Genomic DNA, 142516 nt, shown 5'->3' on the forward strand with positions numbered 1-142516 from the left:
CCGGGGCCTGACCTCCTCGGCATTTAAAGGACTCAGCACGGAGGCAGAGGCTCTCACCTTTGTGAAAGATTTGTGCATCTGGGGTCACTGCAAAATAGCATTCCCTGACCAGGAATCGAACCCAGACCACGGCAGTGAAAGCGCTGAACCCTAGCCACTAGACCACCAGGGAGCTGCCAGCGCATTGTTTTTAAGAAATACAAGTACCTTCTGCATTAAATTGTGACTGATTCCTGTCTGCCTATTCTTCTGGGTGACGCACGCTCCTCTCAGGAATTGACTTCTAAAGCCATTTGCTCCCTGCTCTTTTAATAAAAAGAGCCCTATAAGAAAGACCTCACGCTTGGGGCGCCTGGGTGGCTCAGTGGGTTAAGCCGCTGCCTTCGGCTCAGGTCATGATCTCAGAGTCCTGGGATCGAGTCCCGCATCGGGCTCTCTGCTCGGCAGGGAGCCTTCTTCGCTCTCTCTCTCTCTCTCTGCCTGCCTCTCCATCTACTTGTGATTTCTCTCTGTCAAATAAATAAATAAAATCTTAAAAAAAAAAAAAAAAAAAAAAGAAAGACCTCACGCTGTATGAGACAACGGTCGCGCCCCGAGCCCCTTCTGGTCCTCAAGTCCGGGCACCAATCCCGGCCTGGCAGCCACTCATACCCACCCTAGGGACGCGCCTTCGCGAGGCGGCCGCGCGCCAATACCAAGTTGCGAAGAGGACACGGGAGCACTAGGCGCCCGGCGCGACACCCCGGGATCCCCAACACCGTCCTCCGTGAACTACGGAGGACGCAGCAACCCAGGCTGCGCGGTCCGAGACCGCTTTCAGGAAGCTTCCGCGTCCGGGAACCGGACCCCGGGTCCCGCCCCACTACAACCCGCCGCCCTGCGCTTCCCCGCAGCTCTCCACGCTCCGCCCGAACAGTCTTCTTCGACGCCGGCCTTTCTCTCGCGCCACACAGCCGCTCCGTCCGAAGTCGCGTTTCTTGTCTCGTCCGCCGCGGTCCCGGAGCCACACATTCTCCCAGCGGCCCGCCTGTGGCGAACAACTCTCCCGATACCGGGGGCGAAGACTCCGAGCCGGGCCGCCTTGGAGCCTCTTCCAGGGCTCTGTGCGTCCAACGAGCCTCTCTCTTCGGGGCCGACACCGAGGAGCAGGGCAGGGGCAGCGCGGCCCCTCTCACTGGGTCTGGAATCCCACGCGTCTTCCCTTTCCGCCTACAGAGAAGACCCAAGAAGCGCTCGGTTGGGTTTGCGGGAACCCAGCGTCAATGTCGCTAGTGTGTTAGTTTGTGGTCCTCGAGGGCTGAGTGCCCTTCCTTTCTCCTGTCCACGCGGGACCGCAAAGGGTCCCCCGATGCGACAGTAAGACGGTGAATCCTCTCCACTGCCTGGGCGGGGGAGGAGAAAAATAGAACTTGGAGGGAAGGAAAGGGAGGAAAAACTAATGAAATTTCGGGATGGAATGATCTTTTGGAACTCCGGTCGCTGGTGAAGATGAGGCAGTCCAGTCACATCCTCAACAGCATTCTGAGCCATAGAGAAGACAGCACTGAGGGCGGTGTCCAGTGAGTGTGCTGCCTGCACTTCCTCAGGGTGGGAGCGCTTGAACTCCGAGCGTGGAGAAAACTCGGTAAACACTGCACTAAGAGGAGCAACTGCTGAAGAAAGTGGCACATTTCTTTCCCCAAACGTTTTAAGCTTACTTCTAAAGGAAAACGAGGGGGGGGGGTGGATTTCTCAGCATTTTCGCTGTTAGCACTTCACTCTGAGGTAAACGTGAAAAGCCCTCCAGACACGGCTTTCTGTGAAAACGCCTTCACCTCTTTGTCCCTCCTAAGTTAAAAATTGCACTCTGCGACCTGTTGAACAGGGAAACTACAAAAAGCAAATTAAAGGAAGTTTCAGATATTGTTAAAGGTAAAATGAAATAGTTCTTCAACAAATGCTGTTGGGAAAACTGGACAGCAATATGCTGAAAAATGAAACTGGACCACTTTCTTACAACATACACAAAAATTAATTCAAAATAGATGAAAGACCTAAAGGACAGGAAACCATCAAAATCCTAGAGGAGAACACAGGCAGAAACCTTTTTGACCTCAGTAGTAGTAACTTGTTACTAGACACATTGCCAGAAGCAAACAAAAGCAAAAATGAACTATTGGGACTTCACCAAGATAAAAAGCTTCTGCACATGGAAGGAAACAGGCAACAAAACTAAAAGTCAGCCTACAGATTGGAAGAAGATATTTGCAAAGGACACGTCTGATAAAAGGTTAGTATCCAAAGTCTATAAAGAACTTCTCAAACTCAGCACCCCAAAAACAAATAATTCAATTAAGAAATGGGCAGAAGACATGAATAGACACTTTTTCTCCAAGGAAAACATCCAGATGGCTAATAGACACATGAAAAGATGCTTGGCATCACTGATCATCAGGGAAGTACAAATCAAAACCATGATGAGATACCGCCTCACACCTGTCAAAATGGCTAAAATTAACAACACAAGAAACAACAGGTGTTAGTGAGGATGTGGAGAAAGGGGAATCTTCTGCGCTGTTGGTGGGAATGCAAACCAGTGCAGCCACTATGGAGGTTCCCCAAAGGGTTACAAATAGAACTACCCTAGGATCCAGCAATTGCACTATTAGGTATTTACCCAAAGGATACAAAAATACAGATTCCAATGGGTACATGAACCCAAATGTTTATAGCAGCATTATCGACAATAGGCAAACCGTGGAAAAAGCCCAAATGTCTATGGATTGATGAGTGGATAAAGATGATGTGGAATGCAATGGAATATAACCCAGCCTTCAAATGAAATCCTCATATTTGCAACTATGTGTACTATACTAAATGAAGTAAATCAGTCAGAGAAAGACAAAAACCATATAATCTCACTCATATTTTGGAATTTAAGAAAGAAAGCAGATGAACATATCGGAAGTGGGGGAAAGAAGAGGAAACAAACTATAAGAGACTCTAAGGATAGAGATGGGTAATGGGTCTTAAAGAGGGCACTTGTGATGAGCACCACGTGTTGTATGTAAGTGATGAATCACTGAAATCTACTCCAGAAACCAATATTGCACTGTATGTTAACTAAGACTTAAATTTAAAACACACACACTCACACACACACACAAACAAAAAAAAACTCTTCAAAATGAATCTCAAGACCGATTAGGGAGAAATCGAACAATCCTGAAATTTGAATGGACTCCCCCTGGGTTCTGAATAGATTTATTCTCTTATCAGGTCTTCAAACGAGTTCAGTACTGGCCAGGAATGGTGAGTTGGCCTGTATGGTGTTGGATATTTTAGAACAGGCAAATGTCCTAACACGTAGCCTTTGCCAAGATACCGCCTAAAACAACGTACAAGCATGATTAAAACGTTGGGCATAAGTTAGTCAACTAGAATAAGTGACAGCGGCAGGAATCGGAAGGACCGCCGCTGCCCAGAGGACCGCGGAGAAGCGCGGAGAGAAAGGGCGGGCGAGGGCAGAGCGCGCAGGGCAGGCGCGGCGGGGCAGGCGGGAGGCCGGGCAGAGGGCGTCCTCCGGATCCTGGGAGGATTCCAGGCGCCGAGCTGCGGCCACGAGCCGAGAACACCGACCGCCCCGCAGCGAAACGGACCACCGACAGACCCGGAGGGCGGGTGACCCCCGGCCGGGCGGAGGGGGCGCCTGGGGCTGGGACGCACGTGACCCGCCGCCTCCCGGAGCTGGAGAGTCGGCGGGGCGCCTTCGGCACCGGGGCGCGTCGTTCTGGATGTGGAAGCCCTGCGTTTGATGCGGATCCCGAAGCCAGACTGACGGCGGCCCCGGCTCTTCGCTTCCTCGGGGGAGACGCGGGATCCCAAACCCGCGCCGCAGCGGGGCTGCGGTCCCTTTACCTGGAGGGTCGCGAGGGCTTTCAGGGGCTTTTTGCACTTAGGAAAGAAGGTGGTGGGCACAACAGTAGGGGCAGGACGGAAGCTGTTCAGGCTCCGGCATGAAAGCCCGCCACGTGTTTCGTTTCCGTAGTGTAGTGGTTATCACATTCGCCTCACACGCGAAAGGTCCCCGGTTCGAAACCGGGCGGAAACATCAGTGTTTTGCCCCCTAGTCCTCGTGTTGGCAACACACAAGGGAGGACACTTGGAGCCAAGGGGAAGGCAGCGTGCGCAGCCTCATTTTCCTTTCAGAGAAACAAACACGAAGCCAGGCTGCAGCTCCCTTGCTTCCTGACAGCCTACTGCGCACTTGACAACCTGGCCGCGTTCGTCCGCTGCCGGCCTCGCTGGAGAGCGGGGGCCACAACCAGTCAGGCAGGCCGAGAAGGGCACCGGGGACAAAGCCCAACGCACGTTTCCTCTACCTCCAGAAACCCCCTAACCTGCTCCTCTGGCGCCTCAATCCGCTCTACAGGCGGACAGGCACCCGGGCTCGGAGAACCGACCACGTCCTGCCGGAGCAGTACACTTGGCTTTCCCGCAACAGGTGGATTTGCCCCACAGAACCAAAGAACACGAACTACACCTGGGACTCGTCGAGTCGGCGTTTCAGGCTCCACCCGATGAGCCCACGGGGGCGCCGAGGAGCCCTTCAGGTGCCATCATCAGGACAACCCTTGAGCTAGTTGGGAGGCCACTAATAGAGGGACTCTCTGCTCCTCACCCTCACCTTACTCATCGGGGAACCGAGGCTCACTAAGAGAGCATGGCCTTGGCTCTGCCACACACATGGTAAAGCTAGACTAGAATGGAGCACCGACCAGTTAACTTGGGGTCAAAGTGCCGCTGAGGCTGGGAGAGGTGCTGAGCAGCGGGGCAAACAGGGAGCCTTGGGCCGCTGGGAATTGACCCCATTTTTGGTCTATCCCTCTGGTAAATCCAACTTTTACTGCAAAGGCCAAAGCAGAGATCTTGCAAGGTCTACTGACAGTCTAATGGCTAGCATTCCCCTCTTTGACAGCCACTACCCAAGTCAAGGAAACTCTTTTCCCAGCTTGCCAGCATGAAGAAGCCTATTCTTAATCCCCAGAGGTAGGTGTGTCCCAAGTTTCCGGTGCAGAGAGCCCCTGCTCTGAATCCCTAAAGTCTGGTGAGGCTTGGCCTGAGGGTCCAGAGCCATCTCCCAAGCAGGGAGAGGTGAGATGTTATGTCTTGTTATGCCTTTACCTGGTCCTAGCTGCAGTCTGAGTCCAACCAGACACATAATGATTGGTGTGTGAATCAACTCCCTCAAGTGGAGTAGTGACTGAGCTTTCATTTTCATGACCCCAGTGAAGCCCAAGGATGCTACCGATGAGGTTTTATACTTTGTACTTGCTTTCCTGCTGAATCTGTAACTCAGAAGGGGAAAAAACGGTTTAGCTGTGGGTAAATTAGTGGTCTCAGTCCTAGGTACAAGGGAAAAAAATTCAAGATGTTAGTAAGGATAAATCTCAGATACTTTTAACAAATCAAATAATTTTAATAAATGAGGGGTAGCTCAGTCAGTTAAGCAACTGACTTTTAATTTCAGCTCAGGGTCATAATTTCAGGGTCATAAGAGAGACCCCATGTTGGGCTCCACTGCTCAGCAGGGAGTCTGCTTGAGATTCTCTCCCTCTACCCATTCCCCTGCTCCATGCGCTTGCTCTCTCAAATAAATAAATATATCTTTTTTTTTAATTTTAATAGTTGACATATTATGACATAGAAAATGTTTAATGTCATGTCATTTTTTTTTTCATGTCATGTTTCTCAAGAGAACTCCTTGTATACATCAGACTGGTGTAATCATTTTGGTCTAAAAACTGCTCTATGCTGTCTTCCCGATTTTCTGACAACTTAGAAAATATTGATAGCATAGTATTCTAGTTTGTACAAGGCTTGGTTTAATTTTCTCCTCAGAATCCTAATGACACTGAACATCTTAAATTACCTATCCTGGTTTTATTGGTCATTGACGAACTGTAATTCCAATAACTAACTTTACACAACTTAAAATTATGTGTTCCGGGGTGCCTGGGTGGCTCATTGGGTTAAAGCCTCTGCCTTTGGCTCAGGTCGTGACCTCAGGGTCCTGGGATCGAGCCCCGCATCAGGCTCTCTGCCTGCTGGGGAGCCTGCTTCCCCCTCTCTCTCTGCCTGCCTCTCTACTTGTTTGTGATCTGTCTGTCAAGTAAATAAATAAAATCTCTAAAAAAATAAAAATAAAATTACGTGTTCCATTAAATTAAATATACTGGATACCTAACATATACCATATAATATCTTTTAAGTGAAGATTAAGTTTTTAAAATTCTAGAAATCATCACTATTAATTATTCCACTCACAAATTTCAGTAAATGTTTTAGGTATAATCTAATACATAATTCCAACATATATTTCTCTACTATGTGTCAGCTCCCTTTGAGATTTTAAGATCTATTAAGCTCTTTAAATGATATTAAATTGAATTAATGTGTAAAATTGCCTGGACAATTTCTAATTAAAAGAGAAATAACAGGGGTGCCTGGGTGGTTCCATTGGTTAAGCATTTGACTCTTGATTTTGACTCAGGTCATGATCTCAAGGTTCAGAGACTGAGACCTGCATCATGCTCACTGCTCAGTGGGGAGTCTGCTTGAGATTTCCTCTCCCTCTGTTCCTCCCTGCTACTCTCTCTCCCTGTGTCTAAGATAAATAAACAAATCTTTAAAATATATATACAGAGAGAGAGAAATAACAAAATACTGTTTTTAATATAATGTTGCTGCATATTTTTATAAATTATAGAGTGGCTACAGGTTAACAGGTTGATAGGAAGTGTGAATACCTTTGGGCTGTTGGTACAGGTGGTCATCATTGTCATTTTAGGAAGTATAAAATACATGCAATGTCTGCTCCAGGAAGTAAGGAGTTGTTACTGGAGGCCTGGTTTTTCCTGGAGTGCTTGTTTATAGAAAATATCTTTAAATGACTGGAGGGGAGTCAACATGGAATTCTATGCTTCCTTCCCCCAAAAAAAGTCTTTCAAAAATGAAAGTGAATAATGACATTTACATACAAATGCTGGAAGACTTCATCACCAGCAGACCCACAGTGCAAAAAATGTTAAAGGAGTCATCCAGGAAGAAGGACACTGATACCAGACGGGACTCTGCACATAGCCAAAGGAATGAAGGACAACAGAAATGATATTGGCATGGGAAATATTTTCATTTTCCTTATTATTTAATTAATAACTATCATTTATTTATTACTTATTAATTACTTATTAATTAATATTTTGTTAATTTTATATCCTTATTATTTAAATCTTGGGGGGTGCCTGGGTGGCTCAGTGGGTTAAAGCCTCTGCCTTTGGCTCAGGTCATGATCCCAGGGTCCTGGAATGGAGGTCTGCATCCTGCATGGGGCTCTCTGTTCAGCAGGGAGCCTGCTTCCCACCCCCCCCCTGCCCCCACCCTCACAGGCCTCTCTGCCTACTTGTGATGTCTGTGTGTCAAATAAATAAATAAATAAAATCTTTAAATCTCTGAAAACAAGGAACAGATTAAACAAAGGTAATGACGACGGATTGTGAGGTTTATAACATGCAACATAAAATGCATGACAAAACTAGCATAAAGACAGGTAAAGGAAAAATGTTAAGAGATATGAGTTGACTTAAAGGCCAATTGCGGTAAATTACAGATGTATGCAGCTATAAAGCCTAAAGCAGTTGCTGAAATAACAAAAGAAAGATTTATAGCTAATAAACTAACAAAAGGAAAAACATGGAATCATGTAGAAACCATGTAATTGCTCATCCAGCATTCTTCGGTAAGGATGTGTACAGTGTTAGCTGCATAGGACCAAGATATTATTTATGATACTAATAGCATAAAACCAACTTAATTTCAAAAGTAAATGGAAAGGGTTAAATTAATACTAACACAAACAAAGAGGCTTCATTGTCAAAAGGAATTCAGGTTAACAACGATGACTCTACTCATGAGGATTCCTGGCGACCTGTTTTCCTCCTGAGCTCTTCTGGATCTGAGGATCCGTGACGATTTTGGCTTAGGTCCTTCTCTTGTACACAAAACACTTAAGGACCGGAGGGTGATAGAAGCATTTCTCTCCCTTTAGGTGAGAGGATGCACAGGGTAGAAACAACTGCAAACACCGTCACCTTCTAAAAATACCACCTCGTCCCTGGGTGGGCTCGAACCACCAACCTTTCGGTTAACAGCCAAACGCGCTAGCCGATTGCGCCACAGAGACCAGTGGAAGCGCGCCTCCCCATCCAACAGAGAGCAAGCACACGCACTCAACGCTAGAGGGAGCTACCCACCTTTGCAGAACAGCCGTTAAGTCTCCAAAATCTCCGAAAACCCGAAAGGTGTGTGTTTGTCGCGTTTGAAACCCGTACGTTGGGCGTTTCGAAGGGCAGTCAGCATTCCACGCCGGTGACCCCCGGGCCTGAGGCAAGAGGGGCCCAAGAGAAGCGGAACGCCTGGTGGCCTCGCGTAATGGCTTTACCAGTTGCTTCGCCTTCACCCGCCTACTATCTGCCCTGCCGGCGCCCCACTCGGCTGCGGTCGTGGGGGTAGAAGCCGGAGGGAAGGGTGCGGGGATCAAGAGAGGCAATGTAAGGAAGAGAGAAAGAAATGGGAGAGGCATAAACGCTGCAAAGTTACTTTCCAGGAGATCCCTACAGATGCACGGGCTGGATGCAGTGGAGATGATAAATGCATCAGAATAGGGAGGGAAACAGCACGAGTACCTGCAGTTGACCGAAAACAAAGAAGCGCGGTAATTGGAATGAATTTGTCAAAGTTAGTAGAGCAAGTTCTCAGCTTGCCACCCCGGCTGTGGCGCGCCGTGATCGTATAGTGGTTAGTACTCTGCGTTGTGGCCGCAGCAACCTCGGTTCGAATCCGAGTCACGGCAAAGCGTCCGTTTTTCTTTGTGTCTCAAGCCGCACGAGCCGCTCCCCTTACCTACAAGGCAAGGGGCCACGCTTTGGGGGGACAACAGTGCAACATGGTCAGTAGAAGAGAGGAGAACCCCGGGCGTGCTCCACGTCACCATTTAACAGAAAATGTCTAAAGATGTGATGTGCAAGCTCTCAATAAGCCCTGTGTATCGCTTCCCCTAAGGAAATGGTCTGGTCATATCGGGGGCTTTTCTGGTGGAAATATTTCACACATGAGTGAAACTTTCTTACACAAAAAAGAGCAGATTTTGGAGAGTCTGCAATACACTCCAGAACTGTCCTGGTCTACGTTGGACTCTCTAAAGTTGAATAGCTAATTTTTATCCTAGAAAAGGAAAATAGCAATGTGTGTTCACAGAACAAAATGCCCAAATAATTAAGGGACAGCTATTTAAATATTGAAATGTTCAATTATCACCACGATCAAGACAGAAATTTTCTATCAGCCAAGCACGGATGGCTCTCTGATACACTTTCCAGGTAATGGCTATCCATCCCTGCTATTTTAAACTATTCTGATGTCTACCCCCACAGATTAGCCTAGTCCTTTCTTCAAATTCACATGAATGAATATACACTTTTTCTATCTAGCCATTATCAAGCAACATTATGGTTTTTATACATGTTATTGCATTTGTCACACTTTAATTCTGGTGTTAAAGATAATGATGCTAGTATCCTATTATCGTAAAACTAAAGACAAATGATAGATATTTGAGTGATTTCAATCTGCAGCATTTGAGGACTTGTACAAATGCCATTCTACAAGTCACTTGTGTATATGTGATAAATGTCCATTGAAGGAAAGGGAGCCATGGACCAGAACACACACACACGTCTCCAAGGAGAGCAAGGCCACCGTTCTTCTATGCTAGAGGAGCTAGAACGGAAGAAAGGAGAGGAACAGTGAGGCAAGTCACAGAAAAGTGGAGTTTTTATTGCCACTGAAGAGTGCGTCCTCCTCCATCCTTCCTCCTGTCTCCAAGGCCCTCCCGGGGATGGACCAGCCTACGGAAACGACGTTGAGTAGCGGTCGGGTGTGCAAAGTCTGGGCTCCGGCAGCACCCGTTGTCACGTGTGTCTTCTGGGCCATAAGAGCGACCCCCACAGGATATTCCTGCGCTTTCGAGAGGAGCGGTGGGAGAGATGCTAACTGGGCCAGCTCCATGAGCCGCGCGTTTCTCTAGCGGATTCCAGGCCGGTCGAAGGGCTGAGCCAGGAGCACCAGCACGGAACCAGTTGCGGGCTGCCGGAGGTTCTCTCTCCTCCCTTTGTTTGGCAAACATGGATCCAATTCCCTCCGCAGGCCCGGGAGAGGCGGCTGGGTCCTTTCCGCGGGTTGGAGATGGGTGGGTGGGAGGGGTGGCGGCTTCCGGTTCCCAAGAGCACAGAGGGAACGGAAGACGAGGAGGGAGAGGAAGAATCCGGGAGAGGCGAGGAACAGCTGGCTAGCCAGGGCAGGGACCGAGAGGGCGCGCTGGGACCGGGAGCCTGAATGCGAAGGCGGGTCTCGGGCCCCAACGTTTCTGGAAGGGGAGCCTCCCTCCGACTTGGCCCCAGAGGGAATGTAGAGGACTTCGGGCGACGTCCCCCGTGCTTTCTCACCATTATACGCCGCGTGGAATTTCTTCGGCAGGTAGTCGCCCACGAACCTGCGAGAAATTTCGGGCCTGGTGCGGAGCTGGATGGGCAGGGTCCCGGCGCAGGAGCACCCACAGACACTTCGGCTGTAGGAAATGAGCCGAGTGTACCTCTGGCACCTTTTGGACAGGAGGCGTTGGGCAAGAAGAAGTTACATCATGTACTTGGGTTACGAAATAGGAGAGCCAGGGGAATGAGGGAGGAGAGCCAGGGGATGAGGGTTGGGGACCCAATACGAGGAGGGAGAAACGCACTTGACCCAACCAGCCTCAGTGTTTCCACACAAACCACAGCGCTGAAGAGGCCTTTGGCTCCTGTGCTTTGGAGCTATGAACCCGTGCCCACAGGCACCTTGTAACGTAGGCGTGAGACAGCCATGAATGTTTGTCATCAAGGTGTGGAATAGGAGATACATGAAATTGTTGGAATGTCAATCCTGGGGGGCTGTTGGATCCATCCCAGGACCTTCTAGAATTGGTCCTGGATGGACTGTGGGTGAGGTACCTGCCCTGGATGGGCATGAGGAAGGGGGATGTGTAAGTGAGGTAAGTGTTTAAATATGACAAGTGTGAGTTTGTATGCGCGTGTTTGCATGATGCGTTCTCAGGGTTTTTTAAAGTGCCATCTAAAAAAAATGCCATGTACTATGGAGGAATCACTGGAGATAGCCTTGGGAAGAATGTAATTCAGAAAATACAAAAAAAAAAAAAAAAAAGAGGGAGTGGGACACGTAGGCGGAGACCAAGAAAGAAAATACCTGTGCAAGTAATATAGGCAGACTTTCCCTGGATCCAGTAAACATCTATTGCAACTAGGGAAAAACTGTGTTGTAAAGATTTCCAAAAGAATAATTTTCACTCAGCGCTTGACAGGTTTGAAAGATAATTTCTGAATCTTCCTGGGACCATAGAGTGTGCTAATACCATCATTCCTACAAGTACAGGAGCCTAATGGATTCTCCTAAGAGCATTTTAGAAGTGTTTTCTATGCATTGTCATTGATAGCTCCCCAGAGTATTTTTATTTTGAGAATATGTCACAGATTTTTTAATTAAAACTTTTATAAAATTCTAGGGGCACCTGGGTGGCTTGGTGTGTTAAGCCTCTGCCTTTGGCTCAGGTCATGGTCTCAGGGTCCTGGGATGGAGTCCCACATTGGGCTCCCTGCTCTGCAGGAAACTTGCTTCTCCCTCTCCCACTTCCCTTGCTGTATTCTCTCTCTCTCTCTCTCTCTCTCTTTTTCTGTCAAATAAATAAATAAAATCTTTAAAAAAAAAAAGTTAGGGACACCTGGGTGGCTCAGTTGGTTAAGCGGCTGCCTTCGGCTCAGGTCATAATCTTGGGATCAAGTTCCACATCGGGCTCCTTGCTCAGCAGGAAACCTGCTTCTCCCTCTGCCTCTGCCTGCCACTCTGTCTGCCTGTGCTCACTCTCTCGGACAAAAAAAAAAAAAAAAAAGTTAAATCACAAGCTGAAAAAATATGTTAGCCATATTACTTTAAAATGTCTTAATTAGGGGCGCCTGGGTGTCTCAGTGGGTTAAGCCGCTGCCTTCGGCTGGGTGTCTCAGTGGGTTAAGCCGCTGCCTTCGGCTCAGGTCATGATCTCAGGGTCCTGGGATCGAGTCCCGCATCCGGCTCTCTGCTCAGCAGGGAGCCTGCTTCCTTCTCTCTCTCTCTGCCTGTCTCTCCGACTACTTGTGATTTCTCTCTGTCAAATAAATAAATAAATCTTTAAAAAAATGTCTTAATTATTCAAATATATGAAGATTTAATAAATCAGTTAATTTTTAAAAACTAAACCAAATAAAAGGCAAAATATTCAATAGATTTTCTTTACAAAGTGAGGTATCTTTTTTTTTTTTTTAAGATTTTATTTATTTATTTACAGACAGAGATCACAAGTAGGCAGAGAGGCAGAGAGAGAAAGAGAGGAGGAAGCAGGTTCCCCGCTGAGCAGAGAGCCCAAGGCGGGGCTCGATGCAGGGCTCCATCCCAGGACCCTGGGATCATGACCTGAGCCGGAGGCAGAGGCTTTAACCCACTGAGCCACCCAGGCGCCCCACAAAGTGAGATATTTTAATGACCAAATGTTATATGAAACATTCTTGAGGGGTGTCTCAGTCAAATTAAGTGTCTGACTCTTGAGCTCAGGTCAGATCTTGATCTCGGGGCTGTGAGTTGAAGGTGTGGAGCTTATTTTAAAAAATATATTCCTGGGGCGCCTGGGTGGCTCAATGGGTTAAGGCTCTGCCTTCAGCTCAGGTCATGATCCTGGGGCCCTGGGATCGATCCTGGGGCTCTGGGATGGAGCCCCGCAACGGGCTCTCTGCTCAGCGGGGAGCCTGCCTTCTCCTCTGCCTCTGTGCCTACTGTGATCTCTCTCTCTGTTAAATAAATAAATAAAATCTTTAAAAAATATATATATATATTCTTGATATTTTTATTTACTTGGGAAATACAAATTAAAATACAAGGAGATAATATTACCCACCTTCCAACATGGCTATATATAAAAAGAATTAGTACACCAAATGCTGATAAGACTGTGGAACAATTGCAACTGTAGTTACTGTTCAAAACTATTCTAGAGGACTGTTGGCAATTTCTAATAAAGTTAAACTCATACCTACTCCATGACCCAGCAATTGCAGTACACCTATCAATGCGCAAGTACATAGAAAGACTGGTACAGAATATTCAACAAACACTAAGAATATTGATCAATAATACTAACTAATACCAAATAACACCAAAGTTTCTCCAGTAATACCAAAGTCAAGTTATGTACCTATCAATATGGATATATTTAATATTAATTTAATATTTAACATTAAAAGGCAAATGCAAAAAATAAGCATTCATTCATTTGAATTTTGAGAATAAGCAATAGTAACCTATAGCAGATAGACTTCAAAATAATAATTACCTAAGTGAGATAGGGTATGAATTACCCGGAAAGGAGCTCAACCTATACTTCGGGGATGATGGCAATTTTTCATAACTCGATTTGGGTGATGATTACATTTGCCCACATTCAACAAATTGTACAGTAAAGATTTGTGATTTTTTACTCAGTGTGAACTATAGTTCAATAATTTACTGTTTCCATAAAAATTAGCAGATGGCAGATGGAGACAAGCTGTCATGTAGTTGTCATGACAACTTGTTTGCATTTTATTGTAAATACAGAGACCTGTTCTCATTTAGTGTTAACCCTCCCCCCCAACACACACACTAATACTTGAAATATCTTTACCAGAAAAAAAGGCTATGTGGACACTATTTTGTTCATGAAAGCTATAGGCCAGTCTCCTTGAAAGGTATTTCATCTTTGGGGATATCTTCTGCTCAGTAAGGAAACAAGGAAACTTCCAAGGTTCACTTTGGTCCGCCACCCAAAGGTTTGTACACTGTGGAATTTACCCCTCTTCTGATTGCACCTGCCGTGGGACTAGCAGGTGTACTCGGCTCCTAAGTATCCTGTGTTCTGACTGCAGCTAACTAAGGCGCAGAGCCGGTGCTGGGATGAAAAGCAGCCCAAAAGATTGGTTTGGCACCTACTAAGGACATCTACACCTACCCTACTGTTACTTGGTTTGAACTGAGGCCGTAACCACAAGGGTACCAACCCGTATACAGTGACAGTGCCCCACAATCCTACTGGCAGCCACTGCACTTACTGTAATTTTTATTTACACTTCTTTGGCTGTTTTATTCTTGGACACCTGCAGATGTTTGCGCCGGTCTCTTTCCTACTGTTCTCTGTTTCTCCCTCCCTGTTCTACATAATAAAACAACTTTCATTTCTCAGGTCCAACTCTGCCTCTTCACAGATTTCCTAGCAGTCCCTTCATCTCATCATCTCATCCATATTTGTTTCTTTTGCCCCTTTTCACATTCCTCTTTCCCACGTCTCCCCCCATGCTCCCCTGTCCCTTTATCTTTCTGGTTCCCCCAACAGCAACCAGCAGTTTGGCTTGCTCCTTGTTGGAAGGAGTGAGTGGGTCATCACAGGTCTCTGTGGTGCAACTGGTTAGCGCGTTTGGCTGTTAACTGAAAGGTTGGTGGTGCGAGCCCACCCAGGGACATGGTGTTTGCTCTTGGGAAGTCTTTGTTCTGTGGCATTCTCTCTCTCAAAATGAAGGAGGTCTATCTCACGACCATTCTGTTTTGTGCAGATCCTTTATGGGAAGATCATCCCAGATTTTCAGAAGAGCTATTTAAAGCATATGTGGGAAAGCAAGAAAAACCAGTGTTGTTCTCTGCCTCACTTTTCATACCCTGTGTACTAAGTGCTTATTTAACCTTCTATGAATTAAGAGTTAGTTGCACAGGTAGTCAGGGCCAGAGTCCCCAACAAGAAAATATGGAGTCAGGACAGCTAAAATAAGACAGCACTAACATCCTGTTTTGCAGTTTAGACAGGACCACCCTAACATTCTGTTTTGCAGCCCTTGCAGAAATTAATTCTGCAAAGTGTTCTAAGATAAGACAATTAACCACAAAGCATCTGTCGATATCACAGGCAAGGGGAGGTTAAGACATCAGCAAAAAAAGACTATCAGCAGAGACATTAACATAATAGGTAGGCAGATGCCTGATCAGAGCCCTGACTGGCACGACTCAGCAGTCGTACTGACTGGCACGACCCTACTTGCTTAAGATATTATGCTCATGAAAACCCCTAAACTTAGAAACTCCAAAGGCAACCCACTTGGGCCCCCCTCCTCCCTCTCCAGGAGCTTTATACTCTTACTAAAGAAATTGCGCTTTGCTGCCCACGGCTCTTTGTCTGCTCTACCTCTTCATTCTTAGAAGCAATGTGAGCAAGACCTGTGGGCACTAAAGAAAAAGAAATCCTGAAACAATATTTTCCCCCATTTTTAGTTCTTTTATGCGTAGCTTGGAACAGATTTGTGCTACTCTTAATATTTATCCCTTTTTTGTCTACAACACTGCTGTAACTGGAAGTTACTTTTATACATGCCCTGAGACTTGAATCCATTATAATTAGCAGTATTTAGTCTTTGTGTTAAGGATCCCTGACATTGTTGGTCTTATTTCCACCATATCATATATTTTAAAAAAATATTTTCCTTTTGTTTTTCACTAGACTGGTTTACATAGATAAAATTCTCTGTTTTCCTATAGCATTTAAAAAATTCCATTCCTGGAGTGCTTGGGTGGCTCAGTGGATTAAGCCTCTGCCTTCAGCTAAGGTCAGGATCTCAGGGTCCTGTGGTTGAGCCTGGCATTGGCCTCTCTGCTCAGCAGGGAGCCTGCTCCCCCCACCCCCGCATGCTTCTCTGCCTACTTGTGATCTCTCTCTCTCTCTGTTGATTAAATAAATAAAATCTTAAAAAAAAAATTCCATGCCCCTGATTAGTTAATAAATATTTTTTAGATCCTGGGTACATGATTAAGTATTATGTTCTGAAAGACCCCTCACTCCGCACCCAAGAACCAGACACCACGTCTCCACTGGATGCAAGTTGCAAGAGGTGATTTATTGTTTACACAGGCGCCTGCGGACGCATCAGCCTCCTGTGGACTGAGCGTGCGGGGCTAAATTGGGGAGCAGATTATATAGGGCAGGGTTGGGGTGGCGGGAAGCGAGCTTACAGAAGCAGATGCATGGTTACAGGGATCTGATTGGTTAATTTAAATCAAGCATAGTCAGGCGTTGGGTCCAAGGCAAGGACACAGCCGTTTGTTCTGGCGGGCCTTGCCTCAGCACTCTGGAAAGTCCCAGGTACACTCTGTTTCTCATTTGTCTTCCCTTTTGACAGGCCGGTTGACCATAGACATCCTGGTATGTGTTGCCATCCGGCTATGGGGACAATAGGTTACTTAATCAAGCCTTCAGCAAGGGGAGAGGCCGGCTATGGGGACAATAGGTTACTTAATCAAGCCTTCAGCAAGGGGAGAGGAGTCTTTCATTCCCCCCTTTTTCTTTATCATGGATAGAATCTTATATCCATTCGCTTTGTTCATGAAGTAAGTCAATTTGAGAGCCAGTCTGTTTAATTAGTTGATATTGCTGTGTCAGCACCATTGTCTGGATTACTGACAAGCGATCTTTCATGAACTGTACGAGTTTATTTAAGATACAAGGGCTGAGGGGCACCTGGGTGGCTCAGTGGGTTAAAGCCTCTGCCTTCGGCTTGGGTCATGATCTCGGGGTCCTGGAATCGAGCCCCGTGTCAGACTCTCTGCTCAGCGGGGAGCCTGCTTCCTCCTCTCTCTCTGCCTGCCTCTCTACCTGCTTGTGATCGCTCTGTCAAATAAATAGATAAAATATATTTAAAAAAAAAAAGATACAAGGGCCAATTGAAAGAATTAGTAGAAGTATAATAAAGGGGCCCTAAAATGATGGACAGTAACGTGGTGAGCCAAGGAGATCGATTAAACCAACTTTCAAACCAGCCCTGTTGGGATTCAAAATCTTTTTTTCTTTGGGCTAGTCTTTCTCTGAGTTTATTCATGGTTTCTCTAACAATTCCAGTATGATCAGCATAAAAGCAGCATTCCTCCTTGAGGGCTGCGCATAATCCTCCTTCTTTTAAGAACAATAGGTCTAGTCCCCTCCTATTTTGTAGAACCACCTCGGAGAGGGAGGTTAAGGATTTTTCTAAGGCAGTGATTGATTTTTCTATAGCTTCTAAATCAGCAGTCACGGCGGCCTGCAAATGCATAAGCTGGTTGCTTTGGAGTAGGGCAGAAGTTCCTGTTCAGATACCTGCCGCTATTCCCCCAATTCCTAGTAATATGGCTAATGTTAGGGTAAGGGGTTCCCTTCAATATCTGTCTTTACCCTCATAGAAGTTGAGGATAGTCTCCGAACTGTGGTAGGTGATTCTAGGCCATAATTGGACTAATACACAGTAATCTGCAGCGGCATTTAGGAGTTGGGCAGAAATACAGGGAGTCAAGCCGGTGTTACATGCCCAGTATGTTCCGTTTGGGGCTTCTAAATAGTAGTTACCGGGAGTGATCATGGTAGTTGTCATGTTGCATAGTGTCTGATGGGAGGTTGGTATTTTGCCTAAACATAGTCCTTGACCTGATACTTCAGGGAGAGTTAACTTGTGGCTAGGAGAAGAGGAACAGGTGGTGGTGGGGAAAGTATGATTGATGAAGTTAGCAGCTGTAGCTACACCTTCATAATAAGGGGGGCTTGACACTAGGCAGAGCCAACAATCCTTAGCAAGAATGGGATTAGAATAATTGAGGGCTTGGTACGCCCCCATTGATGAGGGAGCAGGTGGCTGACTGAGGACAAAGCAGGAGCTGGCGCCTTACAACCCCCCCCCCTTCTCATCCGCTCCCCTCCATAGGTGTAGCATTCCTCAGGCACCCCTGACTGCCATAAAGTGATAAATAGTTAACTTGCTGAGATCACAATCCTGCAAGACAGGAGTCTCCCTTGGTTTGCAAATTTCCTTGAGATTACAACAAAGAAGTTACCTTATCAATAGCCCAATTTCCAAGGACACAGAACTCAGTTTCTCAAGCCAAATGTCACCCTCCCCTCCATAAAACCTAAGGAGGCGGAGGTGGAAGGAAAAGTAAATAAAGTTAAATTTCTTCTAAACCTAAATCTCATTAACAAGGATGCTTGATAGCAGGAATGTAACATTCCACCAGACTCCTAATTGTCTTTACTTGATAGCAACTAAGCCTTCAATATCCTGATAGTATTATTTGCCCCAATAGCCCTTCTGAACACCCCTTTGTCCTCACCTACCCAACTCCTGCGTATATAACCAACCACTCCTAACAACCCGGCGCGGCAGCCGCATCTCTGCCTGCCCACGGGCCCTGTCCCCGTGCTTTAATAAACCACCATTTTGCACCAATGACGTCTTAAGAATTCTTTCTTTAGTCGTCGGCTCCGAACCTCCTCACCCCACCGAACCTGACTTAGGTTCTGGGACTTCATCACCATTATCAGGTTAAGGAGTCGATCTCCAGTACCAGGAGAAGGTCTGTCCGGAACCGATGGTATTGATGAGGAAACATTGGGGGGAGTTGTGCCAGGTGGGATGATGGTGACGGCGGGTGTTAGGCGGGGCCCTTAGGATGAGGGTTAGGGGCTCTCTGATCTGGCAGGACCGGATTAGGCCCTATGGCGGCAGAGGGGGATTCTATAGAAAGTTTTATAGTAAATATGAGTCCCTCATCATAATATTCTTTATAGAGTCTAAGGCCCCAGCTATACCCTTTTGTCCAGTGGACTGCTTTCTTTCCAGACTCTGTGAAGGTAATCTTAAGGGGGTGACACCATGCATTTTTACAGTGTTTTCCGTCGTTTTCTCGGTCCCAGAAATTTCCCACCTCATGGGAGTAGTTGGCTTTTACAGTGATAAAATCCCAATGCGAGATGGGTTTCCAATAGACATCACCTGTAGTTTCACATCCCCAGGCCGCGCAGTAGAAGTCACCAGGGCCTCCACATTTATAGGCCCGTCCACTAGCAGCATTATTTCTTGGCGCGGGGCAGACATAAAAGGGGAGTGCACTAAGTTTGTAGCGTCGTGGTCCGTCTCCACATCCTCGGTTAGGGGGCGACATTCCACTACTTGTAGGGGATGTCGGTGGATTATGGGGATCATCGTGTTGACCTATGTCCCAAGACCCCATAGCCAGTTTACAGAGATCCGGATACAGGGTAGGCCACCATGTATTAGGGGTGTGTTGGGCCGTACTGGACCAGATAACTCTCCCCGTTTGGGAGAGAACCTGCCAGGTTAATTGCTTGGAGAGAGGTGGACTGGTACCTTTTATAGGGGAAAGGAGAGAGAATAAGCAAAAGAATAAAACTAATGGCGAATGAGTCTTATCTTTCGTGGGTTTGGGGAGCGTTGGACGGTCCATTCCGAGTTCTGGTGATGTTCGGTCTGTCCGTCCGGGTGTGCCGCCTTCACATGGGAGGCGTGGATCCAGGCTGCAATCCCGTCAACTTTTAGCGCCGTGGGCGTTGTTAGGAGCACAGTATGAGGTCCTTTCCAGCAAGGTTCAAGGTTCGTGGCTCGATGCCTGCGGACCCAGACAGTATCCCCAATTTTGTAGGGATGGGGTCACGACGGGATGTTAAGTTTTTCCTGGTAGGCGGCTGCCAGGGGTTTCCAGACTTCTTGTTGCACCAGCTGCAAAGCTCGCAGATGGGCCTGTATGGAGGGGGAAGGGGAGTGAGTAGAGATATCTGCTTCAAAGAACGTGACAGCTGGAGGGGGAGCACCATAGAGGATTTCGAAGGGTGTCAGACCGTGAGGGCCAGGAGTGTTTCTGGCCCTATAGAGTACTAAAGGCAGGAGCTGGACCCAGTCTTTAGAGCCAGTTTCAAGCAGTAATTTAGATAGAGCCTCCTTGATGGTTCTATTCATTCTCTCTACTTGTCCTGAACTTTGGGGTCTGTAAGCACAATGTATTTCCAATCGATCCCCAAAAGCTTGGCCGCCGACTGACTTACCTGGGAGACAAAGGCAGGCCCATTGTCTAACCCCAGTACCTCAGGCATTCCATACCTTGGGAAAATCTCCTCCAGTAACTTCTTAGCAACTATGTTGGCAGTCTCTTTCTTGGTGGGGAAGGCCTCTGCCCATCCTGAAAATGTGTCTAGAAAAACTCCTTGACCTGTAAGATAACAGTGATGTTAAAGGTTCCATCTCTGGGCCATCCAACATTAAAGGTGGGCCATTCAGAGGTACAGAGAGTCTGCCATTTTCTTCTTTTGACCTCCACTGACAGATTGTTAGCTCGGATCTGAACGTCTCTCCAGTGACCTAATGTGAGACTCAAGGGGGTGGTAATGGTTTGCCCCATTTTGTAGCCTTGGAAAGAAAGAAAAATTAATTATAGACACTCAAGACATTAATAGGACAATTTAGACATAGGAGACAAAAAACAGATATCGCTGCGCGGCTTCGGCTGAAAACCGAAAGTACGGATTCAGACAGTCAGGAGGAGCACAGAGGTTCTTCCGTGACTAACAGATGGCCCAAGATAATGGACCTTTTCAGATTCCCCAAGGCGTCCCTCTAGGTGGCAGGGGAGACGTCTGAGCTCATCAACTCCTTCTCAAGCTGCCCAAAATACAGAACAATGTTGTTTAAAACATAAAAACAAACAGAGAGACAGAGACACAGATGCTGGCCAGCTTACCTCCCGGTGGGGATCGGTTGGAGTCTTTTTTTTGGGTGGGAGTCCAGTAGATCTCGGTGGAACCTCCAAATGAAAGACCCTCACTCCGCACTCAAGAACCAGACACCACGTCTCCACTGGATGCAAGTCGCAAGAGGTGACTTATTGTTTACACAGGCGCCTGCAGGTGCATCAGCCTCTTGTGGACTGAGCGTGCGGGGCTAAATTGGGGAGCAGATTATATAGGGCAGGGTTGGGGTGGCGGGAAGCGAGCTTACAGAAGCAGATGCATGGTTACAGGGATCTGATTGGTTAATTTAAATCAAGCATAGTCAGGCGTTGGGTCCAAGGCAAGGACACAGCCGTTTGTTCTGGCGGGCCTTGCCTCAGCACTCTGGAAAGTCCCAGGTACACTCTGTTTCTCATTTGTCTTCCCTTTTGACAGGCCGGTTGACCATAGACATCCTGGTATGTGTTGCCATCCGGCTATGGGGACAATAGGTTACTTAATCAAGCCTTCAGCAAGGGGAGAGGGGTCTTTCAGTTCCTTAGTTCAGGGAACATTAACATAGATGCCCTAACAAGGTTCTTTCATACTTGTCTTTCAGTTATTTTGTTTATCCACACCCATTCCCTTTTCCACCCCCAGAATTTTACACTCTCTGGGGTTTACTGAAAGACCCCCCCTCGTCGTTAAGTAATTAACTGCTCTTTTGTTGTGTAAAAGTACCCCTCCTCCCCTTGCAATGAAAAGACCCTTCCCCCAGGGTTGAATTCAATGTAACTGCTCTTTTGCCTTTCTGTAACCGCTTGGCTTTTAGGGCATGACACTTGACTCCTGTTTGAACAAGATACCCTCTCCTAATAGCCGGGGCATGGTCCCGTAGGTCACGTAGGCAAGGGGGCTGCATGGTCCCCTAGATCACGTAGGCAAGGGGGCTGCATGGTCACATAGGTCACGTAGACAGGATGCCTTTCTGCCCAGTAATAAGGTCAAACTTCCCCTCTTTGTTTCCCCTTCCCGCTTTTCTCTTCGCGCGAGGGGGGTCTTCCAGGGCCAATCCACTAACACCAAGTATGCCTTTTTCAAAAGTTCAAACTGTCCACCAATCAGTTGCGCTCCACCCAAAACTTGTTTGTACCTTCCTATAAAAGACCCCGCTTCACTCCGGTCGGTGTGCTCGGTTAGCTGGAGCTGCCGACCGTCGGTACCAGCGTGACAATAAACCTCTTGCTGTTTGCATCCAGTGGCAGTGTTGGATTCTTGGGTAAGGGGATCCGCGGTTCTTTCATTACCCTGTCTTTTTATTCCAGTGTCTCTTTGTATATGTAAATAAGGTAATGTCTTTGAAAAATATATATAGCGGTTCTTGGCTGTTATTATTTTAATTGTGGTAAAATACAAAAATATATACCTTTAATTGGTATGCATACGGAATATTGATTCCATAAATTCTTGGCTTGAGATCCAGATACTTTGGCTTTGTCATGGAAATTAACCTGTTTTGCAATTTTACTCCAGAGTGACAGAAGCTCAACAGTATCCTTTAGGAAATACTTGAGATGCATAATCGTTTTCCGATGTCAGCCAATGGAGAAGATTCTCGGGTAGAAGGTAACAAAGGGAATTTTAAGGGATTCCCTGATATAAAATCTAGCTTCCGGAGGGAACCCTGTCACTTTCTGGACTCTTCAACCTGCTTTGGAGAAGAGAATGGGTACTGGCTCATAGATAGTGGGCTAGCTGGGTAGTAATGGCACTTTCTCTCAAGGTCCCTGAGAATCACAGAGCTGGGCAGTAATGGCACTTTATTTCAAAGTTCCTGAGAATCACGGGTGCAGCTATTGCTTCCCAATGTTCCCGTCTTTTTTCCTAACGTTACCTAAAGGAGAATGAACTCTGAGGAGGGGAAAAAAAGGTTGTTTCCGTCCGGTTTCGAACCGGGGACCTTTCGCGTGTGAGGCGAACGTGATAACCACTACACTACGGAAACGGGACAGACAGCGGGGTTTCACGCCTGAACACTGAAGAGCTTCCGTCCTGCCCCTACTGTTGTTGAAATGCCAATTGAATATTACCCCCACCTTAAAAGACCACCAGAGACGTGAGTCAAAAAGCCGAGAGGTCCAGAGCTGGGTTGGTGCAGGGTTTTTATACACAGGTACAAACAAGTTTCAGGTGGGGCTGAGCTGATTGATTGATAGTTTGAACAGGCATACTTGGCGTCAGTGGATTGGGTCAGGGGACTCTGCGCGAAAGCAGACAAAGCAATTTTACAGAAGCAGAACTGGCCCGGTTAGCCCACGCATGTGAAAAAAGCACTACCAGGATATTGAAGGCCTGGTTACTTATCAAGTAAAGACAATTGGGAGTCTCCTGGTGGAATGTTACATTCCTGCTATCAAGCATCCTTGTTAATGAGATTTAGGTTTAGAAGAAATTTAACTTTATTTACTTTTCCTTCTACGCCTCCTGCGGTGTTTTATGGAGGGGAGGGTGACATTAGGGCTTTCACACTTGGGGCAGGAATGACTTTAGACGATGAAGTTCTAGAACCTAGGTGAAGTTCAGTGGGCTGAGGTCCAGAGCCGATGACCAAGAAAGAATTCTTGAGACCTCTTTGGTGCAAAATGGTGGTTTATTAAAGCACGGGGACGGAACCCCGTGGGCAAGAAGAGCTGCTGCCCCAGGTTGTGAGAGATGGCAGGTTATGTACCTTGCGATTGGGGGAAGGGGAGGGGAAGGGAGGTTTCAACGGAACTTTCATATGCTGGGATACCCGAGGCTTGCAGCTTGATCAATGTTGTCTTTTAGCCATCCATTAACATCAAGATAGTTGGGAGATTCTTGGTGGAATGTCACAATCCTGCTATCAATCGTCTTTGTTAGTGAGATTTAGGTTCAGAAGAGATTTAACTATATTTACATTTCCTTCTACCTCAGCCTCCTTCAGTTTTGTTTATGGAGGGGAGGGTGACATTAGGGTTTGAGAAACTGAGTTATTTGCCTTTGGAAATTGTGCTGTTGATAAAGTAACTTCTTTGTAGATCTCTAGGACAACTGTAAACCAAGGGAGACTCCTGACTTGTAGGATTGTGATTTCTGCAAGTTAACTATTTGCAGTCAAGGGTGCCTGAGGAATGTCACACACATTACCTAGGGGAGCAGGTGGAGAGGGGGGTGCCAGCTTTTGCTTTGTCCTCAGCCAGCCTCCTGCTCCCTCATCATAGAAACCCATTAAGCAGCATGTGTCAAAGCTTAGACAGTCATGCAGAGATTCAAGTCCAATCTACTAAGCTGCCATTACTGAAACAATGAGGTAAGCTTCTGGTCATAGCTGCTCAGTTTTTTTTTTTTTTTCAGAGTACTCCTCCAAATAACAACTATAAACTGAGGATAAAATATGTTTCTAAAATATTATCTCAAAGTGCTGAGGAGACTGAACAAAAGCAGGCAGTCACAAGACAGAACTGCATATAGTGAGTTTTCTATTTTGCAAGGTTTTGGCTGAGAACACACCTTGGTCTGCCCTATTTGGGTCAGCTAAATTCCAGTACAAAACCAAATTGTCTTACTGAAAGACCCCCTTTCTCTTACTCCTTGCTGAAGGCGGAATTAAGTAACTTAGTAATAAAAGACCCCTGCCCTGGAAAGTCCCCTCCCCTAGGAGATAGATAGGATAACTAACCGCTTGTTTGCTTTTCTGTGAACCGCTGGCTTTTAGGCGTAGATTAGGTTATTGCGTGATTAATTGCTCTTTTGCCCTTCTGTAACTGCTTGGCTTATAGAAATAATAGAAGACGCCATGATGGCATTCCTACCTTCCCCCTTCTTGTTCCCCCTCCCTGCCTCTCTCCTCCCGCGCGCGCGCGCGCGCGCGCGCGCGGGCCCTCAGAACCCTCAGAATCAGCCTGTTCCCCCTTCCCGCCTCTCTCTTCGCGCGCGCGCGCGCGCGGGTCCCCAAAGCCAATCAGCAAGCTTCACATATGCCTTTTTCAAAAGTTCTGTCAACCAATCAGTTGCGCCCCCACCCAAAACTTGTTTGTACCTGTCTATAAAAACCGGGCACCACCCCAGACGGGTGTGCTCAGCTAGCAGGAGCTGCTGACCACCCGCAGGCGCCTGCGTAACAATAAAGAACCTCTTGCTGATTGCATCCAGTGGCAGTGTTGGATTCTTGGGTAAGGGGATCAGCGGGTCTTTCAGTAACTTGTTCCCTCCATAACTAGATACCAGCAAGCACGAATCCTGTGCAAACAGGATGCCTGTTGTTCCCTCCATAACTAGATAATGGCAAGCACGTATCCTGTGCAAGCAGGATGCCTGTGATCACCCGATCTGTCAAGGAGGAAAACAAATGAGGAACAGGGCTATTCCGGAGTAATAAGAAGTCAAGGCTGTCAAGGCTATTCCGGAGTGATAATAAGTCAAAGCTGTGTCCGTGCCTTGAACCCAACAATGCATAATTTCAAATTTTCCAATCAGACCCCTGTAACCATGCATCTGCTTCTGTAAGCTCGCTTCCCGCCACCCCAACCCTGCCCTATATAATCTGCTCCCCAACCTAGCCTGGCACGCTCAGTCTCCGGAAGGCTGATGCGTCCGCAGGTGCCTGTGTAACCAATAAACCTCTTGCAGCTTGCATCCAGTGGAGGCTTGGTGTCTGCTTCTTGGATGTGGATCGAGGGTCTTTCATTACTGGATTAAGGAGCAGATGACAATGTTTGGGCAAGCATGGCAGCTGAAAAACCAAGAGGTGGAAAGGAATCTCAGAAAGGAAAAGGAAAGTTGCCTATAAAATTCTGCCCAAGTTTCTGGCTAACTCCTCCATAATGCATGTTGGGCAGCCTCCAAGTAGTTCAGTTAAAGCTAAAGTGACAACTGAGATTTCACCTGTCATCCATTACAAGGGAGAGAATTTGCAGTTTGATATCAACAGGCCTGCTTTTATAAAAATTCGGTGCTTTTGTAATACATAGCAATCCAGAATCTCTATGTGCACCATTCACTGTATCCACAATAAAATCTAAAATACTGACATATTACTCTGATATTACTTTACCCATGCTCAAGATAAGACAATCATGGGAGACTGACCAAATGTTGAAACTAGGAGGCAAGAAATACTAAGCCACAACTATGACTATTTCAAGAATGTGAAGGAAAATATAACCATAACAAAAAGTTAGAAAAATTTGGAAAGAGAAGCAGAAAATGAAGAACCAAATGTAAATTTTGAAATTGGAAAAAGTTCTCAAAAACAACCACTGATGGATTTAACTGCATATTGGAAATGACAAAAATGCAATGAATTTCAAGAGAGAGGGTCGCTTCCGGTTGGCAAACGGGAGAAAAATTAGAACTTTGGACCACAAGGGTCAACCAATAACTAGGTGGGGATGAAATGAGAGGGATGAAAAGGACAGCATGTCTTAATCTGTACAATTGTTTACATAGTTTTGCATTTTTCAAAATTGAGCTGTTGAAAAGAAGAGAAGAGCACTACCTGCTTTAAGACTCACTGGGGTGCCTGGGACACTCAGTCGGTTGAGCATTCGACTCTTGGTTTTGGTTCAGGTCATGATCTCAGGGGTCATGGGATGGAGCCCCTTGGCAGTGGGCTCCATGCTCAGCAGGAAGTCTGCTTGAGATTTCCTCCCTCTCCCTCTGCCCCTCCATCCCTGCCCTCTCTCTCTAAAACAAATCTTTTCTTGGGGCGCCTGGGTGGCTCAGTGGGTTAAAGCCTCTGCCTTCGGCTCGGGTCATGATCCCAGGGTCCTGGGATCGAGCCCCGCATTGGGCTCTCTGCTCCATGGAGAGCCTGCTTCCTCCTGTCTCTCTGCCTGTCTCTCTGCCTGCCTCTCTGCCTACTTGTCATCTCTGTCTATCAAATAAATAAATAAAACCTTTAAAAAAAAACACAAATCTTTTCTTTAAAGAGATTTATTATAAGCTACTGCAGGCAAGGCAATGTACTAGAGGCAACAGGATACACCAATAAGTAGGCTGAATACCCCTAAAACTAACCTCTGTTTGGTCAACTGGTTTTCAGTAAAAACCAGTTCAAAGAGGTTCAATACATGGTGTTAGAACTACTAGTGTCCATTTTGATGGAGAATGGAGATAAGTCTGTGTAGGCCTATGGCTACAGGAGTTTGGATTTTATTTAAAATGCACTAAGGTCATCCTCATTTCTCCTAGAACAACAACAACAACAACACTATTTTACATATCTCAATCAGAAAAACAGCTATGAGGGCACTATTTCATCAGTGGAAATTACAGTCTCCTGGAGAGGAAGCATTTTGGAGTTGTTTCTGCACATGCTCATACATGGGACATGTTCAAGTTTCCCAAACACTTGGCTCTAGGAGTGTTTATACTGTGGGCCTTCCTTCCCTTCTGACCACATTGTGCTCTAGAGTCCACAGTAAATCCCTGGCGGCAAAAGAGTCACAGTCAGTGCTGGGATTAAAAGCAAACCATAAAACAAGTCAGTACAGTAAGAGCCTATTTAGCCTCGTGACCCTGCCCCTCCCCTTCAGGGAACTTACTTAGAAACAAGTCCCGGAAACCAGTCCCAGGTAACAAAGCCCAAATACAAGGGTGGGTCAGGTGGAGGTATCCAATCAGTGGGGGCGCATACTGTCTCCCTAACTACCAAGGAGTATGGGCCCCGCCCTTTGGGTGCCCTTTGGGCACCAATTCTGACCAAGGTGATAGGCTAGTTCAAATATCTACTAAGGGCACCTGGGTGGCTCAGTGGGTTAAGCCACTGCCTTCGGCTTAGGTCATGATCTCAGGGTCCTGGGATGGAGTCCTGCATCGGGCTCTCTGCTCAGCGGGGAGCCTGCTTCCTCCTGTCTCTCTCTCTGCCTGCCTCTCTGCCTACTTGTGATATCTCTCTGTCAAATAAATAAATAAAATCTTTTAAAAAAATATCTACTATAGGGTAAATTATAATTCATTTGGTCACTTATGTGTGACCTAGCTGGACTGTGCAACTTTTCTCTGTGTTACAGTCTCATTGGTCACCTGTGTGTGGCCAGGCCCAACCACTTGGCCTTTGCCTTTAAAAGCTAGTCTGTAAAGAAGAGAGGGGTCGCCTCTTTGCAAGAGAAGGCCCTGGCCGGTCATTTGATTCTCTATGCTTGGTGCGAAATAAAGCTTTGCTTGACCTTCACTTTGTATCAGTCTCGATTCTTTGACCATGGACCCAACATTGGGGGCCCGTCCGTGATCAAACAACGAGAACTGAGCCAGCATCAGAATTTCTGGGAAAAGTCTCCAGAGGTAAGATCTCCATATTTTATTCTGTGAGATCCGGTCTGTCTGTCTGGTTGCAGAGACCCAGGGTATGGCCCACCAGGGAGAAGCTGGACGCAGTCAAGCTTCCCAGGGTTGGAGTGGATGCGGGAACGCCCCATCCCTCTTCCGGTAGATCGTCTAGGGGTTCGAGGCAGTCAGGGGACCGAGAAAATCCCCACCAGCGGGTGGTTGCAGGAGACCTAGAAAATCTCCACCAGCTGCTGGGTCTGGTTGTCTTTGTCTTGTCTTTTTGTTGCCTATTGTGTTGCTCATCCCTAGGGGACTGAGAAAATCCCCACTGGCGAGAGTCTCTAAGGGGCCGAGAAAACCCCTACCAGCAGCAGGCTCTGCGTGAGGGCCGCTGAGTCTGAGGTTGTTTTTGACCTGTCTTCTTGTTGTCTGTTGTGTTGTTTGTTGTGTTTGAAGAATTGGGGCAAGCAGGGCGCCTGGGTGGCTCAGTGGGTTAAGCCGCTGCCTTCGGCTCAGGTCATGATCTCAGGGTCCTGGGATCGAGTCCCGCATCGGGCTCTCTGCTCAGCAGGGAGCCTGCTTCCCTATCTCTCTCTCTCTGGCTGCCTCTCCATCTACTTGTGATTTCTCTCTGTCAAATTAATAAATAAAAGCTTTAAAAAAAAAAAAAAAAAAAAAAAAGAATTGGGGCAAGCAGAGAGTAAGGGGACTCTGACTTTCATTTCTCTGTTCCTCCTAATAGATGTGGGGCTTCTCCCTTACTCATTTCTTGTGTTAATGGCTGGCTATAACTGGAGCCAACTGTGGTTAGACTAAGTGGAGACAGAGACTTTAAGGGATATTTCCAAGCAGCTGCCGAAACTCTCTTTGTTTTGGGGAAGTTCCTTGCCCTCTCTGGCCCTACAGGGACTGACTAGCCCCTCCCCCTTGCTGACAGGAAAGCTTGGCCTCTGCTCCTCTCTTGGAGCTGATGAGCCCTAGAACTGGGAACCCTTTCTCTGCCTTCTGGTGGCACTTTGTTCTGTTCTTCACTGTTGGGAAACAAGAAGAGCACTCCCTGGACCTAACACCCCCCACTCCGGATCTTCCCACCCGGGTCTCAGGTAAACATTCGAAGCAGAGTGGGCCCAGATGGAACGTAAATCAGTATTTGAACTAAGTTAAATTTGTTGGGTTAATTAGGATGAACATGTCTTGAGTTAACAGTAGTAAATGTGACACTTCAGAGTTTTTACTTAAGGTCAAATAAACTGGTGTTATTTGTTAAAATCTGTTAACAAAGAGATGGCTAAACTGATGGTTAATTGTCTGTCTCAAAGTTTTAATAGTTAATTGTTAAAGTAGCTTTCAAAATCTTTGGTAACCTGAAACTTTATTTTTTTTTTTTAAAGATTTTAATTATTTATTTGACAGACAGATGGTAGGCAGAGAGGCAGGCAGAGGTGGGGAGGGCGAGGAGGGGAGACGGAAAGCCAGTTCCCTGCTGAGCAGAGAGCCAGATGCAGAGCTTGATCCCAGGACCCTGGGATCATGCCCTGAGCCAGCCTGAGCCAAAGGCAGAGGCTTTAACCCATTGAGCCACCCAGGCGCCCCTAACCTGAAACTTTAAACCAAGTGGGATAAAATGCTAGAGCGTTGGTTGCTGGAACTAGGTTTGTGCTTTTGAAATCTCTTGGTAAACATGTTTTGTGCTTAACTGATTCATAAATCTGCCTTCTAAGAATTCTGTTGTAACAGTTCACAATTGGTTTATATTTAGTCTTCACCAGAGGTTAAGGTATTTCTAAGAGCACAAAATTCTTTTAAGTGTAACTAAGACTGGTGGAAATAAGGGAAGCAACTTTGTATGTAGGAAAGTAGGAGATATGTAAAAGAGAGATAAGGAATGGGAATACTTTTTGTTAAAAGTAAGAAAATGTAATTTTGTCTTAAATGAAATGGTTGTTTAGAAGAAAATGACTTGGGACAAAATCTGAATGTAAAGGAAAATTATAGAAGGTTTATGAAGGAAAATCAGGAGAAAAAAATTTAGGTATGGTCTGGACGGACTAAGAAAAAAAGAGAGAAAAAGACCAGATGCCTGATCCTGTTTGAATAAGAAAGAAAGAAAAAATCACCCCAAGGTGATTTAGCACTCTCCTGAGGTGCCTCTCTATATATTATATTTCCAAATGAAAAGGCCATTTGGCCTTAAGAGACTGCAAAAACACCCCATTACTATCCCCCATTGTACCACCGGTGTGGGACAGGAGAGGGGCCTCAGAGGGCAAATGGAGCACCTGCCCTAGGGATTAGGCGTGCCCCACTGATTTTAAGGGACCCAAGCCTGGGCTCTCCTGGACAGCAGAGGCTCACCTCTGCCCTGCTGGACTAACAATAAGAGGCTGGGGACAACTGACTGGATCTGCCCATTGAACCAGGAAAGCCCCAGGGCCACTGTGTGAGTCAGACCCATTCGTAAAGAATGGAAGGGGAGATTGATCACCTCCCATTAGCCAGGAATACCCGGTGGGGGTGGGGGGATGTCCAACCTGTTTAAATCTGAAGAGTGCCTGACTGTGTGAATCTGTCTGTATGGCTCTATTGCTTCAGCTACGGAGTCTAAGTGGGCTGCACCCTGAGTCTCGCAGGGCATGATATGGCATAACAGTCACCTACTCCACAGAGTAGCCTGGTCCAGGGCTTATACGAACAGACCTTAGCTAAGACTCTCCTAAGTTCCTGTGAGGGACACAAGCAGGACAGCATCTTAAAGATCCCCCTCCTTTGTCTGCAACATCATTCACAATGGGAGGGAAACCCAGTAAACCCACTATCTTAAGACTGCATGCTTGGGGCGCCTGGGTGGCTCAGTGGGTTAAGCCTCTGCCTTCAGCTCAGGTCATGATCCCAGGGGCCTGGGATCGAGTCCCGCCTTGGGCTCTGCTCAGCAGGGAGCCTGCTTCTCCTTATCTCTCTCTCTGTCTGTCTCTCTGACTATTTGTGATCTCTCTCTCTGTCAAATAATAATAAAAAAAAAGACTGCATGCTTAAGAATAAAAAGGAACGACACTGGTATAAAAAAGCTGATTTTCTCTCTGTTTAAAAGGGCAAAGTTTTCGGGGCGCCTCGGTGGCTCAGTGGGTTAAGCCGCTGCCTTCGGCTCAGGTCATGATCTCAGGGTCCTGGGATCGAGTTCCACATCGGGCTCTCTGCTCAGCGGGGAGCCTGCTTCCGTCTCTCTCTGCCTGCCTTTCCATCTACTTGTGATTTCTCTCTGTCAAATAAATAAATAAAATCTTTTAAAAAAAAGGGCAAAGTTTTCTTAGTTTAATTGATCTGTTAAAAAATGTAAATGGCTTTCTCTTTGCCTGCCCAGAGTTGTAAATGAGTGAAAGGGTCCGTAGACTAAAGGACAAGACTGATACAAAGCGAAGGTCAAGCAAAGCTTTATTTCGCACCAAGCGAGAATCAAACTGACTGGCCAAGGCCATCTCTTGCAAAGAGGAGACCCCTCCCAGTCTCACAGACTAACTTTTATAGAGTAAAGACAATATGGTTGAGCCTGGTCACACACAGATGGCCAATTGAATTACAATTCACCCCATGATAGTCATTTAATTCAGCCTATGACCTTGGCTAAAATTAGCGCCTTTGTCTGGTGTCCAAAAGGTGGGGCTCACACTCCTTGGTGGGTAATACTTGCGCTTTCCCTTGATTGGACGTTTCCACCTGGCCTGGCTCATCCTTGGTGGGTAGGGAGGTAATACGTGCGCTTTCCCTTGATTGGATGTTCCCATCTGGCCAGACACGCCCCGGTATCTGGACTCCATTATCTCTGGTCAGCCTGACATGTCCTGGTATCTGTGCTCCATAATTGGGACTATTTGGCCATGTTTCACCAGCCAGCCGTATTTCACCGGTTTTGTTTTTAAGTGCTTTCTCCCTGGGGGAAGGGGTAGGTTCAATCTAAGTTTACTGCATAAACAACAAAATGGCTCACTCTGGCTAAGTAGGCCCTTACAAAGAGGTCTCTTCAACTCATAAGGTTTTTCCTTGATATGCTAAGTTACTCAGGGAGTACTGCTAAACCAATGATAAACCTTGGGTTACATTTGGGTAAATGCTGTAACTACTCTAGAGGTTCTATACATTTCCTAAAGTTTTAATGTTTTGATAAGGGTCATCACTTGATATGTAACCATATCTATTCTGAGTTTTTGTCATTTGTAATTGTTTTAATTCTCTTGTGAGATGAATTCCGCCCTAAAGAAAATTCATATGAAAGACTTTCAGGACAAATACAGATCTTTGATATGTTAAAATCCTGGAACTGAAATGGGTAAGAATTTCCAGAAGTAAAACCTGCATTGGACTAAACCAGAATTAGCAACATGGGACCAGATGAACTGAAAGATTGTAATGTTGTGTCTCTTAATGATTTAAACAATTACTGGTTCTGTAATGTTTGCTCCTCCAGACTAGGGAAACTTTTTCTTAAGTTACCTGTAACTTACAGAGATTTGTAAACAAATCAAGGCATTCAACTCTTTCTCTATATCTGAACCCTCTGAAACTCAAGGTCTCAGCAAGCATTCTTTCTTCCATGGCAATCAGTCATTTACATAAGTTCAATAAGAATCTGTTCTCCTTGTAACAGGACACCATTGGAAACACTGGTTATTTTACCAAGGCTTTGACTGGAATGTCATATTTGAAAAGACTCAGATATGACCAGACAGTTAAAGGAACTAAGGTTGACTTTATAAACCTGGAGCCGTAAAGCCCTTTGGAACTGTTGGCCTGATACCTTGCTTACAGAGTTCCCAGCAGCCTCACCAGGTGAGTAAAGGATGTCACTTCCTGGCAGGTTCAGGAACCTCAGGAAGAGTAATTCGCCCAAATCTGACAGGTGTTGCAGGCAATCTCATGGCAAATATGTGGCTTGGCTTCTAGCCCAGAGAGGCTACTAAAAGTTCAACCTAGAGATTCCTTATAAGAAGTTCCAGCAGGGACGCCTGGGTGGCTCAGTTGGTTAAGCAGCTGCCTTCGGCTCAGGTCATGATCCCAGTGTCCTGGAATCGAGTCCCGCATCTGGCTCCTTGCTTGGCAGGGAGCCTGCTTCTCCCTCTGCCTCTGCCTGCCATTCTGTCTGCCTGTGCTTGCTCTCTCGCCCTCTCTCTGATAAATAAATAAAATCTTAAAAAAAAAAAAAAGTTCCAGAAAAGCAGATTCTAAAAGATCTGTATGATCACTTACTGTTCTTGCTGAGCTTATGTAAATAATTAGGCCAAGTTTGTTAAAACTGGACTTGTTTTTCAAATGAATTAGTTCTGATTTGGCTATTTCTGGAAATGAGGGTTATTTTAGAGAGAAAAATTATGTTTTAATAAGATACCTTTATGGGTGTTAAATTCTAGATTTGATTGTTTTTTTTTTTAAAGATTTTATTTATTTATTTGACAGAGAGATCACAAGTAGGCAGAGAGGCAGGCAGAGAGAAAGAGAAGGAATCAGGCCCCCTGCCGAGCAGAGAGCCCAATGTGGGGCTCAATCCCAGGACCCTGAGATCATGACCTGAGTTGAAGGCAGCGGCTTAACCCACTGAGCCACCCAGGCGCCCCAAGATTTGATTGTTTTTAAATGCTTGTTTACCTAAGCTAGACAACTTGAGGTAAACTTCAGAGAAGTTGCAGGATAGCTCGTTTAGATGATCTTGCTTCTGCCAGTAAGTCAGCCCCAAATATAAGGTGGAAACTTCAGAAAATTAAAGGATTTTAAGGAAAGAATCTGACTAAGTTAGTGGGAATAGCAGAAATAGCCGCTGAGGACTATGGGTCATGCTTGCGGGGGACGAGAACTCTCTTACAGACTCTTCAGGAAAAAGGGTATCAGGTGTCAGCAACCAAAGCACAGCTTTGTCAGAGCCACGCCACTTATTTAGGCTTTGATCTCCATGAGGGAGTTCCTTGGGACAGTGGACTACTGTAGGCTGTGGATACCACGGTTCACCGAGACGGCCTGACCTCTCTACAAACTGGCTAAGGGAGTACTCATTATGATAGTGTGGACAGCTGAGGCAGAAGGAGCATTTCGGGAATTACAAACAGCCTTACTGAGTTCCCCAGCATTGGCCATCCCAGATGTTACCAAACCCTTCCACTTGTATGTGGATGAAAAGGCAGGGGTGACCAAAGAAGTTTTGACTCAGACTCTGGGGCCTTGGCAAAGGCCAGTAGCCTATCTTAGCAAGAAACTAGATCCAGTAGCAGCTGGGTTCCCTGTTGCCTCCACATAATTGCTGCCATGGCCCTCCTGGTCAAGGATGCAAGTTTATTTACAGAAATGGACCAAATTAGACTATGAAGGGGATTGGGCTAAGACTAAAACAGGAAAGTTAATTCTTCCTTGAAGATATGTTAGTTTTTGTGGATACCTTTTCAGGCTGGGTAGAGGCTTTTTCTGCCAAACATGAAATGACAGGAGTGGTAGCCAAAAGCTACTAGAGGTTTGGGTTACCTCTTGCAATCAGGTCAGACAACAGCCCTGCATTTGTGAGTTCAGTCTCACAGGTATTGGCCAAGGCCGTGGGCACTAATTGGAAACTACATTGTGCCTACCAGCCCCAGAGCTCCAGGTAAGGAGAGAATATGAACTGGACTCTCTTTTTTTTTTTTTTTTAAGATTTTATTTATTTATTTATTTGACAGAGAGAGATTGAGATCACAAGCAGGCAGAGAGGCAGGCAGAGAGAGAGGAGGAAGCAGACCCCCTGCTGAGCAGAGAGCCTGATGCGGGGCTTCATTCCAGGACTCTGAGATCATGACCTGAGCGGAAGGCAGAGGCTTAACCCACTGAGCCACCCAGGTGCCCCATGAACTGGACTCTTAAAGGGACATTGACAAAGCTAATTCTGGAGACTGGGGGTGGATGGGTGGATCTCCTTCCTTTAGCCCTCCTCAGGGCATGATGTATACCCTACTTAAACAAGGTGACCCCATTTGAAATAATGTTTGGGAGACAACCCCCCCCAACCCCGCCGCTCTGCCCTCGGCTACAAGAAGTTGCCCTAGCAGAAATTACTGATCAGTCTATACTCCAGTCACTGCAGGCATTGCAGTCTTTCTTGGAAAGAGCCTTCACAGAGATCTGAACTGCCCACACTGGGACGGAGATGGAGGGGGAGCCACATCCTTGCCAACCCAGGGTCTTGGTTTGGATGTGCCACCGCCAAGTGGGAGGCTTGGAGCCTCGCTGGAAGGGACCGTTTGCTGTCATCTCAACCACCCTCACGCTGGTGGAAGTTGAGGGCGACGGAGCCTGGATTTGCGCAAGTTACATCAAACGAGCCAAGGACGAGAAAGCCCTCCAGAGATGGATGCCGCTTACCGGTGGACCCTGCCGATCGTGGACTAAAGCTAAGACTCAAAATGATGAGTTCATTAAGTTCATCGTTGCTCCTATTTTTTTTTTTTTAAGATTTTATTTATTTGACAGAGATCACAAGTAGGCAGAGCGGCAGGCAGAGAGAAAGGGAAGCAGGCTCCCTGCTGAGCAGAGAACCAGACGGTTGGAAGTGTTTCAAAGAAAATAATTTTGATTGTAAAATTTAGGATACTGAACAGCTCACTCCTGGACTAAAAATTGGCCCTCTATGGGTCTCCCCCCTTGCAAAAAGGTATGGCAGTCCTCAATACTACCTACCAGTAGAAGAAAATGTACACTAGTTTGCTGTACACACCCATCTAAAGGATCCTTTCCTGCCATCTAGGATTTGTCCTTCCTACATTAATCAACTTTCAAGCCTGGAAACCTGGTAGGTTTGAGGCTACTTTATATGTTTCAAAGCTTCAGAATAAGATGCCTGGCTGTCATATTTAATTGCAAAAGACAAATCAATGGGTACTTATTCAGGGAAAAAAATACAAACGAGGGCCCCCCACCCCCTTCTCTGCCTACTTGCGATCTCTGTCCAATAAAATCTTTAAAAAAAAAAATCCAGGGGCGCCTGGATAGCTCACTGGGTTAAAGCCTCTGCCTTCGGCTCAGGTCATGATCCCAGGGTCTTGGCATCGAGTCCCACATTGGGCTCTCTGCTCAGCGCAGGGAGCCTGCTTCCCTTCCTCTCTCTCTCTGTCTGCCTGACTACTTGTAATCTCTATCAAATAAATAAATCTTAAAAAAAAATCCAAATGAGAGTGGAGTTATCTGAAACCTACCAGTTCCTGTAGATACACTATTTCTCTGTGTCCTCTAAACAGAAACCTCTAGGATGCAACTTTTGCTAGACCTATGCAGGAAGTACAAGGGTAAACAGAAATCCTCAGGATCCTTCTCCGGCAGTGATTGTATTGATGAGGGAGCAGGAGGCTGGCTGAAGACAAAGCAAAAGCTGGCGCCTTGCACCCCCTCTCCACCCGCTCCCCTCCATAATATGTGTAGCATTCCTCAGGCACCCCTGACTGCCATAAACGATAAACAAATAGTTAACTCACAGAGATCACAATCCTGCAAGACAGGAATCTCCCTTGCTCTACAAATGTCCTGGAGATCTACAAACAGGGAGGTTACCTTGAAATGCCAATTGAGTATTAACCCCACCTTAAAAGACCACCAGAGATGTGAGTCAAAGCCAATCAGCAAGGGTCGTTTATTGCAGGTTCGAACCTGGACCTCTGCTCCGCTTGTTGCCGATAATGCCGAGAGGTCTGGAGCTGGGTCGATGCAGGATTTTTATAGACAGATACAAACAAGTTTTGGGTGGGGCTGAGCTTATTGGTAGTTTGAACACAATTGGGAGTCTCCTGGTGGAATGTTACATTCCTGCTATCAAGCATCCCTGTTAATGAGATTTAGGTTTAGAAGTATTTACTTTTCCTTCTACCTCCGCCTCCTTCGGTTTTTCATGGAGGGGAGGGTGACATTACAGCTATTGATAAGGTAACTTCTTTGTTGTAAATCTCAAGGATATTTGCAAACCAGGGGAGACTCCTACCTTGCAGGACTGTGATCTCTGCAAGTTAACTATTTATCATTTTATGGCAGTCAGGGGTGCCTGAGGAATGCTAAACATATGGAGGGGAGCGGGTGAAGGGGGGGGGAGCAAGGCGCCAGCTTTTGCTTTGTCCTCAGCTAGCCTCCTGCTCCTTCAACCTTATCAATAGCACAAAGTTCCAGAGGCAAATAACTCTTAAGTTCCTCAAGCCCTAATGTCTCCCTCTCCACCATAAACGAAACTGGAGGAGGCTGAGGTAGAAAGGAATGTAAATGATAGCAGGATCATAACACCCCACCAAGAATCTCCCAACTATGTTCATGTTAATGGCTGGCCTAAAGACGACATTGATCAAGCTACAAGGGCAAGGCCTCCTCCCGCACCTTGTAGGCCCTCCTTAACATATGAAAACTCCTTTGAAACCTCTCTTCCCCTCACCTTCCCCCAATGGCAAGGTATATAACCTGCCATCCCTCACAACCCAGGGCAGCAGCTCTTCCTGCCCACGGGTCCTGTCCCCGTGCTTTAATAAACCACCATTTTGCACCAAAGATGTCTCAAGAATTCTTTCTTGGTCATCAGCTCCGGACCTCAGCCCACGGAACCCCACTTCGGTTCTAGAACTTCATCAGTATCATCCTTTCTTTGGGTTCCTCACCAGTAGACACATATGAGACTGCTGCCCTGCTTAGAGACACCTGTAAAGGCAGAATTTTTGCCTGAGTTATCTCAGTTCCCAGAGTGAGAGACACAATGTAGTTTTTGTATCTAATACCAGGTGCTCAATAACATTTAATTTTGGAATGAAGTGATGCATCCAGCCTTGGTTGCTGTCACTCTGGGGTATAAATATAGCAGACATACTGAGTTTCCTGTTGTTAGGTGGAGAAAGAACACTTTGTAAATTTGAATTGTTAGAGAAAAATGACAGGCAACAGAGTATATATAAAATAAACTCTATTCTTTGAGATTTCTAAAGTTTCATCCTTCAAGGAAATGGACATGTGCTGAAGAGCTGATGAACAGTCTGCAAAGACATTATTCTGGCTTATTCTTGATCCAAGTCCTTGACATTTTCTTCCAGCTGCTGCTGACTCCAGTTATCCACAGGATGGGGGTGGGGAATCTCACAATCATCAGTGAATCCACATATTGATGTTTCTTACATAGTTGTCAAATTTGCAGGCTGAAGAGCTGAGATTTCTGCAAACGATCCATCTGGAGTAAAAATCTAGAGTGGCTGTGAAAGTTGATTCTGAGAGATGAAGTCTTATTGCTTTCATATTTGGGAATTTCACTTTTTTTTTTTTTTTTAAGTTTTTCTCATCAATGGGGAAACTATTTATGACTAAGCGTTGCTGAAATAAGAACTTTTCGTATTTCCACTGTTAGTTCTTACCTGAAATAAAAGAGAAAAAAAATTAAATGAGAATTTTTTATTAGTTCTGCTATTTGAGGCTGAAGTGACAGCTAAAGAAGAAGTGAAGCCGAGTGCAACCTGAAAAGTGGGTAAGTTGTGGTGGTAAACTACAGTATGGAAAGAGTTACACTAGCAGATTAGAAGGTAAGTCCTTTAAAAGATATCATGTGCCCTGTGGTGTAGAATACAGGGTCCGACCACCTCATAATGCTGATAGCCCTGCTCAAACTGCTACAAGTGGGCTAGACAGATCCCTACCATCACCTCCCTCAGGATCAATTTATTCTACATTCTACTCTTCTGAAGAAAAATGAAGACCTTTTACACCTCCCAGGAGATGTGCCTTGCTTCAAACATGTATATTCAGAAATAGTCTGTACTACAAATAAGAGCATACATTGCATGAAAAAAGATTTTCATGCTCCTAATACATGTCATTCATATATATACACATATACATATGTGTATATATATACTATGTGTATATATATACTATGTGTATAAATATACTATTTATATATATATATGTGTGTGTATATATATATATGGGAGGGTGATACCAAGGTAGGAGTCCTAGAATGTGAAAAACAGCAGGGTCCTTACACACAATCTGTAATATTGTGATGTATAAGAAATGTAAATTTGATCTTTGATCTAGTTTCTGGCAGAACTCTTAAAATGCTTGGCATTAGTCTTTTGTTATATTAATGAGGTGACCTTGGGAAAGCCCTGGAGGAATGGAAGGTGATTACCAACCTTACTATTTGGAACGTTCAAACTTTTAGTCTTTTTAAATTTTTTAAAAGATTTTATTTATTTGACAGACAGAGATCACAAGTAGGCAGAGGCAGGCGGGGTAGGGGTGTGGGGGGGAAGCAGGCTCCCCATTGAGCAGAGAGCCTGATCCAGGGCTCTATCCCAGGACCCTGAGATCATGACCTGAGCGAAGATAGAAGCTAAATAAACCAGTAATCTAGTAAGTAAAATGTTCCTCTGACTTCTGTGAGACACTCTAGCAAATTAATCAGACCCTAAGAGGGGGTTCTCAGGAAATTGATTTATAGTCAAGATATACAGGTGACAACTTGGATTTGCTACCAGCATCTGAAGTGGGGGCCAGGGTGGGGGCAGTCTCACAGGACTGAACCCTTAACCTGTGGAACCTAATGCTATCTTCTACTCGGTAAACCTGGTAGGTAATATCAGAATGGAATTCAATTTTTGGTGTCCCCAAAAATTGTTGTTGTGGAAAAATCCCCCCTCCAAGCTGGAATTGGTACTGGAATCCATTTACTATCCAAATCCAATTCCACTTTTGGCCTTGAAATCGTGGTATCAATAGGTCAAGTAGTAATTAAAGACACAAGACCCATAAATGAAAATCCTGAGACTAAGATCCATGCCTTGAGCCTTTTTAGTATGTCACAAAGTTTAAGAAAAAAAGGGAGAGGAACGGCTCCAATCTGGAGGAAGCCAACAGGAAGCCAATGGGCTCCAAGCTATATTGAGTACCTGGGCTGGGACAGGAATAAGACTATAGAGTCTCTTCTTAAGAGATTACAGAGAAAGAGAGGAATCATCAGAAAGAGAAAAGGGAAAATTAGCAAATAAAAGCAAAGTTAAAGCTTGGACTGATCCATTTACACCCTTTAGAGCCAAGAGCCTGTAACAATAATTTTCCATCAGGTTGTTAGAGTAGGAAGTTAGGTTCTGACAGGATATGGAGGTCAACGAGTTGGTCATGGGCAGCTACTGGGAGGGTCAGAGGCCAGTCCTGGCCAACACACTGAAGGAGCAGGAGGCTGTCTGAGAACAAAGCAAAGGCTGGCGCCTTGCACCCCCCCTTCACCCGCTCCCCTCCATATGTGTGGCGTTCCTCAGGCACCCCTGACTGCCATAAAATGATAAATGGTTAATTTGCTGAGATCACAATCCTGCAAGACAGGAGTCTCCCTTGGTTTGCAAATGTCCTTGAGATTTACAAAGAAGTTACCTTATCAATAGCCCAATTTCCAGGGACACAGAACTCAGTTCCTCAAGCCCTAAAGTCACCCTCCCCTCCATAAAAAAACCGAAGGAGGCGGAGGTAGAAGGAAAAGTAAATAAAGTTAAATTTCTTCTAAACCTAAATCTCATTAACAAGGATGCTTGATAGGAGGAATGTAACATTCCACCAGGAGACTCCCAATTGTATTTACTTGATAGTAACCAGGCCTTCAATATCCTGATAGTGCTTTTTTCCGCATGCGTGGGCTAACCGGCCAGTTCTGCTTCTGTAAGATTGCTTTGTCTGCTTTCGCGTGGGGTCCCTTGACCCAATTCACTGACGCCAAGTATGCCTGTTCAAACTATCAATCAATCAGCTCAGCCCCACCCGAAACTTGTTTGTACCTGTCTATAAAAACCCTGCACCAACCTAGCTCTGGACCTCTCGGCATTATCGGCAACGAGCGGTGCAGAGGTCCAGGTTCGAACCTGCAATAAACGATCCTTGCTGATTGGCTTTGACTCACGTCTCTGGTGGTCTTTTAAGGTGGGGGTAATACTCTATTGGCATTTCAACACTACAAGAAGCGAGATCAAACCAGACCAGCTACGATGGCAATGCCATAACAGGAAACTCCTGACCAAATTAGGATGAAAAAGTCAAAGCCCTGCTTCCCGCCCCCCCTAGTTAACAAATGTGACTGTAAGAAATCCAACCCCCAGGGGATGCTGCTCTACCTCTCTCCTGAGCTTGCCTGCTCTCATAGCTTAAGAGTGTATTTTTTGCTTTAACGAACTTTCCTGCTTCTTTACTAAATCCACTGGACTACATGTCTGTCTTTGAATTTCTTCTTGTGACAAGACCAAGAATCTTCAGTAACCCCTTCTGGTCTGGCTAGGTGGAAGCACCAAAGGCTGGAGGTCTCCCCAGTTCCCATGGCAACACAGACGCTCCTTAGGAACATTTGGAGGAATATTTCCACTAGGTCAACTGAGTTTCTAAGTGAAAACTCAAAAAGTAATTTCTCATTCTTTCCAAACTAATTCTTTCCAAACTAATTCTTGGGGAAAGATTTTATTTTTAAATATTTCACTTCAGCATAGGGAAGCCAAGTATAAATACAAATTTGTTCTCTAAAGTTTTAGATTTTTTTGCTGCTATATTCTCTTTAGGACAGTAAGATCTAAAAGCATTTGAAGGCATCAGATTTGGTGTAAAGATTATTTTCAAGTTAAAACATCCAATCCCCCCCCCCCCCAAATATCTAAAATCTTCATTTCCTTTATCTGCTCTAGAGATCAGTTATAGATCTAACCCATTCATCTACCTCTTCTTTTCTCTTTTTTTCCATGCTATACAAACAAGACTGTTGAAAGAGGAATGCAAATCCCATCAATGGCTAGCATGGGCCTTTCCTTAAGTAATTGCATTATTTGGGATACTTCTGTACTGATGAACCGAGATCTTAGTAGACTGGTGGTCCTTCTCATTCGTAGCCACATATTTGAATCACCTAGAAACTTTTAAAAACTAATACCCCAAACACCTGTAAAACCATTTTAATCAGATCTCTAGCTGTGATATCTGGGCATTTGTGTTAGGCAAAACCTTACGAGGTTCTTACAATGACAGCATGAGTTAAAGGTACTCAGGAGGGGCGCCTGGGTGGCTCAGTTGTTAAGCATCTGACAACAGGGCTCCCTGCTCAGCCGGGAAGCCTGCTTCTCCCTCGCCTATTCCCCCTGATTGTGTTCCCCCTCTCGCTGTGTCTCTGTCAAATAAAGAAATAAGAATAAAATAAAAAAAATAAAGCTACTTAGGAGACCAGCCCTATTTCCCATGGTTCTCTTTGTTTCTCTCTAGCTGTCTCACCATGGGCTTCTTTCCCACGGGACCTAAAGATTTAACTCTTCCCTCTTTTGATCTGAGGTGAATCTCTTTCTCAATTGGATTTCCTTCTGTTTATTTATCTGGGTCTTTTCCAAGTTCACCTCTAGATTACATTTTCCCAAAGTTAATTCAGCACAAAGTCTTCCTCAGGTCAAGCAGCTGGGCTTTCCTTTGCCTATACCTATGGATCATGGATAATGATTTACAGGTAGGGTCTCTGGGATTGATACAAACTCCCAGGTCCTTCCACTCTCTGAGCCACCAGGCAACTGGTTCTAGTAATCTGAGGTCTGTCCTATTTAGAAAAGTCCTTGGAAACAAAAGCAACGTACAAGAAGGCAAAAGGAGGGGTGCCTGGGTGGCTCAGTTTTGTCTACCTTTGGCCCAGGTCATGATCCCAGGGTCCTGCGACTGAGCACCCACATCGGGCTCCCTGCTCAGTGAGTCAGTAGGGAGTTTTCTTCTCGATTTCCCACTGCCCCTGCCCCAGCCCGTGTACACACACGTGCTCTCTCTCTCTCAAATAAGTAAAATCATTTTTTAATTTTTGTTTTTAAAGATTTTATTTATTTATTCATTTGATAGAGAGACAGCAAGAGAGGGGACATAAGCAGGGGGAGCAGCTGAGGGAGATGGAGAATCAGGCTTTTCTATGAGCAGCAAGCCTGATGCACGGCTCAAACCCAGGACCCTGAGCAGGGAGCCTGATGTGGGGCTCAATCCCAGGACGCTGAGGCCATGACTTGAGCTGAAGGCAGAGGCTTAACCCACTGAGCCACCCAGGCACCCCTTAGGGGAGCTTTCTTAACTGACACCTACAAGATCAGGCAGGAATGTCTATTGAGGTGGACATTACACATGACAAAAACTTAGTAAATACTGAGTCTGGTGTATAGGGCATAGGTGGAAGATATTTTGCAGGTTTGTGAATATTTTTGCCAATCTGAGGGTAATTTGGTTTGATTTGACTTTTCTCAATAGTACGAGCTGGGAACCATAAGGTGACTGGAATATTATCGTTTTAGTGCAATGAATTTGTATTTTGCCAAGGATCAATATAAGCTACACTTATCTCAATTTTTTAGTGCCCTATTTTCATCCATTTCAAAATTGGGGTTTTGCTCCTTTTAAACTCATTTCTGGTCCTCACATTTCCTCAAAGACTACTGACCTCTAAATTCTGTTTGCTTGTTCTTTCAGCATTCTAAGACAGAGTTTATCTAATCTTGGGGCAAATTTTACTCAATTAAAATTATTGTTTTATGTCCTCTGACCTTTGAGGATTGTTCTTTTCTTCTCAGGTTTGCATTAGTGAGGTGTGGTTTATACCTAAAATGATGCATTTCTCAGAGGTATTCCTTCGTGGAGCCTGGAGTCTGGGGACTTGTAGAGGGAGCACCTAAGAGGGAGCCCTCTCTACATTGAGAATTGTGAGTCACGAGGCTTTGGGTAGCTGTGGCCTCCTGAACACTTTTTGTTTTTATAGCTGGGTATGGCAAGAGACAAGAAGGCTGAAAGTGACCGTTGTTGGAGGCAGGCCCCTGGCCAGGGTGGCCTCCGCCATTAAAAGATGGCGCTTGGCGAGCTGCCAAGAAAAGTTGCCTCATAAGACTAAGCAGACCGCCCTAAGAGGAAGCGTATATCATTGGTTGCTGGCGCAGTCATCTTGCTTAGGCTCCCTCTGTGATTCGCCCCCTTCTGTACTCTATGCGCTCATTGGCTGTGTGAGGATATATAAGCATGTCGCTGGAAAAATAAGAAGAGCACAAGACAACGAGGCAGATTGTCGTCCTTGAGGGTCCAGGGCGATAGACTGTCTCGTGGGTTTTGACCACTTACCTCTGGAAATACGATTCAGGTGAGCCAGAAGGCTCAGACTTTCTTCCCTGATACTTCTGTTTTCATTGTACAGCTGGGAAGCAGACTCCAAGCTCTGCCTGTTAAGGTTAGACGTGCATCCTAGTCCAGGAAATAATTACAGTTTAGGCCAAGTTAAACCCATTCACTTGAGATAGTGCTTTCTGCAATTCCTTCTCCCTTCTTTCTCAGCCCATAAGAAAAGTTTGGGGACTCAAAGGTTGGGTCTTCAGTGTAATGGGAGAGAAGCTTAATTTTCACAAGGCCCTTAACAAGTGCCAGCTCATTCATTAGTATTATCACACCCAATGCCTGAAATTATGAAGGACACTTTTCTCACAATATAGCTGCTGCTTTGGTGTGGAGAAGAGGCCCAGTCACTGTTCTGACCCAGTCCAAGACTGAGGAATGATGGCCCCTGTGTGAGTGCAATCCAGAAGAAGGATGTGAGGAGAAGAACCACGCTGGGGACAATGAAGAGTAATGAAGACATTAGAGAAGGGGATGAGGATGGCAGCAGCAGAGACCCTCACTCTGCTGAAGGCGTTACTCAGCAACCTGAGTTCTACTGGATGACCACCATGTGAGAGGAGAGGGGCAGCAGAAAGGATATAGCAGAGGAGTCACAAGGAGGGTTTAGGAGGCCAGACAACTCAAAGATGGAGGCATAACTCAGCCTTGGGGCAAATCTCTGAGCTTATTTACTCACCTAAAAAGTAGGAATATTCATACCTGCCCTATTCTCTCTAGTTGGGCCATTTATTAAGAGTAAATGAAGTAAGGTATATCAAGTTCTTGCAATCTGTGAAGCCCTGAAACACACACACGGCAGATCCTTAGAAAGATACATAATGCCAGAAGCAGGCCGACTTGGGCTCCCCCCTACCGTTTCCTTGGTCAGAAATGCTGAGATGATGTTCCAGCTTTTCTTGAAGGCAGTCATTGATGAAAAGAATTTCCCTCAGGTGCTGGTACAGGTTGTGGATCTCATCTTCTGCAGCCATTCCACCAGACAGGGAATGAGGTAGAAGATGGAGAATCCTTATCACCAATGGGGTGGCCTTTCAGTAAGATCCCTGCCTTTTGCCATTCTTCTGCCAACTTCCTCTTTCATCAGGGAAAACCAAGGAACTTCCTCTAACAGCCCTTTAAATAACTTCAAAGCATGGTCCAGTGCTAAGCAAACTCCACAGGACTACCTCACACAAGGATCTGGGAAGCATAAAGGGGGTTGACACAAGGCAGGAAAATACCAAAGAATCCTTCTGAGTAGGGCTTATCTAGTACTGGGAAAGGTGTGGGCACCGCTGAGGTAAGACTTTCTGGTACGGGGAATGTCTCTACTAAATACCTCTCCCACATGATTTATGACTGAACATCTTTAATAGATGTCACATCTCCAGGTGAAATGGAAAGTAGGAATGAGGACGCCTCTGTAAGGGGACTGCCTGGGTAATAAAAGGTACCCACCATTGGCAAAAAGACAAAACCTAACATAGCTTATATCACATTAAAAAACTCAGGGATCACTGAGTGGATTAAGATAGTCTCCTTCTCGGGGCACCTGGGTGGCTCAGTGGGTTAAAACCTCTGCTTTCGGCTCAGGTCATGATCCCAGAGTCCTGGGATCGAGCCCCACATTGGGCTTTCTGCTCAGCAGGAGTCTGCTTCCTCCTCTCTCTGCCTACTTGTGATCTCCGTCTGTCAAATAAATAAATAAAATCTTTTTTTTTTAAGATTTTATTTATTTATTTGACAGAGATCACAAGTAGGCAGAGAGGCAGGCAGAGAGAGAGGAGGAAGCAGGCTCCCTGCTGAGCAGAGAGCCCAATGCAGGGCTCGATCTCAGGACCCTGGGATCATGACCTGACCCAAAGGCAGAGGCTTTAACCCACTGAGCCACCCAGGTGCCCCTAAATAAATAAAATCTCAAAAAGTCTCTTACTCATGCCTATAAGATGACTTAAGACATGTAATTCTCTAATAGTCCAAACTTTTATCCTCAAAGAAAAGTCAAAGTCAAAAAAGGAAAAGATGATGAAGGTTGAGATTTTAATCTCCAAACACACACACACACACATACACACACACACACGTGCACACACACACGCGCACACAAACACATCAGTGAGGCTGCTTCCCCTAGGGACTCTTATATGCCTAGAGGAACTACACTGACTAGTTTGGGGTTTCTTAGGAAAGGGGCAAGCTAGTGGCATGGCTGGTAGATTAGGCCTTTTTTTCCCAGTAGATAGCCTGGCTGTTGGTTTAGAGTAGATTATAGCACTGAGACTAAACCCAGAGACATTTTTTTAAAATGGTGTCACCCAAAGGATGGGAACCCTAGCCATATTTACCCAGGGGCTGCTAAGAGCTGAGCCTTGTCCTTAGGGAAGCCAGAAGATGTCCTGGTACTAAGATGGAACTTTTTTTTTTTTTTTAAAGATTTTATTTATTTATCCAACAGACAGAGATCACAGGCAGAGAGAGAGGAAGGGAAGCAGGCTCCCTGCTGAGCAGAGAGCCCGATGCGGGCCTCAATCCCAGGACCCTGAGATCATGACCTGAGCAGAAGGCAGTGGCTTAACCCACTAAGCCACCCAGGCACCCTAAGATGGAACTTTTTAAGGAAGCAAGTCATCTGAAGGGAGATGAAGACTGGAGACTAGAACCATGATACTCCACCTCCAAAAATATAGGCAAAACTGCTGGTATTTCTCAGGCAATACTCAGATACATAAACAATACCTATACACATACAACTAAGATGCTTTATCTTAGAGGAGGTCTATTAGATTTCTGTACACAGCTGAAGTGATAGCAGAGAGCCTGTCATGATCCCTTCACCCTCAGTCTGGCTTGCCTGGAGTCCACCAGCTCGCACATGCCAGCGGGGGCCAGAGTGACTGAGATGAGGTGTGGACCAGGAACAATGCAAATTACCTGAGCCACCACGGACCTGTACTTGAAACTTGGTACCAGAACTGCGTTCAGCCTAAGCACTGTTTCAAGGTCAGTCTTTAGGGCCTGCCTGCAGAGATGATCTCATGCAGCCTAGAGAGAGGCAGTAAGCATGTAGAAGCTACTGGAGCTTTATTCTCCATTCTTCCAATGTTGGTGGTTTTATTCTCTTTACAATGGGAATACTCACTGGTGACTTCCACAGCAGAACTGGCTTCCTGCACATCAGAGGGGAAGGCACTGCTGCTGGGAGGCTGGTCAGAGTCACAGCGACTGGAATGAGTCAAATACCGTTCATCTAGTGAGTCTTCCTGGGCTTCATTCACTTCCTCCTGGAGCTCCTTGCTGAGCCTGGGTGGGGGCCAGAAAGGAGAGAAGTCAGGAGATTAAACAAAGGCAACCTGGAACCAAGCTTTAGAAGTGGTCCTGTCTGAAGCTCCTGGATTAGACACCAGAAATCAAAGAGGCCAACTGGATGAGAAAGAAAGCATTAACAATCTACTTCTGACGGGGTTACTGTACGTAGAGCTGGGCAAAAGGGAGCAGCAGCAGCTGTTCTGTGTGCTGATTACGTAACATGTGGATGAGGAAGTAGACCCGGCTATTTGAAAAAATACACTCAATGACACACAAAGACCTAGGATTACAGTTTCAAAACGCTGTGGACAACTTTTGTTTAATATAATATGAAGTGGTCCCCTAAATACTGGCTCCTGAGACAATGTCTCATTCTGGTTTTTTTTTTTCCTTTCTTTCTTTCTTTTTTCTTTTCTTTTCTTTCTTTCTTTTTTTTTTTTTCAACAGTACAGGTTTTTAGAATACAGAAACCAGGGATCTCTGGCCCTTATGTCAGACTGACTCTAGTCTAACTAAACTTAATGAATTACTAGGAAATGGTAACCAATACAAGAACTGCACAGAGAACAGACAGCATTGTTTCAAAGGACAAACACTGTTATGATGAATGAATGAAACAGGTACAATCAGGGGTACTTGGGTGGCTCAGGTGGTTAAGCAATGGCCTTTGACTCAGGTCATGATCCTGGAGGGCCAGGATAGAGTCTTGCATGGGGCTCCCTGCTCAGCAGGGAGTCTGTTTCTTCATCTGACTCTCCCCCCTTCTCATGCTTTCTCTCTCTCTCAAATAAATAAAATCTTTTTAAAAATGTAAAAAAAAAAAAAAAAGAAAGAAAAAAGAAATAGGTACAATCAGCAGTTTTTGAGTTTTTTCCCTGCATCTGGGCATTTGGCCTCGTGGCTATAGCTTCTCGAATCTTCTCTAGACTTCACCATTCTATCATCACTTCATATTCATTTACCTGGGTGCCAATGGCTCCTGTCCATCTTCATCCTTCTTATCATTGTAATTTTCTGTGAGCCAAAAAACAGAAACAGCCAGTCAGAAATTGAGCAAGTTCCATTTCACACATTACAAATACGAGGGCCTATAGGATCAGTACGGTGTTTCTGATCATATGTGATCGTATCTGATCACAAATATGAGGCCCTATATGATGGGAAACAAATACTCTGCATGTTTGTTCAGAAGGCTCTGAGAGAGAAGGCTTAGGTTGTGTCTTTAGAGAAGTAGCCTGGCAGATTTTCCTGAGAAACACTGAATGGTGTTTTCTTGGTATGGCAAATCATTACCATGACATCTGCTACCAAGCCAAAGCAAAAAGTTTAAAATGTCTTTTGTCCGATGCTCAGAATCCTTGCTCAGCTGCCTTGTGGACTTCTCCAGCTGTAACATCCATTTTTGCCACATAGCTAGCTGCTGGCTAGACCAAGGTTGTGTGTCCTATTAGGCTCTCATAAAGAACACACTGCAATCTCGGAGGAGCAAAAACTTCAGGAGAACCCACCTAGCCCTTCTAACCAAATGACTGGACAAAGGCACCTGTGCATGCCAGAGTATATGAAGAGAATCTCCCCTTCCTTTTTTTTTCCTGACCCCAACTAGAGATCACCACAGTTGCAGAACTATATTGTCAAGGCAGCTGAATTGTGACCTAAATCACAATGGAGAATCTAACTCTTTGATTAAAAGAACCAGGAAAAAGGGACCTCTTGCCTAAAAAGTGTGAAGAATGCTCCCTTTTATTTTCTATTTCTCTATTTTCTTGTCTCCTTGCTCTCAAAGTAGCCCCAGTGATGCAGAACTGCAACATAGTGTGAGAAGAGAAATCTGAGTGAACTCAATCTTTCTGAACAGAAGAATTTGGAAAAGGGACCCTGGGGAAACTAAAAAGTATGGAAGAAATACCAGAGAGAAGAAAGGCTAGAAAATGGTCTATGATTTGACAAAAGTCCCAGGACTCACCCCCAAACCGAATATATGTGGAATAGACCCAACGAATCATGACAAAGGATTAGAGAACTGAATTACCACATAAACTACCACCTAATCCAGACTAAACCTGAGTAACGTATTTGCTGGACCAACCCAAACAGCTGCCTATCAGAGGCATTGAAAGGTGAGACAGAACTTGGGAGTCTGAACCTAATGGTGTTGACTGCCTGCTAAAAAATAATTTCCATAGGGTTTTAATAGGACCCAGGGTCTTATGATATAATATTCAATCATTTCAATAAATGAATAAAATACATCTGAGTTCGACAGCTATTCAAAATAAAACTTTTGGAAAATAAGGAATAAAAAGAACTTTCTCAAATAACTTGGAAACATTTCTTGGTTGGACCATGCCTGCTCATGTTTGCATTAGGAGACTTAATTTTCTCTACTGTCAGCAGTCACCATCATAAAACAAAAAACAAAATTTTTGTTTGTTCATTCAAATATGAATAAATTTAAAAAGGGAACTTCCTCGTGTGTAAACCTGGTGATTCACATACCTGTACCCTGGGGGATAAAAATATATTATATGTTTATAAAAAATAAAAAATTAAAAAAAAAAAAGGGAACTTCCTCAACCTAACGAGGCACTATGAAACTCAGTATTATTACTGAGTTAGAAAACTCAGTATTATTTTAAGATTTATTTATTTCAGTGAGAGTGAGCGAGCAGGGGAGAGGCAGAGGGAGAGAACCCACACAGGGCTCAATCCCAGGACCCTGAGATCATGACCTGATTCAAAACCAAGAGTCAGACACTCAACCAACTGAGCCACTCAAGTGCCCCAGAAAACTCAGCACTGGGGCACTGGGAGGCTCAGTGGGTTAAGCCTCTGCCTTGGGCTCAGGTCATGATCTCAGGGTCTCTGCTCAACAGGGAGCCTGCTCCTAACCACCACCGCCTCCCCGCCTACTTGTGATCTCTCTCTGGCAAAAAAAACCCCAAAACAAAACCTCAGCATTATTAAAAATGTCAATCCTCCTCAAACTTTTCATAGATTCAAAACAATGCCACTCAAAATCCCAAGAGGATTTTGTTGCTGCTGCTGTTTTTTTAAAACACTAATGGGGGTGCCTGGGTGGCTCAATGGGTTAAAGCCTCTGCCTTCGGCTCAGGTCATGATCTCAGGGTCCTGGGATTGAGCCCCTCATCGGGATCTCTGCTCAGCAGGGAGCCCATTTCCCCCTCTCTCTCTGCCTGCCTCTCTGCCTACTTGTGATCTCTATCAAATAAATAAAATATAAAAAAAAAAGGTAATGGTAAGCTGAATGTAAAGTTTATATGGAAAGGAAAAGGACCTTGTTTTAGGCAAAGAGTTCTCAGATATATAACTACAAAAGCATGATCCATAAATTGGACTTCATTAAAATTAAGAAATTAAGTGTCCTCTCTGAGGACACTGCTAAAGAATGAAAAGATAAACCATAGTCTGGGAGAAAATATTTGCAAATTAAATATCTCATAAAGGACTCATTCCAGAAATGTAAAGAACCCTCAAGACTTGATAATATAAGAACAACCAACTCAATTTTAAAATGACAAAATGTTTGAATACTGGCTTCACCAAAGATATAAGGACAGTAAATGGGCATATGAAAAGATCCTTAAAATCATTAGCTATTAAGGAAATGCAAATTAAAACCACAGTGTCTTCTCCCGCACCTACACTTATTAAAACTGCTAAAAAGACAAAAAGCAAAAGAACAAAAACCTGAAATTATTAAAAGTTGATATAGGGGAACAGCTGAAACCTTCACACAATGCCAGTGCGACTCTGAAATGGTATAGCCACACTGGAAAACAGTGTGGCAGTTTCTTCTAGGTTAAACATACACTTACCATGTGACCCAGCAATCCCACTTCTAGGTATTTATCCAAGTGAAGTGAAATGAAAATGTATTTTCGCACAAAAACCTATATGTGAATCTTGATAGCTATTATTCATAACTGCCCCACACAGGAAATAATTCAAATGCCCTTCACTGGGTAAGTAGATAAATAAAAGTGGTGTATCTATATAATGGAATAGTACTCAACAGTGGAAAAACAAAGAAACTACCGATACATTCAGAAGATGGAAAATCTGTAGGAACAGAAAACAGATAGAGTGGCTGCCAGAAACTGGGGCGGGAGACAATGTTCAACTACATAGAGGCACAAAGGAACTTTGAGTGGTGATGGAACTGTTCTATATCCCGGTTGTGGCCGCGCTTACACCTCTGTATATGCATTTCTCAAAGCTCACAGCACTGACACTACAGTGTGCCATTTTACTGTAAATCAATTATCCTTAAAAGAAAGAGGAAATGTCTGTGGGGGCTCACGTTGGGCCCAGGTGAGTGCTCCTAGGTATTTCTACCTGATAGCGTCACTATCAATAGGCTGAGAAGGGCACAAAACAGGACATCTGGCTAAAAAGTCACTCTTAGAGTCATGGAAGCATGGGGACTTACGGGAGGCAAGGACCTTGGGGAGGATCTAAGGGTCTCCATAGCTTGTAAGCCAACTTACCAGTGACGAGTTTGCTGGCAAGGTTCTCTGCCAGCTGGCTTCCGTGGGCCAGGTGTTCACAGAATCTCTGTCCCTGGTAGTGGGCAATGTCAGTGCTCCTGAGGATGCCCTTAAAAGACTTGACCATGCTCTTTGTATGCTGAATGAAAAGATAACAGACACCTTTCCCTTCCTGTATCCTCTGTCGTAAGTGGGTCAGTTCTCGGGCCTGAGCCTGAATCAGGGGATCATATTTCCTAAAGTAAAATATAATGGCACATAGCTTATGGGAGTTTCAGCAGAGACATCTCATAGAAGGCCCCTAAGAAATTTCCCAAGTTGAATTTTTACACAAGTTGTGTGACTTGCCTGTGGCAGAGGGAATGAAGAAACAGTACTGGGTTTGTTTCTTTTTAAATTAACTTTACTTTGAAAAGATGCCCCTGCAGTTCCTCAATTCAGCCCACATCCATTTCCATGGAATATAGGTCATCCAGCATTATGCAGAAAATGTGGTGCACACACACACAAGCCGAAGTGTTGGCTGGGTGCACGTGGTGTTGATTCAAAGGATGAAAAGAGGGGCGCCTGGGTGGCTCAGTGGGTTAAGCCGCTGCCTTCGGCTCAGGTCATGATCTCAGGGTCCTGGGATCGAGTCCCACATCGGGCTCTCTGCTCAGCAGGGAGCCTGCTTCCTCCTCTCTCTCTCTGCCTGCCTCTCTTCCTACCTGTGATCTCTCTCTGTCAAATAAATAAATAAAATCTTTAAAAAAAAAAAACAACAAAGGATGAAAAGAAAAATCAATGAAAGGGTCAAGAAAGATAGCATTCTTTTGAGTGCCATGAAAATAGGCCATAATCAGGAGACAGTGAAGAGTAAGTTAGTTCTGAGTAACAACAATTACATCACTCTAAGTGGGTTTTCACCATTTTTTAATGATTATACAAATATTTAGCATGGACTTCAATCCAAAATGTGAGCTATCTGAGGTAAGAGACAGTACTACGTATCACACAACTTACAGTGCTCGACAGAGTGTACACACACAAGCAGGTATTCAGTTAATACTGAGAACCACATAATCCTAAAGCTGGACTAGACATTTATAGTCATCTGTCTCATCTGATGCCTGAATCTCCTCCCTGCTGTCCTACTGAGTGATATTCCACAGACCGTCTTTCAAACCCTATCCCACAGAGCTTCTATAAAGTGTCAGAGCTGGTGAGGACTCCAGATTTAGGCTTCCTTCAATCAGGTATCTCTGCTTTAGTAGATACACACTTGAGCTTCTCAGATTTCATTTCAACAGAGGGCTAAAAGACATCTTGAATGCCACAATCCAGCCTATATTTGATACCCTCTGAGGATAGACCATGCTAGTCCTCAGCACATTAATAGCTTATTTTCCAGATAACAGCTGCTTGATCATCCATCTGCCCAACAGCCCTACAGTTAGTGCTCCACATAGTATGGTACTTAGGGGAAAAAAAAAATCAAAGTTGAGGAGAAACGTATCATGAAAGGGCACTTTGGAAAGCTGGGAAAATCTCTCTTGTGGTAGAAAATGTTAGTCCATTAATGATAACCGCCACACCTATAAAAAAATAAAAGTATAATAATCACAGAAAATATTTGTTGAGAGCTTTGTATGTGTCACAGATGATTCTAACTTGGAATCATGCATTTTTTTTTTAAGATTTTATTTATTTATTTGACAGAGAGAGAGAGAGACATCACAAGAGGCGGAGAGGCAAGCAGAGAGAGAGGGGGAACAGGCTCCCCTCTGAGCAAAGAGTCAGATGTGGGGCTCCATCCTAGGACCCTGATCAGGACCTGGACCGGAGGCCGAGGCTTACACCCCTGAGCCACCCAGGTGCCCTGGAATCATACATTTAATCTTCATAACCGTCTGAGGGCTATGATATTGTTTGTATTTTCATTTTGCAGGTGAAGTAGTGGAGGAAACTGAGATGCAGGAAAGTCAAGTGAATTTGCCCAAGCTCACACAACTAGAAGCCACACCGCTAGTGTTCCAACTCAGGTATCTGTCTCCATTTTATTCATGTGCTATTTAAGGGAGAACCCCAGGCCCCTAGCTACTCTACCACCCAATTCCCACAGCCCCACCAATGGTCTTTATCTAGTTCTGTGCCTGCCATGGACTTTTTTATCCCTCTCCTTGGACAAAAGTGCTCTTTATACCAGCAGCCTGGGCTGCCCCACTTCACATAGTAATTCCCACTTTCCCACAAAGGTACCTTGCAGTCGGTCTTGTCTTCTCTGCCAGCTCCCTTTCAAACTGCACTTCTTCCTCCAGCATGGATTCGATGAGGTCTTTGTACTCTTCACTCTCTGAGAAAATAGACACATCTGCCTCAGTGGAAAGCTGGACATGCTGCTGTGATTGCTGCCCTCAGAGGAGGCGGCAGGGTCCATCCCAAGGACAAATGGAACCCCATTACCAGGCTCCATGCTGGGATTCCCACATCTCATTCCTCAATCTCCCACACTATATGGCACTTTAGATATGAGGAAATAGAAGCTCATGGGCAGGTAACTTACTCAAGATGGCTGAAATGGAAGGAGACAAGTCAGAATTCATTATCTCCTGAGGTCTGACTCCAAATCTTGGGCCACTTTACCAAGCCTCATAGCCTCTTAGGTAAACCGTTAACCTAGGACATGAAGTACTGATATCCTGTGTGTTGGGGAAGTCTCCATATGTTGTAAGACTGATAGCTCTCCATGTTGAGAGTTTCAATAATGCCCCCCAAATTTCAAAGATTTCTAAGTTTATCTGGATACAACTATGTATCTGGAGGGGCAAAAATCTGAAAGATGTATGTTCAAATGCTACCAGGTGTTGAGTTAGAGGGAAAACTAATACATAGTGCCTCCATGGCATTGTTCTATTAGATTTTCAAGAATTAGTATCATGTAGGCATGCCTCGGTGGCTCAGTCGGTTAAGTGTCTGCCATTGGGTCAGGTCAAGATCCCAGAGTCCTGGGATCAAGCCCATACTCGGCAGGGAGTCTACTTCTCCTTCTCCCTGCTATTTCACCTGCTTGTGCTCTCTTTCTCCCTCTCAATCTGTGTCAAATAAATAAATATTCTTTTTTTTAAACAGTTGCCTTGTTTTTTTAAGATTCTATTCACTTGAGAGAAAGAGAGAGAGCACAAGCAGAAGGAACAGCAGGCAGAGGGAGAGGAAGAAGTAGACTCTCTACATAGCAAGGATCCTGATGCAGGACCCGATCCCAGGACCCTGGCATCATGACCTGAGCCAAAGACAGCCGCTTAACTGACTGATCCATCCAGATGTCCCTAAATATTCTTTAAAAAAAAAAATAAGAAAGAAAAGAAAAAGAAAAAAAGAATTAGTATCACGTAATCACCACTACTAGTTGAAAAGGTAAATATTATTCTTATAACCATTACAGATGAGAAAACTGAGGTACAAAGAGGGTAACTTGGATTTGACCCCAGAAGTCTGGCCCCAGGATACATGCTCTTAATCACTGCACTGTAATACCTTTACACTAAGATCTGGTGGTATCTTTTTTCTTTTCTAGCTTCAAAAAATTTGTCTTACAATTGTGATGTGAATGAGTGATGTAAAAACAAAAACAAAAACAAAAACCCTTATATTTCCACATCCTAAAGCTTTTCCTTCTTTAATAAGTAGGCTTTTTAACTTTTTTCTCCGTGTCTAGTAAGTTGGATAATAAATTTTATCCCCCATTGATTTAGTGAAAGATAACTGTAGAAATCTGAAATATCAGCACTTTAATATCAGCAAGAATCTTCCTCTAATATTCCTGCCTCTTATGTGTCCTCACTCCATCATGGTTCCCTTGGTCACTACATCAGCCCCCTCCCCGGCCCCTATTACCAACAGGTTTGGGATTGTCCAAGGATTTCCAAATGTGAGAGCTGAGCATGGAGAGGAAAGGGCCAGCTCCTACACTGACTGGGTCTGCTGGACTGGAGGCCTTGCCCTCTTAGCCTCACCCTTATTCTGGCTACCCGTCTCAAAGCCCAGATCGTGGACTAGCTTGCTGTCTGCAAAGTTCATACTCAGGGAGAGACTAAAAAGGTATTAAAGTCTCTGATTTTCCTGGAAATACTTTCAATCTCACCAGAGTGTGAGGAACAGCTTCTTAGAACTCATATGGGAAAAAAATCTTGCTCTAGGCATCAGGACTTCCCTCTGCATCTGTTATCGGTGTTCTGATCTCCAGGTATCTGTGGTTCAGTTGGGAACAGACAGCTTTAAGCTCCTATAAAGCAGGAAAGAATACTCATACACTCGTAGTGCAGCTAGCACACTGCTTTGCAAAGGGGTACTTAGTCAAAGTTGGAATTGAATCCTGAGAAATTTGAGCCAACAGTGATATTATATGTTTCTAGAATCTGACACATGTTCCTGAGAGAGAAAAAATAATTCAGTGTCTGAACTAGGTTTTAGCCTCTACGCCTCCCTACCTCTCACTGTAAACTTTATTCCTTTGTGCCTCAGTGTTTCCATCTTCTACAAATTGAGGGTAAAATACCCACTTCTACCTTTCCAGGAGTCTAGTCAGAATAAGATTTTGATGGAGGGCGAACAACATTTGGACAGTGTTTAGTTTCTCATGGGGAAAACAGGCCATCATTTATGACTCTGGTGACTGTGAACCCAGGGGGCTTACTGTATTTCTGCAGCTGGTTGGCCAGGATGTAAGCAGTAGCCTTGGATGTGAGGAATTTCTCCATGAGGTTCCGGAAGTTCTGTTTGCTTTTTTCCAGCTGGGAGCACAAGTACTGGTTGGTTTCCAGGATGCTCATTTCTGTCCTTGGATCAGAGAAGGTGGTGAGAGATTCTGCCATGCTGAAGCTTGTGGTGGTAGAAGAAGGATAGCCAGAACCTAGGGAGCAGAAACCCCACAAATAATTAGAAACAAGTGAAAAGTGGGGTGCCTGGGTGGCTCAGTGTGCGGAGCTTCTGCCTTCGGCTCAGGTCATGGTCCTGGGATCCAACACCGCATAGGGCTCTCTGCTCAGCGGTGACCCTGCTCCCCCCGCCACCTCGACCCCCACCTACTTGCGATCTCCGTCAAGTAAATAAATAAATCTTTAAAAAAGAGAGAGAGAGAGAGAGAAAAGGTTATGGTGATGGCTGCACTGCCCGGTAAATTACTAAAAAAAAAAAAAAATCACTGAAATATACAATCCCAGTGAGTTTTATAATTTGTAAATTATACCTTGAAGTTTCATTAAGCGGGGGAAAAAATGGAATTAAACAAGTTGAAAGTATGTAGATGAAATTCATACTTACGTTGGGGCCAAACTTCGTCAGCATTCCACAACTGAAGAATTCTTAACCACAAAAACAAGGCAGAAGATACCAGAGCTCAGAGCCCTGAGGCACTGCCTACAGCTGTGTCCCTCTGGGGGCACTGCCTACAGTTTAGGCTCTGGTAAGAATGCCAGACAGAGCACCCAGGCTGCCAGGTAACTGTCTGGAGTCACAATAACAGAACTGGAAAGTCAGAGCTGTCGTGGAATCTTAGGAGCCCCTGTCTTCCAGTTGCTGAGGCCATGCCGATACACAAGGTCACCTGGTCTGTTGTGAAGGTCACCATTGATGCAGAGCCCACCCACCCCCAGCAGCCACTCAGTATTTGTGTGCCCAGGTGCTGATACCACATGTCTCTCTAAAATATAAGCACATTTTTCACTGTTTATTCTTGTAAGTGCATAGAAAACATAAGGAATCAGTAATTTCCCAAATTCTTTTATCACCTTAAGGATTGTCATGAAGTCACTTTTCCGTCAGGAAAAATTTCAAAGTTTTAAAATTTAAAACTTGTTGGGGCGCCTGGGTGGCTCAGTGGGTTAAGCCGCTGCCTTCGGCTCAGGTCATGATCTCAGGGTCCTGGGATCGAGTCCCGCATCAGGCTCTCTGCTCAGCAGGGAGCCTGCTTCCTCCTCTCTCTCTCTCTCTCTCTCTCTCTCTCTGCCTGCCTCTCTGCCTACTTGTGATCTCTCTCTGTCAAATAAATAAATAAAATCTTTAAAAAAATTTTTTTAAACTTGATGGTCTTGGTGTTCTTTTTTTTTTTTTTTTTTTTTTAAGATTTTATTTATTTATTTGACAGAGAGAGATCACAAGTAGGCAGAGAGAAAGGAGGAAGCAGGCTCCCCGCTGAGCAGAGAGCCCGATGCGGGACTCGATCCCAGAGCCTGAGATCATGACCCGAGCCGAAGGCAGCGGCTCAACCCACTGAGCCACCCAGGCGCCCTGTTCTTTTTTTTTTTTTAATTAATTTATTTATTTGACAGAGATCACAAGTAGGCAGAGAGAGAGGAGGGGAAGCAGGCTCCCTGCTGAGCAGAGAGCCTGATGCCAGGCTCAAACCCAGGACCCTGGGATCATGACCTGAGCCGAAAGCAGAGGCTTTAACCCACTGCACGACCCAGGTGCCCTGGGTCTTGGTGTTCTTCTTTGGTTCTCTAGTTTTATTCCAGGTTAGTTTAACATTATAAGAAAAAATAGGAGTATAATATTCAATGTGTGAATAATTAATTTATAAAAATTTCTATCCTGTCTGAATTTTCTTCTTGCCATAGCACAGGGTTATGTCTGCTGCTGTTCCCTCATTGAGGAAGTATATTAGGTTTTCATTAAACTTGAAGTCAAGTTTGACATCCCTATTTCCTAGCCTTGCCCTCCTCCTGTATGTGTGGATTGCACTGTGTTTTAAATCTCCTGTATGTGTGGATTGCACTGTGTTTTAATCTCTATACAGGTATTTTGTGATTGTCACCTATGAAAATCATCCTAGCTCCACAGGGTATCTTTCCCATTTGTCAAAGTCATTTTTTTTTTAAAGATTTTATTTATTTACTTGACAGAGAGAGATCACAAGTAGGCAGAGAGGCAGGCAGAGAGAGAGAGGAGGAAGCAGGCTCCCTGCTGAGCAGAGAGCCCGATGCAGGACTCGATCCCAGGACCCTGAGATCATGACCTGAGCCGAAGGCAGCGGCTTAACCCACTGAGCCACCCAGGCACCCTGTCAAAGTCATTTAAAGAGTTTTTGTACATGTCTTTGAATACATGCAGTGGAGACTTATACACTTATACACTTGTTACTCTTTTTTTTTTTTTTTTTAAAGATCTTATTTATTTGTCAAAGAGAGACAAATAGCACAAGCAGGGGGAGTGGCAGGCAAAGGTAGAAGCAGGCTCCCTCCTGGGCAAGGAGCCCAGATGCAGGGCTCCTCCATCCCAGGACCCTGGATCACGACCTGAGCCAAAGGCAGAGGCTTAACCAACTGAGTGACCCAGGAACCCCAAAGAAACATTGTTCTTATGTCCAGAGCAGTTTTTGTAGAACACAGATTGATAGTTTGTACTGACCCCTATCTGCTGACTTGTGGTTGTTTTGTCAGAGCAAGGTAAAAATCAAGGTCATTGGGTGTATGGTGGTTAGTGGTGATTCACAGCATTTCTATGCAATGACATGTAGTGACATAGAGGCTGAAGTTTTAAAGAGAGAGACAGTTAGGAGAGAAAGTGATCCTCCGACACCTCTTTACTTTCCATGGAGCAATTTATCCCTGGTTGTGTGCCTGACACTAGAGAAACTTCTCTGGAATATTTGTCTCTTCTGTTTAGCTGTTTTGCTTTTCCAGGCTAGTGGCCCACATTATGTGTAACTATGGCCACCTCCGTATGTGTCACTGAACATTCATGACAAAGCGAAAGAGGACCAAACAAACTACCCAGCACTCCTGCCAACTTGCAACTAGACTATGTGACAGTATTGGTTTGTGAGATGTCTCAAAATTTAAAGATCTCAGTCCTTTTAAACATACTGAAGCTGGGGCACCTGGGCGCCTGGGTGGCTCAGTGGGTTAAAGCATCTGCTTTCGGCTCAGGTCATGATCCCAGGGTCCTGGGATCAAGCCCCATGTGGGGTCTTGGGATCGAGCCCTGGGATCGAGCCCCACGTTGGGCTCACTGCTCAGCGGGGAGCCTAAATAAAATCTTTAAAAAACAAACAAACAAACAAACAAACAAACAAACAAAAAAACACACTGAGGCTTTTTTCATGGTCTAGAGTATGGTCTATCCTAGACAATGTTCTAAGTGCAGTTGAGAGCAACTGTATTATTCTGTTCTTGGTGGCTGGAGCCTTCTCTAGATGTCTCTTATGTCATGTTGTTTAAGTCTTCTATCTCCTTGTTAATCTTCTGCAAGATTTTTTAAGATTTTGTTTATTCATTTGTCAGAGAGAGAGAGGACACAAGCAGGGGGAGCAGCAGAGAGAGAGAGAAGCAGGCTTCCTGCTGAGCAAGGAGCCCAATGTGGGACTCAATCTCAGGACTCAGGCAGGGAAAAGTGCTTTTTTTTTTAAGCAATAGAAATCACACAATGAGGTGGTGGAAGTGAAAAACAACTGTCAGCAATCTCCAACCAACACTAAATACAACCAATTACAAAGGATTCAAATCCTCTCAAATTAAGTGTAAAAGTCAGTTCCAGCTATATATATCAAAAATAGTCCAGGTCTGTACCAGGCTAACTGTAAGTGAAGATTGGACTCTCATACAAAGACAAAGGAAGGAGGATGTTTTCAACTTGGTTGAAGAAGGGATATTCTAGAGTCAATAGGAAATGTCAAATTGTTTTTTCCTGGCTACCTTCTGTGGCCAAGTTGGTGTGTTGCTCTTTTCTATACATTCAAAAGAAGCTTCAGAGGTGCAATACTCAATTATCACCCCAATTTTCCTGAGTAACTCAGCCCATACCCAATGAGCCAGCCTCCTGAACCTTCACTATGTAAAGAACTGGTGGAAAAAAAATGGAAGGAAAGGGTTTGGGAGGCACCAAGTAATGGGAGAGCAAAGAGACTGCTTCAGTCAGGGAGGAAATTAGCTTTCCGTAGGTCCACACTAGATTTAGGACCAAACAAGAGTCTAACTAATTTCTTTTTCTTTAAAAATTTTAAGTAATCTCTACATCCAACATGGGGCTCAAACTCACAACACTGAGACAGAGTCACATGCTCCACCAACTGAGCCAACCCCATTTTTCTAGAAATCTATTATCTATTTGGGAAGAGAGTCCAGCGTACACCCTCTCCAGAATTAGGCACTTTCAAATCAGATATTTTTATTTGATTGACATTACTTCGTAGTGCTACTTTACATAAATCCCCATTGCAAGGCTTTGCCGCAAGTGTTTTCTACGTGCCACCTGTTTTCCAAAGAGAACAGCTGTGTAAAAAGCTGTTTTAGAATTGCTTTTTCGAAGTCCTTCCAGAGACTCTGAGTAGACCCGCTCTCCAGCAGTTGAGAAACAAGCATCAGTATGGTGGGTCTTTTTTTTTTTTTTTTTTTTAAGATTTATTTTATTTATTTAACAGACAGAGATGACAATTAGGCAGAGGCAGGCAGAGAGAGAGGGAAGCAGGCTCCCTGCCGAGCAGAGAGCCCGATGTGGAACTCGATCCCAGGACCCTGAGATTGTGACCTGAGCGGAAGGCAGCGGCTTAATCCACTGAGCCACCCAGGCTCCCGGTGGGTCATTTTGAATACTTGACAGACAAAGTCATTGCTACTTCTGATCTTTCTGCTGGCAGGTATCTGGAAGTTTAGGTGTCACCAGGTCACTGGTTAGCATGCTGGGTCTTGGGCTGACCGCTGAGCAGCGTCTCACTCTGCAGCGAGTATCGAGAAATGAAGGAGAGAAGCTGTGGGGCCCAGCAGACACCCTGGTGATTAAGAAGGCATCAGCCGCCTAAGGAAAGGAAAGCTTTGTGTGGAGGAATTAGTGTGGGTGTGAGGGAAGCTACTGAGAAGGGGCCTCAGACTTTTCTGTGGTCTTGGTAAAGTTACGGACAAGAATGAACTCCAAGTAGAAAACAGCACATACGAGAAAATCAGTTTTATCCCCTGCTTATTTTATATTCCCCTAAAAATGAGAAGGCTCATTTTTAATGCTTCTGGGTAAGCAGCACTGGGGGAGGGCTGTGAAAATCGCTGGCTCTGGAGGGGGAGACTCTGGAAAAGAAAGGTTCTTGGAGTCCAGTCGTTTGTTTAGTCCTGTTTTCATCAGCTCTTTTCCTTTGCAAAGAGTGGGCGAGGTTGCCGAGGAGAAGCGCCCGGCGCTACACCCCGGGGTCCCCACATCAGCGGGTGGACTCCGGGGGATGCAGCATCCAGGCGGCGCGGACCGAGACAGCTTCAGGAAGCTTCCGCGACCCCGAAGCGGGCCCCGGGTCCCGCCCCACTACAACCCGCCGCCCTGCGCTTCCCCCCCTACCTTAGCCGCTGCTCTGCACGCTCCGCCGGAACACTCCTCTCCGACGCCGACCCTTCTCTCGCGCCACACAGCCGCTCCGTCCGAAATCGCGTTTCTTCTCTTCTCGGCCGCGGTCTGGGAGCCACACACTCTTCTCCCGGCGGCCCGCCTGTGGCGAACAACTCTCCCGACACCGGCGGCGAGGACTACGCTCGGACCCCGGGCTGGGCCGCCTTGGAGCCTCTTCTTGGGCTCTACGCGTTCAACGAGCCTTTTCGGGTCCCGCCTCTAGAAGCAGGGCCCTCCAGCGCGGCCCCTCTCGCCAGTCCGAGGCCCCTACCCCTGCTTGCAGCCAGCGCGCCAACTCCGGGCAGCGTTGGTGAAATAGGTCGGACCGGCGACGCGCAGGTGCGTGACGCGCGGGGCCGCCGGCGGCGAACTCGCGGAACCCGCGCCGGCTACCCTCGGGGCCCCGCAGTCTGCACCCGCGGGCCCTAACGTCCGGACCGGACTGAGCACCCAAGACGCCCCGGCAGGAAGGACTCGGAGAACCGCAGCCTCCCCTTTCGGTCCTGTCCGGTATTAGGTTCCCAGAACGCTCTGGAAGGGACAGAAAGGGAGAGGGGGAAAGGAGAAACTCCATGGGATTTTCCTCATCTAAAATGAAATCGGGGTCCGGTCGTGGTCGTGGGTAACGGTTGAGTCGAGTACCCCTCTCCAGTGGGAGCCAAAGCCTGCCTGGCTACTGGTGGAGAAGAGACGTTAGGGTTAGGGTTTGAAGATGAGGGCCAAGAAGGAATTCTTGAGATGTCTTTGGTGCAAAAAGGTGGTTATTATTAAAGCAGGGGGACAGGACCTGTGGGCAGAAAGAGCTGCCCTGGGGGGTCATGAGAAGGGGCTGACTATACACTCTAACTTTGGGAGGGAATTAGGAATACCGTAAGTCTCTAACGAATTTTGGAAGCAAGGTTTCCAAGACCTTGAGGAGACTATAGTTATTATTGGGAAAAGGTCATTTATTACTGTCTAGTTAAACCCAAGTCATGATGATGAAGTTCTAGAACCTGAGTGAGGTTCAGTTGGCTGAGGTCCAGAGCCAATGACCAAGAAAGAATTCTTGAGACATCTTTGGTGCAAAATGGTGGTTTATTAAAACACAGGGACAGGGCGCCTGGGTGGCTCAGTGGGTTAAGCTGCTGCCTTCGGCTCAGGTCATGATCTCAGGGTCCTGGGATCGAGTCCCGCATGGGGCTCTCTGCTCAGCAGGGAGCCTGCTTCCTCCTCTCTCTCTCTCTCTCTGCCGGCCTCGGCCTCTCCGACTACTTGTGATTTCTCTCTGTCAAATAAATAAATAAATAAAATCTTAAAAAAAAAAAAAAAAACGGGGACAGAACCCGTGGGCAGGAAGAGCTGCTGCCCCAGGTTGTGAGAGATGGCAGGTTGTGTACCCTGCGGTTGGGGGAAGGTGAGGGGAAGGGAGGTTTCAACAGGGCTTTCATATGCTAAAGAGGGCCTACAAGGTGGCGGGATACTGGAGGCCTACCGGAAGCCTTGCCCTTGCTTGATCGATGTTGTCTTTAGGCCAGCCGTTAACATCAAGATAGTTGGGAGATTTTTGGTGGGATGTCACAATCCTGCTATCAAGGGTCTTTGTTAGTGAGATTTAAGTTTAGGAGAGATTTAACTATATTTACATTTCCCTCTACCTCAGCCTCCTTCAGTTTTGTTTATGGTGGGGGGGGGGCGGACATTAGGGCTTGAGGAACTGAGTTATTTGCTTCTGGAAATTGTGCTATTGATAAGGTAACTTGTTTGTTTGTAGATCTCTAGGACTTTTGTAAAGCAAGGGAGACTACTGTCTTGTAGGATTGTGATCTCTGCAAGTTAACTATTTGTTTATCGTTTATGGCTGTCAGGGGTGCCTGAGGAATGTCACACATTACTGAGGGGGAGCGGATGGAGAGGGGGTGCAAGGTGGCAGCTTTTGCTCTGTCCTCAGTCAGCCTCCTGCTCCCTCATCAATGAGATCCTTCAGAGGTATATTGGTGGGTCATATACTTGGGGGATGTTTGCCAACATGTATTTTGGGGGTAGAGAAAGAAGTTTCCAAACGAATTTTTATTTGTTACAATAGACTTACAGGATCCTGGGGTTTGGGCTAAGATTGCCTTGGTCTTAGCAAAATATTAACATCCAGGCGGCTGAGTTCCTAAAGGAATGTCTGTTTCAAGGACTTGTCAATGGGCTGTTATGTAGTAAGGAAATTTAATAACTTTTCTTCTGCCTTTTTCCCCACATGATCTACCAGTGAGTAAGCAGCCCCTGTTCCTTTTGGCACTTGAACATCTCTCCCTGGGCTTTCTGTGGATTCCAAGCATACAACTGGTAAGTCTATTTACTTAAAATTTTTAAAGATTTTATTTGGTAAAGAGAACATGAGGGGGCAGGGGATGGGAGGGTCAAAGGGAGAGGGAGAAGCAGACTCTCAGAGGAGCAGGGAGCCCCAACGTGGCTTGGTCCCAGGAGATCATGACCTGAGCTAAAGGCAGAAGCTTAACCAACTGAGCCACCCAGGCACCCCTGGTTAAGTTTATTTTCAATGCACTTAAAGAGTACTTTAAAATATTTTAGAAAAGGAAAGAATTTCCTTTTCTAAAAGATTTTAATTATTAATTTTATTATTTTGTCTAAAATAGATAAAATTGGGCGCCTGGGTGGCTCAGTGGGTTAAGCCGCTGCCTTCGGCTCAGGTCATGATCTCAGGGTCCTGGGATCGAGTCCCGCATCGGGCTCTCTGTTCAGTTGGGGAGCCTGCTTCTCTCCTTCTCTCTCTGCCTGCCTCTCTGCCTGCTTGTGATCTCTGTCTGTCAAATAAATAAATAAAATCTTTAAAAAAATAGATAAAATTTATTAATTTGTCTCTTTGAGACACAGGAGAGAGGGACAAGCAGGAGTGGTGGGAGAGGGGGAAGCAGGCTTCCCACTGAGCAGAGAACCCAATCCAGGGCTCAATCCCAGGACCCTGGCATCATGACCTGAGCCAAGGCAGCCGCAGCCAGTTAATGACTGAACCACCCAGGCGCCCCTCAAAAGAAATTGTTTCTGATGGCTTTTAAATGAAGACTTTAAGGTGTGGGAGCAACTGTAGAAACCACTTTTAGGCAACCGGCTTGAGTGATGGACTGTAGAAAGGGCCCATGCCACCCCCTCTAGCTGAATACCAGGTGAAAGGGCCCATGCCACCCCCTCTAGCTGAATACCAGGTGACCCCCCCAAAACATCTGTAGGCCCTAAATAACCAGTGGGCTATTTACAACCAGACACAGTTACCAAAAAAGGGAAAATGCCATACATCGCTATACCTCATGTTCCTCCTTTAAATACAGCCAGCACCCACTGCCTCATTGCAGACATCTCACGTCTCTGCTCTGCTGACCTGCCCCATTGCTTCCTTGAGGTGTATTCCACAAACTTCTATCTCCTTTGTTCTGCCTCAGGTGAATGCTTTTATCACCGGTGCCACTATCGCCCATCAGGCAAGCCTCACATTTGGGGGCCTCATCCCAACAGGGGACACCACAGCAACTACAGCTGAGAGTGTCACACACCTTGCAGCACTTCCACTAGGTTTGACCCCCAGGTTGCACCTGTCTTACTTTCCATGCATTGTTTGTGGAACTTACCTAAGTATGCATTAAAAAAATATGTAACAAATACATCAAGTCCATCTTTTGCTATCTTTACACAGATACAAAAAAAGAATCAATGATAAAGTGTCATAAGATAACCTTTAATTACCTGATAATTCCATTAAAATTCTTGCTCTTATATACAACCATCAAGCCTCCTTTTATCCAAAATCAGATGATATCCCTTGCCGCTTCCAGTCGGCGATGGGAGAAGAATTAGGCACAAACAAGTTAGCTGCAAGAGATTGGGAGCAGGGGGCAACGGTTGAAAAGGACTGCTGCCATGAGCAACTCCACAGTCTCACTTTTATTAGATAGAAACAATAGCCAACGGAAGGACCTATGAAAGTCAAACGTTAGTCACGTCTTGTGGACTATCGAGGAGGATAAAGTTTATAGTTAACCAAGCACATTCAAAGGACTCATCTAACTAACAGGTGCTTCTGGGAAGCGAAAGGAGCGATAACGGAAAAGGGAAGTAGACTGTTTTCATTCCACCCTGAGCTGACTAGGCGTTTCCGGGTGCTCGGCTTCCCTGAAGCAGGCGGCGTTCTGCCCTGGGTGGTCCGGCTGCCCAGCATCTGTGAAGGGGCGACCTTCCGCCCTGAGCGAGCAGGGCATCCCCAGTTGCCCAGTTTCACGGTCATATATCGTCGTTCTCCCCAAAGACCTGTTGCCAGTATATGTATTTCTTAAGGCCATATCTAAATGTTCTTGGCAACTAGTAAAATCCTCCAGGGGTTACAGTTTGAAGTAACAAATTGTTCCGAGGGGCAGCAGCAATCCATGGCCAAACCCTACAATCAGTTTACTGGTTCCAGCTTATTCTTTCTCCTACTGTATGTAAACCTCACTCCCATCTTCCTTCATATGCCAAAGGGGGAAAAAAAATCCACTCTCCTGTTGCCACTTTGCAGCCTTATGCTTGACAAATCAGCCTAATAAATGGAGATCTCCAAAACTCTTCCTTCTTTTTTTTTAAGATTTTATTTATTTGACAGAGATCACAAGTAGGCAGAGAGGCAGCCAGAGAGAGGAGGAAGCAGGCTCCCCACTAAGCAGAGAGCCCAATGGTGGCTCAGTGGGTTAAAGCCTCTGCCTTCAGTTGGGGTCATGATCTCAGGGTCCTGGAATTGAGTCCCGCATGGGGCTCTCTGCTCGGCAGGGAGCCTGCTTCCTCCTCTCTCTCTCTCTCTATCTCTCTCTCTCTGCCTATTTGTGATCTCTCTCTGTCAAAAAAATAAATAAAATCTTAAAGAAAAGAAATCAATGGTGCTGGAAGAAACTCTATTCCTGCCTCACAAAAGTTAATTTTTTGTAACTCAAAAACATTAAGTTTTTGTAACTTAATGTTTTGTAACTCAAAACATTAAGTTTTTAGAAGAAAACATATGCAAATATTTTTGTGAACTGGGTAGGCAAATAATCCTAGCACAGGGCACACGAAAAAAATCACAAGAGAAAGCAATAGTAAATCAGACTTTATTGGCATTTTTAAAAATCTACTGAAAAATAAACCATTATGAAAGGAAAAAAGCAAGCCATAGACTGAGACTAAATATCCAAAAAACATAACTGATCAAGTGTTGTCTGTGTCCAGAATATATTATGACCACCTGATTTTTTAAAAAATCAAGTAATGCATCTTTTAATATATGGGTGAAGGAACTGAACAGACGCTTTAAAGATATAATAGTCAATAAACACGTAAGAGTGCTCAGTATCATCAGTTATCAAGAAAATGGAAATTAATACCACATTGAGATATCACTACACTCAGTAGAAGAAATAAAATTAGAAGTCTGAAAACACCAAATCTTGGTAGAGAGTGGAACAATGTGAAAAAAAATCATTCATGACATTTGTTAAAAACAATATGTCAGAAAGCTGCCTTTCTTCCAACAAGGGATGGAATGTATGTGTGTGTGTGTGTGTGTGTGTGTGTGTACACACACACACACACACACACACTGTGGGAATGTATAGCCTAAAGCAGGAATAGAGAGAGGGTTACTGAATGAAAATTTACTAAGAGGAAAGAAACATCGGAAGTAAGGGAGAATGTGGCTAAATCAATGCAAGGGACTCTTGCTGCAGGCTGGCCAAAAATGATCAGACACCACCCTGGAGGATGGTGGAGGATGAGGAACCTGACCAAGTATCAGGGGAGGGGGAATTCCGGTTAACAGGACTTGGCAGCTTCTTGCTAAAACTGGACACACAAAGACAAACCTAGAAGCTTGAAAATTAGGGCTTACTTGAGAAGATAGTTTAGAAGCCTTGACAGAGTCTGCTTAAAGAAGAATTTTTTTCAACAACCAAAGCCCTCATACATTGTTGGCATGACCATAAAATGGTACAACCACTTTGGGAAACATTTTGGCAGTTTCTTATAAAATTAAACATTCCTTATAAAATTAAATACCCCTCCCCTTTTGATTCCATTAAATATCCTCTCTTAGGTTGTCGGGGACTGCCTCCGGCTGGGAAAGTCCCCGCCATTACAAGAAGGTGCTTGGCTCACTGCTAGCAAAGTACGCTGCAAGTATACAATGAACTTTCTGGTGAAGCCCGCCTAAAGGAGGACATAGTTATTGGCTGTATCAAATTTAATCAGCATAGTAACAGGACTCTCATTGGCTCTCCCCATTGCTTGACCCCTTATTGGTCACCCTGCTGTATATAAGCTAAGGAAGTTGATTAAATAAACGGAAATGAAGCATTAACACCGTACCAGGCTCATTGTCCTCCTTGCGGGCCGAGGGCGACATTAGGTGTCTGTCCAAGAGAAATTTTAAATAGAATATGTCTACAGAAACACTTATAATAAGAATGCTCAGAGCAGCTTTATTCACAACAGCTCAAATTGGAAACAACCCAAATAGCCATTATTATGAGAATGGTAAATTTTTAAATATCTATGCGATGGAATCCTACTCAGCAATAAAAAGGAATGAAAATCTGATATACTCAGTAACATGGATAAAATTCGAAGACGTTATACAGGGAAGAGTAAGTAGACATAAGCATACATACTCTGTATGTATGATCCCATTTACAGGAATTTCTAGAAAGAGCAAAACTAATTTAAGGTGAAATAAATAAGGATCGTGGCTGTCAAAAGATTCGGAAGATAATGACAATATTCATGATTCTGTTGCTTTTAACGTGAGTGATCCAGTAATTCCTAAATCCCAAGCACAATGACAACAGAATTAAGTAGACCGCTCTTAGTCCCATTTTACAGAACAAAGAATGAGATAATTGAAGCGAAAGCCATACAAAGGCAAAACCATTTTTTTAACTGAAGTATAATTAGTGTTATTAGTTTTGGGTGTGCAATGTGATGATTCAAATTTTCTATACATTACTCTGTGCTCATCACAGTACGTGTACTCTTAATCCCATGTATCTATTTCACTCATATATATATCCCCCCGCCACCAGGGACAGAACCATCTTTACAACCATGAGCTCGTCCTCTGGAGCATACATTAGTTGGGTCTGCCTTCTCAGACCTCAGGGTATCCGAGTTCTTCAGCTGTAGGGATCCGAAGAAAAAAGAGAGGGGAGCGCAAATGGGGGAGAGATAGAATCATAAATGCTTTCATCCCCTTCCTGTGTTCCTCCCTCCCTCCTTCTCTCTCCCTCCTGCTTTTTTTTCCACCCCCACACCGGCTCTGACCCTTCCCCACTTCCGTGTACCCCCCCTCCCCCACAAGCCTCCTGGGAGGTCTCATTGCGTTTTGCCTCCGCTCCTCCGGCTCTCTTCCCTAGGTGAGGTTTCCTTTCCGCCTACTCCAACCGGTACACGACTTTGCGGGGCTGGGAGTGGGGCACTTAGGCGCTGAGGGGGCTTCATACAAAGAACTTTCTACTTTGAAAAACTTCCTTATTTCCCTTCTCAGGGCTCTTCGTGGGACTAGAAGCTAAATAGCAATGTATTCAACAGGTCTTGACAGTGCTTCCTGGTGAATTGCAGACTCTGTTCTCTGAGGGGAGACCCCGCGACCCCGGCCTTCCTGGAGTTGGGTGTTAGAGGAAACCAAACACACCGTTCCCGTAGGGCTCTGGAGGAAAGACAGGCAAACTTTCATTCTCGGGTGAAGGTGGACCAGTGGAAAAAGCCACCAAGGGAGCACAACAGGCCTTCAGTTTCCCGCAGACCCCACGGAGCACCTGGTGCGGGGAACTGCGGCCTCGGGGTCTTTGCAGGTGCCTGGCAATGAGGCGGGTAAGGAGCAAGGTACGCAAGGCCGTTCCGCTGCCCTTTTAGTTTCCGAATCACCCAGCACACCCAGTTTCAAATGAGACAGACAACGTGATTCATCTCTGTTCTGTGAAGCCTTAGAAACTGCGGTTTTCCCGCAGAATGGGCACAGTACATCTCGGGGTGGGAGTTCCAACTGCTTATGGAATCAAAAACACCATATTGTCAAGTCTCTGTGGCGCAATCGGTTAGCGAGTTCAGCTGTTAAAAGGTTGGAGGTTCGCACCCACCCAGGGACGGAGTGAGTGACTTTTAACTCATTTTCGTGTCTTTCCTGCTGTTTATCACCTTCACATCTCCTCATATAAAATCTGTTACTTGGGGCGCCTGGGTGGCTCAGTGGGTTAAGCCGCTGCCTTCGGCTCAGGTCATGATCACAGGGTCCTGGGATCGAGTCCCACATCGGGCTCTCTGCTCAGCAGGGAGACTGCTTCCCTCTCTCTGCCTGCCTCTCCATCTACTTGTGATTTCTCTCTGTCAAATAAATAAATAAAATCTTTAAAAAAATAAAAAAAAATAAAATCTGTTACTTGATTCTGGGTCCTATTCGCCTCGTATCAGCTAAGTCTTAATTAAGACCCACCGGCCCACTCCACCTCCCCAACCTGATTCTCTTAATAAAAGAGTATCTATTAATCTATCAGCTTTATACCCCTCAACCTGAACTCCTCTGACAGAAGAACCCAGGATCTGGTGGGGTACAATTTTTTATTCTGCCCTTAGAAGACTGGATGAATAACTTAGACTTTGGTGACTCAATTTTTTTAAAGTCTAAATTTGTTTGCATTCATTGTTCAAAATTGCTTACTTTGGGAGGATTGTTCTTAAGGGTGCAAGGCTATTATTTTTTAGAGCAGTTTTAGGTTCACAGCGAATTGAGGGGAAGGTAGAGATTTCCCACATACTTCCTGCCCTCTACCGCCACATGAATAGCCTCCCTCATTGTTAACATCCCCCACTGGAGTGCTGCATTTGTTACAACTGATGAACCTACATTAATACATCATAATCACCCAAAGGCCATAGTTTTACCTTGTGGGCTCACTCTTGGCAGTCTACATTCTTTGGGTTTGGACAAATAGTAACTATACACCATTTTCACTCCCCTAAAAATCCTCTGTGCCCCCTTTCTGGCAACCACTGATCCTTTTCCTGTTTCCACAGTTTTGCCTTTTCCAGAATGTCCTATAGTTGGAATCATACCATGTAGCCTTTTCAGATCATCTGTTTCACGTAATAATATGCATTTAAGATTCTTTGATGTCTTTTCAAGGGCAGTTCATTTCTTGTAAGTGTTGAGTACTATTACTTCAGTTTATCCCTTCACCTCCTAAAGGACACCTTCGTTGCTTCTAAGTTTTGGCAACTGTGAGTAAAGCTGCTATAGGCATGGGTGGGCAGGTTTTTGTGTGGGCTAAACTTTCAACTCCTCTGGCTAATAGCAGGGAGCCTGACTACTGGCACCTATATTAAGAAAATATTTTTAGTTTTGTAAGAAATTGCAAACTGTGTTCCAAAGTTGCTGTGCCATTTTGCATTCCCACCAGCAGTAAACCACTGTTCCTGTCGCTCCACATCTTCAACATTTCTGTGTTGATGTGCCTCAGTTTTTTCGTATGTGTCATGAGGCCAACAATGGTAATCTGTCCTCAGGAAGTGCCTGGACTTGGTTAACTGCTTCATCAATAATGTCCTGATCAGTGGAACCCTCATCATTATTATCCTCTGTATTTCTTTTGACAGAGGCATTTCTTCCATAGTATGTATACTGTTTATTTAACCTCTTTCATATTGCATTTGCATTTAAGTCAGTAATATGATTTTATGATTCTGAATAGGCTGCAGCCATCATGCTCACACACATGCCTTTGGCCACCTGTGCAGGTATTCCTATAGTTTACAGAACTGGAAGTGCTACTATATTATAATATTCATAGGCTCCTAATTATAGGAAATCCTGCAACTTCGCCTTCCACAGAAGCAATAACCAAATTGTATTTCCATTTATTTCCCAACCTGTCCATGTCCCTTTCTTTGTTTCCATGCCAAGACAACAATCTTTCTGAACCTCTTAAGATATTCTGAAAAGGGAAATGGTGCCCTCCTGACTTAACTAAGGGCAGGTACAATACAGGGTCTTTGTGAACATTACACAGAGACATTCTGCTGCATATGTTGGACAGCTAACCTTTCAGGATGCAGTCATTGAAGACAGAGTCCTCCAATCACTGCCATTGTTTTCTGTAGTCAGCTGAGTCTAGGGTGGACTGCTCAGAGTGATGGCTTTGCCTCCAGCCAAGTAGCTTATCTAAGAGGAGAAAAATCCCTCTGGCTCCAGACTCCAGATGGTTTTTTCTCTCTGGGGGTGCCTGGCTGGCTCAGCTGGAGGAATCTGCTACTCTTCATCTCGGGATTGTGAGCCCCATGTTGGCTGTAGAGGTTGCTTAAATAAAACTTTAAAAAGATAAACGTTGGTTTTGCTTTTATTTGATGGAAACAATCTCTCATGCCTGCAATGGTGAGCTGGCATACTTTAACTACAGTATTCCTTGACAGTTTTCTTTTTGCTATGTCCATAAAAATTAGCCCATCTGAGACATCTCACCGGAGCAAATAGAATCTTGCCCTTGACCAGCTCCTGCACACCTGGACCATTGGTGCTGTTGGCTCAGTCTTCTGTTAAATCTCATATGAGGAGAAAGTGAGCTCTTTGCCTTTTATATACTAAGTGGGGTGACTGGAAAACTTTTTCTCTCTCTTTGTGCATCATTGTTTTCTCCTATCTGCAGGCATCAGTGTGTGATTGTGGTTTAATTTTATGAAATAAATTCCAGGAGCTAGTCTCTGATCCGTAATTGGTTGATTGGGGATCTACTCCCTGTCAAGTCAGAGATGACAACTAAGCTGGCTTGTGAGTCTTGTTGATTGTTGTCCCGAGGATTCTGGTCAGTACTTCTCGGTATTTGATACTGCAGCAACAAGAAGCTTATCTTCCCAGTATCTGGTATGAACCCAATACTTATCAACACCTGCAAAAGTGGAATGTCTATGATAAGAATGACCTTAATACACAGTGATCTCCCTGTAGGAACTCTTGGCTTTAATAACTACTATATCTAAAAGGGATCTTAGCACAAGAAGAAAACAAAATTTTTAACATGCAAGGGGCAACCTTCTTTGATTAGTATATACAAGTTTCTAAATAGTTGAGGGAAAAAATGTTAATTTCTATTAAGGATTCTATTTTAAATTAGAACACAAAGTAAAGGAAAAACATATAACATACAAGCAATTAAATCAACAACATGTGCTTTTCTGACAAGATTTATTACTCTCCATAGTGGTAAGCAAGTTTGGTTTGATAAGAATGGATGAAAAGCAATGACTTCATGTGCAGATATATACACTGGGAAAGAGAATGTCCTGTTAGACTCAAAAGGGTATCACAGAAACTACTCTGATTTTCAGCAATGAAGGGGTCCTTCAGGGACCTCCTGTTGTTTAATCATTTCCTTTTGTGTCCTTCACTAGCAAGACTTGTTCATAGATAGGTCTCCTTTGTTTCCACATTAAATGACGTTACTTACCACAATTAGTTCCTTTAGAATGCCTATTACTCTGGTGGAATTCTTCCCTTTAATAAATATGTTTTCTTAGAAACAAATCAGTATTTTTTTCTCTTCTTCTGCAGGGAAAAGACAATTAGGTCTCTAAAAATTTAATAAGAGGGGGGCGCATGGGTGGCTCAATGGTTTAAGCCTCTCTACCTCTGCCTCGGGCTTCTCTTCAGCTTGGGTCATGATCTCAGGGTCCTGGGATCGAGCCTGTATCAGGCTCTCTGCTGGGTGGGGAGTCTGCTTCTCTCTCTCTGCCTACTTGTGATCGCTCTCTATCATATAAATAAATAAATAAAACCTTAAAAAATTTTGATCAGAGTAGTAATAATTATGTACATTTATATATAAAACTAAGAAATTAAGACTATCTGGAAAAATTATGTACGTTATAAGTATGATATTTAGTTTAATCATTTTAAAGTAGGCTCCGCCACCCCCCCCACCCAATATGGGGCTTGAACTCACCACCCGGAGATCAAGAGTTGCATACTCTGCCACCTGAGCCAGCCAGGCACCCCTAAATGTGGTATTTCCTAAAGAAAGATTTTGTTCCTGAATTTGCAACACGGAAAAAAACCAAATTTAATTCACGACCCTGACTGCATGGTACCAAAAAAAGAGAGAGAAAGAGAAATGGAAGTTGATAATGGAGAGGAGTATTAGTATTTTTTTTTTTTTTAAGATTTTATTTAGTTGACAGAGACACAGCGAGAGAGGGACCCAAGCAGGGCGAGTGGGAGAGGGAGAAACAGGCTTTTGGCTGAGCAGGGAGCCCCATGTGGGACTCAATCCCTGAACCGAAGGCAGACGCTAAACGACTGTGCCACCCAGGTGCCAGAATTAGTATTTTTAAGTAATTTAAATATGTGACATATAAAGGTCATGGAAGAAGTTTAGGTCATGTTGTATTTTTTTATTAACACAGGTGACTCCTTAGAAAAATTAGAATGGGTGGTGCCTGGGTGGCTCAGTGAGTCAAAGCCTCTGCCTTCAACGCAGGTCATGATCCCAGCATCTAGCCCTGCATCTCGGCTCAGCAGGGAGCCTGCTTCCCCCTTCTCTCTCTGCCTGCTGCTCTGCCTACCAATGCTCTCTCTCCATCAAATAAAGAATAAAATCTTTTTTTTTTTTAAGTTACAGATTTCCTTTCAGATTTGGTTTAAGATTTATTTTGCCGCTTCCTGACTGCTCAGGGGAGAAGAATGAGGCACAAACAAGTCAGTTGCCAGAGAGTGAGCAGGTGACGACAGCTGAAAGGACTATCGCCCCAAACCACAACTCCGTCCCCTATTTATTAGATACAACCTAACAACCAACAAAGGAGAAGACAACCGTTATTTATGAGTCATAGGTCTTGTAGGTAAACAAGGAATGTTGAGTCAGACTTGATCCCAAGTCGAGGGCCTCCACCAATCGACCTCTCTTTGCACGGGTTGTCCGGTTGTGTTGCCGCTGCTCACTCACTGGAGGGTGCTGTGGTTATGAGGTCGATAGTGCACTGGCCTGTTTTTGAAGCAAGGCCTTGAATCCTTATTCCGCTTTTACCAAGCCAGTCGGCTGAGCTAATATATTAACTCTGAGATACTTACAGCCCAGGAGATTACAGTCATTCTGACCACAGAAAGCGTTAATTCGGGGCGCCTGGGTGGTTCAGTGGGTTAAAGCCTCTGCCTTCGGCTCAGGTCATGATCACAGAGTCCTGGGGTCCAGCCCCACATCGGGCTCTCGGCTCAGCGGAGAACGTGCTTCCTCCTCTCTCTCTCTGCCTGCCTCTCTGCCTACTTGTGATCTCTGTCAAATAAATAGATAAAATCTTAAAAAAAAAAAAAAAAAGCGTAACTTCACTGTGGGGGGGGGGGGCACAGCCGCTGAACAATGATCCCTGGTGTAACTTGAATAAAATCCATTTTCATCTCTTCAGTGTTGAGCCCCAAATAACGACCTGTCAATGATAATAGGTAAAGTGCTTGGGTCCCAGGCCTAACCTACAAATTTAAATGTGCTACCCAACAGATACCAAATTGCCCTCATTTGCCATGTGAGAACACTGAGATACGGAGAGGATGCAGTCAAGTTTGGATACTTGAGTGGGCGGGATTTGAAAGCAAGAATTTGAGCTGAGGATATGTCCAGGCTCCAGAAGATAGGTTCAGAACCACTAATACTTCCCTTGTTTTAAAAAATTGTGGAAATGCTGTGTACTCTTCAAAAAAACACCTATGAAGAAATTCCTGCAACAGGTATGACCCTATACTAAAAATTCTCTCATGCTTTACAAACACTCTCCAGCCCTTAATGCACCAGTTACTCTCTTGCAAGCTCTCTCGATCTTAAACTTCTCTCCCCCAAACTAAAGAGCATCTTTTTCATGTGTTTCCAAAAAATACTCTATATCATAAGACAGAAAACACATAAACACATTCATCCCATCTTAAGCCATTAGGACAAGCAAAAAAAAAAAAAAGCCCCAAAATATAACTTTTGAGCGCGAACGCAGTCCCCCACTACTACAAATTATGCGTTTGAGTTTCTGACATTTGAAGAAATGGCAAAGATCAGGACATAACGAGTACAGTGGATAAGCCTTCCTCTAGGAAAACCACCTTCATGATCACAGTATTCCCTTGCCCGGTAAGTATAACTTCCAGCCCCTCCGCCCCACACCAGCTGCACACGCCTTGCACTCTTCACACACGACCACTTCGCTCCCCACCACTCTTGAGCCCCCCCGACGCCTTCCAGGCACGCAGCACCATGAACCTCCGTCAACCGCCCGCACTGCTTCCCGTAGCCGCGGAGATCCCATTGTTATTTAGGCGGCAGCTGTCGAACCATCAGCCCCCGCTGCTATATTTACATAAGACACGCCCTCCTCGTGACCTCACAAGAACCCTGACCTCGGGCCTACCTCCTCTCTTCCACCCACCCCTGCCCGGCTCCCCTGGTCCGGTCTTTCCTTCCCAGCCCCATCCGCGGCAGCGGGCGTGGGTTCTGAACCTCTGCTCGCCTGTAGGGAACCTGACAGGCTGTTCCTGTCTCTGTACCTTTCTTTAAATAATGCCTTTCAGTGTGTAAAACAGAACAAAGGAAAGGGGTTCCTTTCAGATCCAGTCAGCTTTCTGATTGCAGCACTGTGTGTACATCTATTAAAATTCACGAGGCATCACAACTGGTGGCGAAATTTAGTCCATTCTTTTTTTTCTTTTTTAAGATTTTATTTATTTGACAGAGATCCCAAGTAGGCAGAAAGGCAGTAGAGAGAGGAGGAAGCAGGCTCCCTGCTGAGCAGATGCGGGGTTCAATCCCAGGACCCTGGGATCATGACCTGAGCCGAAGGCAGAGGCTTTAACCCACTGAGCCACCCAGGGGCCCCAGAAATCTAGTCCATTCTTGAAAGTTCAGTTTCATTTATGGAACATCTCATTCATTTTCCTTTCTAACCCTTCGAAATGGGAAAGTTTTCAATTTTTTTTTTTTCTTCTAGTCCTTTTCTGGAACACACGTTATTCTGAAAGCAGAAAGAGTTAAGGGTCCTCAGTCAAAGCCTAGACGTAGCTTTGGGGACTCAGGGTAAGTCATTTTTGGCCCGATTGTTTTCCATGATCTCTGATGCCCTACCTCGCTACTCGCCTGAGCACACTTCTCTAGGAACTTCCCAGGTGGTGTCCGAATTACAAAGCAAGGGAATTCAAGAGCATGCAAAAGCTATCAGTCTCTACCAGGCTAGGAATTAGCCTCACCCTATCAGAGACAATAAATCAATGCTAAAACTCCCAGTACCTTTTCCAAAAGTAAACAAGACCCTATATTCCTTACCAGAGATAAGGAGCCCTAGACCCCACCCAGCATGCCCAGAGCCCCTCTCCTCCCTGGCCAACTACCTCTGCTTCATCAAAGTGTTATTCTCGGCCTTTGGAGGAGCACCAGCTTCATTAACATAACATTAGACGCACCTTAGAGGCCTGTTTTCTAAGTGCCATGCAACATTCTGTCTGCCTTTACAGGCTATGACCAAATCCCCTTTTTCTGAGAATTCATCCTAACCCTAGGTAAAAAGAACCTGCTGACCCCTACCTGGGGAGCCGCAGCTTTAGAATTTATTCCCCCTCCCCTTCCCCGTGATGTCCTTATTTGCGGCAAAGTTTCCTTTGTGCGGCAACTCCACTTGGTGAAGTCTCTACCTGTCACTCACCAAGGAGGGAAGTCGTGTTAGTTTGGTTACAACTCATGCTTGGACCTCCTGAATTCATCCCTCTTTTCCTGAACTAAATGTCTGGGTTTTTTTTTTTTTTTTTTTTTTGCTTGTTTGCTTGTTTTTTAAGGATTTCATCTATTTATTTGACAGAGAGAGAGAGAGAGATATCACAAGAAGACAGAGAGGCAGACAGAGAAGGGGAAGCAAGCTCCCTCCCCCCTGAGCGAAGAACCCCATGGGGGGCTTGATGGTGGGATCATGACCTGAACCGAAGGCAGAGTTTTAACCCACTGAGCCACCCAGGCGCCCCTAAATGTCTGTTTTTGACTTCCTTGCTTTTACTTTGGTTTCTAGCAAGTGTTCTGGAGGTCAACCTCCCAATCTGATTGAACCTGTGAATGTCAAAGAAAGAATCAACGGAAGCTACAGAGAACTACAAAGTGGTAAGCGAGATTGGCACTAGTGCCTTAAGTTGTTGTTGTTTTTAATTACATCTCTCAGTTAAATTGACTTTGATCCAAAGAAGGGGCATTGTTAAAAAGAAAACTGCAGACCCAGAATGGCTTTGATGAGGGAGCAGGAGGCTGGCTGAAGATGGAGCAGGGGCTGGTGCCTTGCACCCCCTCTCCACCCACTCCCCTTGGTAATATGTGTGACATTTCACAGGCACCCCTGACTGCCCTAAAAGAAGAGCAAATGGTTATCTTGCAGAGATCACAGTCCTGCTTGGCAGGAGCCTCTCTTGGTTTACAAATGTCCTTGAGATTTACAACAAAGAAGTTGCCTTATCAATAGCCCAATTTCCAAAGATATATAACTCAGTTCCTCAAGCCCTCCCCTCCATAAAAAACCGATGGAGACGGAGGTAGAAGGAAAAGTAAATAAAGTTAAATTTCTTTTAAGACCTAAATCTTACTAACAAGGACGTTTGATAGCAGGAATGTAACATTCCACCAGGAGACTCCCAATTGTCTTTATGTTAGTGCCTCATTAGAGGGAAAGTGGCTTTGGCTTGATTGTAACCAGGCCTTCAATATCCTGACAGTCTTCTTTACCCCAATAGCCCTTCTGAACACCCCTTTGTCCTCACCTACCCGACTCCTGTGTATATAACCAGCCACTCCTCACAGGCCCTGGGCAGCAGCATCTCCGTCTGCCCACGGGTCCTGTCCCCGTGCTTTAATAAACCACCATTTTGCACCAAAGATGTCTTAAGAATTCTTTCTTTAGTCGTCAGCTCTGAACCTCACCCCACCGAACCTGACTTAGGTTCTGGGACTTCATCAGCTTCACTTAGATTAAGATGCCAAGTCAGTAGAGGAGGAGGACTTAATACCTAAGCTAACTGAAGTTTCACACTGTCCCATCAGGAATGTAATCTTGAACCAGTCAACATGGACTTTCCTGGTCAATACTAGGTTGTTTTGTTTTGTTTTTAAGATTTTTATTTGTTCGAGAGAGAGAGAGATACAGAGCGCAAGCACAGGCAGACAGAGTGGCAGGCTAGAGGCAGAGGGAGAAGCAGGCTCCCTGCCGAGCAAGGAGCCCGCTAGGAAGTTTTCTGATAGATGCCCTTTTTCTCCCCTTGCCTAACATTACATTCCTTGTTAATGATTAATTCCCTCCTCCTCCTCCTCATCTCCCCCACTCCCTTCCCTTCTTTAATGCCCTCTCTCTTCCTCTGAAACCTTTTTGTTTCAACTCAGTGGAGCGCTCCTCTACTTGCTAGGTGGAATGCTGCCCTATTCGTTAATTTTTTTTTTTTAATATTTCATTATGATCTTTTTTTTTTTTTTAAAGATTTTATTTATTTGGGACGCCTGGGTGGCTCAGTTGATTAAGCAGCTGCCTTCTGCTCGGGTCATGATCCTAGTAGCGTCCTGGGATCGAGTCCCACATCCGGCTCCTTGCTCAGCGGGGAGCCTGCTTCTCCCTCTGCCTCTGCCTACCACTCTGCCTGCCTGTGCTCACTCTGTCAAATAAATAAGTAAATAAATCTTAAAAAAAAAAGATTTTATTTATTTGACAGAGTGAGATCACAAGTAGACAGGCAGGCAGGCAGATAGAGAGAGGAAAGCAGGCTCCGTGCTGAGCAGAGCCCGATGTGGGACTCGATCCCAGAACCCTGAGATCATAACCTGAGCCGAAGGCAGCTGCTTAACCCACTGAGCCACCCAGGTGCCCCCGTGAATTTTTAATAATAAAGCTAATTAGATTTTTAAATGCACTTGGTTGAATTTTTTATTTTTATTTTAACATTTACTTGACCGCAAAGAGAGGGAACATAAGCAGGGGGAGTGGGAGACGCAGACTCCCCACGGAGCAGAGATCCGGACAGACGTGGGGCTCATCGCTGGGACCTGGGAGCATGACCTGAGCCAAAAGCAGACACTTCATGACTGAGCCACCCAGATGCCTCTGAATTCAGTTTTTAAACAGGTATTAGGGTCAAGTTTGCCTCCTCGAATTAGTCAGGGAAAGTTCTGTCTTCTATTTTCTGAAAGATATTGTAGAGAACTGGTATTGTTTCCTTAAATGTTTGGTAGAATTCAGCAGTGAAACTAGGTATGGTTTTGTTTTCAGAAGCTTACTGAGTCAATCAGGCCTTATTCCTCCTTGTGAGAGTCTGCGTAAATTGTGTCTTTCAAGGATCTGGTTCATTTCATCTAAGTTATCAAATCTGGGAGCAGTTGTTCCTTATAGTCCTTTACGGTAATTTAATGTCCGCGCGATCGTACTAAGGGTCTTCCATTTCTGGTATTACTAATTTCTATCTTCTCTATTTCTTGTTTAGTTTGGCTAGAGGTTCATCAATTTTATTCATCATTCTGAACAAACTAGCTTTTGATTTCACTGATTTTTCTCTATTAATTTTGTTTCTAATTTTTATTGCTTTCTGCTCATTTTTATTTTCTTCTCATCTTACTGTTTTTTGAGTTTCCTGAAGTGAAATCTTAGATTATTGATTTTAGATCTTCTTTGCTAACACACGCACTTCCACGAACAAACTACTCTTGCTACATCCCACACGTTTTTTAAAAAAGTTTTGAGAGAGGGGTAGAGCAAGCAAGCAAGCCAGTGTATACCTGTGGGGAAGAGTGGCCAAAGGGGAGAGAGAAGTTCCATCCAAGGACCTCAGGATCATGACCTGAGCTGGAGGCAGACACGTAACTGAGCTACCCAGGTGCTCTCATCCCAGACATGTTTGTTTTAAAATATTTTATTTATTTGACAGAGAGAGAGACAGCACGCACAAGCAGGCAGAGCAGCAGGCAGAGAGAGAGGGGGAAGCAGGCTCCCCGCTCAGCAGAGAGCCTGACTCGGGGCTCAATCCCAGGACCCTGAAATCGTGACCTGAGCAGAAGGCAGAGGCTTTAACCCACCCAGGCGCCGCCCAGACATTTTTATAAGCAGTATTTTCATTTTTATTTAGCTCAAAATAATTTCTTGAGGATTTCCCATGTAGTATTCAAAGTGTGTTGTATAATCTCCAAATTGGGGTTTTCCAGCTGTTACTGATTTCCAGTTTTGTTCCATCGTGGTCTGAGAGCATGCATTGTATTTCTAGTTGGAAATCTTCAATTCCAATCACTAGTGATCCGTTTATTTCTCCTTACAGTTTCTATCAGTTTTTGCCTCATGTATTCTGTTCTTAGGCACTTATTCATCGAGTATTATTATACCGTCTGGATAACTGACCCCTTTATTATGTAACACCACTTTTTATTCCTTGTAGTTTTTCTTGCTCTTAAGTATACTCTGTCTGAAATCAGTATAACCACTCTAGTTTTCTTTTAATTAGTATTAGTATGGTATATGTTCCCTGTCTCTCTTAATTTACCTGTGTTTGTAAGTTGCTTTTTAAAATGTTTTGAGACAGAGAACGTGAGAGAGAGAGATCAGGAGCAGGGGGGCAGGGGTAGAGGAAGAAACAGAGTCTGATGTAGGACTCCATCCCAGGACCCTACGTTCCTAACCTGAGCCCAAGGCAGACGTTTAACTCACTGAGCCACCCAGGCATCCTAAACTAAGCTTCTTACAGGCAACATAGAATTGGGTCCTGTTTACCACTCTGATAGTCTGTTTTTTAACTGATGTATTTAGACCATTTAAAGTGATTACTGGACATAGTTGAACTAGTATCTTCCATATCTCCAACGGTTTCTATTCACTGCTTTTGTTCATTGTTCCTTTTCTCTTCCATTCTTTTTCAGCCTTCTATGGTCTTCAGTGAGCATTTTACATGATTCTCTTTTCTCATCTCTTAGAATATCAATTCTGTTTCTTTTTAAAATGTTTTAGTGACTGCCCTGTAGTTTGCAATATACATTTCCAAGCAATCTGGGTCAACTTGCAAATAACACTGCAACCCTTCACAGACAGGGCAGGCAGGTCCTTCTAACAGAGCATTTCCAATTCCCTCCACTGCCCTTTGGAATGTTGCTGTTTGCCCACTTAATTTCTCCACAAGCTATAATCATCTAAGACACACACACACACATTCTTTTCAAAAGATTTTATGAGAGAAGAGAGCGAGCGCTCGAGCCTGAGCAGGATGGGGGCCAGAGGGAGCAGCAGACTCCCTCCTGAGCAGGGAGCCAGATGTAGGTAGGGCTTGATCCCAGGACTCTGATATCATGACCTGAGCTGAAGACAGCCACTCAACCAGCGGAGCCACCCTAGCGCCCAATATAATTATCTAATATAGTTTTGCTATATTATCATTTTGAACAAATTGTTATCTGTTAGCTCAGTTAGTAAGATTTTCTTTTCATTTATTCTCATTTTGTTTAGTTGGTGGGGATTTTCTTTTTTCTTTCTTTTTTTTTTTTTTTTTTGGTGGGGATTTTCTTACAGCACTTTAAATATTTCACTGTACTCTCTTTTCTTGATTGTATGGTTTCTGCAGAGAATTCTGATGTAATACTTAATCCTTGTTATTCTATAACCAGGATGTTTTTTCCTTCAGGCTTCTTTCAAGATGTGCTCTGTGTCTTTGATTTTGTGCACTTTAAGTATTATATGCTGTGATGGTTGATCTTATGTGTCAACCTGACTGGACCATGGTGTCCAAGTATGTGGTCAAACGTTATTCTGGATGTTTTCTGTGAAGGGAGTTTTTTTGGATGAGAATAACGTTTCAATCAGTGGATTTTAACTAAAGCAGAATACTCCCTATACTGCTGCCAGGTCTCCTCCAGTAGGTTGAAGGCTTCCCCAGAACAAGTGAGGAGGAGCTCAGCCAGCAGACTGCCGTTAGACACCAGCTCTATCTAGCCCTTCTCTGAGTCTCCAGCCGGCCGAGCTCTCTCATCACATGGGGCTCATGAAGCCTCCACAGTCCCATAAGCCATTTTGGTACCAGGAGCTGCTCTAGAGGAACAGAATCTTCAGAATGTCTTTTAATGGGCCCGGGGTTTCTGGAATTGGCTCTCTGATCTGATTCGATTGAAAGACACTAAAAACTCTATTTCCAGTAGCAAAAACAGTACTGCTAGTCCATGGTATGACGTGGCAATAGAGATATGCAAAGTATCACTGGATACTCCTGCTCAAGCACCTAGAAAAGGCAGGGATTTGGGGGACTATGTACATGATACTTGAACATTTTGGTCAAACTAACAAAGGAGACTGGCTCACTCCATCATCAAACAGAAATGGTACATACGAAATAGGGCCTAAGCAGGCCCTGAAGGTACACGGGAGTTACATGAAGAAGGGGCACAAATGCCCCTGGTCCCCATTCCTGCTACACGACCCCTCTTACGGCCTGCACCGTGAGAAGTGCCTCATGGGGAATTCCCTACAATTCACATAGAAAGAGAAGACTGGAGCCCCATTTGCATATGGTTTTGCCTGATATGCAGGCACTGCCAAAGGGGGACAGCCTTAGGATGACAGCTCTTTCTGGGACAGCCCTGAAGGACAGTGGTGAAGGGCAACCCTTCCAGTGAGTGGAACTCCGAGTAGTATACCTGGCGTTTCATCTTACTCAGACGGGACATGTTGATCATGTTGACTGGTGACAAGGGAGCCCCGGGAAGAAGTATGTGGATAGACTTCTCAGAATGAGCGCAGACACGAGGATGTGAATAATTGTGTGGGTGAGAGGACCTTTTCTGTGCATACCAGTCTGCTTCTTTCTCCAGCCACCCACTCTGGCATCACCCAATGGGCTCCTGAACAAAGTGGTCATGGTGACAAGGATGGAGGTTATGGGCAGGTTCAGCAACATGGACCTCTACTCACCAAGGCTGGCCTGTCTACAGCTACTGCTGAGTGCCCAGTCCGCCAGGAGCACAGACCAGTCACCAAGACAGTACCATTCCCTGGTCAAATACGGACAACTCCCTAGCGGTAGATCCGTGACATCGGGTCACTTCCATCATAGATGGCACAGTCTTTCTTCTCACTGGAACACTCTGAGCACAGGTTTGCCTTCCCCGCCCACAATGCTTCTACCAAAACACCTGTCCATGCACTTGCAGAATGCCTTATCCACCCCTACAGCATGCCACACAGCATTATTTCTGGTTACGAACTGGATTTTGCCTCCCTGGCCACCAAACTCATAGGTGTGTGCCTGACTCCCAATGTGCCTCCTTGGAGATAGAGCCTTTAAGGAGGTAACTCAGGTTATGAGGTCCAGTGGGGCCCTTACTCCAATGGGACTGGTGTCCTTCTAAGAAGTGGAAGAGTCATCCGAGCTAGCAGGTGTTGGAGGCAGGCCCCTGGTGAGGGCAGCCTCTGCCATTAAAAGATGGCGCCTGGCTAGTTGCCAGGTTAGGAGTGCCTCGTGAGACTAAGCGGAAGCCCAAAGAGGAAGTAAACAACATTGGTTGCTAGCGAAGTTGTTCCTTTAGGTGTAGAGCCTGATTCGCTCCCTCCTGTACCCCGCTCGCTGATTGGTCATGTAAACGTATATAAGTGTGTAGACTTGCGGAAATAGAGAGAGAGAAGATACATCTGAACTGGGGCTTCTTGTTGTCCTTGTGGGTCGAGGGCGATAAGCAGGGTGTGTGTGTGTGTGTGTGTGTGTGTGTGTGTGTACGTGCACACACGCCCTCACACGTACACCTAAGCACAGAGGAAAGGCCATATGAGGACACAGAGAAAAGGCAGCTCAGGAAAAGAGTCTTCACCCAAAAAAAAGCTAGCACCATGATGTTGGACTTCTCACCTCCAGAACTCTGAAATAATTGTTGTTGTTTAAGCTATGGTATCTAGTTATGACCGCCGAAGCAGACTATAAACTCGTTCTGCTCAGGGAAGTCACCTCACAGAATACCAAGTGCAGGAGCCCACGCTTGTGGAATTCATGAGTCTGACCATGATCCCCACCATCCGGAAGCAGCTAGCGGGAGAAACCAATGGGACGGCCTCCTGAAGACTTAGTTATAGTGCCAACTGCTACCTGGGTTGCAACACCTCAAAGGGCTGAGCGAGATTCTCCAGGAGGCCGCATATATGCTCTGAGTTGGTGTCCAAGACCTGGTGCTGTTTCTCCCACGGCCGGGAGGCATGGGTCCAGGCCTCCAACGGTAGAAACAGGAGTGATATTGTTCACTAGGACCTCTAGTGACCCTAGCAAAACCTTTGCTTCCCGTCCCTGCAGCCTTTTGCTCTCGTTTGACCTATGCTTTTTCCTGTATGGCCACGCTTTCCAGCTCAGGTGTGCTCTTCTAATCCTAGAACCGGCAGGATCAACAGCCTTGCTAACGTTAACTTAGCCCCCTCACCAGGCAAGTGTCACAGGATTTGACAGGTAAAGAATCACAGGACTGTCCCTGTTGTTTGGTGTTAGGGACTGAACTGTGCTCCATACCCTCACCCCGAATTCTTATGTTGAATCCTAACACTCCATGTGACTGTGTTTGGAGGTAAGGCCTTTAAGGAAGTAATAATCATTAAATGAGGTTAATAAGATGGGGCCCTGATCTAACAGAACTGGTGTCCATACAAGAGGAGGAGGAGGCGGCACCAAAGCTCTCTCCTGTTCACAGAGAAAAGGCCATTCAGGGACAGAGTGAGAAGGCAGCCTTCTCCAAATGCCGGGAAGAAGTCTCATCAGAAGCTATCTCTAGTCTTCTGGCCTCCGAAATGGTGAGATTATGTCTGTTGTTTAAGCCACCCAACCTGCAGTACCTCGTTATTGAAGCCCAAGCAGGATGCATGTAATCAGGATGCATTCACTGACTCCGGCTATGTAACTGGAAGTCAAAGTATGTTTTGGAATAAGCACTGTCCAATTTCACGGTCCGCATATCGTGTCTTTTGCACTGATAGTGCCTTCCTTAATTATACGTATATTGAAGCCCCAGGCAAGGACCACAGAAACAGGCAAAATGGGGGGGGGATAGTTATGGAAGCGGGGAAAGATACAAAGTTTCATGACTGTATCCTCTCATCACCTTACAGATGGAAGTCTGCACTTTAGGAACCCTCAGATTCAATCTGAATACACAATCATTTAAGCAACTGGGCCAGTTTTCCCAACTTGCTCCTCACATGCTTGGAGAAACAAGTATTTCATTTACCACTAAGAGCACCATTCTAAGGGTTATAAAGCTGTGGTGTAACATTATGTCACATGTAAGGGTGATAAGGAGATGTAATATTATGTCTCTTTATCTTTTTTTCTATATCCAGAATCTCCTCTTCATTCTGCTAGCCCTGATCTGACCATAAACTGGAATCCCAAGAATTCTTAACTGCCTCTGAAAAATCTGACCTAATTATAAACTCCCATCTCCAACTAGTACAGAGATTAAGTATGGTGACTAAGGAGTTAAGAGCCCCATTACAAAAACTCACCTATAGCTGCGGATGGTGGTTACAAGTTCCCACAGGCCTATCCCCAGGTTTCTGTTCAGCACCAAAATGCACAGGCATTTGGTGTTAATTTGCCTAGCTCCTCAAGGTGCTCATCTGCGCCACCTAAAGGCCTCATGAGAAGTTGTCTTCCGTTAAAAGAATTAAAACAGTACCAAAGGGAAGTTAGTCCAGACACACATGAAAAGATACAGATTTCATAAAACCGAAGTGCAATTCCACATGTGCTTAAGAGACAGGAAGCTGTAAGAGGAAGGAGTTTCCACTCGGACAAGAGAAAGCTGGATGATCTACCGAATCATTCTTTTGAGCTCAACAGAGAGCCGAGATTGCAAGACCACTGGGTAGACTGAAGTCCAAAAGCCCAGTAACGCTCTGCAGGGACGGAGGTACATATGAACCATTTCCTGTCTGTCAGAGAGTGAAAAGGAAAGATGGCAGCCATAAAAGTGTGAAGGAGAAAATGACTGCAATTTTAACCATTTCTTACAAGCCAAAGCTATCGTGACAGTTTACAATCCCAGAGGCTCCTGTGTAAGGTGGGGTTTTGCCTGTCTTTCAGGATTTTTTTCTTTTCCAAGATTTTATTTATTTACTTGAGAAAGAGACAGGGAGAGGGACGGAGGAGAAGCAGACTCTCTGCTGAGGAGGGCCCCCAACGTGGGCCTCGAACCCAGGACTCTTGGGATCATGACCTGAGTCAAAGGCAGATTACTTAACCAAGTGAGCCACCCAGGCACTCCATCAGCTCTTTTTCCTCAGGCTTCTGCCAAGGGATCTGACCTAATATAATAATAGATTTACATCTATTATGTGCATATTTAGTGTGGTGGTATTTTGTGTACCTAAGTCACGTGCACACTCTAAGACACCTTGGGTACACATACCCTGTGGCCCAGTCCTGGGTGCTCTTGGGTACATGGATATTATGTTCGTTGTTTTATTTTGTTTTGTTTTTTAAGTGTGCAGTTTCCAGGTTATGATATATTGAGAAACTGGAATGGAGAGGACTTGGCCAAACTCTCCGAAAACAGTCTTAAGAGTCAGAGCCCTGCCTTGTGGCTTTAATGGTATGCTGTTGATTCTGAGTCAACGCAAGCCAAGTTTGGTTTGGTTTGTCAGAATGTTTGATGTTAATGTTAAACACGGCTGATTACTTTGTATTGTAGGTCTAACAAATACAGAAACAGAAACAGAAGAAAAGCTTACAACAACAGCAACAACAAAACCCAGAAATGTGTGTGTGGGGGGGAATCCCCCTGCCTCCCAGTCCCACTCCACTGCTGACACACCTTTACCTATTGCATGTAGGAGTCAGTTGGTGGCTTTGGAGGGTGAGGGGTACTTTGTGACCAAGGGACCCAGGAAGTCCCAAGTCTTGCCTTTTCTCTGGGCAATGGGAAAAGTGTGAAGGCAAGGAAAAGTAAAGTCACTGTACTCTTAACAGAAATTTCACCTCTGGACAGAAAACTGGATAAAACTGGGGTAGAATCTGTGGTTTATGAACTCTTCCCTAACCCTAGGCCCAGAGTGGATTTTCCTTATTTTCTGAGGTGGAAGAGACATAACAGAAGTCAATCAAAGGAGGCGGACAGAGAGAAAGCAAGGTGGATGAGCAGCGACGCGGGCCAACTGTAGTCTAGTCTAGTCCTGCCAGTACAGAGAACAGACTTGGGATTGCCGACCGGCTTGTGGATGCTGGATCAGTATTTAGACACCTCCAGCGAGGGACAGCACACCACCTCTATAGAGGTTCCATGGTGTAATGGTGAGCACTCTGGACTCTGAATCCAGCGATCCGAGTTCAAATCTCGGTGGGACCTTTCCCTTTAAGGGGACAGGGTGGTGTTTTTTTTTTTTTTTTTTTTTTTTTACTCTTCAAGGCGGACAAGTGCCTTCCCGCTCCTCACCCGCTCCTCACTCCGCCCCCAATCCCGCGGAGGGAAACTCCGGGCACGTCGCCCTCCGACCCCACGCCTGGACCCCTCGCAGCCGCGTCCTCCGCGCTCCGCAGCCTCCTCAGGAACCCGGAACCCACAAACTCGCATCTCAGAGCGGCCCCGGCTCTCATCCCCACCCCCACCCGGCGCCACGGACACTGCAGCCACAGGGGGGGCTCCGGGCACTGCGGCCTCTCATCCCCCACCGCCCCTCGGGCCTCGAGTAAAGCCCGGCGGCTGTGACCACTAAATGCTGTGACCCCTAGGGCGTCTCGCCGCGCGACCTGTCGTTGCACCACTTGTCTTGTCAGGCAGGTTTTGCTGGAGGGTGCTCTGGTTTTGATGGTTCGGAGACCTCAACCGGAAGTACACTGGCCTGTTTTTTGAAGCAAGGCCTTAAATCCTTATTCCGCTTTTCCCGAGCATTAACTCTGAGATGCTTCCAGCCCAGAAGATTACAGTCATTCTGACCACAGAATGCGTTACCTCACTGTCCCTGGGGGGCCTGGGTGGGTTCTATAAAATAGAACACTGAAATAGGGAGAGGAGAGGGTAGGTAATCTGTGCAGTCACTCTGGACACTGGAGGGAGCGGGATCTGAAAGCAGGAAATTGAACCGAAGATAGCACGGCTCCAGAAGAGAGGCTCAGAACCACTGGGTTCAAAATTCTCTTAACTTAGAAAAAATAGCATTGCTCGACAGGAAATTAAGCCTGTGTTTTTTTTTGGAAAAAAGACCTAGGAAAATTTATGCCGCTAGCAAAAAACTATTCTACATGGAACAGCCACCCTTCCTAGCTAAAACCACAAACTCTGAAGAGAAAGATTTTTCCTTTTTCTTCATGTTTTCTAGGCAGATGCTCGCGCGTAGCTCGCTCCAACACCATCTAAAACACCACAAAAAACAAAATGAAAAGAAGAACTACAAAGTTAACGGCTACATCAAACATCGCATAAAAAACATCAGCAAACGCCTAATTTTCAACGAGGAAAATAACAGGGGAAAGCGCGAACGCAGTCCCCCACTACCACAAATTATGCAGTCGAGTTTCCCACATTTGGGGAAATCGCAGGGGTCAGCACATCCGAAGTGCAATAGATAAGCCTCGCCCTGGGAAAACCACCTTCGTGATCATGGTATCTCCCCTGCCAGGTAAGTATGACTTGGAGTCCCACCGCCCCACACCAGCCTCACACGCCTTGCACTCTTCACACACGACCACTTCTCTCCCCACCACTCTTGAGCCCCCCCGACACCTTTCACGCTTGCAACACAACGAACCTCCGTCAACAGCCTCGCACTGCTTCCCGTAGCTTCGGAGATCCCATTGTATTTAGGCGGCAGGGTTCGATATCATCAGCCCCTGCGCTTCCTTATTTACATAGCACACGCCCTCTGTGTGGCGTCACAGGAGCACCTCCCTCCGGCGCACAGCCCCGCCCCTGTCCTTGTCCCCTCTTTCCTTCCCACCTCGAAACCGTGCGGCGGCGGGCATGGGGTCTGAACCTCTGGCCTGCGGGGAACCTGTCTGGCAGGCTCTTCATGTCTCTATACCTTTCTTCAAATATAATGCCTTTCAGCGCGTAAAACAAAGCAAAGGGAAGGGGCTCCTTTTAGATCCAGTCAGTTTTAACTTTGTGATCCAGGATTTCAATTTCAATTTCAGTTTGTCCAGAGGCGCCTGGGTGGTGCAGTTAAGCACTGGATTCTTGGTTTCACCTCAGGTCTGGATCTGGGTGGGAATGGTGGAGTCAACCCCGAGTGGACTCGCGGCTCACCGCAGTCTGCTGGGACTGTCTCCGGGTCTACCCCTGTGCTCGGCGCCTTCCACCGTCCCCCTCCCCGCGCATGCGCACGCTCCAATAGATAAATTATTAAAGCTATCCAGTATCTGAAAGCAGCTGAATTTATGAAACTATAGAGACAACAGGTGACTGAAAACCAACGCTTCTGGGTTTTTGTGTTGTTTTGACAGAGCAAGGGAGGGGAACACACGCGGGGAGAGTGGGAGTAGGAGGAGGAGAAGCAGGCTTCCCGCCAAGTACAGAGCGCGATATGGGGCTCGATTCCAGGACCCTGAGACCATAACCCGAGCCAAAGGCACACAGACGCCACCCAGGCGCCCCTCGCCTTCCGTTTTCACCGCTAGTGGCGCTCCGGCCTGGGAAACCCAACTGAAAGGCTCTTTATTTTAACATTAAAAGTAGATTCTGTTCTGTTGCTCCTGTCACAATGTATTCATTGAAGGATTCTCCTCTGGAGACAGTAAAGCAAGCGGTAAAGGAAGTGTCTCTCTGGCCAGTCAGGCCAGGAGACTCGGTAACAGGGATTAGGTGACAATGGAGCCAGTGAATGTGAATGCTTGATCCAAGCCCCATTCCTTGAATCCTGGCAGCCAAACGCATTGTCCAGGCGGCAGTGAGGAATACTTCCTGGGGAATCTGACTAGCCTTGTAACAGAAAGGGCATGTCTTCCTCTGTATTGCTTCTATTTCCCTTGCTGCTATGACCTATACCGTCAGAATATTGGATTGCGTAGCTCTGCTTGTAGGCATCAGACAGCTAAGTTTTGCAAAGATTGCTTTTTACCTGACATCCACCTCACCTGAGAAGATAAGGAAGTAGGTACAGAAATGGCTATGCTATGTTTAAAGATTTACAGGATCAACACGACCAGATTCCTGGACGCAAAGATCAGCTGACCAGGGACAAAAAACTTACAGACCTTCCTCAGATCACACACACACACACACACACACACACACACACACACACACCATCCAGCTCTTGACCCCTTCTTGCTTTCCTCTTTGATAACATAAAAGAAACCTGAATTTCTTGCCAAGAGGAAATAGTTCTTTGGGTTAACAGTCTACCATCTCTGGGGCACCTGGGTGGCTCAGTGGGTTAAAGCCTCTGCCTTCCGCCGGGGTCATGATTGAGCCCCTCATCGGGCTCTCTGCTTGCTGGGAAGCCTGCTCCCCCATCTCTCTGCGTGCCTCTCTGCCTACTTGTGATCTCTGTCAGTCAAACGAAAAAATTTTTAAAATCTTTAAAAAAAAAAAAGTCTACCGTCTCCATCTCCTTGGTTTGCTGTCTTTCTGTATGCAGTCCCTTTCCCTGCCCCAACATCTTGCCTCTTTACTGGCCTGGCATGGGTAGGGAACAAGAGGAGCTTGGACTTGCTATCAGCCTGAGTGGAAAGACCTGGCGTGGTCCTGATGAGGGAGCAGGAGGCTGGATGAGGACAAAGCAAAAGCTGGCGCCTTGCACCCCCTCTTCACCCGCTCCCCTCCATATGTGTAGCATTCCTCAGGCACCCCTGACCACCATAAAACAATAAATAGTTAACTTGCAGGGATCGCAATCCTGCAGAACAGGAATCTCCCTTGCTCTACAAGATGTCCTAGAGACCTAAACAGGGAGGTTACCTTATCAATAGCACAAATTTCCAGAGGCAAATAACTCTTGGTTCCTGAAGCCCTAATGTCCCCCTCCCACCATAAACTGGAGGAGACTGGGGTAGAAGGGAATGTAAATGATAGCCAGATCATAATGCCCCACCAAGAATCCCCCATTATCTTGATGTTAGTGCTTGACCTAAAGACGACATTAATCAAGCCATAATGGCAAAGACCCCCCCCCCCCCCCCGGCACCTTGTAGACCCTCCCTAGCATGTGAGAACTCTGTCGAAATCTCCCATCCCTTCACCACCTCCCCCCAACCATGGGGTATATAACATGCCCACATTCACAACCCAGGGCAGCAGCTCTTCCTGCCCACGGGTCCTGTCCCCGTGCTTTAATAAACCACCATTTTGCACCAATGACGTCTTAAGAATTCTTTCTTTAGTCGTCGGCTCCGAACCTCCTCACCCCACCGAACCTGACTTAGGTTCTGGGACTTCATCAGTCCTGTCAGGGAATGTGCAGGCACTTGTTAAAAATGCAAGGCCGATGTTTTGCTTTAGCTACTGCAGTAGTGGAGAGACTTCAGTATAAACCTGATGGCAACTCCCAAATACAGCAAAGACAACTGTGGGTCAGTGATTGGAAAATTACTCACAGAAACTTGGGTTAGACATCGACAGTGAGGGGCTTCTTGCTGGGACTGGGCCTGGAGGGCCGAGGACTAGGACCAATGGAGGAGGGCTGAGAGGAGCCCGAGTAAGGGAAAGCAGATGCTACTTATTCAGAGTTTGCAGCTTGTGGGTTTGCAGAGACTGAAAGGCCGGCAGAGGAGTGGGAGATCTTTCTAGTAGAAAATGGGAAGGCTTCGTGTGCGCCGTGATTGGAGGCCGATGGCACGGGTAAACTATAGGCAGGTGTTAACTTTAACAGTAAGTTATTTTCCCAGCAAAAATGGGCTTATTTGGAAACAGCAGAGAACTGCAAATTCAAGATATGCATGTTGTGGCAAAACCACAGGCAGGCTGAGTAAACAAAAGAGGGGAATGTCCTCTTATGGAGGAGGAAGAAGTTGGGAGGGGTTGCTTTGAACAAAAATCCACTGGAGAAAAGCAAGAGTTCAGGGTGATGACGGCTTCTCACAGGCTGAGTTGGTGGGGGGTAGTCAGTTTTATGTAGGAGATACAATCCACATTTTTTCCTTTTGGGACCTGTCACTGTGAATTCTTTCCTGTTGAGAATTCTGTTGGGAGTCTCCAACTGACAATGCTTCCTGTGATTGATGCTGGTGGTATGGCTCCCCCTTCTGGCCTCTATTTTAGTGAAGTTTCCCTTTATTATTTTTCACACCAACTGAATTTAGGCATCCTGTGAGATTGGTTGGGGCACACCGCTCATCTGGCTCTCTCCGGTGGATCCCACATGGGAAGCAGGAGCGAGAACTCCGGAAATTGTCAACTACCAAGTCCTGGCATCATGGATGGGTTTCTTAATATGCTCACACTGTTATCACGAAACACGGCAGCCTAGGTGGCTTAAACAATAAAAGCAACTATTTCTCACAGTTCTGGGTGTTGGAAGTCCCAGATTCAGGCGCCATCAATGTAGGGGTGGCCTAATAGGGCACCCCAAAATATGCCACTCTGGCATAAGGATTATTTTGAGCTAAAGACATACTTGAAAAAGAGCAGACTCAAGAAGGGTGCTCTGACCGACCTCCTTCTTCCTAAGCAGAGGAAGATAAAGCTCCCTTGTAAAGATGCTCTCCCCTCTACCAGGAGCTAAGAAACATTCTTGTTATCAGAGACAGGAAGTTGAGGCCGAGAGAAATCTCTGCAAATGGGCCTTGTTAAATTAACACTGTCTTTTGCCTCCTCCTATGTTTTGGTTACTTTTTCAAAATTTCTACTCTTGCTTAATCTAGTGTGCAAGCATGTAGGCCTTAGCACTTTTGGGGTCTTTATTTTTCCTTGACAGCTTCCACATAGTGTAAAATACCTCCGTGCTTTTCTCGTTTTAAAGTCTGTTTCAGGGCGCCTGGGTGGCTCAATGGGTTAAAGTCTCTGCCTTCAGCTCGGGTCATGATCTCAGGGTCCTGGGATCGAGTGCCGCATCAGGCTCTCTGCTCAGCGGGGAGCCTGCTTCTCTCTCTCTCTCTCTCTCTCTGCCTGCCTCTCTGCCTACTTGTGATCTCTGTCAAATAAATAAATAAAATCTTTAAAAAAATAAATAAAATAAAGTCTATTTTACAGCCAACTTAATTCTCAGGCCCAGTCAGAGACCCTAAAGGAGACCCAGGAAGAGTTTCACCTCTTCTGCAGCTTCCTTCTTAGGCGTTGTCTTGGCTTACATCAGCCCCCATCTCTGGCTGTGTGCTCGCTCACAGGGCCTCCTTTTAGAAAGGGGGGGGGGGCGGGGACGATGTTGAGGAAAAAATATCCTGGCTTTTAACTTCCGCAAGTGTCAATCCAGGTTTAGTAGGGGTGTGGCCACAGCACAGACCCGTCTTTCTGCAGCTGGAAGAGGATGGAGGGCTATTTCATTATCCAGAACAACTGTGGCCAGAGATTTTACCAATCTTTGCCTAGCAGCTACTGCTTCAGCAGCAGATTCTGTAATAACTTCAAGAAATTAAGAAGTTCCTGATCATCGCCTTATTTACTTTTATCCCTTACCAGGAAGAAGGGATCAGCCAACAGGAGTGAATCCCGAATCACAAAAGCCTCCTGGTAGGTCCTCTCTCACAATGTAAATGGCGATTCCACCAATGAGGTGCCTGCCTTCTTTTGCTTATGAAAAGCTGGGGGCAGAATTACGGGGTGGGGGGGGGTTGTTTTGTGTTGTGTTGTGTTTTTCCCTAGCCTGAAATAAAAGGTTGTTCTAAATTCCCGAGGTTACCCCCACTTAGCAATGGCCTGGGGGGTAAAGATGAAGGTGTTCCTCTTTCCGGGCCAATGCCAGAGTAAAGGAAAAGAAAAGGAGGAGTAAGGGGTTTGTGTTTAGTTCAAGTATGAAGTCTTGATCCATTGTCTGGGACCGAAGCAGTGGATCTCCATGTCAGCTGCTTCTCTTCATCAGTCTGATTTGAAAGTCTCCAGCGTCTGTGCTGACTCAAGTGTCAGGTGCAACATTTTTTTTAGCTGTGTGATGTGGACCTGAGGATCAATGCTTCCTAGTTTTGCAGCAGTGTCTGTGGTCAGAACACTTGGTAAGGTTCCTCTGCATGAGGCTCAAGGGCTGTCTTCCTCTGACAACACTTCCAGAATACCCAGTCATCAGGCCAGACAGACAGTGACTGACAGAATCCTTTGAACGCCCATCTCGGAAGGCTTCTTTAACCTGCGGACGACAGCCCTGAGCGAAGACACTACACACTTCCCGTAGCTGCTGCTATTACTGACAAGGGAGAGAATTCCAAAAAGTCTGCAAGGTTTTTGTCAGGGTTTGTATTTGTCCAGGGATGTGGAGAACGTGGAAGGTATAATTCAAGTGGGAAACACACTTTCTAACAGTTTTTCCACTATTGTGAGGACATCAGCCTTGCAGTTTAAGGATAAACCTCAGCCCATCTGGAAAACATATCATACAGTAACAAGAACATATTGATAACCTCTACTACCAGGTGGCAACTGAATGAAGTCCAGCTGCATGTGTTCGAAGGGTCCAGAGGGAGGTCTGAGGCTTCTAGAACAAAGGGAGTTTTCCCAGGGTTATAGACCTGACAGGTCAGACTTTGCTGGTAGACTGTTTCCTGTAACTTTATGTAAAGTCTTTTTTTTTTTTTTTAAAGATTTTATTTATTTATTTGACAGAGAGAGAGAGATCACAAGTAGGCAGAAAGTCAGACAGAGAGAGAGAGAGAGAGAGAGAGAAGCAGGCTCCCCGCCGAGCAAAGAGCCCGATGCGGGGCTCGATGCGGGGCTCTATCCCAGGACACTGAGATCATGACCTGAGCCGAAGGCAGCGGCTTAATCTACTGAGCCACCCAGGCGCCCCACTTTATGTAAAGTCTTTCCACCAATGTCTATTTATCATCTGAGTCCATTTAAATGTACTATGGTAGGTTAGAGAGTGCAAAACCCCAAAAATGGGGCTAGTCAGGGAGCCAGGAAGAACCAAGTGACCACCTTGGTTTTCCACAGGCCCCAGCTGTTCCTTTAATTTACAGCCATTCTTTACCCACCTTAGTTTTTCTGATTCAGGAGCAGACTGCTTGCCATGGGTATAGGACCTTTAAGATGGCAAAAATCTGGCAACAAGGGGCCATTCTTTGCAGGAGCACAATGGACATTATCCAAATGTATCATTATCTTTATAGAAATCTGTTGCTGTTGGCTTGTATGTCAGCCAGCTTGATCACGTATTAAAATTTCTCTCAAAAAAAAATTTTTTTTTTTTTAAACAAACCTACAACTTTCTTTTTACGTTCAGATTTTGGGGGCGCCTGGCTGGCTCAGTCAGGGGAGCATGCAGCTCTTGATCTTGGGGTTGTGAGCTTGATCCCCATGTGGGGTAGAATTTACTTAAAAAAAATTCTGATGTTGTCCTATGTTTTCCTTCTTAAAATTATCAGTCTCACTTTAGTCATTAACACAAAAGTACTTTCTTTTTCCCTCAACAAAAATGTATTTCCATCCCTCCTTCTTTTTCTTACCAAAACCATGTATTTCACTTTTCCTTTAGAGGGAAACATTTCCCTTATTATTTCCAGTAGTCTTAGTTACTTATATCAGAATTTTTAACTCTTAGAAACCTTAATGTCTAGTCATAATAAGCTCCTGTGAACTGACTATTACAACAGTGAGGTAGGAAATTGAAGGAACTCCGTTTTAGAAATTCTTTTTTTTTTTTTAAGATTTTATTTATTTATTTGACAGAGAGAAATCACAAGTAGGCAGAGAGGCAGGCAGAGAGAGAGAGAGGAGGAAGCAGGCTCCCTGCTGAGCAGAGAGCCCAATGCGGGACTCGATCCCAGGACCCTGAGATCATGACCTGAGCCGAAGGCAGTGGCTTAACCACTGAGCCACCCAGGCGCCCCCGTTTTAGAAATTCTAAGTGTCCATCTCTGCTGTTTTTCTGCTAGGCCCCATTTACTCACACTCCATCTTTTGCCCCTGAATCAGCCAAAGCAGCTATGTTCCCACTTGAGGGGGACCAAGGAAATTAAATCATACTCTGAGTTCTGTCCTAGACCCCAAACACCTGTTAACACCTAAGAACCAAACATGGTTCAGGGTATTAGCTTCAAACCAACCTCTGCTAATGCTGGCATCAATATCCTTACCTTCCCTAATTTATGCAGTAACACCTACTGTTCCCCTGACACCTTTGATTGGGTCCTACCACACTCTTGAAGAAACACAACCCTAGACCCTCTCCAATATAAACTGCTAGCCTCCAGGAGACTTACTCTTTCCTTTCCCAGTCTTCCAGCTACTTGGTCTGCTATTCTCCACCTGTCACTCACCCTATTTAGGAAACTCTGTTTTCATGTTCTCTGGCGTGTGTTTCATTTCTGTCCTGTGGGAAGTCAGGGACCCCCTTGGCTGGTCCTGTGGGACCTCCCTGGGTCCTCAGACCCAGTCTGCCTGTATCATGAGCTTCTTTAGATTTGCAAATTTCTGAGTATATTTTATAATTTCTAGAAGCACTTGCCTTTTTAAATTTTCTAGTGTGGCACTAACACACTTAAATATCTTTTAGTTTCTCTGTAATCAGAAGCCAAAATAATGTTTTAATATTCTGTCTATCTGGAAATGAGCTAGGTATTTAATGAATTTAACTTATCATTTAACTAACTTAGCGAAACTGTTAAGGTTTCAGATTGCCAAAAAGATCTGGGGAAACTACTAAAGGAGACTAGTAAATTCTAGTGAAATAGAAGTTTTATATTTAACGCTGGTAACTCTAAAGATGTGTCTGTTTTAATTAAGCCATCAACCTTAACCTAGTTTTCTTAAAAGATTTTAAAAAAAGATTTTACTTATTTGACAGACAGAGATCACAAGCAGGTGGGGGTGGAGGGGTGGGGGGGATGAGGAGGTGGGTGGGTGGCAGTAGGCAGCCCGCTGAGCAGGGAGCCCAATGCAGGGCTCCATCCCAGGACCCTGAGACCATTACCTGAGCCGAAGGCAGAGGCTTAACCCACTGAACCACCCAGGCACCCCTTAAACTAGCTTTTATTAATTCTGTATTTCCCCAGATCATACAAATTTAAAAGACACTGGGTTAGTTTCTTTTCCTTTCCTTTTTTTTTTTTTTTTTTTTAAATAGAGGAAGTTGGGGAAGGGCAGAGGGAGAGAGAGAATCCATGCCTAGCTTGGAGCTTCATGCGGGGCTTATCTCACAAGACCTGAGCTGCAATCAAGAGCCAGATGCTTATAATAGACTGAGCCACTCAGATGCCCCAGTTTTTCTTTCTTTCTGAGTTTTAGACTGCCCAATCCTTACAAGCACTTGCCTTCAAACCAAATGAATGAAACTCTTTTACAAATTAATTTCAACAATACCATCCAGGTAGAAGAATACTGACATTACAGTAGACACACACACACACACACACACACACACACACGGGTGCAGAGACACTATGGTTTTATGGTTACTTGGGGGGGAGTTGCCTTTTTTTTTTTTTACTCTGGTTTTTTTTAAGGCCAACAATTTACAAGTCTTTTGGAGATAAACGGGAGGTTTGGGGATCAGTAAGGGAATAGGTGAATTCTGAATTGCCTCTAGAGCTAACTTCTGCAAAACTTATGTAAGATCAAGACAGCTCCTGTCACTTTCTGGAAGATTTGGGTTTTAAGTTAAATGACAACTTTGGGGGAGTCACCTATCCAACTACATTATCTGCTTTCTTTCCCTCCGGGTACAGTTTCAATTTTAAGTTTTTCTGGCATTACTGAATAACCCTGCTTGGGTGTAAGCTGGGTCCCCAAAGAAGATGCAAAAGATATCACCTTTCCAAAATCCAAAATCACCCTGACAGCCAAAACAAAACACAAGTTGGACGCCCTAGGCAGACCAAACACCTAGCCCAGTAATGCAGAACGAGACAAACAAGAAGACAATAGCTATCCCCGGGAGAGAAAGGATCAATGTAATGGGCTTGGATCTGAAAAGAAAGGGACAATATGAAATTTTTTTCTCTCTCGCAACTGGGTGCTACAGATAGAAATTCAGAACCGATTCTGGTGAGAGCTTCCACCCTTCACTGGCTTCTGCCAGTTTTTCCAGGATCTCCTGTGCAGGCTCTGGTATTTACCGGAGTTATCCCTTGTCTGGTTAAAGGCGTAATATAGCAGTTTACCAGAGAATCTCTCGTTTTCATCAACTCTGAGAGAGGCCCATGTGGGGCCCTCTCTTGAAGGTAGGTATGGAATTGTCTGTAAAGCCATCGGCTTGGGAGGCCTTTTGTTTACAGCTGTGTCGTCTCTTCAGAGTAGAAATACAATTCACAGGATTAGCGGAATGGGTACTCAGACGATAGAGGGGATCAACAGGAGTTACATCAGAATTATAGTCTTTTAATTTTCCATGAGCCTTTTGCAATGAATCTTTCAATACACTGGAAGGCATCTGGAGGCTTTGGCTCGCCAACGGAAACAAGTATCCCATTCTGTTTAAATTGGAAAACTCTTACTTTTAAATACACTTCTTAACTCATCTTAGGTACTTGCAATGTTCCGCATCATGGACACTGTAATTCCAAGTTGTATTTCGAGTAAAACTCTGCCATCTCTGTACTTACTCACAGCTCCTGGCCCCACAAGTTTTTCAACACAAAGCAAGCAGGCTGGCCAGAAGGTGGCGCGCTTGACTCTAGAATTTCAGAATCCAATTACCTAAGCCTCTGTTCCCACAAGACAAGATAAACAAGGGCACCTCAACACAACAGCAGTAACCAAAAGATGTTACTGGCAAAGAGAAGGCCCCGCATACCACCAGCAATTCCCAGCATGGACTCAACCAGTAGACTTTGGTACATGGAGAGTGGGCAGGAAATGAGGAAAGGACCAACCAGCAAATCCGAGTAAATGGAAACCATGGACTGGAAATGGGGAAAGGACCCCAACGAGGAACTACAGAGCGGACTGAACCAAGGGCTAAGGACTGCAGCTCTCTCTGAGCCTCCCGTCCGTCTTGTCTACCCCCATTACCCCTGGACCGAGAAGCCAATTAGATCAGTAGCTCCAATGCAGAAAAAGAGGGGAGCTCAAACCAAGAGAATCTTACCAATAGTCCTTGGAAAGAGCAAGACAGATTGAGGTCAGGAGGCACCATGCCTGCTTTTAATTGTCCCTGAAAGCCACTAGAAGTTCACTTTTAATTCCTATGCTTAAATCTTAAAAATCTTAAAAACACCAAACCCATGAAATCTGAAGCTCTAATTGGCTTTATTAAATGAGTCACAAATCAGGCAGCATCCCATCTAGCAAGTACAGGGGAACTCTGCTGAGTTTACAGAGAGCAAAGGTTTTTAAAGACTGACACAGAGGGCTTAAAAATAAAAGAAGAAAGGAATTTGTGAGCCAGAATGCATCGTTTAGGCAAGGTTGCCCTCACAGGGGGAGGTGTGGGGGCCTATCAGTGAAGTTCCTACTACTGACCAACAAATTCCATGTTGACTAGTCAAAGGTGACATTTCTGGGAGGTTGAAACTGCAGTTAGGCTAAGTAGTAAGTGTTTTCTTACTGGGTTGGGGTCTTTGTAGGTGGTACCATTTGGGGCCTGGCTTTCTTTTTAACCTACTGTTGCCAGGTGAATTGGGGAGACACCGGACCCTGAGGCCTCGATCCAGCCAGTCCTAAAGAGAGGGAGAGGAGGAGAGAAAGGGAGAGGGACAGGGAGAGCTAGAGCAAGAGGGAGCTGGATGGCAGGGGGTGGGAGGTGGCGGGGGAGTCTTTCACTGATGATCAATATCAACAGGCTTACTACCTTGGGGTGGGAGGCTGGGTTTCCCTTTTTTTTTCTTCTTCCTTCTTAATTTGGTCAAGGGTTTCCTGTCCTGGCACTGGCCACCTTGGGCCTGTCTGGTTTGATCCAGCTTTTTGTGGAGTGCTGCCCAGACACGCCTCTGACCTTCCAGATAGCTGGTGATGGCTTCCTCATTGCTGACCTCCAGCTATCCCATCAGAACCCAACTGACCACCTACTCTTTAACAGTATTGATGAAGTCCCAGAACCTAAGTCAGGTTCGGTGGGGTGAGGAGGTTCGGAGCCGACGACGAAAGAAAGAATTCTTAAGACGTCGTTGGTGCAAAAGGTGATTTATTAGAGCACGGGGACAGGGCCCGTGGGCAGGCAGAGATGCGGCTGCCGCCCCGGGTTGTTAAGAGTGGTTGGTTATATACACAGGAGTTGGGTAGGTGAGGACAAAGGGGTGTTCAGAAGGGCTATTGGGGCAAAGAATACTATCAGGATATTGAAGGCTTAGTTGTTATCAAGTAAAGACAATTGGGAGTCTCCTGGTGGAATGTTACATTCCTGCTATCAAGCATCCTTGTTAATGAGATTTAGGTTTAGAAGAAATTTAACTTTATTTACTTTTCCTTCTACCTCCACTTCCTTCGGTTTTATGGAGGGGAGGGTGACATTAGGCTTGAGGAACTGAGTTCTGTGTCTTTGGAAATTGGGCTATTGATAAGGTAACTTCTTTGTTGTAATCTTAAGGACATTTGCAAACCAAGGGAGACTCCTGTCTTGTAGGATTGTGATCTCAGCAAGTTAACTATTTATCATTTTATGGCAGTCAGGGGTGCCTGAGGAATGCTACACCTATGGAGGGGAGCGGATGAAGGGGGGGTGCAAGGCGCCAGCTCTTGCTTTGTCCTCAGCCAGCCACCTGCTCCCTCATCATTCCCCCCTGAACAATTTTGACCCTTAAATCTTTAAGGTGGTTGAAGGTGGAAGGTCTCATCTTCTGTAACTTCTTCATGCTGAATAGGGGCGTAGAGATGTCCCTACCTGCTCGGGTCAATATTGATCAGGGTAGGAATGTATAGGGGAGTTACGAAAAGTGGAGGCAGCTGAATCCAGCGCTGACAGTGAGGAGGCGTCCTCGCGCGCGACAAGGATCGTCTGTCGTGGTGTAGTCATTGTAGCAATGGAGTCTCGACACCAAGTAGAGAAACATGGAACAAAGCAAAATATTAAGGTTAATAAGGCGATAAGAATGAGAAGCCCAAAAAGGAGATTTGGCCATAGTCCTCCTTCAAACCAGGAACTTAACCATTCACTGAGAGAGTGAGAGAAGGATCTTGTAGGGCCTTAATTTGGGTATTCATATCTTTTATTAGTCATGTGACATTTTTGTGATAGTCTGGGATGTACACACAACAATCTGTTTTGATGATTGCACATGTGCCACCCTGGGCACATCCAAGGCCATCCTATTTTGTAGGACTGCCTTGCGTATCTGTGACACTTCGGTATTAAGGAGGGAGATGCCATTTAGTGGATCATTGAGTGCCTTTGTAGTATATTTATTAAGGGCTTCTACTTGCCACATGACATCCTCTAGTCCCGCAGATGGAACAAAGATGGATGCTAAGTGATCATACCATTTAAAAACAGATCATGTCCATCTTTGTTTCAAGTTGGGGAGATTAGCTGGAGTTGTAATGGCTTTAGTAATGCGCCCATGAATCCAGGCAAATCCTAAAGTACAGCAACCTATCCACCCTGGAGGAAGCCAGGGCCACAGGTTGGTTCCACATATCCAGTGGGTTCCATTTGGAGCTGGCCATCTGATGCCAGGTCGCCTTACCCAGTCAGTAGCAAACCAGTCAGTAGCCTGGAGTACTATTACTTGGGAACACATTTCTAGTGGTAGCCATCCCAGATATCGTGCGTTCTTTGCCCAAGTACCACTCGTATGATTCCTTTGTTCCCAGCATAAAATTGCCTTCTGACTGAGCCGTCCAATCGTGGGTGTAAGCCACAGATATGTATCCCGGATCTGACATATGCCATCTTCAGTATAGCGATAAGGAGGGTTTTGGAACTTAGGCCCATATTTGATTGGGGAGTTATGGCTTCCCCTTTCCTTCCAAATAGCTCCATGGGCATGTAGTACCAGGAAAGCATATTTGGAGTCAGTATAAATGTTAATTCTTAGGCTTTGGCAATTGCAAAGTGCTAGTGAGCACTATGGCACACCTAGCTTTTCTTATTCTTTCTATGAAAACTACTGTCATCAGAAAACCAACTGTCAGTCGTATTTTTAACAGGGGCATCTTAAATCTGGACAAATAGAGTAAGCAAGATCAATAGCCTCTGAACATTTTTGCTCTATAGAGAAAGAAGTACAGTGGTCAGGTTCAGGCATACAGGTAACTAGGTTTAGTGTAGCCCAGTATTTAATAAGTTGGCCTCCATCATCCATTGGTGGCCTTTGGCTTCTAAGACAAATCTGGACCTGATGTGAAGTTATCACAGTCAGGGACTGTTCCATAGTGAGGTTTGAGGCTCTTTTATGAGGGAGGCTGTTCTAGGTTTTGCTAAAGCATCTATTTGCAATTGCACCTCAACAGAGGTGGCCTCTAGGATAAATATGACAAAGGGGTGAAACCAATAAGAAGACCTTTGAGTGGTCCAGCCTTAACAATATCCTGATTACAGAGGATCACTGGCAAGTGAGAAAACTTGTCAAGAGATAAGGGGAGTCACCCATGGATCATTCAATCCAATCATAAAGAATGTGGGGTCATCCATTGTCTCCACAAGTCCATAGTTAATCCTATGGAGTGCAATAGGCTGGCTTTTAGGCAATTTCATTATCCCAGCCACACATAAGGTGTTAGTCAAGTTATACAATTGTAGGGGAATCAATCCCATTTTCCAGTTGTTTAATCATGTGCTGTGGGGTCTGCTAATATCCCCACAAAATAAAAAGCAAGAAGATCATCTAAATGAGCTATTGTGTAACTTCTCTGAAGTTTACCTCTAGTTGTTTAGCTTAGGTAAACAAACATTTAAAGACAATCAAATCTAGAATTCAACATCCATAAAGGTATGTTATTAAAACATAATTTTTCTCTCTAAAATAACCCTCATTTCCAGAGATAGCCAAATCAGGACTAATTCACTTGTGAAACAAGTCCAGTTTTAACAAACTTGGCCTAATTATTTACATAAGTTCAGCAAGAACAGTGACTGTGATCAATAGATCTTTTAGAATCTGCTTTGCTGGAACTTTGTATAAGGAATCTCTAGGTTGAACTTTTAGTAGCCTCTCCGGGCCGGAAGCCAAGCCCTGTACTTGCCATCAGGCATGCCTGCAATACCTGTTGATTTGGGTGAGTTCCTCTTCTGAGTCTCCACACCTACCAAGGAGTGACATTCTTTACTCACCTGGTGAGGCTGCTGGGAACTCTGTAAGCAAGGTATCAGGCCAACAGTCCCAAGAGGCTTTATGGCTCCAGGTTTCATAAAGTCAACCTTAGTTCCTTTAAAGCTGTCTGGTCATATCTGAGTCTTTTCAAATATGACATCCCAGTCAAAGCCTTGGAAAAATAACCCGTGTTTCCAATTTTTTCCTGTTATAAGGAGAACATATTCTTATTGAACTTATGCAAATGACTTATTGCCATGGAAGAATGAATACTTACTGAGAACTTTTGGTTTCAGAGGGTTCAGATAGAGAGAAAAGGTGAATGCTTTGAGCACTTTTACAAATGAGCACTTTTACATCTCTATAAGCTACAGATAACTAGGAGGGAGTATCCCTAGTCTGTAAGAGCAAACATTAGAGAGAACCAGCAATGTTTAAAGTAAGACAAAACATTAAGAGACACAACACTATAATCTTTTAGTTCATTTAGTCCCATGTTACTAATTCTGGTGAATGCGGCTTTAGTCCGTTTTGGAAATTCTTACCCATTTCAGTTTTAGGATTTTCAAGCATATCAAATATCTATATTTGTCCTGAAAGTCCTTTACAGGAACCCCTTGAAGATAATTTTACAAGAGAATTAAAACAATTATAAATGACAAAAACTCAGAATGGATATGGTTAGAGCTAAAGAGACACGGGAGTTTACAATTTAGCTGCAAGGAAATCAGGTTATTTCTGTGATACATAACATTTCCATAATTACAGTATCAAGCGATGATCTCTCAAAACATTAAAACTTTAGGAAGTGCGTAGAATCTCTAGAATAGTTACAGCATTTTCCCAAATGTAAACCAAGGTTTATCATTGGTTCAGTAGTACTTCATGAGCAACTTCACATACCAAGGAAAAGCCTGAGTTAAAGAGATTTACAATTTAAATCCTGTCAACATTTGCTAAAATTTTAGAAAGTTTTAAAGCACATGCCTAAATATAATTAGGGATGTTAAACACCTGATAAAACAAAACATAGAAACTGGGTTTTCTGGGCAGGCAAAGAGAAAACCATTTACATTTTCTTAACAGCAGATCACTTGATCTAAGAAAACATTGTCCTTTTGAACAGATACAATTTCAGTCTTGTACCAATGTACCTTTAAAACCCATTCATTTCAATCTTCGTTCATTCTTGACTATAGCTAAAATTCCTTTTCTGAAGATTTCCCTTCACAAACCTTCTACAACTTTCCTTTGCATTCAGGTTTTGTCCCAAGTCATTTCTTTCTAAACAACCATCTCATTTAGGACAAAATTACCTTCCCTTACCTTCCACAAAATGTATTCCCATTCCTTAAATCTTTCTTACATATCTCCTACTTTCCTACATACAGTTTCCCTTTATTTCCATCAGTCTTAGTTACACTAAGCAGAACTTTGTATTCTTAGAAACACCTTTAGTTATTAACCAATTGTGAACTGCTACCACAGAATTGTTCAGTTGGCAAATTTATGAATCAGTTAAGTGGAAAACAAGTTTACCAGCAGACTTAAATACTCTTAGTTTCTTTGCAGTAAGAAGTCAAAAGCACAAACCTACATCCAATAATTAATGACTTAGCATTTTATCCTGTTTGGTTAAGATACAGATGTCCGCAATTTAATTCCATTTGTCATCCAAGCAAAACTTTAAAACTTTCAGGTTACCAAAGACTTTGAAAGCTACTTCAGCAATTACCCATTAGAACTTTGAGACAGACAATTAACCATCAGTTTAGTCATTTCTTTGCTAACAAATTTTAACAAGTAACATAAGCTTATTTAACCTTCAGTAAACTTCGATAGAATAAAGCTTCACATTTACTGCTGTTAACTTCAAAGATGCATCTATCTTAATTAAACCAACAAACTTAACTTAGTTTCAATACTGATTTACGTTCCACCTGGGCCCACTCCACTTTGAATGTTTACTTGAGACATGCGTGGGAAGATCTGGAGTGGGGGTGTTCTTCTTGCTCCTTGACAGTGAAGAGAGAAGGAGCTGTGGTGCATGATATAGAGGCTAGTCATGCAGGCTGCACGCACTTTGGTGCAGAAACAGAAGGGGAAAACAGAGGAAACAAAGTGCTGCCACGAGGCAGAGAAGGGATTCCCGGTTTCAGAGCTCATAAGCCCCAACAGAGGAGCAGACGCCATGCTTTCCCACCAGCCAGGGGGGAGGGGTTAGGCAGTCCAAGTCAGGCCAGAGAACACAGGGAAACTTCCCCGAAACAGAAACAAAGAGAGTTTCGGCAGCTGCTTGGGAATAATTCCTTATGGTCTCTGTCTCGAGTTAGACCAACCCCAGTTGGCTCCAGTTATAGCCATTAACACGGGAAGTGAGTGAGAGAGAAGCCCCCACATCTATTAGGAGAAACAGAAAGAAATAAAGCCAGAATCCCCTTTGCTAGGGATAACCCAGCAACCTGGGTTTACTAGAAGAAGGCTTATTTACGTAATTATCATCAAATATGTCAGGAGAAAGTTTACAGCTGACTCATTTGGGCAAACACATTCCACAAAAGCCCCTTAGTCCAGGGTCCTGGTGCAGAGCAATAAAGGCCTAGGTATGAGCAGTGAAGGTATCCTAGGTCCATTTGCCCTGTTTCCTGCAGAGGAGATCTAACTGATAGATCCCACTGAGGCCATGCAGTGTTGCAGGAGCTCAGTCCTTTCCTAAGTTTTGCAATCCAAATTATTTCCAGTGGGTTAAAAGGCACCCCAAGGTAGAGTCCTTGGGAACTGAAAAAGCCTACTGAGGCCATGCTTCCATAAAAATAAAGAAGGTCCATTACCAAATCCCCCCTGACTCCTGGGTAGCGTCCCACGCAGGATATGTCAGAGGTTCCTGTGTGTCAAAAGCGACCAGAGGCGTCCCTCAAGATATCGCTATTGATCACCATCCTGCCTTCCCTGGGAAGACATTCCTGCCATAAAAGGCCCTGGAGGGGTGCCGGCATCCCTCCACTTCCCCATCGCATCCTAGGCTGCTGATGGGTGCCTGGTGAATGGACCAAAACGCTGTGCCATGCTATCCTATGTCCTGAAGACTGCATACTGTTTTGCCATATTAACCCACAAAAACGCTAGAGAAGTTTTGGCAAGGGAAATTACTCAATTTCATAGCTTTAGGCGGTTTGCAGAAGACACTGACGAGAAACAGTAAAGATTGAAATCCATCATGGTCTATGCGACATTCCAACACATGTGGTCCTTACAGCCAACTTCCCTAGGAAACGGTCCCCGGTTGCGTTTTAATTCAATCGGGTACTGGTTTCGGCCGGCTCCCAGTGGAGGTCTCGCGGCCAGAAGTGGCTAGACCGGGCATGTGGAGGGGATCACATTAGATCAATCAGGAGGAAACCTCACACGGGAGTCTTAAGATTGGCAGCCGTCCTGGTGACTTAGGTGGCTGTCCCGTGCCCAAGAGAGACAACTTTCTATAAGAACAGGAATAGAGTGAGGCCATCAAGTTTCTGGGTCTTATTGTCATTCCAGCCAGGGTACTAGCTTACAGCCAAAAGGCAGACGCTCTCCTCCCCGTGGAGTAGCCACGGGCTAGAGGATTACAGCCTGAGCAATTGACATGCAAGTGTTCCAATAAGACCATACTCCTTGAAAAAGCCCTGGAATGAGCGTAAAGGAAAAGGAGAGAAAGTACTCACCAATTTTGCACCGAAGCTCAGAGTCCAAATGTAAAGACTCACAAATCTCCTGGCTGGCTCGCCAAAAATGATGAAGTCCCAGAACCTAAGTCAGGTTCGGTGGGGTGAGGAGGTTCGGAGCCGACGACGAAAGAAAGAATTTCTTAAGACGTCGTTGGTGCAAAAGGTGATTTATTAGAGCACGGGGACAGGGCCCGTGGGCAGGCAGAGGTGCGGCTGCCGCCCCGGGTTGTTAGGAGTGGTTGGTTATATACACAGGAGTTGGGTAGGTGAGGACAAAGGGGTGTTCAGAAGGGCTATTGGGGCAAAGAATACTATCAGGATATTGAAGGCTTAGTTGTTATCAAGTAAAGACAATTGGGAGTCTCCTGGTGGAATGTTACATTCCTGCTATCAAGCATCCTTGTTAATGAGATTTAGGTTTAGAAGAAATTTAACTTTATTTACTTTTCCTTCTACCTCCGCTTCCTTAGGTTTTATGGAGGGGAGGGTGACATTAGGCTTGAGGAACTGAGTTCTGTGTCTTTGGAAATTGGGCTATTGATAAGGTAACTTCTTTGTTGTAATCTTAAGGACATTTGCAAACCAAGGGAGACTCCTGTCTTGTAGGATTGTGATCTCAGCAAGTTAACTATTTATCATTTTATGGCAGTCAGGGGTGCCTGAGGAATGCTACACCTATGGAGGGGAGCGGATGAAGGGGGGGGTGCAAGGCGCCAGCTCTTGCTTTGTCCTCAGCCAGCCACCTGCTCCCTCATCAGTATCAAGACCAGACAAATGATCCAGGATGTTGAAGTGTTCTGGGCTGTTGACCAACTCAAAAAGCTACCCTGGTAGAATTACAGAAGGAAGAAACAGGATTAGAGAAATTATGAAAATTTATAAACCTCCACAGAGACTGAGGGCAACTGCGAACTGGTGTGTGCAGGTAGTTGGATGTTCAGAGGGAGAAGATGGAGAAAATAATTTAGGTTCTGACCTTGCATCTCACTCCCATGGCACTGGCTCAATCATTTCTTATTCCTTCAAGAAAGGAATTACTAGCAGCACTTACTCAATTTGCCAATGTGGCGTGCAGTTTGATGTCTGGGACCCACATAAGCTTTGTTGAGTGAAACAGGTGTAGACACGCCTGATGATCCCTGGGTGTTCTTTTGCCGGCGTTCCCTCCTCCAAAACTGCAGGGCTGATGACTGTCATGGCCTACCCCAGTGGGACTTACCCACCCCTAAGTATAAAAGTGATCCCCTAAAGAGAAGATTTCCCTTATGGACTATAATGCAACAGTAATGGAAATTATTTTATTGTACATGTTGCTCTACACGTGGGAACTCATTCTTGATTTTACCACAACCACCAAAGACTGAGGCCTACCTCTACCTAGTTCCCCTCATCTCCCTGTGGATTCTTCCCCCCATATATCCCCCCCCTTCCTTGTTCCCCTAATTCCTTCCCCTCCACCAGGGTGTCTGCCCAGCCCTGCAATGTCTCTCTGTTTGGGGATTTATTTCTTCATCCCCACTGCATAGTGAGACGTGGCCCAAAGGTCTGTCCAAGTCTAGCATGTGAATCAGTGACCAGATGACTCTGGACTCCAGGGACCACCAGGAGAAAGAATAAAAGTTAACACTGGTTTTAGACGCCAATATGCAATACCTCAAAGACCCATCAGACACACCTACCACCCGAAGGACATAGCCTCTCCAAAGTCCCTGTGCACACTAATTCCTCCATGTCTTCTGCCCTGGAAATAACCAGAGAAGTTTAGTTCCCACTTTCTTTCCCTATTGTGGCAGTTGTTCCCTGAAGGTCGAGACCCCAGGGGGACCTAACTTGCCCGAACACTAGATAGAGAGTTCGAAGTAAAACTTCTGAACACACTGCACTGGCCATACATACCCTGGTAAGTACCCACAGCTCACAGGCAGGGGGTGGGGGGAGGAGGGTGAGGCACAACCCTGCAAAAACTCACCTTGGGGCTTCTTGTCCTGTTTCCTTTCAGTCCCTGTTTGGGCGCCACTTGCCGCTTCCTAAAGGCACAGGGGAGGAAAACGAAGCACAGGCCAGCCCTCAGTTATTTATTAGATACAAGATAACAACCAACAAAGAGATGGAAGACGTAGACCACGGAACTCGTAAGTAAACAAGAAGAGTAGGGTGTGCCCGGTCGGGCAGCTTGAATTTGTGCGAGAGCAGGCGCACTTAAAGGGATTACCTCCACAGCGGGCTTTCTCTGGGGCTAGGGAGACAACGGAAAAGGGAAGCCGACGGTATTCCACCCTGAGCGGGCTGGGTGTTCCTGGCTGCTCGGCTTCAAGGACATGTATCATCCTCTCCCCTAGTGGCCCGCTGCTAGTACAGGTTTTTCTCAAGGTCATTTTTAAGCCTGCTTGCATGACCAATACAACTCCTTATTAGTTATATTTTAAGCAGTATATTATCCTGAGGGACGGTTACAATCCCAGGGTCCTGCATTGAGCGATGGATCAAGCCCTGAAATCAAGCCCGGAAGCGCCCGCACCCCACTCCCCACCCGGCCCCCACACTGGACTCCCTCCTCAGCGGGGAGTCTGCTTCTCCCTGTGCCTCTGCCCCTTCTCCCTGCTCCTGATCTCACTCTCTCTCAATTAAATAAAATATTTTAAAATAAATAAATATCTGCATGTACATATTGATATAAGTAAATAGATAGAAAAATGAATAGGAAAAATAGAAAAATGTCTCATGCAGAAGTATCCCAAATTTATGTAGCTACTACACTAACCGTGGGCTACTTACTTCCCTACTAATGGAAATGGGATAAAAAGTGATTTTACAGTGGAGAAGCCTAACAAACACTGCCTCAGCCAGCTGATCAAGATTAACATCAATAGAGATAAATAATGTAATAGTACATATTGTTAATAAATAGAGTTCTGGAGCGCCTGGGTGGCTCAGCCGTTGAGTTTCGGACTCTTGATTTCAACTGGGGTCATGATCTCAGGGTTGTGGGATCCAGCCTTGAGTCCAGCTGTGCCCTTCCCCAGCCCAGCTCCTGAGCTCGCTCGCGGGCGTGCTCTTTCTCTCTCAAATAAATAAATAAATAAATAAATCTTTGTAAAGAATAATATTCAACCAAATAAATTTGAAGATCAAACTGTTTTTTAAAAATGATTCCTGAATCAGGCAGCATTCCAACCAATAAGCACAGCAGAGCTCTGCTGGGCTAAATAAAAGGAGTAAAAGGAGAGTGGTTTTTTTTTTTTTAAGATTTACTTATTTGAGAGAGAGAGAGAGAGAGAAAGGGAACAGGGTGGGCAGGGCAGAGACAGAGAGAACCCTAAGCCAACTCCACGCTCCACATGCTCGGCACCAAGACCCATGTGGTGCTGGATTCCAGGACGCTGAGATCAGGACCTGAGCCAAAACCAAGAGTCAGACACTCAACCAACTATACCATCCGGCTGTCTCCAAAAGGAGGTTTTTAAAGGCAAAGAGAAGACTTTAAGGAAAAAAGAAGAAGAAAGAAAGACAAGACCAAGGTACTTATCAGTAGGGAATATGTTATTTAGGGAAGGTTGCCCTCCTAGGGTGAGAGGAAGGAGTGTACCAGTAAGGTCCCTAGTACTGACCAAGAAATTCCATGTTGACTGGTTAAAGGTTACATTTCTGGGAGGCTGAAACTGCATTTTAGGTTAGGTATGAAGTTTTGGTTCACTTTCTTGGGGTTTAACCTAAATGATGCTATTTTGAGCCTGTGGTTTTCTTTTTTAACAACACCCATAATGCAAAGTGGTGAGAATGGTACTTTACCTCCCAAAACCCATAACCCCTGATTGTGAGAAATACATCAGACAAATCCCAATTGAGGGAGTCTACAAAGTCCATAACCTGTACTCCTGAGAATTTTCAAGGTCATTAATAACAAGGGAAATCTGAGAGACTGTGACAGTCAAGAAGAGCATAAGGAGAATATAATGGGATATTCTGGGTAGAATCCTGGAATAAGAAAAGGTCATTATGTAAAAACTAAGGAAATCTGAATAAAATATGAACTTTAGTTAATAATAATGTATTCGTTCAATTATGACAAACATACCACTCTAATGTAAAATGCAAATTGTAGGGGAAACTGAATGCATGGTATATGGGAATCTTCTGTACTATCTTCTCAACTTTTCTATAAATCTAAATCTATTCTAATATAAAAAGTTTACATAAGGGTGCCTGGGTGGCTCAGTTGGTTAAGCAACTGCCTTCAGCTCAGGTCATGATCCCAGAGTACCGGGACTAGGTCCCCCATCATCAGGCTCCCAGCTCCATGGGGAGTCTGCTTCTCCCTCCTTGCTCATGCTCTCTCTCTCAAATAAATAAATAAAGTCTTAAAAAAAAAGTTTATGTAAAAAGTAAAAAAAAAATGCCAACCCAATTATAAAAGTGGACAAAACACTTGGAATCTCTTCACAAAAGAAAATTTCTTTAGGACCAAGAGGCATAAGAAAGAATTCTCAGTATCATCCACCACTCCTTAGAAACACAAATTTAAAATGCCCTGATATAACATTGCATACCTATCAAAATGGCTAAAAAAACTTTTTAAAAAAGATTTTATTTATTCATTTCACAGAGATCACAAGTAGGCAGAGAGGCAGCAGAGAGAGAGGAAGGGAAGCAGGCTCCCCGCTGAGCAGAGAGCCCAACACGGCCAATCCCAGGACCTCGAGATCACGACCTGAGCCAAAGGCAGAGGCTTTAACCCACTGAGCCACCCAGGCGCCGCCCCAGAATGGCTAAAATTTGACAGAGAACACTCATGGTGACAAAAATGTGCAGCCAATTTATCTATTGTTGCTGGTAAGAGAGTAAAATAGTACAACCATCCTGGGAATCGATTGATTCTAATAAAGTTAAAAAAATATATATCCAGGGGCACCTGGGTGGCACAGTCAGTTAAACAATGACTTGGTTTTGGCTCAGGTTGTGATCTCCAGGTTGTGACATCAGGCTCGTGAGATGGAACCCCATGTCGAACCCCACGTCGGCTCTGTGCCGGGCACAGAGTCTGCCTGGGATTCTTCCTTCTCTCCCTCTGCCATTCCCCAATGCACAGTCTCTCTCTCTCTCTCTCTCTCTCATAAATAAATAAATAAATAAATAAATCTTTAAATGAAATGAAATTCAACCTAGTAAATATGAAGACCTAATTGGCTTTTTTAGGCCATTCATAAATCAGGCAGCATTCCATGCAGCAAGCAGAGATGCTCCAAGGAGACGCATTTTGAGCCTTGGAAGGTTTTTTGTTTTTGTTTTTGTCTTTTTAGAAAGGAAGGTTTTCATACGAAGGAGGGTAGGGCAAGGAAGCTATTAGCCAAAGAAAAAGTGGTTGAATATTTTTTAAGGACACAGAGAATACTATACATTCTTACCAGTAAACTTTTTCTATCTCTCTAGGGATAGAGGCCAAGCTATTCATTCAGGTATCTCATGAGTATGGTTTGCTCTGGCACAAATCAACAGTCAGTCAGGTTTGTAGAGTCAGATGATGGTTTCTTGCAGGGTAGGGGCAAAAAGATATGGTGAGGCTTGACCATCGGCAATGAGGGTCACAAGAAAAAATAATATGTTAACCCAGGGGCTACAATTTATTCCTGATAACAGGCCATTGTAAGAAGAACTTAGATAAAGTCAGTAAGGTATTTTGGCTACTATATGGGTTTCAGGCAGGATAGAGGAATGAACAAGTAAGAGATTCAGTCTGTACAGCAAATAACCTATGAAAGCAGTGAGTTTTTCAATATTACAGGGTTTTACCACCAACTAAGGAGTCTTACTTATTGTGTAATATTGCAACCAGAGTTAGCATACTTATTAGGACAAGTAACAGCCCCAATACCTCAATCCAACAGTCCTTCATGATTAATTCCCCAAAGAATCTGAAGGGTGTTCTCCAAGCTAAAATGCCAAGTATAAGCCCATTCGTGGAATTCTTCATTTCCTGCAGAGAGGTCCACAAGGAGTATAAGGACACATTACAAATACTGCCATATTACTTCATAGAGAAATAGACAAAGGAGGTTCCCCAATAAAATGATTATGAAGTGTTATAAAGAAAATAACAAGTTATTGGTTAAAAAAAAAGATACTGTAACAGTTAATTGTGCTTTGCTGGTGGTCCTAGAAATACAGCTAGCTCTTCTCATATTGTTTCACGAGATTTCTAAGTTTATCAGCTACCCAGTGGGTCAGCTGATGATGAGTCATTTTCATGAGGGGTCTTTTCATGGACTGTGGCAAGATAGGTTTCTTGTTTGGGCCGTACCATAAATCAGTTAGTGGACTGAAACTACAACTGTGGTCATCCCAATAAGGTTTTTCTTTGCGGGATGTCCTAGATTGAACATCCTTAAAAAGGACTTTCAGATTTTCCTTCAGGAGATAATTGCCTATGAGGGCCTTGGTTTGATACCAGATTAAGTAGGATCACAGATTGTGAATCAATACTTAATTAGGTATTTGACCACAGACAATAAAAGATTTTAAAGGCCAATACCAGGAGGTTACATAGTTGAGCAAAACCCATAAAAGACCTGATAAAGCACAGAAAATTATTTTGATAAAACATGAAATCTTTGCTTTCCTTTATAAATATCCTCTCAGGTTGCAGACCAATAATATAGGAAAATGGGGCACCAGGGTGGCTCAGTGGGTTAGGCCTCTGCCTTCAGCTCAGGTCATGATCTCGCAGTCCTGGGGTCAAGCCCTACATCGAGCCCTACATCAGGGTTGGCGGGGGTGGGGGGTGTCTGTGCTCAGCAGGGAGCCCGCTTCCCCCTCTCTCTGCCTGCCTCTCTGCCTACTTGTGGTAGCTCTCCCTCTCTCTCCTTTTCTGTCAAGTAAATAAAATATTTTAAAAAAAAGTACAGGAAATCTTTGTCCTTTTAGTAAATGAAAGGATATTAAGTTTCTGTTTTATATAAGTAAATTACAATATGAAACCCATTCTTTTTTTTTCTTGAAATCCATTAATTTTTGTAGGTTCATCCTGACATTGTTCTGCTAGACTGGGAATGACAGAACAAGGAGGCACAACGGGATTCCCATATTGCTGAAGAGGGTTGCTCTGAGTAGGCAGAATAAAGACTTAAAAGATGGAACAGGTTCCCAACAGATGGCAGAGGGTATCAATATCAAAGAAGCCATCACCAGAATCCCGGCCTTGCAAGTAGTTTTAAAACATGGGGGAGGTTCTTTTTTTTTCTTCCATTTTAAAACTTATCTTCTTATTATAAAAACGTATGTTTGTTATAGAAAATCTGGAAACTATAGATAAGGAAAAAAACAAGTAGTTATAATCTTATCACCCAAAGAGATAACCACTGTCACCATTTTAACATTCTCTTCCTTACACACCACATACACCCACACACGTGTGCACACATGCACAGACATCATTTCAAATAATTGAGGTCAAAATAGTCATCCAGTTTTTAAAATGTGTTCCACTCAGCAATAAATGGTTATTTTAATTAATTCTTACCAGTTCCTATAGTTTACCATTGATTTTCTTGCATTTATAGACCTATTACATAAAATACTTTGACCTCATTTTTGCAAATATTTATACTGCTGATCTTGTTTTCCCACCTAATTGCATTGACTTTCCAGAACAATGAAAATTAATTGTGATAAAATATGCTTATTGTGTTTCAACTTTACTGGAACTGTATGTACCTATGTGTATAAGTGGGTATGTGCACGTGTGTGTGGTGTATGTGCAGCAGCACTGATGGTATTGCATGAAAGGGGTCCTGAGAGTCTGTGATTGGTTCATAGGGTAGGATAAGCAACCATCAGTAAAGACTAAGGGATTGAATAAATTCAGAACAGACAACTGTTCCAGTTTTTGGGAGGGAAGAAAAGATTAAAGGTGAAGGATAACTAAAGGCTGACTCACCAATACTTCTTCTAAGACATCAGATTACCGCAATTCCCCCCCCTCCGGTGATCCTTTGCTCTTTTTGAGTGCTTTCTACCAGGCTCCCGAGTTAATGCTGCTCCCCAGGGGCAGGGCACTCTTGTATTGGGATATTACTTTCTAATGGGTCACTCTGGTGGCTCCCTCCCCCTTTTGTTTATCTTCCGATATCAGTCCGTCTTTCCCACTCCGCTTTACCTGCCCACTGGCATCTTCTGCTCCAATAGAGATCCAGACGTGTATAATTCAGATCTCAGGCTGATTTTGTGGGTGATTGGAGATCTTTGGAAGGTAATCAGCTCACTTTAGGGTGCAGGTTGAACGGGCGCCTCTTCCTACTTCCCTGCCATCTTGTCTCCACTTGAAATGCATTCTTACTGAATCAGCATTTTAGACTATCCATAGAATGACTCTACTTATTTTTCGGCTACTTTTCTCTGACCTGTGATCTACCCCTTCTAGAACACTAACTCCAGACTCATTAGGACCACTACCAGCCCCCACACCTTTGCTGGTGTTATGTGCTCTGCTTGTAATAAGCTGCCCTTCTGTTGCCACCTATGCAAATCCTGCCCTTTCTACTCTTTCAAGGTAAGTCTCCAAAAAACTAATTTCTGAATTTTCCAAATAGATATGAATTCTTTGTTCTTCATACTCTCACTTTATTCCTTGTGCAAGCACCAAAAACGAAATCCAATTACAACAAAAGATAGAAGAGCTAAGGTGTTTAGCTCTTCAGCTAAGCTGTGTGTTCCCGGAGAACAAGGACTGAATTACACCCAACTGTGGACCTTATACAATGTCAAGCATCCTGAGGACACAGTAGAAGTATTGAATGTCTTGTGTTGATTAGGTTTGCCATTGTTTCTTGGCCAGAATGGGGCAGAACTTTGCTGGAAACACCCACCCCATAACATCCCCATAACAGATAATGAGACCTGAGCCAACTCTAATACCAGAAACATAGACCCATTTAATAAACAGAGACAAGGCGTATGCTTTATTGTCCTTCTCAGTCTTTTTGTTTTGATTTGTTTGCCTTACTTTCTTATGTTTTCTTTGAAGAAAAAAGAATTGGTAGGACCAATGGCCTGTATAACCTAGGTGTTTTTTCCTCTTTTGTCTTAATATTTCCTGTTTACTACTAATATTCCCTTTCCCATGCCTTATTAGTCTCAGGAACCCAGTTCAAGGAATAATTCATTGCATTTCCTCATCTTTTTATTTCAAAAATCTTCTTTAATCACTTGTGTTTTTCCTAGGAGAGCTTCCTGCACAATTCCCCCAGATTATTTAAAATTAAACAATATAGCTAGATGCAAAAATCTAACTTTTATTATTCTGCATGCAGAAGATATGTATTTATTATTTCTTTGCAGTATTTTTTTCATTGTTTTAAAAAACAAGTCATATTCAGAATCAAATGAGAGATATTGAAGCCATCCAGAAGACACTGTTATGGTGAGGATCACTCAGTGCTTGGGACTCAACAGCATATCAGTTGACATTTGACGTATGTTTCCCCCAACACACCCATTTGGTTACTATGGGAATAGCAGAGTATCTGAAATATAAAGCTTATGGGAAGGAACAATGTTGGAAATTCTTCTACTGAAGAATGATTTAAGGCCTTCTCTGACACATGAATCATGGGGTGGGCCTTTCTGTCAACATTGTTTGCTCTTCAGAACCAGAAAAGCCAATATATATATGTCCAAAACTTTGTGGTACTGTTTTTATTCACTCCAACTTCCCACCCCACAGTGAATTTTTGCTGGTCTACCCCAGCACTGCAAACTCTTTGGAGGAATGGGCAATAAGAAAAACTAAAAGACGAGGTTGGTTTTAATGAGAATAATGCCATCTCTGAATAGGCTAATATACACTCAGGTTTGAATGATTAATAGCATTTTCAATTATTCTGCTATTTGCATTTTGATGACTTGTCCCATAGAAAAGTATATCAGTTCCTGCTTTTTTATAGATTCCTTCCTTCACATTTATACTACACAACTTTCTCCAAGTTCTGCCTGTTTGTTTATTGCTGTGAGGTGTGTGCATGTGTGGGGGGAATTGTCTGTGTCTTTGTCTTGGCAGAATCACCAGGTTCTTTAGCATAAGAGAAAAGATAACATGGAAGAAGAAAGATCATAATAGTTTTAAGTATGGGCCATTAGGATATCAGGTGTTTAACACCAAAAAATGGCTTACACATTTAGCTTCGCAATGTCTACATTATGAATCAACAAATACAATTTTTGTAAAGCTGAATGTGGAGACAGTATGCTTAGAATTCCATGAGCCTGAAACTCTTGTCTATGACTTTGTGTTTAGAAGTCAGGAATGTGTAGTACTTGGGAAAGCATAATTAGAGCTCAGATCCCATTTTGGTTTCCACTTCGTAGTCTTTGCAGCTTAAAAAAATAATCCACTGAAAATCTTTGGTAGGGAATGTAGCCTTCAAACAAGTTTTCTTTATTCTTCTGTGATTCTAGAAATTTGATTCTATCAATTAGGGAGAGTTCACATTTCCTAAATGTCCCTAGGGAGTTTCATGTTATATTCTTTAGGAATTTACATAAATTTTGGGTACAAGTAAACCTCGGACATTGGAAAACATCACCGGCTTCCTTGAAGAGTCTATAAGAAAAGAATGTTCTGGACGCCTGGGTGGCTATGTGGGTTAAAGCCTTTGCCTTCGGCTCAGGTTATTATCCCAGGGTCTTGGGATCGAGTCCTGAATCAGGCTCTCTGCTCAGAAGGGAGCCTGCTTCTTCCTCTCTCTCTGTCTGCCTCTCTGCCTACTTGTGATCTCTGTCTGTCAACTAAATAAATAAAATCTTAAAAAAAAAGAATGTTCTTTGGATCAATAATATATGATAGAAAAGGATTTTGTGAACTGCAATGATATTGGTCTCCTTTATAAATATTGTAAATCTCTATATAGAGCAATTTATATAACATCACAAATCTAATTTGTTATATATACACAAATTTATACACAGAATGTAAAAATATATAGCTGAACAAACATACATGAACAAATATGTATTTGTTACATTAAAGTTGTCTATATTATATATATATATGTATATATATATATATATATATATATATATATATATATATAGTTCTTTGTAGACAAACAGAAATATATTTACCTCTGAAGCATACCAATTATGTTAACACTAGATATTTGAATATAAATTAACTTATAGGCTTGGAACCAAGTCCAGCCCACCTCCTCTTCACAAAAAGGAAGGTGCTGGGAAGGACACAGGCTGAACAGCTGCGTGATTGAACACATTATCAGCTCCTTCTTGCCCTCCACCATGTACTTTTAATCCATTTTGCAGATGGGTTAAAGTAGGGCTTGGTGTTATTATTGTATCCTGTTGACATAGTCCTCCTTGCTCAGCTGCCATCCTTCTGCAGTCTAAAACTAGACTCTGCTGTGACTACGTCTCTTCCTGTTATTTTTAATCATGTTTTCTTTGTTCACCAAATATTTTACAAGGCCTACTATGCATAGATACCATAATGAGGAAGACATTCTTCATGCCTTTAGGGAGCTCATTATCTGAAAAGAGTTACTTCCTTTATTGCATTATGTATTTATAACTTTGAAATACAAACTGTGTGCTCAGGTTTACAGAATTAAGGGTTTTCTGTAAAGGTCTTTATGGGCATATGTACTCAAATATAAGATAGTTACATTACATACTTGTTTTCAATGGATTCTAACCATAGAGCTAGAAACCAATTTCTTTTGAAAATCACCGTAATGAGAAGATAAAGTGAATCTTATAAACAAAAAACTGAGCTTTTAGCCTGTGAAGAGAAAAAAAAATAATGTGCATTTTTCTGACAGTAACTGGTGAGTTTCCCAAAAATCTCTAGCCTAACTTATTAAAGATAAATAGTAAAACAATGTATCTTCAGAAGTCCTTATGCAACTTTGACTCTATAACTAACTGTTATTGATCAAATGTGGTTTCCTTTTACTATGAAAGAAAGGCTTTTTAAAAATCTCATATAACTTATTGGTGATCAAGTACTTGGAAGAGAATAACAATTTGATTTAAAAAAAAATGCTAGAGTAACTTGGGAACATATGGATTACATTTATCTCCAAATGCATAAACTTTTAAAGAAGTTATAAAGGAAATTTCTGGCAAAAATATCCCTCAATTTGAAGCATGAAATGTATCAAAAAAGATAAAAAGGTGGGTAGCAGGATAATTTAATATACAGAATCTACAAGAGGTTGAATTGTTTCTTATTCAAAAATGTCTAGGACCAAAGATACACAGCCAACTCCTGGAATGATTGCCCTGTGCTCAAAACTTAATTGTGAGTGAAATTTGTGGAGTGGCCCAAGGGGCAGCCAGTTGCACAATTGCACAAATATCACCCTGAATAATACAGGATTTCTGACATGTAACTTGGAAAAGTTTCTTCTAGTGGCTAGGAGAGTGTACACGGTGCTTGTGTGTATGCGTGCACGTAAAACACCTTCTAGCAACATGCTTTGGGAAATGGAGCAACTCTGTGCCAATGATGCATTCTCTAATCACTTTCTATGATGCAGCTGCATGAATTTCACTTACATCTGCAAGGTTAGTCACTTTTTTCCCCCCTTTACCCAGTTAGCATGTCTCATAACCTTCCTGAGTGGTGGGGGCACACACCTGTGCAACTGGAAGAGGAGGAGGGTGAAAGTAAAGCACTCTCATCCTCCCAAGTAGGGACGGTGGCATCGTCTGTGGGCTTCCTCTCCTCTCTGCTCTACTCTCAGTCACCAGACTCCAGGGAAAAGTGATTTCAGGGTTTCTGAAGGAATACCCAGACAACTTCTGGAAACGTACTCACAGCAGGATGATTACAGGTGTTCTGTGACTCTTCATGCAACCAGTATGTCCCCCCTTCTCTCTTCTATTTCCTCCTAAGCCAAAGGAGAGAAGGGAGGAGAGAAGTATTCAGAAAACAAAGCAGAAGTAAGGCAGTAAGATGGCGGCACAGGGCTCCTGACCGGTCTGTGATTACAGTCTGGAGAACCGAGGAGATGGGGCTGGCTCCACACATGGGGCCTTCTGGCTTTGCTTCTCCATAATTTCCAAAGCACTGTACCCAGGGCAGACTCTAAACTTCAAGGAATTCCTCTTGTGGACTTAAAAACTGAAGTTGAGGCTAAAGCTGAGTGGTGCTCAGAATGTCCCAGGGCATCGTCTTTTGACAATGAGGTGAGCCAGCTGCCTCCCCTCTGTGCTGGTTCCTCTGAGAGCCTCAGCTTCCCGAGGGCCCAAGATGCGAAAAGAGCTGGCTTACTGACCACGAGGAGTATGCTGAGCTTTGCCTGCACTCCCACAGAAACCTCTCACATGCGAGTTCTTCATTTGGGTGAGTGTTTCTTTTGTTAGTAAGGACAATTCCACCTTCTTGGATGGTAAAAATACTATTACATTTTCTGACAATGCCAGACATTCATCACTTTCTGTTGCATGTGTCCTGATTAAACATTTTTTCCCTAGAACGCTGTAGGGTTTGGATCTCACCCCTGTTCTGGAATTTACAAAACATCTGTCTCCTTCTTTTCTCAGCCAGAAAATACAGAGAGGCTGATTTTTGCTTTGGCCCCATGAAAGAACTAACACTACAGCCTTTGATGCACAGGCCAGAGGAACACATAATTTAATGCCCCCACCCACAGATCTAGATCTCTCTTCCTCCCAGCTTCTCCTCTAGTGTCACTGACAGTGTGTGCAAATCCTGGGTCAGGAGCCTCATAGGCAAATCCTAGAGCTTCCTGGCAACTGTATCAGCAGCAGGATCACCAAGAGCACCTGGCAGTTGGCCTACCCATCCCAAACACTCTAGGGCCTGTGGACATGTATATGGCCACTTTATTGGTTGGCCCTGAGCTTGGGCACCACCTAGACCACTGCGTCCAAGGCTGAGTTTCTCTATTTTCCCTGGTGTTCATCCACAGAAACACCTGCAGAGAATAGGCTTTTGGCTTCAGAAAGCCCTGTCTTCCAGTTTCCTACAAAGGGCAAAGCTGGAAGGACTACATGATTCCTTGCTATGAGACTCTAGACACATCTTCCAGCCTGCTACTTCTCCACCCTATTCTCTCTCAATGGGTCTCAAAGATTTTTGACCATGGCCCACAGAAAAGTATGCTCAGCATGAATCTGCATGTGAATGATAAACATACTAGGTATAACAGAAGTGGTAATTTCACAAAACATCACTTAGCTTGGAGGTGCTCTATATGATGGGGCTTACTTGCACACTGGAAAACATTTTAATAATATAATAATGACATTTGTGATTTACATAGCATCTACCAGCAGTGAGGGAATGACCTAAGTGCTTTACATATATTACTCAAATCTGTACAATAACTTTGTAAGTTAGATGCTATGCTTATTTTGTAAAAGAGATATGCAGCTTTAAATAACTTCAAGTATTTTGCTTTAAAATGTTGGGACTTTGTAGTGTAGTTCAGCTTTATGAAAAAATTCTCTTCACAATGACTGAGTGAGGGTTATATTTGTGTGTGTGCATATATGTATACAGGTGTACAGAATATACATATCTTATCAGACAGAGGGATTCAGGAGATAGATTGCATTGGTCAGAGAGGGTCTCTGGAGAAAAATGATCCAGTGAACTTTGTACAGTAATTCCTGTACATAGTGCAGCTATAAAAGGGAAGCCTGTCACGTATCAACCAGGACAATTTTTGTAGGCTAAAATTTTTCTCTTCCTAAAGACAAAATTTAACATATTTGACTTTGTCTTTCTCTTGAAATTTGATAAACTATTTCTTGGACGTTATGTATAGAAGTGAACGTGCTACCTAAACTTATTTCAATGTGTTGCCAAAAGACTAATTAAAAGTAGAAATATGCACCAGAGTGCTGACATTGTTGGAGCAGCTGGTCTCTCTACACACATGGTCAGGCCAACCCTCTTCAACGGAAATGATTCAAAAGCAGCAATAGTTACAGCTTTTGCTTTTGTCCTGTTCTGTTTCTAATCTCCTCAATACCATGGATGCTTTAGAGCGAATTTAAGTGATGTTTACAAATATTACATTTCTCTGGCCAACTTGTGGGATCACAGAAGAAAGCTGCCCCTTACATGAATGTCCTTGGCAGTGTTGCTGGCTCCTGGCATTCGTATTCTGTGTTGGGGTAGATGTCAACAAATGCATAGCTTTTTCCCAGCCTTGATGCTTACATCTACCTTTATTGCATCCCAGCCTGCATCTACCTATACTTGGGATTATTATACTTTGTAGGTGACATAAAAGAGCAAGCAATGTGTCTGGATTATTCTTTATGCCCTGGAATGAGCTTTTGTGGCCAACAGCCAGTCAAACACAACCCTCTGTGGGTCTCCAGCTAAATGCTAACTTCCTTATCCACCTCCTCCTCATTTATGACGCTACCTTCCCTCCTACTTAGAACTTCTCAATGACACCTGAACTCTGTATGGCCAATGGCAATCACAAGACACCAAATAAATCAGAAGCTGTCCAACCTTAACATAATCTTTAGACCTAAAACCACAGTATGGAAATCAGCAGGAATCTTTTGATCATTCTTCTTCTATGCCCCCCCACCTTTTTTTGTGGAGGAGGGAGTAAAGTAGGAAACCAGTCATGATTAAATTGGAAAGAAGTGATACATATAGGCTTTTAAGGCACTTTCAGGCCTTCATGTGACTTTTCAGGAAGAGCCAACCAAAAAGGCCAATTGAGACCTAAACATCTGTGGGATAGGATCTGTATGGGCCAAGGGATCTAATATGATGGAAAAGGAACAGGAAAGAAGTAAGCCCTGCTATACTGAAATAAGACACTCCCCAGAAGAGAGTGGAACGTGCTATCTTAGAAAAATGAGAGAAGCGTGGATGCAAGTAAAGTCTTGGATATGGTGATCTTAATGAAAACATCTACCCACACAAGAATACACAAGGAGTTCACCCTAGAACAGTTACAAGGAGTAATTAGACTTCCAGCACATCATCAGTAATATCTTTCTAAAAGTCTAATTGTTATTTATCCTGAATTCCTGCCACAGTGCTAGAGTAGAGACAGGTAGGAGCACGCATGTGCTTATTTATCTCTTGAATGACAGTCAAAGTTAAAGGATTCAGGAAGTATCTTTAATTTTACCTTCTTGGAGGTTCCCTTGTACTATTTTTCATAGAAGAGTAAACCCTAAGATATTTTTTCCTTTGTTTATCACACAAGCTTCCTTGGATTACAAAAGAACTATTTTTCATCTTCTTGCCCCCTAAATCATAATCCACTGATGGGTTACTCAGGTCAATCCCCTTGTCCTCTCTTCTTCTGCCAATGGGACTGTCCTTTATCAGGGCCTTAGAAGGACAAACCTTCTCTCCTTCATTCGGTGATAATCACAAAACACCAAGAAAATCACAAGTCGTCAAGTACATAAATTGTTGAAAGGAAGCCTGACAAAATGTTAAGAAGAAATTAAGCCTCCACAAGGCCAACTGCAGTTGGCAATTTAGGCCGACACATGGTGAACAGTAGCCTTCACTTCCTTGGAGCAGGAGCTATCGAGAATATCCCAGAAATGCGACCAAAAGCCTGGAGACAATGACTGTTAAGTCTTATTACTTCATACAGGATGTACTCCAGGTTTGATAATCAAATCTTACCTACATTTATTCACTCAAAAGGCCATTCACTGAAAGCACAATTTGGATCTTTTCTTGCCGGTGATGCCAGCATGGTCAGACCCACTGAAAGATCAGAGAACGGAGTAATTATTATCAAAGCTGGCCAAGGCTGTACATGCCTCAGGGTTATTTTTTAACTTAATGGAAAAGTTTTGTCTTAATTTTGTAAAAAAAAAAAAAATTTAAGCCTCAATAGTTAAGTCATGTGTACATTTTGTAACTTCTCTCAGGAAATTTCTCATAATAGCTACATTTTAAAACTGTTTCATGTAATATGACATCATGCAAAATAAACCAAAACAGATTTTCTGAACATCCTACACATGACAACAAACGCCAAGATATGGCTTGTGTCCAACATGAGCTCTGCTTCAAACATTTGGCTGGAGGAGCAAAGAAATATTATAATAGAAAGAAAGAAAGATAAAAGAAAGAAAGAAGAAAAAAAAAAGCTGGAATTATTTTTACATAAAACAGAGAGCAGTTACTGAAGTCCCAATTTTTTTTTTTTTTTTTTTTTTTTGCCTTTAGCAGGGCTGGGTTTTCAGAATTTTTTTTTTTTTTTTTTTGGTCACATTTGTCTGTATTTTAGATACAGGTTGTAAGGCAGCCAAAAGCTACATTCCTTACTCACGTGAGATCTCATGATGAGCAATAACAGAAGTCATGGTAAGAACAAAACAAGTCCTTACTCACATTGAGGTCCTTCATTCATTTTGAGTCTATTTTCATGTATGGTGTAATGAAATGGTCCAATTTCATTTTTCTGCATGGGGCTTTCCAGTTCTCCCAACACCATTTATTGAAGAGACTGTCTTTTTTCCACTGGACATTCTTTCCTGCTTTGTTAAAGTTTAGTTGACCATAGTGTTGAGGGTCTATTTCTGGGCTCTCTATTCTGTTCCATTGATCTATGTGTCTGTTTTTGTGCCAGTACCATACAGTCTTGTTGATGACAGCTTTGTAATACAGCTTGAAGTCTGGAATTGTGATGCCACCAAATTTGGCTTTCTTTTTCAATATTCCTTTGACAATTCAAGGTCTTTTCTGGTTGAATATAAATTTTAAGATTATCTGTTCCATTTCTTTGAAAAAAATGGATGGGATTTTGACAGGGATTGCATTAAATGTGTAGATTGCTTTAGGTAGCATACACATTGTCACAATATTTGTTCTTCCAATTCAGGAGCATGGAATATTTTTCCATTTCTTTGTGTCTTCCTCAATTTCTTTCATGAGTACTTTATAGTTTTCTGAGTATAGATTCTTTGTCTCTTTGGTTAGGTTTATTCCTAGGTATCTTATGGTTTTGGAAAGGAATCCATCAAAATCCTTGAGGAGAACACAGGCAGCAACTTCTTTGACCTCAGCTGCAGCAACTTCTTCTTAGGAACATTGCCAAAGGCAAGGGAAGCAAGGGCAAAAATGAACTTTTCATCAAGATCAAAAGCTTTTGCACAGCAAATGAAACAGTTAACAAAACCAAAAGACAACTGACAGAATGGGAGAAGTTATTTGCAAATGACATATCAGACAAAGGGCTAGTATCCAAAATCTATAAAGAGCTTAGCAAACTCAACACCCAAAGAACAAATACTCCAATCAAGAAATGGGCAGAGGACATGAACAGACATTTCTGCAAAGAAGACATCCAGCTTGCCAACGGACACAAGAAAAAATGCTCCACATCACTCAGCATCAGGGAAATACAAATCAAAATTATAATGAGATACCACCTCACACCAATCAGAATGACTAAAATTAACAAGTTGTGAAATGATAGTTGTGACAAGGATGCAGAGAAGGGGGAACCCTTTTACACTGTTGGTGGGAATGCAAGCTGGTGCAGCCACTCTGGAAAACAGCATGGAGGTTCCTCAAAAAGTTAAAAATAGAGCTACCCTATGACCCAGCAATTGCACTGCTGGGTATTTACCCTAAAGATACAAATGTAGTGATCCGAAGGGGCACGTGCACCTTAATGTTTATAGCAGCAATGTCCACAATAGCCAAACTATGGAAAGAGCCTAGATGTCCATCAACAGATGTATGGATTACACACACACACACACACACACACACAATGGAATACTATGCAGCCATCAAAAGAAAAAGAAATCTTGCCATTTGTGATGACATGGATGGAACTAGAGGGTATTATGCCTAGGGAAATAAATCAGAGAAAGACAACTGTCATATGATCTCCCTGATATGAGGAAGTGGAGATGCAATGTGGGGGGTTTGGGTGTAGGAAAAGAGTAAATGAAACAAGATGGGATAAGGAGGGAGACAAATCATCAGGGCCTCTTAATCTCACAAAACAAACTGAGGGTTGCTGGGGGAAGGGTGTCGGGAGAGGGTGATGGGGCTATGGGCATTGGGGAGGTCATGTGCTATGGTGAGTGCTCTGATTTTTTTTTAATAAAAAAAAAAAACAAGGCCTTGACCCTCAAAACCATGGATTTTAATTATTTCACACAAGTAGAACATGGCAAAAATGTATGCTGTTCTCTTGGTTGAGACCATGGCATGGGGCATGAAAAGCATTCTTTCAATATGAGAAGAGTGTGAAATGTAAATTTCCCAGTTACATTTTCCTAATCCTGGGTGAGAATGGTGGGGTGGTAGATATCCTTAGACGTGAGATTTCCAGGTGTGAGAGAGAAATGCTGAATTTTCCGTAGTCCCCATTTGACTCCTGGCTTCACCAACTTAGACCTGTTTTCCTACCTACAAAGGAATGCTGTGAAAAATATGATAACTAGGATTGCTTTTATTCTAAATTCAGGGAGTGTAATATTCTTTCAGAATTTCCTCATGAATTCTGTGGGTGTGTGACAACCTTTTTCTCATTAAAAGAAGTGCAATTTCAATCCATTCCCTGTATTGCTTGCCTAAACGCATTAACCTCTGTAACATGATTTTTTTTTTAAGATTTTATTTATTTATTTGACAGACAGAGATCACAAGTAGGCAGAGAGGCAGACAGAGAGAGAGAGGGAAGCAGACTCCCTGTTGAGCAGAGAGTCTGATGCGGGACTTGATCCCAGGACCCTGAGATCATGACCTGAGCCAAAGGCCCCAGCTTAACCCACTGAGCCACCCAGGCACCCCTGTACCAAGATTCTTAACATTTCCCCACTGCAGCTTACACACTGCAAATGCTTAGTCTGGTGACGCCATCCAGGAAACTCCTCAGTTCCACAGGAGGCAGCATCCCTGAGCAGCAGCCACAGTTTCATGTGGCCCTCAGGTTTTGCCTTAAGATTTCTTCAAAATGGAACTGGATATTTCACAGTCCAATTAGAAAAGATAAGGTAATTTTACAAGTGAGATGTTCTTTCTAATTTACATCTTTGAGGAACTGAGCAGTGACTAATGTGAAAGCAAATACTATTTCCATACTTAAGTTTATTTGTACCACACCTCTGAGATGTGCATGAATGATAATGTCTTATGAGTTGACGTTAGGACAGCCCAGTCCTAAATGGCCTCTCAGTGTTTTAAAATACATACTCCTTAGTAAAGTTTTCAGTGTAAGCCTATGTTCAAAGGAAGTAAACTTTGTTTAAGTCTTGTAGTCATTTCAATAGATGCATTTATATGTACAAGGGTGAGAAGAATGAAAGGGAAGAAAAAGGTGAAGCCAGTGAAGTTGAATGAAGAAAAAACAAATTCATCATATATTCCAGATAATTTTCATTTTTTATGTTTATTCTGGTCATCTGAAAACCTTTTTCTTTTCTTTTTTTTTTTATCGTCACCAAGTTTTTATGTTTACACAAAGCAGCAGAGTAAGAAATTAAAACTTTCCATCAAATAGAGTGGGGTGAACTTCTGCTTTATGTCAACCTCTCCCAAATCCCTGCTAGACCCAGAGACACTTCTGCTCAAGAACACAACTTTTAAAATGGTCTAGAGTGCTGGGCTGGAGCCAGTTATTAAAAGGCACGGTCCAGCTTGGAAATTCTGATTTCCCAGCTCTAATAAGTGGAAATTCACCACACTTCTACTCTAAAGTGGCATTGCATTTCCAAAGGGGCAAAATCATAAATAATTTCAATAACTCCTAGTCTGTTCTTGGAATGTTTCATGAGAAAAGGTAAATGAAGTTTAGAAAGAAATTGCCTTTATGAATTTCAAAGAGTATTGTTAAGCACTTATTCTTAATTTCCTTTTGTTTTATTTTCTGTTTTTTTTTTTAATTTGTTTATTTTCAGCATAACAGTATCATTATTTTTTCAACATACACAGTGCTCCATGCAATCCATGCCCTCTATAATACCCACCACCTGGTACCCTGACCTCCCACTCCTCCGCCACTTCAAACCCCTCAGACTGTTTTTCAGAGTCCATAGTCTCTCATGATTCACCTCCCCTTCCAATTTACCCCAACCCCCTTCTCTCTAACACCCCATGTCCTCCATGCTTTTTGTTATGCTCCACAAATAAGTGAAACCATATGATAACTGACTCTCTCTGCTTCACTTATTTCACTCAGCATCATCTCTTCCAGTCCCGTCCATGTTGCTACAAAAGTTGGGTATTCGTCCTTTCTGATGGAGGCATAATACTCCATAGTGTACATGGACCACATCTTCCTTATCCATTCATCCGTTGAAGGGCATCTTGGGTCTTTCCACAGTTTGGCGACCGTGGCCATTGCTGCTATAAACATTGGGGTACATATGGCCCTTCTTTTCACGACATCTGTATCTTTGGGGTAAATACCCAGGAGTGCAATTGCAGGGTCATAGGGAAGGTCTATTTTTAATTTCTTGAGGAATCTCCACACTGTTCTCCAAAGAGGCTGCATCAACTTGCATTCCCACCAACAGTGGAAGAGGGTTCCTCTTTCTCCACATACTCTCCAGCACATGTTGTTTCCTGTATTGCTAATTTTGGCCATTCTAATTGGTGTAAGGTGATATCTCAATGTGGTTTTAATTTGAATCTCCCTGATGGGTAGTGATGATGAACATTTTTTCATGTGTCTGATAGCCATTTGTATGTCTTGATTGGAGAAGTGTCTGTCCATATCTTCTGCCCATTTTTTGATATGATTGTCTGTTTTGTGTGTGTTGAGTTTGAGGAGTTCATTATAGATCCTGGATATCAACCTTTTGTCTGAATTGTCATTTGCAAATATCTTTTCCCATTCTGTGGATTGCCTCTTTGTTTTCTTGACTGTTCCCTTTGCTGTGCAGAAGCTTTTGATTTTGATTAAGTCCTAAAAGTTCACCTTCGCTTTTGTTTCCTTTGCCTTTGGAGACATATCTTGAAAGAAGTTGCTGTGGGTGATATCGAAGAGATTACTGCCTATGTTCTCCTCTAGGATTCTGATGGATTCCTGTCTCAATTGAGGTCTTTTATCCATTTTGAGTTTGTCTTTGTGTACAGTGTAAGAGAATGGTCGAGTTTCATTCTTCTACATATAGCTGCCCAGTTTTCCCAGCACCATTTATTTATTTATTTATTTATTTTTTTAAAAGATTTTATTTATTTATTTGACAGAGAGAAATCACAAGTAGATAGAGAGGCAGGTAGAGAGAGAGAGAGGGAAGCAGGCTCCCTGCTGAGCAGAGAGCCCGATGCGGGACTCGATCCCAGGACCCTGAGATCATGACCTGAGCCGAAAGCAGCGGCTTAACCCACTGAGCCACCCAGGCGCCCCCCAGCACCATTTATTGAAGAGACTTTTTTCCACGGTATATTTTTTCCTGTTTTGTCGAAGATTATTTGACCATAGAGTTGAGGGTCCATATCTAGGCTCTCTAATCTGTTGCACTGGTCTATGTGTCTGTTTTTATGCCAGTACTATGCTGTCTTAGTGATCACAGCTTTGTAGGAAAGCTTGAAATCAGGTAACGTGATGCCTCCAGTTTTATTTTTGTTTTTCAACATTTCCTTAGTGATTCGGGGTCTCTTCTCATCTCATACAAATTTTAGGATTATTTGTTCCAGCTCTTTGAAGAATACCAGTGGAATTTTGATAGGAATAGCATTAAAAGTATAGATTGCTCTAGGCAGTATAGACATTTTAACAATGTTTATTCTTCTGATCCAAAAGCATGGAATGGTCTTCCACCTTTTTGTGTCTTCTTCAATTTCTTTCATGAGTGTTCTGTAGTTCCTCGAGTACAGATCCTTTACCTCTTTGGTTAGGTTTATTCCCACGTATCTTATGGTTCTCAGTGCTATAGTCAATGGAATCGATTCTCCAATTTCCCTTTCTGTATTTTCATTGTTAGTGTATAAGAAAGCCACTGATTTCTGTACATTGACTTTGTATCCTGCCACGTTGCTGAATTGCTGTATGAGTTCTAGTAGTTTGGGGGTGGAGTCTTTTGGATTTTCCATATAAAGAATCATGTCATCTGCAAAGAGAGAGACTTTGAATTCTTCATTACAAATTTGGATACCTTTTATTTCTCTTTGTTGTCTGATTGCTGTTGCTAGGACTTCTAATACTATGTTGAACAAGAGTGGTGAGAGTGGGCATCCTTGTCTTGTTCCTGATCTCAACGTGAAGGACGCAAGCTTTTTCCCATTGAGGATGATATTTGCTGTGGGTCTTTCATAGATAGATTTGATGAAGTTCAGGTATGTTCCCTCTATCCCTATACTTTGAAGCGTTTTAATCAGGAACAGATGCTGGATTTTGTCAAATGCTTTTTCTGCATCAATTGAGAGGACCATGTGGTTCTCTCTCTTCTCTTATTAATTTGTTCTATCACATTGATTGATTTGCGAATGTTGAACCATTCTTGTAGCCCAGGGATGAATCCCACCTGGTCATGGTGGATAATCTTTTAATGTGCTGTTGGATCCTGATGGCTAGGATCTTGTTGAGAATCTTAGCATCCATATTCATCAGTGATATTCGTCTGAAATTCTCCTTTTTGGTAGGGTCTTTGCATGGTTTGGGGATCAAGATAATGCTGGCTTCATAGAAAGAGTCAGGAAGTTTTCCTTCTGCTTCAATTTTTTGAAACAGCTTCAGGAGGAATAGGTGTTATTTCTTCTTTGAAAGTTTGGTAGAATTCCCCAGGGAATCCATCAGGTCCTGGGCTCTTGTTTTTTGGGAGGTTTTTTTTTTCTTTCATTTATTTCTTTTCAGCATAACAGCATCATTATTTTTTCACCATACTCATTGCTCCATGCAATCCATGCCCTCTATAATACCCACCGCCTGGTACCCAGACCTCCCACCCCCCCCGCCACTTCAAACCCCCCAGATTGTTTTTCAGAGTCCATAGTCTCTCATGATTTTGATCACCGTTTCAATCTCATTACTAGATATTGTTATATTCATGTTGTCAATTTCTTCCTGATTCAATTTTGGGAGTTTATAGTTTTCCAGGAATGCATCCATTTCATCTAGGTTGCTTAGCTTATTGCTATATAACTGCTGATAATAACTTCTGATGATTGTTTCTACTTGCTTGGTGTTCGTTGTGATCTCTCCCTTTTCATTCATAATTTTATGTATTTGAGCTTTCTCTCTTTTCTTTTGGATTAGTGTCGCCAATGGTTTATTGATCTTATTGATTCTTTCAAAAAACCAGCTTCTAGTTTCATTGATACGTTCTACTGTATCTCTGGTTTCTACCTCATCGATCTCAGCTCTAATCTTGATTATTTCCCTTCTTATGTGTGGAGTTGGTTTGATTTGTTGTTGATTCTCCATTTCTTTAAGGTGTAGAGACAGCTGCTGTGTTCTGGATTTTTCAATGTTTTTGAGGGAGGCTTGGATGGCTATGTATTTCCCTCTTAGGACTGCCTTTGCTGTATCCCATAGGTTTTGGACCAAAGTGTCTTCATTGTCATTGGTTTCCATGAATTGTTTCAGTTCTTCTTTGATCTCCTGGTGATCCAAGCATTCTTAAGCAAGGTGGCCTTTAGCTTCCAGGTGTTTGAGTTCCTTCGAAACTTTTCCTTGTGATTGAGCTCTAGTTCCAAAGCATTGTGATCTGAGAATGCGCAGGGAATAATCTCAGTCTCTTGGTATTGGTTGAGTCCTGATTTGTGACCCAGTATGTGGTCTATTCTGGAGAAAGTTCCATGTGCACTTGAGAAGAATGAGTATTCTGTTGTTTTAGGGTGGAATGTTCTGTATATATCTATGAGGTCCATCTGGTCCAATGTGTCATTCAATGCTCTTGTTTCTTTATTGATTTTCTGCTTCGATGATCTATCTATCTTTGAGAGAGGCATGTTAAGATCTCCAATGATTAGTGTATTCATATCAATATGACTCTTTATCTTAACAGTTTTCTTATGTAATTGGCTGCTCCCATATTTGGGGCATAGATATTTACAATTGTTAGATCATCTTGGTGGATAGTCCCTTTAAGAATGATGTAGTGTCCTTCTGGATCTCTGACTATAGTCTTTAGTTTAAATCTAATTTGTCTGATATGAGAATCGCTACCCCAGCCTTTTTTTTGAGGCCCATTTGCATGAAAGATGCTTCTCCATCCCTTCAATTTCAGTCTGGGTGTATCTTTAGGTTCAAAATGGGTCTCTTGTAGACAACATATGGATGGGTCCTGTCGTTTTATCCCAGTCTGCAACCCTCTGCTGTTTTATGGGTGCATTTAGGCCATTCACATTGAGGGTGATTATTGATAGATACATTTTTATTGACATGGTGTTACCTTTGAAGTCTTTCTTTCTGTAGATTGTCTCTATATTTCTGTTCAATGCTATTCTTGGGCTTTTTTCCTCCTTTAAAGAAGACCCCTTAATATTTCCTGCAGTATCGGCTTAGTGGTTGCATAGTCTTTTAAGCCTTGCCAGTTCTGGAAACTCTTTATCTCTCCATCCATTTTGAATGTCAGTCTTGCTGGATAAAGTATTCTTGGCTGCATGTTCTTCTCATTCAGTGCCCTGAATATATCTTTCTAGCCCTTTCTGGCTTGCCAGGTCTCTGTGGACAGGTCTGACGTTATTCTGATGGACTTTCCTCTGTACGTAAGGATCTTCTTTGTCCTAGCTGCTTTCAAGAGGTTCTGCCTACAATTATAATTCTTCATTCTTACTATTAGGTGTCTCGAAGACTTTTGAGAATCTGTAATCTTGGGGAGAAACCTTTCGGCCTCTAGTACATAAACGCTGGTTCCATTCACGAAATCTGGAAAATTTGCATGAAGAACTTGTTCCACTATATCTTCTAGACTTCTTTCTTTCTCCTCCCCTTCAGGGATTCCAATATTTCTGACGTTGGAACTTTTCATGGCATCATTTATTTCCCATATTCTGTTTTTGTGGTGTCTAAGCTGTTTGTTCCAGGCTTCTTCCTGATCCTTTCTCTCTGTCTGTTTGTCCTCCAGATCACTAATTCTATCTTCTGTCTCAGTTACTCTAGCATTGAGAGAATTTAGATTAGATTGGAACTCATTGAGAGCATTGTGAAGCTCATCCCTGGTAGCTTTCAGCTCTTCCCTAATATTGCAAACATGATCTTTGGTCATTTTCAGTTCAGCCCTAATCAATTCCGTTTGATCACCCATGGCTTTCTCCAACCTAGCTATTGCTTGGATAATTGTTAGCCTGAATTCTCTTTCCAACATATTGTCTATGTTGATAGCCATTAGCTCTGTTGCAGAAGGTCCATCCTCTGTATTTTTCTTCTGTTGGGCATTCCTCCATTCTAGTCATTTTGGTGAGAGATGGCTGAATGGGTTTAGCTGGGTGTATCGACTGTGGTGCAGTCAAGGTGTACCCTAGAATGCTTCTGAGCAATCAGGGTTACCCACCCATTTGAGAGGAAAAAGAAAAGGAAAAGAAAAAGAGAGAGAGAGAGAGAGAGACAGGAAAGAAAGGTGAGATAAAAGAGAAGGTTTAGCCCAAATGGTCCCCAAAGTAAGATTTATGAAGTATACAAATAGACACAGACAAACAAAAAGACTGATAAACGTATATGACAAGAGAAAAATAATAATTATATATATATATATATGCAAATAAAGGAAGAGCCTCATCAAAAAGAACCCTGAGTGTAAGATTTATATACTATCAGGACAAACACAAAAACACAGAAATACTGGTGGAAGAAAAAGATGGAAGAGTGGTTGTAATTTCTCAGTGTGGGTGAGGAAGGTAGTTCTGATTCTTCCTGGGTGCATCTTGATTTCTTTGTTAAAGGACTCAACTGGGGCGCCTGGGTGGCTCAGTGGGTTAAAGCCTCTGCCTTCGGCTCGGGTCATGATCCCAGTGTCCTGGGATCGAGCCCCGCATCAGGCTCTCTGCTCTGTGGGGAGCCTGCTTCCTCCTCTCTCTCTGCCTGCCTCTCTGCCTACTTGTGATCTCTGTCTGTCAAATAAATAAAATCTTAAAAAAAAAATAAAGGACTCAACTTTCCTAAGATAAGGGGGGATTAGGAATCGGTTTACCTATAGGGGTGGCATTGATTGGGGAAAGGGGATTACCTTGAAGTTTAACTCTAAATGAATATTAGAAAATAAAAATTAAAAAAAGGAATAAACTAAACTAAACTAAAATTAAAAAAAATAGAAATGCAAAAGGAAAACACAGGTGTATGTATCAAAAAGTTCAGGTTAGAAGGTTATTATGGAATTTGATGTACTGGACATCTCACTGTGACGGTAAATAGGTTAAAAAATTATCTATATAATAATAAAAAATTAACTATATAAAAAAAATGAGCCAGAATAGTGGGATCGAATTAATAATAAAAATTGTCCTATGAAGTAGTGATGGTTGTTCTCTTGTCGTCCTTTTTTTTTTTTTCCCCTTTCCTGGTTGTTTTTCTGGGGGAGGGGCCTGCCACGTGGGTTTTCAGTCCCTGAAGTTCTCTCAGCTAAGTCCTGCCACCCTCTCAAGGGGGTGGGCTCTGAGGAAATGATTTTTTCAGGCTTTTGTTCTCTGGAGGTTTTTATATTTGTTCACTTTTGTTTTTCTCTCTCGCCTTGACCGCTTTTGATGGTTTTTGTAGGTTTAGAGGAAAGCAAACTGCACCCTGACCTCCCTCTCAGAGAGAAGCCTCAGTCTGGCTGCAGAGCCCAAATAAATCCCCCCTTGGCCGCTGGCAGAGCAGGTTCCCAGTCGCGGTCCCTGGGGACTCAGGATTTTTTGATTGTATCCAAAACCCAGGCAGCAGCGGCTGTCTGGGCAGCTCCAGACTGCCAGACAAGTTCTAAGCAGCGATCACACACTGATATTTTCCTGCTGGCCAGGGCTGGGAGTGCCTGGTCTTTCTGGCCCGAGAGCACCCGGCTGGCGTTTGTGCGCACGTCTCTCAGGGGAGGGTGCGGGGCACAACTCGGACTCTGATGGCACAACAGGGCACTTGCGTGGGGACTGCAAAAAGGCTGTGCTTCTGTTGGCTGGCGAGGCTCCCAGCCCCTCACGGGAGCCATGCACCACGCACTCTCAGGCGAGCTGGTGGTTCAGGGACTGAGATCTGGTTTCTCTTCCGCACTCTCTCTGCCTCTGTGCCAGGGGTGGCTGTCCTGGGTCTGGGGACTTAAGCCCGACCCTAACACCCCGATTCCCGCAATTTCCCCTCGGTGATCCTTTGCTCTTTTTGAGTGCTTTCTACCAGACTCCCAGTCTATCAGACTCCCGCTGGTCCCCAGGGGCAGGGCACTCTCGTATTGGGATATTACTTTCCAACGGGTCACCTTTGGTGGCTCCCTCCCCCTTTTGTTTATCTTCCCATATCAGTCCGACTTTCCCACTCCGCTTTACCTGCCCACTGGTGTCTTCTGCTCCAGTAGAGATCCAGACGTGTATAATTCTGATCTCAGGCTGATTTCGTGGGTGATTGGAGATCTTTGGAAGGTAATCAGCTCACTTTAGGTTGGAGATTGAACGGGCGCCTCCTCCTATCCCCACCATCTTGTCTCCTTCATTTTATGTTTTTATAAAACCTTCTGGAAGAGCAATGCTAAAATAAAGTGGCTTCTAATCACCTATGTTTTGGCTTAAATATATGTTCATAGTCACCTTATTTGGCTCTTAAATGAATTAGATTTTATTTTTTATTTAGATTTTATTTTTATTTAATTTTTTCTAAATACACCTTTTTCTAATTCTAGATTATTCTATTTTTCTCTTTCATACCAGTCAGCTCTTTCAGAAATAAGATTTTTTTAATATTAGTTTTCCTCCTTTTTAAAAATCTGTGTGATTTAGCATTCAAAAGTGTTGGAGGCCACGATAAGGCTTGAGGCAAGGACCAAACCAGGACCTGACTTGTCTCCCTTTAAATCCAAATACCTTAATAAAGGGTTATGGACAGGAAAGGTTGAATAGTATTGAGAAAGGGTCTGTGCTATGTGTCATGCGCTCGCCTATGTGACTTCCAAACGCTCTCCCTAGAGAAGGGAACAATGTGGTAAGGGTCATGAATTCTTAGTTGGTCCTTGTTCCTGTACTTCCCATAACCCACTCCCTGGTTGATTGTCTTGCATTAATAGTAGCTAATGGCATTAGCCGTGACTACCTGGCATCACGATATTTGTTTGTAGTTAATGTAAACTTGTTATAGGAACTCACGGTTATCTGACTAGATAGTGATGTATTACTCCTTCTATTGTGGTCTGCCTTATAAATGATTATAAGATGTGGAATAAAATCAGCACTGTTGGACATCCTCCTCCTGCCCCCATCTCTTTGTCTCTTAATTTCTCTTCACCATCCTCTAACCCTCACGTTCCTGGTCAATTTGTCGCACTGGTCGCAACACAAAAGTTACTAAAATTGCAAATCAGATTAAAAGAATAACTAAGTGGTGTGATCTAAGGGGCAGTGTATTTAGCATAAGATTAAGTTTCCAAAATAGAATATTTGGATACTTTTAAAGACTGTTAGCAAAGTTATTATAACATGGTATTGTCTATAGAAATATTTTTTCATATTTAATTAAAATTCACTCCTTTTATTTGGTTTATTATAAAATAAAATTAATCATCCTAATATAGACGTGAGAATTTTTAGTCAATGTAAAAGGCTGAATAAGGAAAAAATAAATGCATAGTAGTGATACATACCAAATACAAAATAGCATTAATTCTTATCAGGAAGTTAAGTAGATGCGATTGGGGAAGAGTATACCGGACATTCAATGAACTTGATAAAATTTTACTTTTGTTTTTATGTATTTATTTTATTTTATTTTATTGTTTTTTAAAGATTTTATTTATTTATTTGACAGAGAGAGATCACAGTAGGTAGAGAGGCAGGCAGAGAGAGGGGAAGGGAAGGAAGCAGGCCCCTGCTGAGCAGAGAGCCCGATGCGGGACTCGATCCCAGGACCCTAGATCATAACCTGAGCCAAAGGCAGCGGCTTAACCCACTGAGCCACCCAGGCGCCCCTATGTATTTATTTTTAAATCTTTAAATTTATTTGAGAGAGAGAGAGAGAGAGAGAGAGAATAGAGCATAGAGGGAGAAGCAGACTCTTTGCTGAGCAGAGAGCCCAGTGTGGGGCTCAACCCTAGGACCCCCGAGATCATGACTCGAGCCGAAGGCAGATGCTCAACCGACTAAGCCACCTAGACACCCCCAAATTTTATTTTTAAGTGGTTGTTTTCTCTAGTACTCCATTTTGTATATATTCTAAAATAGTGTAGCAAACTTACACACTAGGAGTCAGCAAAGCATGTCAAGTTCAGAGCAGTCTGCTTTCATTGCATTCCTGCAGGTCACAGGGAGCAAAGCCAGGATTAGCACACACAAGCCATGTGGCTTCATATCTTCTACATGAATATTGCGGTGGTGCTGTCTGAAGGCATAGTTATTCTGCTAAAGCCCAAGAGGCCACCACCTGTGGGGGATGGATTCAAACACTAGACGAGGATTTTTGTCGTCTAAAGCATAGAAGCATTGAGGAAGAGATTATTAAGCATAGATGCATAGAAGAAGAGATTACTAAAGTGGGATGGGGAAGTGAAGAAATCTGAGTTGCTCTCTCACTTTTTACTCTCTTGGGCCTGGAGATCAAGCAGGAAAAATAACCTCGGTGCTAAGGGCTAACGTGCCATCTTCTATGATAAACCAATCCAAGAGCTATGGCGGAGGGACTTTCCTAGAGCCATTGCTTTTTATGAATTGTCTCATTAATCTGTGTAAATATCTAAGGTGCATTACCTACTTATTTTCTTTTGTTGTCTTAGAGACTATAGTATTGTTTATTTTCTAATGCCCTAAGTTCTTCACAGCCAAAAGGTGAGGTCAAACCAAATCTGGATGTCTCTACAATACCTGAAGACCATTATATCTCTACTTTATTTGGGTAACGTGGTTAAATTTAATTTCTCTTATAACAAATAACAGAAATAAATTTTAATAGCTGTATTTCTATTGTGGAAACTTGTGGATAAGGAGATTTTTGCGAGTGTAGCAAGTTTATCACCTACTACTCAATAGCACTACTTAAGAAAACAAGGAAGAATAACCACTATTTATGAGCTGAAAAATTATGCAAATGAATATTTATAGAGAAATATATTTTAAATCCCTTAAAAGTATATTGGTGGTGTTGACTCCAGTTCTTCTAGGTAAGTTGTCAGCCAGAACTTCCTAATGTAGTGTAGTGTCATGAGCTTCCTAATCTAGTCAATGGTGTTAATCTGAAAATTTAACCAGTCTGCTAATGCCGGTCAATCTGACCGGGTAAATCACCCAGTCAGAAAATCTGTACTTTATACATAAACTGAACAATGGAAAATTTACCATTTTATTCTATTAAATCGGGACAGACTCAAATGATGAGAACTGTAGTGCGGCAATTCTTTCCTATTTAAAAACTGGACTCTCAGAAGCAACAAATAAAATGGTAAAGAAACCACAGTCTAGCACAGATCATCTGATCATTTTATATTTTGCAGTACAGATTATTCTCTCACCAAATGGGTCATGTAATAGTGTGCATTAGCATTGAACTGTCAAAAGACTTAAACAATTTTCATTCATTTATTTCATAATTAGAGTTTGGAAAAAAACTTCTCTAAATGCTCATATTTTATAATGTAAATGACTAGCCTGTGTTAATGAACACTAAGTTAACAATCAGATTTCTTTAAAAAAACAGAACTTGACTTAATAAAGCTTTTCTTTCTACCAGGTATTAGTGTGAGAAGTCATTTTATTTCATTCTTAAAAGGATTTCATGCATGAGATTGCCACTTCACTGTCTTTTATCAAACATGGTCCAGCTTGTTTTTAATCAAGGTGTTGGGAGAGGTAAGTTAAAGTGTTTATAAACCTACCCATAAGAGGCAGGGTGACGTTTCCAATTGTCACATTAGAGAAGTGTGTCCCACTCTCAAGGACTAAGTGCCTTCCACTGAAGTTTCCACAGTTGGTGTGTACTCCTATGTAACCTGGTTAATGAGAGAGCATCTCCCAGTTAGAATTATGGGAGAGGGAGTTCATGCTGATTGTTTAAAAAATCACAAATCACAGATACTTAACATTTTAAATAAATTTCATCCTTCTTTAGCAATTTTGGATGAAAGAGTCCTCTGGATTAATTTTGTTCCCATCTACATATTATTAACATTAGCATTCTTATGAGCAAAAATTCTTCTAAACTTCATCATCTCATGACTATTTACAGAGGGTTATTTGAAAACCTGAGGTAGAGAATGGTGGGTTTGGCATGCCTGCGAAAGCACAGCATTGGCTGAGAAATGTTCTGTGGGATGCTGCTGCTTGCCAGAGCCCAGTCTCGCGGTGGGAGAAACCCGCATACAGCGAAAGCCTCTTTGCCTTTTGATCTGCCCTTGGAAATCACAGCATTCGTAGGGAAATCTGAGTTGGGTTTGGGGATGCTGCTGCTGCTTGCCTGAGCTAGTCTCCGCAGCACGGTGGAAGATACCCGCATGGAGCGAAATTCTCTTTGCCCTAGCATCCCCTCAGCCTGAGAGAGAAGCGTGGTTGCACACGCCTGTCAACGCGCTCCCCAGGAGCAAATGTGGGGAAGACGCAGCACACCGCCCCCAGAGAAGAGGAGCCGGTGGCCTTGGGGTCAGGACACGCTCCGGAAGCAGGATAGCCTGCCCTGGCACAAACAACAGGCCGGTGGCAAGACAAGTGTCACCCGCTCCCTGTGCGGAGAGATGGAAGCCTGGCTGCTAAGGAGACATGAGGGGACAACTAGGGTAGGGGCGCGTGCGCCCCTCTGAGGAAGGAGTCTGGGCAGAAGGCAGACCACTCTGGAAAACAGCGTGGAGGTGCCTCAAAAAGCTGAAAATAGAACTAGCCTATGACCCAATGATTGTAGTACTGGGTATATACCCTACAGATACAAACGTGGCATTCTGAAGGGGCACATGCACCCAAATGTTTATAGCAGCAATGTCCACAATAGTTAAACTATGGAAAGAACCTAAATGTCCTTCAATAGATGAATCAATAAATAAGATATGGTATATATGTACAATGGGATACTATGCAGCCATCAAAAGAAATGAAATCCTGCTATTTGTGATGACGTGGATGGAACTAGAGGGTATTATGCTTGGCGAAATAAATCAATCTGAGAAAGACAACTATCCTATGATCTCCCTGATATGATAAAGTGGAGATGCAACATAGGCGGTTTCGGGAGTACGAAAAGAAAAATAAAAGAAGATGGGATTGGGAGGGAGACAAACCATAAAAGACTGAATCTCACAAAACAGACTGAGGGTTGCTGGGGGGAGGTGTGTTGGGAGAAGATGGTGGGGGTATGGACATTGGGGAGGGCAGGTGCTATGGTGAGTGATGGTGAGTGCTGTGAAATGTGTAAACCTGGTGATTCACAGACCTGTACCCCTAGGGATAAAAACACATTATATGTTTATAAAAATTTTTAAAAAATAATTTAAAAAATCCATTAAAGAAAAACCACATATTGCAAGCCCAGAGCTAATCTCATATTCAATCAAAAAAGTTTGAATGTTTTCCCCTTAAAGATCAGAAAAAAGACAAGTGTGTCCACTTTCACTACTCTCATTTGACATAGTACTGGATGTCCTAGCCAGAGAAACAAGGAACACAAAGAAATAAGAGACTCCAAATAAAAAAAAAAGGAAGAAGTAAAATTTTCTTTTTTTGGATAACATGAATTTACATGTAAAAAAATCCTAGAAACTTCATAAAAAATTTTGAATAAACAAATTTAGTAAAGCTGCCAAATACAAGATCAATATATAGAAGACAAGAATTTTGTTTTGTTTCGTTTTTTTAATAGTTTTTCATGTCATCCTTGCTCAGTGATCACGCTAATCTTCTCTGCATCATTCCAATTTTAGTATATGTGCTGCCAAAGTAAGCACAAGACAGGAGCATTTTAACACTCTAATGATGAACTATCTGAAAAAATAAAGAAAACAATCTAATTCACACTAGCATCAAAACTAATATAATACTTAGGATAAGATTTAACTAAGACTATGAAAGATCTGTACCCCATAATCTATGACATTGATAAAGAAATTGAAGGAGACACAAATGGAAAGATAGCTCATATTTATGAATGGTAAGAATTAACATTGTTAAAATGTCCATACTACCGAAAACCATCTGTAAATTCAATTCCTATCAAAAATCCAATGTTAGGGGCACCTGGGTGGCTCAGTGGGTTAAGCTGCTGCCTACGGCTCAGGTCAT

The 142516-nt window shown here is 43.9% G+C and overlaps 4 protein-coding genes and 4 long non-coding RNA genes across 19 annotated transcripts; 3 read left to right on the forward strand and 5 right to left on the reverse strand.

The window, feature by feature from the left end:
• Positions 1-280: 280 nt before the first annotated feature.
• LOC309843259 (uncharacterized protein) lies at positions 281-8620 on the reverse strand (the record flags this gene model as incomplete). The annotated part of the gene is made up of 4 exons (XM_082688583.1): positions 281-336; positions 564-1209; positions 5164-5283; positions 8292-8620. 3 exons carry the CDS (start codon positions 8618-8620, stop codon positions 657-659), a joined length of 1002 nt encoding a protein of 333 aa, XP_082544709.1. The 3' UTR covers positions 281-336; positions 564-656.
• Positions 8621-9564: 944 nt separating this feature from the next.
• Positions 9565-21263, reverse strand: LOC309842113. Of its 2 annotated transcripts, none has more exons than XR_014299494.1 (3): positions 20743-21263; positions 11867-12007; positions 9565-10696 (listed from the first exon to the last, which is right to left on the reverse strand). It is a non-coding gene; the product is annotated as an uncharacterized lncRNA (long non-coding RNA). The 2 variants fall into 2 exon arrangements; XR_014299495.1 differs by lacking the exons at positions 9565-10696; positions 11867-12007 and adding exons at positions 16909-17984; positions 18492-19748.
• On the forward strand, positions 15552-19237 carry LOC309842115. Its single transcript, XR_014299497.1, has 3 exons — positions 15552-16423; positions 16476-17997; positions 18506-19237. It is a non-coding gene; the product is annotated as an uncharacterized lncRNA (long non-coding RNA).
• Positions 21264-28942: 7679 nt separating the features above from the next.
• LOC309842085 (uncharacterized protein) lies at positions 28943-89252 on the forward strand. 9 transcript variants are annotated; one of them, XM_082686026.1, is made up of 5 exons: positions 28943-29103; positions 64538-64614; positions 77290-77375; positions 78355-78443; positions 88002-89252. In XM_082686026.1, the coding sequence occupies exons 1-5, from the start codon at positions 28971-28973 to the stop codon at positions 88241-88243; spliced, it is 627 nt and encodes a 208-aa protein (XP_082542152.1). In that variant the 5' UTR covers positions 28943-28970; the 3' UTR covers positions 88244-89252. The 9 variants fall into 9 exon arrangements, 2 of the variants coding, with proteins under 2 accessions (XP_082542152.1, XP_082542153.1); XM_082686027.1 differs by lacking the exon at positions 88002-89252 and adding an exon at positions 84150-84362; XR_014299479.1 differs by lacking the exons at positions 64538-64614; positions 77290-77375; positions 78355-78443; positions 88002-89252 and adding exons at positions 35091-35548; positions 36029-36738.
• LOC309842088 (NBPF family member NBPF6-like protein) lies at positions 37911-53851 on the reverse strand. 2 transcript variants are annotated; one of them, XM_082686030.1, is made up of 7 exons: positions 52306-53851; positions 51958-52193; positions 48409-48460; positions 47280-47440; positions 45015-45122; positions 44111-44230; positions 37911-38373 (listed from the first exon to the last, which is right to left on the reverse strand). In XM_082686030.1, the coding sequence occupies exons 2-7, from the start codon at positions 52082-52084 to the stop codon at positions 38363-38365; spliced, it is 579 nt and encodes a 192-aa protein (XP_082542156.1). In that variant the 5' UTR covers positions 52085-52193; positions 52306-53851; the 3' UTR covers positions 37911-38362. The 2 variants fall into 2 exon arrangements, with proteins under 2 accessions (XP_082542156.1, XP_082542157.1); XM_082686031.1 differs by lacking the exon at positions 45015-45122 and having other exon boundaries at positions 52306-53843.
• LOC309842107 (NBPF family member NBPF6-like protein) lies at positions 54000-62719 on the reverse strand. Of its 2 annotated transcripts, none has more exons than XM_082686056.1 (3): positions 57256-57351; positions 56630-56845; positions 54000-54289 (listed from the first exon to the last, which is right to left on the reverse strand). In XM_082686056.1, exons 2-3 carry the CDS (start codon positions 56805-56807, stop codon positions 54162-54164), a joined length of 306 nt encoding a protein of 101 aa, XP_082542182.1. In that variant the 5' UTR covers positions 56808-56845; positions 57256-57351; the 3' UTR covers positions 54000-54161. The 2 variants fall into 2 exon arrangements, with proteins under 2 accessions (XP_082542182.1, XP_082542183.1); XM_082686057.1 differs by lacking the exon at positions 57256-57351 and adding an exon at positions 62251-62719 and having other exon boundaries at positions 54147-54289.
• On the forward strand, positions 67173-69350 carry LOC309842125. The gene is made up of 2 exons (XR_014299506.1): positions 67173-67253; positions 67293-69350. It is a non-coding gene; the product is annotated as an uncharacterized lncRNA (long non-coding RNA).
• LOC309842114 lies at positions 70935-76679 on the reverse strand. Its single transcript, XR_014299496.1, has 3 exons — positions 76519-76679; positions 73776-73873; positions 70935-73217 (listed from the first exon to the last, which is right to left on the reverse strand). It is a non-coding gene; the product is annotated as an uncharacterized lncRNA (long non-coding RNA).
• Positions 89253-142516: the final 53264 nt, after the last annotated feature.

This window comes from Mustela nivalis (genome assembly GCF_964662115.1).
Source record: "Mustela nivalis genome assembly, chromosome: 10".
Classification (NCBI taxonomy): Eukaryota; Metazoa; Chordata; class Mammalia; order Carnivora; family Mustelidae; genus Mustela; species Mustela nivalis.

Excerpts from the sequence above, each read along its gene's own strand:
- LOC309842085 (XM_082686026.1), top strand. The coding sequence starts at position 28,971 with ATGAGCCCTAGAACTGGGAACCCTTTCTCTGCCTTCTGGTGGCACTTT. Across the intron at positions 64,615-77,289 it reads GGATTCCAAGCATACAACTG|TCCTTTTCTGGAACACACGT; the intron begins GTAAGTCTATTT and ends TTTTTCTTCTAG. Across the intron at positions 77,376-78,354 it reads CGTAGCTTTGGGGACTCAGG|CAAGTGTTCTGGAGGTCAAC; the intron begins GTAAGTCATTTT and ends TTTGGTTTCTAG.
- LOC309842088 (XM_082686030.1), bottom strand. The coding sequence starts at position 52,084 with ATGGTCAAGTCTTTTAAGGGCATCCTCAGGAGCACTGACATTGCCCAC. Across the intron at positions 48,461-51,957 it reads TGCCAGCAAACTCGTCACTG|AAAATTACAATGATAAGAAG; the intron begins GTAAGTTGGCTT and ends TTTGGCTCACAG. Across the intron at positions 45,123-47,279 it reads TTCTGCTGTGGAAGTCACCA|AAGATGAGATCCACAACCTG; the intron begins GTGAGTATTCCC and ends GAATGGCTGCAG.
- LOC309842107 (XM_082686056.1), bottom strand. The coding sequence starts at position 56,807 with ATGGCAGAATCTCTCACCACCTTCTCTGATCCAAGGACAGAAATGAGC. Across the intron at positions 54,290-56,629 it reads CAACCAGCTGCAGAAATACA|AGAGTGAAGAGTACAAAGAC; the intron begins GTAAGCCCCCTG and ends CTATTTTCTCAG.